The sequence below is a fragment of the Tachypleus tridentatus genome, chromosome 1 (assembly GCF_004210375.1).
Source record: "Tachypleus tridentatus isolate NWPU-2018 chromosome 1, ASM421037v1, whole genome shotgun sequence".
Classification (NCBI taxonomy): Eukaryota; Metazoa; Arthropoda; class Merostomata; order Xiphosura; family Limulidae; genus Tachypleus; species Tachypleus tridentatus.
The window spans coordinates 147172317-147316495 of NC_134825.1; the positions used below are offsets into that span (position 1 = coordinate 147172317).

Genomic DNA, 144179 nt, shown 5'->3' on the forward strand with positions numbered 1-144179 from the left:
TATTTAAATGCTAAAATTTGGGATTTGATTTCACGAGATAGACAAAATGCAGATAACTCCTTCTTTAGGTAAAACAATGTTTAATTAAAATAATCTTAAAACATAATTAATGACTTGATTAATTTGCCACTAGAAGATCCTTGTTAGAAATTCGTAATAAAAAGTTATTGTACTGCTAGCCCTGATGTAAACGCAGTAATACAGCTCTGACTGAACTAAAAATATTTATTATTATTATCGGGAGATTAAAGACCGTTTTTGTAACTTTAACATATTTTCATGTTCAACACAATGTCACATGTTTAATGTAGCTCATAATTTGAGGGATTAAAATTGTCTCATAACAAGATAAGAACTAGTCCAGTCAAAATTGAAATGCATCCACGCTACAGGTATGTAATAAATCACTTCTTGTTCCTAGTATTCAATTTATGTTATTTCGCTGTCTTTTGTAAAATTTGTCATGTAATAGCTTTACTCAACCGTAGCCTAGTCAGTGAGAACCAACGAATGCAGACGTTAAACACTCCACATACTAACGTATGCACTGCAGTATATGTGAACCTAACATATACATTGTAGTATATCTGAACCTAACGTATGCATTGTAATATATCTAAACCTAACGTATACATTGTAGTATATCTGAACCTAACATATACATTGTAGTATATCTGAACCTAACGTATGCATTGTAGTATATCTAAACCTATCGTATACATTGTAGTAGATCTGAACCTAACGTATACATTGTAGTATATCTGAACCTAACATATACATTGTAGTATATCTAAACCTAACGTATACATTGCAGTATATCTGAACCTAACGTATACATTGTAGTATATCTAAACCTAACTATGCATTGTAGTATATATGAACGTAGAGGTCAATCACATCTCACGTCTAGTTGGAGCAGGAAATAAATGTTCCAGAAAGTTCATCAAACAATAGTCAGTTATTTCTCTATTTATCTTAACGCCACTAAGTCATATGAAGATGTTCGTATCAATCAGTTTGATCAAGTCTTAGAAACTTTGTAACCATACATTTAATCGTCTGATGAGGCCACAGTAGCAACTAAGCTTATTTATGCTATCCAAGCAGTTTGTCACTACTTACCCTACTAAACTTATTTGTTTTATTATTATATCGAAGGATATTTATCTCGACTCTACAGAGGCGTATAATAATAAAACATTAACGTTATTAGACCACAAAACATGACATTAAATTCACACAGTCAGAATCTTTTCAAACAACCAAACTGTAGGTGACACATCTTTACAACATCATCACTAAGTACAACTATGGTTGTTTGAATTGGCTTCTTCATTTGTTTGAATATGTCCGTGCGATGTGACCACGTGAACAAGCAAGTAATTCGTAATGACTAATACTCGTACACACCAGTTATATTAATACTCTTCTAGTAGATTTTCGGTTATATTGAGGGCTGTTATCTTGAGAGCAGTGCATGCAACTTTCTCAAACAGAATAGTGCTGGGTGTGGCATCTCCATTCAATATTCCAACTCAAATACAACCAGAAACATCTATTTTACACATTGAGAAAACAAAACAAATATTATTCTGAAACACTGTTTTGAAAAATATAATACATTACAAAAATTCCTCTTTGCGTTCGACTTTCCATTTTATATTACTGATCGGAAAGTTTCATTTTATGTATCTGAGCAGTTTCATCTTCAACGGAATTCAAATGTATAAACATACATGAATATTTATATTTATTTACTATTTGAATCAATTGACTCCAATGCACAGTATTGGGAGAAATATATGATTTAGACAAATTTTGTGACGATTAACTTGTTTGTCTATTATTACCAATCAACACTGTCACAAAGACAATGGCAAAAGATATAACCATTTGAGAAAGTTAATGTGATTCCTGGACTGAAAACAGTGTATTTAATATGTCAATTCCATGGTAAAGTAGATAGCAGTAACGTATTAGACCGGCATTTTGCCATATCCTGGAGCATCACTTGTCCTAAGGATGTACTCAAGCATCCCCCGCTTATCTAGAATTTGCCTACTTGACATTGGTTGGTCTTACTGGAAAGGTGCACTTCATCTTTTCCTCACGCCTTGCTGGTTAATAAAAATTTCAGCAAATCAATTTCTAAGATATAACGGTCGATTCTAAATTAGAAACAATGACACTGATTATAGCAAATATATGCTTCTCCATGCGCCTCAATTCTATTCCTGTTAACCATGATGAAAACCATTTTAGTTGGCCAGAGTAGTGTTACCACTCAAAGTACCTCATAAATACCAATACCTAGGTAATTCTGGTCAATTCTATATCCTTTATCTCTGCATAGTTTTTTCAGTATTTAGTTCCGTCTGACCTGAGCTGACAACCATTCTATCTTGGACTTTCAGTTAATTGCTGGTGGTTACAATAGCCACCTATCTTCTTAGAGAACCTTTCAACTGTAATATTGGGTCATTGACTCCTTCTTCACGACGTTAAGATGGCTCTGGCTAGTATACCTGATCTCTTATTATCCTTCTGGCCATATGTGGTTATACCCTATTGAAAACGTCCTGGGAAACTCTAGAAACTCATGACCTCAAATTCATTATTTCAACTTTCAGTCATCTTTACGTTCTCTTTGTGGGAATCTATATTCATATGAATATCATTTTTAGGAGTTTGGAGTCTTCTTATTGAACCAATCTCCATACCGAGATTGTTAAATACCTCTCCACGTGAGTGGGAAAAAAAAACAACATTGTAGAGAAATGATTTCTTCTTTGCCATTTTACATTCTGAGACTGTTATCTCTCGGTGATGAAACATTTTTCTTCTTACTAACAAGTTCTTTACCTGGAAAATACCATCTTACATTTTCCCTAAATCCTGACTTAGATGCACTAAAAATTGATATAAGAAAAGGAAAACATGCATAACAAAATTCACTTACTGTAGAATAACAAATCCTAATCACAGTATCAAAACAGCTCTTTAAAATAACCTACTCTGTTGTGTTTGATACGAAACAAATGGACAATAGAGTATTACAAAATAATGCGCTTTAGTTATCTAGTCACAAGTCAAGTTATGTATGACAAATTTACTATTATATATATATATATATACATACTTATTTATTTAACATTAGACCAAGATTCAGGACCACTTATGGTTGGAGTAAGACCTACTCTGCCATTTAAAGGTGTATTGTTATTATTAGGAAACGATTTGGCTAAGGGAAAAGTTGTTGCTGAACCCAAATGGTTTGTGAACTGATCACTGTTTCATGTAAGGATGGTATTGTTGTTGAGGAGAACTACTTCCTTTGTTTGCTGTGACTCGAACTCAAATTAAGAAATTACACCAGAGAGAAATGATAGACATGTGTTCAGAGGACGAATTTATAAACTTGTCTCAAAAAATATTTCAGAATTTAACTTGAATCTTGTGGATAATTGTCACACTGACGATTCCTAGGTGAATAACAGTGATGGATGTGAGAAATCTGGTTCTCCTGGAGAAGTTCCGTTTGAAATAAGTAAATTGATCACTAAGCAAGAAACGGATCCACAGATCTATTCACTATTTAAATATGCGCTCTCAAGAAAAGACTGGAGAAAGTTCCAAATGGTTACATTATTTTCAAAAATGGTATGCTTATGAGGAAATGAAAACTACTAGATGTACCAGTTTCAGTGTATTATTTTGAAATATTGTGAGGTCTTGCAGGTGTCAACAAGGTAAGTGACAAAATTATGAAACATTTTATTGTGGCTAAGCATTAGACAAGATATTTCTCAGGTTTGTAAAACAAGTCTTACCGTTAATTGGTCAAAAAATTTAACCAGAAAATTCCAAATGGTCCTTTGAACGCTCTACCAGCCTTCGAAAAACCCTTCAGTTGTATGAAAGTTGATTGTATTGAATGGTTAATACTTAACCATTTTATAAACATGTATTTCTCAAACCTGAAGGTCCCATTTATACAACTATAACTTCCAAGGAAAGATTATATAGCTTTAAAAAAAGAACTGAAATCTAAAGTGTTTTTTTAATGTAGGAAAGAGAACCCCTTTTCCTCTTTGTTTGTAGCTAAATACAAATCTACAAAATAAGCTCTCTATGCTTTGCCCACTAGAGGTATCGAAAACCGAGTTCTTGCGTTATAATTTCGCAGACATACTACTGTGCTACTGGGGCCTTCTTAGTGGAATAATATTCTACATTCAAAAAGATAATAACCTATAATAATCTGATTTAAGACAGTTCCTATGTGGGTTACTACAGTTTTTGTTTCTTGGAAAGTGAGAATACACACACGTTATCTCACTTTCAGGAATTCAGTCACCACGGTCCTACTTAAAAGGGGCCCGGCATGGCCAAGCGTGTTAAGGCGAGCGACTCGTAACCTGAGGGTCGCGGGTTCGCATCCCTGTCGAGCCAAACATGCTCGCCCTTTCAGCCGTGGGGACGTTATAATGTGACGGTCAATCCCACTATTCGTTGGTAAAAAGAGTAGCCCAAGAGTTGGCGGTGGGTGGTGATGACTAGCTGCCTTCTCTCTAGTTTTACACTGGTAAATTAGGGACGGCTAGCACAGATAGCCCTCGAGTAGCTTTGTGCGAAATTCGAAAACAAACAAACCTACTTAAAAGGAAGCAAATAAATATAGAGTTAATTGCACGTTATAACAACGATTTGTATATTAATACAGCTTTGTGTCGTAACAGATAGGAGCCGGGACGAATTCACCATTATTCAACAAAACAACGCTGCCACAGATGGACTTATTGCTAGAAAATATAACAGATCCCTTTTAAAAGAAATGTGCCTATCATAGTAAGAATGTTAAATAACATACAGCCAAAACGTCGAAAAACAATTACAAAAATGGAGAAAGCAATTATCATTATTTGTGGAAACGTATAAGAGAATGTTTTGGACTACAGTAAGGTCCCGTATTACAACCCAAGGCTATCAGAAGGCTATATTTATAAAAGAGAATCTTCCGATCCAAAACGTTTTCTTATAAAGCTGGGCATATATCCTGGTATCATTAATAAAACAGTGATATTACTTAAAATAGAGTCGATCAAAATCACGTGATTTCTTCGTTAAAACTGCATTACAATAGGTCCTATCATATCAAGAGACATGTCTTCAAACGGTGTTTTGATTAAAGTTGTGATTTCAAGTACACACAACCTCCTCTACGTTCACATATAAAGATCAAACATACATACCAGTTAACCAGTATCATCTACTCTGAACGTAGACTATCAAATTATGCATTCAAGTTTTTCTTGTTTTCTCCAATGAATGATTTCTGTACTGTTGACTAAAAGATTTTGCATCTTTTTTGTGGTTTCGTTCCTACAAGGCAAGATAACAAACTAAACTCGGTTTATCGACTACGCTCGAAGTGTATATTCTGGAGTAATCATACTTCTTGTCAAGGTTTCTTTCGTTTGTAAGCTCGACGTTTGTACCCTATGTGTCACTCGGGTTACTATCATCTGAAACCTTTGGTGCCTTTTTATGCTATAATATGTCTGCATTAATTATTGCATAATTGTTAAGGAGGTAATAAAATACCTTCTTCTGCATAGTTCAACTCAGCTACTGATTTTTATTCTTAACTTATGATCCACCACGTGTTATATATGTAAGTTTCAGATGAAGATTTATTATCAGTAAACTAAGGGTTACATATTCACGTCCGCTTTTACTGAGATTTGTGTTATAGACTGTTATGTTACTGTCATTGTTCTTGATTTTGCTCATTTTATTTATGATTGAATAATCAATTAAACTTGTAATATACTGCCAAAAGTAATTAATTAAATAAGCTTCTTCGTAATAAGTCATTTTATAATATAATAGGAGCCGAAATAGAATAAGCCTGCCTTGAAATGAGTTCTTTACAAATTACTGAACTTTTTTTTCGTTCACTAACTGCTTTCATAATTAGTTTTATTTGAGCTGTCGAGATCTCAACTACATCCTCTAATGATAATCATGCGTTTATTTGCTAATGAGCAACTGTTTATGTGCTTACTACGTCACTAATATTCACGGGAAATGTGGATGTTTGTTTGAGAGAGAGAGATACCATGGGATATATTTCTGTTTTCTCTTAGCCCCAGAGTTATTTGTATATTTAAAATATTTTCATGCTCTCATTAAGACTTTCTTGTCTTTCATTTGTGTTCTATGCCATAAGGGTTTAGTTTTTGTATGTACTGTAATTTCAACAGCCATTTGTTTTATTTCCGCTATTCCTAACCCTCGATTTGGATATTACTTCCTCTTAATAGTTTCAGATCTTTTACTTTACTGTTGCACAAGTCTCTATATGTTTATTGTGTCATCGTTTGCTGCTTTTAAATCATAATTTTTCAAAACACTTTCTTCAACTTGATTATTTCTATCATTAAATATTTATCATTGTCAAAATTTGTCTTTCATAACTTTATTCTATCTTCATTGCTTATCTCAATCAGCTCTTCATTTGTGGTTTATCTCTACCAGGTGTTATATTTAACTTCCAGCATCCTGAAGATATATATACAATTTAGTCACGTTAGTTCCCTTATACATGATCTGGCTTAGCCAGGTGGTTAAGGCACTCGAAACGTAATCCAAGGGTCGCGTGTTCGAATCCCCGTCACACCAAACATGCTCGCCCTTTCAGCAGTGAGGGCGTTATAATTTGACAGTCAATCCCACTATTCGTTGGTAAAAGAGTAGCTCAAGAGTTGACAGTGGGTGGTGGTGACTAGCTTTCTTCCCTCTAGTCTTACACCTTTAAATTAGGGACGGCTAGCGCAGATAGCCCTAGAGTAGCTTTGTGCGACGTTCAAACCCTTACACATCCTTTCATTTTACGTATATATTCTTCCTTTAATAGACCTGAAACAGTCTAATGATTAACGTATCAGAGTTTGAACATGCGAGTTTATTCTCTGAGTCAAAGTGCCATGCAAGATTCGCGTTATTCACATAGTGGGATGTGACTTCATACTTATAACAGACTCTTGGCCCCAAAGTATTGAACGTAACGCAAACAATGCACCCTCGGATTCTAAGATTCACAGCCCAGCATACTAACTTGGCTACGCCCGTAACCCGATGGAACGAATGACGATGAAACATTCACACTCAACATATTTTCTGTACAAATTCGAGATACGTGACTCTTTGAGCTTACGTAAAATTTGAATAGGTAAAAAGGCGACTGACTAATCTACTTGACTGAATTATGGGTAGTAATATAACGCATTATGGACAACATTCTACAATCGTATATTGATAAATTGTATGATGCCATGAAGACAAGGTGTACAGCTCCGTGTAAACCAAGAAACTCAAATACAATATATTCGCTGTCCCTTTGTTTTATTTAGAATAAGGTTTCGCATCATTAATAAATTTTCATAATCTTCAATCAGTCCACTGCAGGAACACTTTCTGCGTATGTTTCCAAAATTATTTCCATTACTGTATGTCTTTCGCAGTTCCACAGAAACTCAAAGCATCTGTATCGCTCAACTTTTATTTCGTTTATTACCAACCATCTTTTCTCTTCTCCATTTCTCTGTGAGGTAGCCTTAGAGTAGGCGACCTATGCACCGACCCCCTCCAGCCTTGGGTATTTCCTCATAATTTACAAAGATTAGACTATGTTACCAGATAGCGGTTGTCGTGGGTTATCAGGGCTCACTGTTCATCACAGTACACATAAGGCTCTATTCTAAGCAAGGAAGCAAAATAATTAGTATGTTTTTAAAAAGAAACCTTACACTCTCCAATACATAAGAAACAAATATTCAAGGATTATAGTGGAAGTTAAAAATAAAATAGGCTCTCTCATCGTAAGTCAATGAGCTTGTTTACAAGCAAGGAAGAGAACATATTTACTTGTTGATCCAGAAACACTTTAGAAACGAATCTGAGAAAATACGTGACTCCCCTAGTAAAAACAACAAAAAAACCCAACTTCACCTGTACAGGTAAAAACACATGTTGTTTCTTCTATAGAGAAAATGTGTACGGTTTTAAATGTAGGCGGATAACGTATAAAAACGTACTTGAGAAAATATCAACATCACAACATTATACATACATAGAACGGACATATACAAGTTCTGCGTGCTGAACTCAATAAATAGAATTCCCAGAAGTAACATAAATATAATGTCGTTATGAGTAAATGTATCGTAGCAATAAAAACACTTTATCTTCAAGAGTTTGAAATCCAGCTAGAACATCGTAAATTACCGCACACTATTTTGTGTGGATCAGTTGTATATTTTATCTTCCGTTTGTAAATTCAACGTTTCTAACATTTGTGACAGACAGTTAAACTTAAGTAAAAATCATGTTGTCGTGTAAGTTAAGACCTTCAAGTTACATAGTAGTTTGATTTATTATTAATTTGATATTAAGTTATTAACCCAGTTCATTTAAGAACTGACCAATCGCTGCTTTAGTTAAAAGTCCACCATATATACTGCCTGCAAAAAAACACAACTGATACTAAATAGACATATTTCAGAAAGACTATTTTTAAAGAAATATACATTCTTAGATAAAATTATGTGAGTTTATCAAACAATTCACCTTCACTTGATCTTCTGAAATTGATATTCATGTGATTATTTTGTTTCGTCTAATAAAAGAAAGTTTTAAACGTCCATACCCTTAGCAATCAAGCCAGATTAGTTGTCTTACACTAGTGTTTAAAGTACATGCCTATAGAAATCAATGCCAGATTATCCATTTTTATTAATGTGTAAATACACTTAATTATTACAGTCAAAGCCAGATTATCTGTCCTACATTAATATCGAAATGCACGTGGTAGTCAAGGTTAAAGCCAACTACGAAAATTCTGTACAATGTTGACGCATTATTATACTGCATCTACACCTAATGGCAAAAATCAACGGCTTTGCCATATTAGTTAATTACATGCGCGTTGCAAAGATATTTTATACGGAGTTTTCCAATGTTAAGTAATTGAGTACTATAGTCTATATAAAAAAATGAAATCTTTAACATATTTACAGCTTTCTTTTAATCGTTTATAGCTTCACAATCCTATTTAAAACGTTAAGTACCACCTACTGCAAGTTCACATCATGTTAATAAATAACTACCAATTTACAGGTTTGTTTATACTGGAGCTCAAAGGATATTCCGCAATTTAGTACTTACACAAGGAAAGTCAAATTATGTTAATACAAGGCAAGCTATATGATGTATCGCATTTAGAAAACAAAAATGACAGAATTAATAAAGCCATATACATATCGATTGTTCATATTGTTTGTTTATTGTTTTTTAATTTCACGCAAAGCTACACGAGGGCTATCTGCGCTAGTCGTCCCTAATTTAGCAAAGATTAGAGGGAAGACACCTAGTCATCACCACCCACCGCCAACTCTCGCGTTGCTCTTTTACCAACAAATAGTGGGATTGACCATAACTTTATAACACCCCCACGGCTGAAAGGGTGAGTATGTTTTATGTAAGGGGGATTCGAGCCAGCGATCCTCGGTTTACAAGTCGAGTGCCTTAACCATCAGGCTGTGCTGGGCCTGTTCGTATTGGAAATGATGGTCTCGGTGTGAAAGTTTTCGAAATTTTCAACCTGAGTGGAAATTTATATAACAAATGAACAAAACAACTTGACCAGAGATCCTTTAGATACAGGTATAACCATTTTTATTTGAAATTAGTGATCAGAGAGAGGATAAACATTCAGTAGCACGCGGATATTTTTAATCATATTGTGCTTTTTGGTTGTCGTGAATAAAATGCACTAAGCATTGAAAGTGTGGCGTATATTTAGCGAAATATCACTGTTCGAGTCTTCGCTTCCTGATTTACCGATCACCAGTTAGATCATCAGGACATGCCAGCCATGACGTGAAAATAAAATGTAAATAGATGTTGACTATTTTAGTATTCGTTAACTCCAGAAGATTTTACTCAGACAACTGATGTATTTTTATTTTTATACAATTTGTTAAAAAAAATAGTCATTTATGCTCAGTATAACACGCCTTAAATGCAATAAAACATTTTACGATCTTCGTTTTATATATATATATATTTATATAAGCGTTTATTCTTATTACTGAACTTTACAAGGTTGAGAAGAGGCGGATAATATTCAGGATTTATCTTTCGTCAAAGTTGTCTTGTGGCTAGCTTGTCTATTATGAACTCCACCCCATTTACAAATTTGGATCCGCCCTTATTAATCACGTGCGCTGCACACGTGTTCCTTCGAAGCTCAAGAAAAAGTTGATATTTTCATGCAGGGATAAAAAAATCCCAAGTCTAATTCAGTTTCTAGAACACACGAAAAGAATAGCTTTAATTTTAAAATAATTCGTCAATAATTAAACCCATTTAGAAATAAATCTAACGGTTGAGTTATATATTCTAAATATTTTGCTTATTAAAACAAGTAAATAAATATCAAATATCGGTTAAACAACAATTCATCAAAGTTATGTTAAGTACGGCAGCTGTTCAGGTGGGCCCTGCATGGCCAAGTGGTTAAGGCACTCGACTCGTGATCTGAGGGTCGCGTGTTCGAATCCCCGTCACACCAAAAATGCTCGCCCTTTCAGCAGTGGGAAAGTTATAATGTGACGGTCAATTCCTCTATTCTTTGCTCAATTTGTAGCCCAAGAGTTGGCGGTGAGTGGTGATGACTAGCTGCATTCCCTCTAGTCTTACACAGCTAAAATAGGAAGGGCTATCGCAGATAACCCTCGTGTAGCTTTGCGCGAAATTCAAAACAAACCAAACTGTTCAGCTGCATTTTCAAAAACGATATATGGAGGCTTTAAGTCGTTAAATGTCACAGCTATTAAGGCAATCATTTTGTGTTCCTACTCTTTAAAAACTAAACACATGATGGAGCAAACTAAAAAACATGAGGCGCTGTGATAACTAAGACAATTATTTTGTTCGTTTTGAATTTCGCGCAAAGCTACATGAGGACTATTTGCACTGGTGATTTATCAGTTTGAAACGATAAACAAGAGAGAAGGCAATTAGTGAAACACCATCTACTGCCGTCTCTTTGCTCATACTTTCCCAACAAATATTGTAATTGGCCGTCACATCATAACGACTCCACAGCTGCTTGTTCGAGGACTGTATTTAATCCCGCTACACTAACATTGTAAACAGAGTGCCCTAACCACCAGATCAAGCTTGTACACTCACCAGAAACAATGACAACTCAATATTTGATCTAAAAATTAATGGCAACAATGTGAGGCAACTTTTTCAATCTAAAATTTAACGTTGTTCTAAATATTAATATTTCGTTTTTCAGTACAATTCTGCATAAAAAATAGCAATGATGTTTATGAGTCTTAAACAATGAAATAAAATAATCTAGTTTTGTTTTGAATTAACAAACAAATGAATGAACTCAGAAATATAACTAGTGTACGGCTGATTATTCATTATCAAATTAGGTATAATTAGTTCATCACAGTACACAGTAAACAATCGGGTTTGTCTAAGATGCTTCTATGATTTCCCCTCGGTAGAGTTGGTAATACATATTGTGATGTCTACTTATGCTCTATTTGAAGAATATGCAGCTTGCATGTATCACTACAGCGTAGTTTCGTATAGCTGTCATGTCAAAGGCACAACGGTAATTCTTGCATGCTTTCTATAATACATCTAGTATACTGGGACGATGGCTTTCTCCAGAGCTCATTTCAACAATGGGATCGTACTCCTGCCTACAGGAGATCAGGCCTGTATATTTTCATAGGGAATAATTAAGGTCTCCAGCTGTTTGCATTATGTGAAATTTGAACGTGGAAGCAGCCTATATGTACACACTTGAATCTTGTCACTTTTGCAGACAAGGTTCCTTTTTCGTTATGTCGGGTTCTGTTGCACGGAGCACGAGTGCGTATTTTGCTATTGTTTACTACGCTTCGAATGTGGCTTTTTCTGGATGGTCCTGTGACTTCAATCTGCTCCATGTTCATGTATTTCCTAATACATTAAGTATAAGCTGCATTTCTCTTTTGAAAATAATTTTTTTATCTCAACACATCTTTGTGTTCTGAGTGTATGAATATTTTGTATGGGAAAGAGTATTTACATAATATTCCCAAAAGTGACTAAATGTCTGTGGACACACACAACTCAATATCGAAAATCAGTTTTAATACACATTGTAACATCTGCTGTGGTCGTCATATAATTTTCTGAATTGCATATTTAGACTCGCTTTAATATAACGTACTCAACTGTCTCTACATATAAAAATCAAGACATATATTTGATAATGCCAGTTAATAAACAAATATTTTTACTTGTTAGCTTAATCACTGAATAACCTTTATTAACTATTGTTTTTACTTACTACGTTCATCTTGGTATCAAGATTGTTTGTTTGTTTTTGAATTTCGCGCAAAGCTACTCGAAGACTATTTGCGCTACTGTCCCTAATTTAGCAGTTTAAGACTAGAGGGAAGGCATCTAGTCATCACCACCCACCGCCAACTCTTGGGATACACTTTTACCAACGAATAGTGGGATTGACCGTCACATTATAACGCTTCCAGGGCAAGCATGTGTGGTGCTACGGAGATTCGAATCTGCGACCCTCAGATTACGAGTCGAACGCCGTAACCCACCTGGCCATGCCGGGCAAGTATCTAGACACAAGGTGATACGTCGTGCGGCCAAAACAACCTAATGCATGGTACACTGCGTGTTATTAAAATGAGTGATAAGTTAGCAATTTTTATTTCTTGTATCTCCGAGTATGATAATCCAAACAATTATCCATTTTAAAAGTATGTGTATTACTGGTCTCTTACTTTACACACGAAATTTAAAAGCAATCCATTAAGAAATATCTTAGACATTGTAATTTTGATTAAGCTTCTTCCTATTTTGTTTTCTACATACCAAAAGTACGGAAACTTTACTTGTTATAAAAACATATTTAACTTTTATGGATTTTAAACCTACATATTTAGTGTAAATATAAGCATATACACAAGGTTATTCAACAAACTGTGCTCAAATTTCAAGAAACTTTTTTTCCACACTTACACAAAAAGTCACGTGAGCTATCGATCTAATTTTTTCACTACAGCTTCACCTGAAAATAAAAGTGGAACGTTTTTATTTTTTGTTATTCAAATTAAAAACGAGTGATTTAGAGCACAAAATTATTAGAAGAAAGGATGTGCAGGTATACAAGTATTGGTTAGGTCAAGCAAATTATATTAGCAGTTTCTAGTTAAAATTTTTAAAATAATCAAACGAGTGGACAGTTAGTATTGGTTATTCATTGCCAACTATTTAGCACAAATATACTAAATTTTATGAAATTATTCTAATTAAAGAGCGTTTAACATCACATGTATTATCTGAGGTAATTAACATAAATAATAATGCTTGACTGCATGGGGAGTGATGACAAAAACCTGTTAGTATAAATTCCATGGCGTTACTATAAAGGAAGTTATTAACACTGTTTTAGAGAAGAGAAACTATCACAATATATTTTACATAATTTGATTGGTTTTGTAAAGTAAAGATACGTTTCGAATAATAGGGTTGCGATCCTAAAGCTAATGGGGTCTACTATCAAGTGACACTTTCTTACTTGCACAATATAGTGTGTTGGCCTATATTGACTAAAAGTCATGAAATTTAATCAACAACACCATTGGTGTGAATAATAAAAAAATACGCGGTAAAAAAAAGGATTGAAGAAATTAAATCAAAATTGCTGCTAAACTAGCAGTTACACTTATATCATTAATTATAATTTTACAAACAAACTATCCATCCATTAATAATTAGTGAGGCCACGTATTTTGTTTTACCCAAATCATGCTCTAACTTGAACAAGAAACGTATTTTGGCTAACTTATGAATGTTGTAACATTCTCATGAATTCCATTAGTGTAGCTATCAATCTGACTGCTAATTTTGGTTTCATTCTTTTAAGTCGCACACTTAATTATTTTTAAGCCGCACGTTTCTTTCACACCTAAAGTAGTTTTGATAAGATAGTGTATAATCTCTAGGGAAGATGATATAAAAATAAACATTTATCATTCCGTGAAAACCAATAGCTACATATGTTTTTTTACAAACATGTCTATGGCTTGTTGCTGTTTATATACAAATTTTTGTCTTTATTTCCCCATCATATTAATTTTGTCCCGTAATGATCATTCAAACGTTAGTTACTTTACGTTTATATATTTTTCTATTTCCTTCATTTGAGTTGGCTTGCTTCTTCATTTGTACACGTTTAAAATTTACTGAAACTTAGCATTTATTTAATGTTACTAAAAGTGGAAACATCAATGTAAAGGAACAAAACGATTCACTGTCTCAAACAAAGTGCTGTATTCTAATAAACCTAGACTCTAACATATCCAAGATGATGAGAATCAACAACAGACAACAGAATCCAGTGCAGCTGTCCAATACCAATGCGAAATCAGTACTTTTATGTGGCTCAAAAACATAGCGAGCTACCATCACAAACATGAATCAGACCTTCGTCAATAATTGTCTTCACAACCTTCTACACATTAGATAGCCCTGTGTGATATCTAATGATGAACTTTGAGATCAGACACATCAGCTGCATGCCCAGGCAGAAATTGCTGATAGAACCTACAAGGAAAGAGGAAAATTGGGAAACCAAACATAGCTGGGAATAAACACATCGATGACGGGATCAAGACCGTTGGACTCTCATAGACTCAGCTGAGAAGGACGGTCTAAAGTTGGACTCCATGGTGTGGAACAGTTATGGCATAATGTTCCAGCCGGAACTAAGAGAAAAAAGGCTATGACTAATATACATATAATTACTCCAATACTTATTTTCATTAAAGAATACGTTTGTTAAGGTGAAATGTTTATAATTCCTTATTAATCTGAGACCTATATGTCTGCATATGTTTTCCTTTAGTTGCTTAACATTAACGTCATAAACTTCCCTTCTTTTGGAAGACTATTCAAAAGAATAAAGCTAATCAGATAATAAAAATTTGAATATTGACCTAATAGCGTAAAATACTCAATTAGAAGCCATATTAAAAGTGATTATTTCGTTACGTATTACTTTCCTTATCATTAAAATAGTGTGTGGTATCTTAAACCAAAGCCACAATACCGCTTTTCAACTGAGGGGCCATATAAATCTATAAAAGATATATAGTTTAAAAAATAATGCCAATTAAAACTTGTTAATTAACAGTTGTCCCATGACAACTATTTTCTGTTTTATTTATTTTCTTGCGAAAGTTTCTCACGTCTTTCTCATTGAATTTAGTTGACAAGGGAACAAAATCACTAGTAGCTATAACTAATTGTTATTTCATAAAATGATCATAATTACAATTAAAGCCAACTAAGTACATTAGTGAAGTATTAGTAAGCAGTAAATATATAGTCATTTTCATTCAAGCACCTTTAGAAATAAAAAAATGAGTTATTTTAAAAATATAAATAAAAGGGAGTAACATGACCTGTTGATTGGAGCATTCATCTCGCAACATGCGATTTGCTGACTCAAATACCTTCACCTAACATACACCTTTAGGGCCTCCTATGCCACCTTCAGGAGTTTATATTTCTCTTCTTATGTATTCCATTAATCTGTACCAAAGTTCTGTGTCTACCATGACCTAGTAGTTAGGGCACTCAGCAATCTGAATGTCAAAGGATTAAATCTAATCATGAGATGTTTGCCCTTTCAGATATGCGAACGTTATAAAGTGAGGATTAATCCCTCTCTCCGTTAGTAAAAAAATAGCCCAAGAGTTGCCTTACAGTCTATCACTTCAAAATCATGGAAGGCTAATATAGATAAATCCTTAAGTAGCTTTGCACATAATTCAACAAATAATAAGTGAAACTATTAATATTTTGCAATATAACGTACGCGTATGTAACTTAGTTTCTGTGTAAATGAAATTCTGTTATTTGTGATTTGCATAATAATTTATGCCAATAATTTCTCTTCTTGGATATCAGATAAGGAATACAATATCTTCACTTTTACTAGTACACTGTTTAGCGTGAATCAAAATCATATATTATAAGGGTTACAAAATAAGATTTATGTGTTATTTCTCTTCAAAATCAGCCATAATTTGGACTAGGTACACGTGACTATGGGATAGGAGTACTTATACGTTAAAATTTGAAATCAGGCGGAAACTTGTACTAATTTATACTGATTTTTTCTTCTTAACTTCAAAACTTTAGTAGGCAATGACCTTATCGAAGTAACCTGTAATCTGTGTTACTGATAAGTTTCTTTCTCTGTTTCGATTTGATTTGAATTTCGCGCAAAGCTACACAAAAGCTGTCTTTGCTAGCCGTCCTTAATTTTGCAATGTGAAACTAGAGGGAAGGCAGCTAGTCATTACCACCCCCCACCAACTCTTGGGCTACTCTTTTACCAATGAATAGTGGGATTGACCGCGGCTTTATAACGCCCCCACGGCTGAAAGGGTGAGCACGTTTGGTATGACAGGGATTCGAGCCCACGACCCTCAAATTACGAGACGAGTGTCTTAACCACCTGGCCATGCCAGGCCTTTCTCTTTTTTTTATTTTCTTTTATCTTTATCTATAATCTATGTCACATACTAGCACAATTGTTATATCTTTTTTTAATTCTTTTCCACTTTGAACCTTGGTTGATCAGTTTCCATTATCTGATCTACCAGTTTAGTTATTTATCATTCTGTTTTAACTCTATAATTATGCTTGCTTATAAATAATTGCTCCTAATTTAAACTTTGTTACACGTGTGCACATTCACTTTTTAGTTGTTTATCATGATGCTAAGTTAATCGAAAGCTTAATTTAGGGTTCGTTTTTCTACACTTTATATTTTATATTGTTACCAAAAGCCTAGTATATTCAGTTGGCTCACCACGTTTATTTGTAAACTAACTCTACTTTCCCAGTTAGTGTTTTCCTTCCTTACCTCTTTCTTTTCCATTCTATAGGTTACAACATAATGTTTTTCATATTCTTATTTTTCAAAATCGCCCGTTATTCTGCTGAGTTTGGTGGCCTTGTTAACAATGAATGTCTCTAGCCTTTGGTCTCCCGCTAGTACAGCGGTAAGTCTACTGATTTACAAGGCTAAAATCAGGGATTCGATTTCCCTCGGTGGGCCTAGTAGATAGCCTGATGTGGTTTTGCTATGAGAAAAAACACACACCCTAGCCTTTGTTTTGCGAATCCTATACACAACATAAGTGTATTACTGCCTTACTCAATAATTTTAGGACACTCAGAGTGATTTGAATATATCTAAATAAATCCATCTTTGATCTGTGTTCAAACACCAGCTTTTGTATATTCGACATTTAGCTTCATAGCTACCTGATTCAACATGTTATAATTTACATTGCGAAATCAATGAGCTAATGAAAAAAATATGACGAAACCAAATATGCCTACTCATAGTTGATATGTAAACAGTATAAAGATATATATATTAAATCATGAAAATATGGAATAATACGTGTGGATGACGCTTGAAATATATTGTAAACTCAGACGTTAACCTGGTATTAGATTACACAATAAATAATTTTAGTGTTCCCGTTTCGAGAACACATAAACGTAAAAGCACTTAAAAGAGTTTGTGATTTTTCTTGTACACCTGTCTCTCGTCGCGTGTTCACTCAGTGAATGAGACAAGAGTGCGTGTAGACAACAGCCACGTGTTCCTCGTGGGTTCTGGAGGTCACTTGATTTACCCCGCCACGACCTTCGTGATGACAGTGTGCTATAAGCGTGTTTAACGCTTCCTTTCCGTTCAATTCTAGTGGATAAAAGAGGATCCTTAACTGCCATAATAAGTTAAAACGTTAAAGAGTCGATACAGAGTCAGTAGAGCTTCTTTGTGAAATTGACTCCTATCCGTTGAAACATAGTTTTAAATGTTTCTATTCAGTAAAATACTAATAATGAATTCATTTCAATAGTTAAGGAAGGAAAGGTAAGAACTTTCTTTTATATAGTTCAGTATGCTGATTAAAGTTTTTATTTTTCTACCTTGGTTTCTTTTGCCAAATAGCACCCATTTTTTTTCTCTCAATAACAGATTAAGTGTACAGATCAATTGCTTTGTATTACAGAGTGCAGTTTTTCCCTATATTACAATACGAGGTATATTAGCCAAAATATTCTAAAGAAACCTGAAAACGAAAAGTATCACACGTATACGAATGGTTTATCTTAATATGGAGTACAGAATTATTATGTATACTTTAGTTAAGCCTTCTTTACAGAAAAATAAACAAATATAACTGATATTTCAATGATATTATATTTTGTAGATGAATAAATTTAAAAACGTAGGTCAGTTTAGAAGAAAATAAAGACAGTAACTAGAAGTTTTAACGATTACAGATTCTAATTATTCTACTTATAATTTTAAACGTTACAGTGAATTATATTGTTAGGGTTTTAAAAGGCATTTCACTTGTCAGAATCAGTGATACTGTGTTGAATGCTCTTTATGATTCATTTCATGTTCCTGCAATATGCATTACTACCTCCACAGAACGCTTTAGAAACGAGTTATAAAAAATACTTCATCAAATTGGATTTTTTTGTTTTTCTAATTCAGACTTTCCACACATTATCCTATCAGTTAACTTACATGGTAGTTTCATAATAATTTCTTATAAGTTAAATGATCGACTTATCCGTGGTTTGAAAAAACGGAAAATGATATCAAATTCAGAGATATAACGAGAATGATGATACAAATTATTTCAGTATTATTAAACTTCACATAACTACTTTTATGGAAATGGAATACTTCATGATATAGTCATTATATATCCTAGGTATAAGTCATTGTATTTCAGTATTTTCTGTCACTTGATAATATCCATATGCAAAACAGATATTGCGAGAACTCGCAGATTTGATTTTCTTCTAAACATGTTATTCGTTAAATAAGTGTTACTAAAATCAGTAGTTATCATAAGTCCTTACGAATATTCAGGTTAAAATAAGTTAACACATTCTAAGAGGAAGAAATGAAACTGAGGGAAATGCTTTAGTCCAGTTGACTGTATTTTAGTTTACTGTAAATAATATTATACATAGGACTATCAGCTGATTATATTTAAGCTAGTCCTAATTGATTTAAGAAATAATTTTACAATCAAGAAGTTTGATCAGAACATAAATTTATTATGTTTAGACTTTAATGTCGTTGCTTTTCATAAACAGTATTTCAAGACTGTTTTGAGTGGTACATGAGCAGTTATACACTGTTAGTCCTAAATGCTCGCGCTCTGTTGCGGGGTTTAAAGGCCCCTTATGAATCACAGAAGTCCCAGTGTACCCTATTACTCCTCACTTATTCCTAATTACTTTTATAACTACTCCAAGGGAGACGGTTCGATATCCCAGAATTAACTCTGTTAGGATACCCAGTCGTGCTAATTGAGAGTATGTCTCAAGTTTAATTCCACTGGCTTAAAAGTGAAGTCGAACACAGTTTGAAACATGGTATCCCTGAGATTCCAAGAGAGTCCAGGGGAACAAAATCTTGTAAAGGATTCGGTTTAGTGGCTATGAATACTACCTGAGCTCCATCATGCCTGGATAACCTTGGTTGAAAGATACTCAATATAGATAAAAACACCCAAATTTGCACCATCTTGTCTCAAAGATGGACAAAACAAATAAATTCACCAACACACAACTTTGTTTAGTATAAAATATAGCAGCTCGTTGATAAGCAAATAATTCAGAAACATAAAGATGTAGAAACTGGAAAGTAAAATATTTTACATGTAAAAATTATTAAATACTCTACAATAACAAGAGACACAGACACAAATGTATATGACTTAATTTTAACATCATTATGAAATGACGTCACCTGATTGTTGGCTGGCCCGGCATGACCAGGTAGTTAAGGCACTCAACTCGTAATCTGAGGGACGCGGGATTGAATCCCCGTTACACCAAACATACTCACCCTTTCAGCCGTGGGAGCGTTATAAGTTTCGGTCAATCCCACTATTCGTTGGTAAAAGAGTAACCCCAAGAGTTGGTGGTAAGTGGTGATAACTAGCTGCCTTCCCTCTAGGTCTTGCACTGCTAAACTACGGAAGGCTAGCGTAGATAGCTGTCGTATAGCTTTGAGCGAAATTCAAAATAACCCAAACCAAAATTGATGAGCATGTTTGAAGCGCTACCCAAATATGACAAATGACGGCCTCGTTGTCAAAGTTTTTGATATTTCTTATCTGTTTATTAAATTCTTCGCAAGGCTACACTAGGGCTATTTGCACCAGCCCTCTCTAATTGAGCAGAAGAAAGGCACCTAGTCATCACCGCTCCCACCAACTCTTGGCTTTTACCAACGAATAGTGGGATTGACTCTCACTTTATAATGCCCCCACAGCTGGAAAGGCAAGCATGTTTGGGGGATGACGGGGATTCGAAGCTGCTACCCTCAGATTATGAGTCGAGCGCCTTAACCATCTGACCACGCCAGGCCTGTAAGTTAAGTACGCAGCAACAAATATTTCCTGTCAAAATCTGACCCTTGCTGGAAACTGATTGACATATAATTTAGTAACAGTCTGAGTATTCTGATAATAAACCGTACAAGAAAACCAAGTTTTTCAACTGAATATTGTGCCGTTATTTTGATGAATAGAGAAAGCTGCTGCACAACGTGTGTGCAATAACTATTGATTTTATTTTCAAACTTTTTAACCTTTTCAACACTGTAAATATGCTATAAAATACGTCTAATAGATTCTAATCTTGCACGTCAGAGCTAAGTTTGGGTAAAAATGTTTACTGTGGTTGGATTTCTTTCGTCTGTGATGATGCTTGATGATGAGAAACCTACAAAACGACTGACCTGGGTATTGACCATTTTATTGATAAGGAGAAAACGATGTTTTGACCATCTTAGGTAATTTTCAGCTTTCTTAACCTGACGATGACCTAGGAAGGTCGAAACGTTGTTCTCTCCTTATCAATAAAAATGTTGATACTCATGTCAGTCGTTCTTAGATACAAAGATTTATATGAATAAAACGAATACATATATTATTATGGCCGTAGATTTTGACGGGTGAATTTTGGTAAATTTTGAGATTGAAAGCTTATATTTTATTGTCTAAACCTTTGTGATTGACATTGTGGGTGTATGCTGTAAATTAATAAAATTTCCGAAGAACACCACCTTGAATTGTCTCACTGGTATTCTTATACAACAGATCCACAACATTTAATTTCACATCGTAAACAGTTGTTTTCTGATGGTTATGCATTTCTGAAATCTTATCTATGAATGGATACTAAACCATCTTTTATAGTATAATCGAGACATAAGGCAAAGGATAAATAATAAGTGATGGACGTTCTCAAAACGTTTTTCAGGGAGAAGCAAGGTTCTCCAGGGGGAAGGGCAAAGTAGTGTGATATAATGAATTGAATAACAATCTTCACATATATATATATATGCTGAATGAATAAATAATTATGTTTCTCATTTTTCATGGATCGTAAATAATAGCGAAACAGACAAACCTCTAGGGATGTTGTAATGTGGTTCAAATATCATTAGACTAACTCGTACCGAAAAGTTATAGTACAGGGTGTTCGGAAAGTCACTGTGCACTTATATATTTATTAACAGACATGTTTCAATATAGAACACAGGAAGTAACTATGAATGACAATGATAAACAATTTATCCACCACCTTCTCGAAATACGTGTTCGACGAGTCATACTCGTTCTTCAGTTGTTAAAACCATACTGGTATCAAAATCTGAAATATAATAAAATATGATTACAAAACTGCACAGTGACTTTCCGAACACCCTGTGTAACTTAACATTTGACGAACAATATGTTGCAGCAGAAATTCAGATCTAGTGACTATAATATGTCTCGTAGGTATGTAACATTGCTTGAATCCACTTAGCAATACAGTGATTCATGATGCTGTTGTATAAACCTGTTGTATATAACAATATGTATGTATATATATATATACGTAAATATATGCATCAGGCTATACAGTAAGAAACAATGGAAACTGAGGGGAGTGTAATAATATTTCACCGGTTTATAACATAAACTACATGGAAAACGTGTTTTTGTTTTACCTAAAGTATTGTGTAATATCAAAGCACAAAACTTATGCAGTGTTTGTTTTTTATGGAAAGAGTATTGTGAAACAAAATAATGATGTTCAGTTTTGCTCAGGTTATTTTTTAAATATTTACAAAATATACATTGCAAAAATTCTTGGATGAAATGTTCACCGAATTGTGCAAATCCAAGGTCTTACAAACATCACATTTTAACTAAATTAATCACTAGTCAGGATAATAAACTGTACTACTTCAGTCATAATTAACAATGCAACTATCTCCCTCTACTGTTTTTTTCTCAGAAGCGATTTCTGTTCGTTTATCCAGCTTTCTGGATTTTTGATAATAATAATAGTTCTTTTAGCACCTAAGATATTTGCACATATTTCAAACTGTTTTTTACACTATACCCTATTTAGTTTTTTTTTTAATATTTTGCTTCAATTGAATAAAAAGGTTAAACGTCTTTCTAAGAGCAAGCTGTCACCTCTACTTGCTAGTTTGTGTGGTGCTGGTTGTAAAAGACAGAAACTGTCACAATACAGTGAAAAGAAACAAAGAACGAAACAGATAGTTGAACAAAAAGAAGGACCACCAACTGCAGTCACTTAAACCAACTGCAGAAATGATGAATTAGTTCTCTAGGAGCTTGTTTACTTCTATAAACAAGCGAGTGATATCGGTATGTCTAAACACTAATTTTGAACTGTCATCAGTTTAGATGTGTTGTTGAGTGAAAAGCACATCTGTAAAAAATAGAAATTTGATCTGTTTATTCACCTGAAATTCTATCGATCATTTGATCTGTATATTTAGGTTGCAACAACAAATAATACATGTTTTTGTAATAAATCGAGCGCATGAACGTTTCATGAGTTAATTGAAGAGAAGCTTTAATCTATTTTGAATAACCATATAGCTGTGCGTTGTAACTTATAAATGCAATGTTTATAATGAGGGCCTTGGGAACACACATATACTGTGTTTCCTTTGTAAACACATTAGTCCCTAAACACATTTAAACTCCGATACAGAGTATAATTGTATTAATTCCTTCATGATAACTTCATTTTTATGCCATTACTGATAACTGGAGTCAGCTAATTGCATTTGAATCAAAGTGATCAAACAATTTTAAACAAAGACAGATATTATATTAAAAGAGGGGGATACAATTTGAATCAAAAATTGTCCTACGATCGAAATCTTTAAGAAAGTTCTTACGCTTAAACTGATCGCAGGTTAGTCCTAAGGTTAAGATTCTGGATTTCTGATCTAACAAATTAGGTTGAAATTCATGTAATATCAAAAAAGTATTCCCGCTCTAAAATGTTAGAGTGTTATAAAATGAGTTAACCCTTAGCGTGGTGTATGTTAGGGTGTCAATGATTGACTGACATTGATCAGCAATTAAAATTTAGAGACAGCGTTAGATAGTCAGAAATTCAAAAGTAAATCAGACAAAAGATAGTTTTTATTACAGCAAGAAATAATGAGAGTATTATAAAAATTTTGAGTTTCTTATATGTAAAAAACAAAAATGTACTTTAGTATTGAGCTTTGCAAGTCGAGACCTTTTTTTACGACGGTTTTTCTCTTAGTATGGGACCGGCATGACCAGGTGGGTTAAGGCGTTCGACTCGTAATCTGAGGGTCGCGGGTTCGAATCCCCGTCGCACCAAACATGCTCGCCCTTTCAGCCGTAGGGGCGTTATAATGTGACAGTCAATCCCACTATTCGTCGGTAAAAGAGTAGCCCAAGAGTTGGCAGTGGGTGGTGATGACTAGCTTCCTACCCTCTGGTCTTACATTGTTAAATTAAGGACGGCTAGAGCAGATAGCCCTCGAGTAGCTTTGTGCGAAATTCCAAAACAAACTCTTAGTATGCCTTCATTTCTAGTGTCTCAACGATAAGTGTACAGGATTACGGCTCTAAAATTCGGGTTTCGAATCTCGTGATCGGCTGAGAACAGTTGGTCCTTTGTAAAGTTTTGTGCTTAACAACAACCAAACAAATGTGGCATATTTCTCTAAACTTGGGAATTTACAATGTTAAAATTTGGAGTTCGATTCTACGCCATGAGCACAGCAGATAGCTCAATGACGGTTTACTCTAAAACAAACACAAGACAGCTCAGTTGAAGATGAAAAACATAGAATGACAAAATTATGTAAGCTTTATATAGTGTTATATAATCTTTTCTTAGTTAGTTTTTAGAGTACAGTTAGAGGTATTAATGATTAATGTCGCAAATACTCATTTTCTCATAACTAAAGGTTAGAACTAGACCTAGGATTAGGGTGCTCGAACTTTGGATCCGAAAGTTCATAGTATCCGTCTTTTTCCCCTAAAACCACTTTAAGGCCACGAGCGAGCTATAAAATGAGTATCAAACGCCACCTATCGGGCAAACAGGTGTAAATCAGGCGTTGTTTCTCGGTGCTGCTGACCAACTGCTCTCCGTCTAATCTACCAGTTCAAAATTAGGAACAGCCGTGAACAAAATTGATGAAACGAACAGAATACTGTAAGATGATAATTGTTGGCATAAAACTGAGAGAACAAAAAAAAAACAGATTTTTTTTCTCCTCAACATAAATATTTAGAAGTAAGGTTCTACTGTTTTACATTAAAAAAAACACTAAACTAGAGAAACACAATAAAAACTAGGTAAGGCAAAGTTATGAGAAAAGTTAAATGATTTCTTTCGACAGCTTTAGAAAGTTCAATGTATTGATATTTCTATAAATGGAATACAAGGTTGTTTTTTGATATTTACGTTTAGAAGGTTTGATTTTACTTCTTAATACATTCATACATAGCATTTTGATTCTTCAGTTAAGTTGATTTAGTTTAATGTCATTACTGTAGAATGTTGAAATGTGGTTATGAAATAAATCAATTACACTTAAAAACGAAACTGAGATACTTTTGTAGTTGGGTTTTTCTTCAGTCAAATGGAGAAACTGATAAAATAAGAATATATTTTACAGTTGCTGTCGCTGGCTAAAATCAATAAATCAGTTTATTTGATAAGTTTTCGTTTATTACAATCTGTGAAACAGAAGTACCCTGAAATGGAAAGTACGTAATTTTATGGGTCAGTTTATCTTGAAGAGTTACATTTGTGAAAAGGGTATAATTATTGATGACAATGTCCCTACCCTGATAGTACCATAATCCTTACATCTGATGTTTGTTTGTTTGTTTGTTTGTTTGTTTTCGAATTTTGTGCAAAGCTACACCAGGGCTATCTGCACTAGCCGTTCATAATTTAGCAGTGTAAGACTAGAGGGAAGACAGCTAGTCATCATCACCCACCGCCAATTCTTGGGCTACTCTTTTACTAACGACTAGTGAGATTGACCGTCACATTATAATGCTCCATGACTAAAAGGACGAGCATGTTTGGTATAACGGGGATTCAAACCTCGACCCTCATATTACGAGTCAAGTGTCTTAACCCACCTGGCCCTGCCGGACTTATATCTGATGTATCTCAGGACGAAGTTTTGCTGGATTCTGTCTTACTTCTCAATTCGTGAAATTTCAAGCTCTCTAATATCGTTTAATAGGTTAAGACGTTGACATACAAAGCTTCCATAGATATCCCCCCTTGGCGTTTAGCAGATTAAGATGTTGACGAACAAATCTTACATGGAGATCCCCACTGTCGTTTAATAGGTTAAGATGTTGATGTACAAAGCTTCCATGGAAATCCCCCTCAGCGTTTAGTAGGTTAAGATGCTGACTTTCAAAACTTTCATGGAGATCCTCCATAACGTTTAGTAGGTTAAGACGTTGACGCACAAAGCTTCCATGGACTCCCCATCGTTAATAGGTTCATACGAAAAAACCCGTTGTTGTGTTCAATATTTATCTGTGTAAATACTTGTTATAAATTTCTATGTTATTCCATTTTTCAGTTTCTGACCAACTCTGGCGGTTTGTACATCAATCAAATACTCGATCACTCACAACCAGCTAACAACGTCACACAAACATATGGAAATAACAACTAAACTTATAGCGACCGCCTAAACAAACCAGACGATAAAATCTAAAAACGAAATCGAATGTCAGTTTTTAAAAGATACCCAGCTAGTGCAAGATGTAACGAAACAACTATGCATTCTAACAACCATCTCTATTTGTTTGTTTGTTGTAAAACACCAAGCTACGCAATAGGCTTATTCGTATTATAAATAAGTCCTCTGTGGGTATTGAAACTCGACTTTTAGCGTTACATGTCCACTCAGATAACGGTGTATTCATGTATAATTTTTTCAACTCTTCCCAAAGATGTGTTTCCTTCATTTCGGTAGAACATAGCTATAACTAGCATATGTTGAATATCACCTAATCAAGTGTTGTAAGTTTAACAATCTTATAGCATGGTACGTATATTGTTGTTAGATAAGCAAAGCTATTATAAACATCATGAAAGAAATATACAGCATCCAGTGCTTAACAGTATTACATGTGACTACAGTACTTTATGTTTAGATATTTATATTTATGTTAACATACATTACAAGCAGGTGAAGTTCGGATGTTTGACTGCAGAAGCTTTCCATCTCTTACATTAAACCATATCGTGGCTTAGCTGTAAGCCAAAGGAGCTTTTAACGATAAAAATTGTGTTTGCATATTCGCAGTAGGCAGAACACAGACAGCCTATTGTGTTCCTTTGCTCTTAGCAACAAACAAACCTATTTTATTATCTTCAGTTTGAACGTATGAAGATGTAATTGGGAAAGTATTAATATTTTCTGAAATTCGAGATTTCGTAATTCGAAAAAATGTTTTTCTTTTAAAATACATAATTATTAAAACGTCTATAAGTGTAATTTCAAATCTTTACAAACAAAAAATACTTATAATTATAATGTTGATCTGATGAAAAAAGGATGTCAGTGAACGCTTACATTTTTTATTAGATTAAAAATATGAATAAGCCAGTTCAAATTTTTTTCTTTTCTAGACTATTTTTAGTCGCTTACAGTTCAGTCAGGCCCCCCAGTAGCACAGTAGACTCACACCACGAAAACTGGGTTTCGATAGCCGTGGTGGGCAGAGCACAGATAGCCCATTGTGTAACTTTGTGCTAAATTCTAAACGAACAAACAAAAATTTCAGTCAGCTTGAAATAAATTGAGCCTTGAAATAATAAAAATATCGTAATAATAACGAACTTCTTTCAACCATGCAAACCTTGAGATTCGAATTAATTCCGTATTTATTATTATTTGTTACAATATATTTCGATTAGTTATCTCGAAACAAAAAAAAATGATGTCATAGACACGTCAAATTTTGCCCAATCAAAGCCGTCAATTAAGTGACCTTAGAATGCGGAATTTTTCTCAATATTTATTATTTAATACAAACACAGAAACTGATTATATATACTAAACGAGCTTTGAAAACAATTTCTTTTTGTTAAAAATACATCGCTAAAAATGAAAATCAAGCTAAGTATCCGAATGTAAATGTAAAGTTCCCCGTGATACAGCGGTAAGTATACGGATTTATAATCCTAAAATCAGCGGTTCGAGTCCCCTCTATGAACTCAGCAGAGAGCCCGAGGTGGATGTAAGAACACACGCATGCCAATGTAAAAATCAAATTTAATTGCTTAACTTTAATTTCTTCTCTCTAAAAATCCTTTTTTTAAAGATAATGTGCTGAATTTTTACTAGTTGAAGACGTTCTGTCTGAGCTCACGAGTTTCCAAGCATTAGTAAGTTTTACGTAGTCAGACATGTTAATAAACTGTATGGAATAATTAGAGCATAATTGGAATTTATGATATTATATGTACGACAAACAAAACTACAGTCATAAGATCAATGCTATTCCCCTCAATTCGTGTTTATGCAAATGTGACCTGAAAAAAAATGATGACTAGTCACGCAAATAATTGAGTCGGACATAACTTAAACTACAGCACACGGGATGACGATCCAAGGATTCATGAGTCGTGTCCCATTGCCCCTCCATAAAAAAATCGCAATCTAAACCTTGGGGTCGTATATGTGTTATAAGATTAACACTATGTTTAATTAGTATGTTGCTGAGTGCCTTTGCTGGCTGCTTTCCCTCAAATATATCAGTTCAAAATTGCAGGTAATTAGTTTAGGGAGCCCTTCTTTAGCTCTGTACGAACATACAAAACAAACCAACTTACACGATCTTGTTTCAGCTTATGCTGGAAAATGTCAATTAGGTAATGTAAACTCTCTATCGTTTCAAAGTAATAACTAATATAAGATTGACCTTGACTTTAGTCTAATAGAGAACAATGCATGCCTCCACTGTGTTAAACTGGACAATATATAATTTGAAAAATAAAGTATTGGCCAATGGAATGTTCTTCAAGCTCACATATGTAGGATACTGTGTAAAGAATGGATCTAACTGGACATAATAATTACAAACTAATAGCATTTCAAAAACAGCTATATAAGAGGAGTCATGGTGTACTTCAGGCTATTTTCATTGCTCTGATATTTAGCATAGAACATTGTTGGTGCCAGGGTGTCTATGCTACTATATATGGTGACCATACTTCACATTGAGATGAAACGTTATAAGCTATGAAAATGTAAACTTACATGTATCAAATCTACATTTGCTCTTCATAAGAAATCATTTACATTATAGATCACACGTCCGATTACCAGATGCCTTATTTGTACAAACATCAACTGTACGTTTGTTGTTAGTTACAAAGCTGCATGATGGATTATGTGTGCTTTGCTCATAGCTGGTATTGAAAAGTTTTTGTGTTATAACTCATCATATTTATCACTGAGCCACAAATGGGGGGGAAGGTGACTGAAGGGTAATGTTCTTTTATATTTTATGTTTGAACTTTAATGTTGCTTTGATATACATAGCTACGATGTTACATTACTATTATCTCTTGGTTGTATTACGTAGTATGTACAACTGTTTTAGTCTCAGTATAGTAGTAGAAGACTATAGATCATTTTATATGTTTTAAAACAGCCTATCTTGCAATCAACAATTATAAAAATAACTTTCAGATAATGTTAAAAATAATTCTTCTTGGTTTAACTGAAACTTTACTATGCGACCTCATTACAAAAAACTTTCTCATAATATTAGATTACTGAAAATGTATACTGAACTATTCATAGGTATTTTCATAAGAGGCCTGGCATGGCCAAGCGTGTTAAGGCGTGCAACTCGTAATCCGAGGGTCGCGGGTTCGCATCCCGGTCGCGCCAAACATGCTCGCCCTTTCAGCCGTGGGGGCGTTATAATGTCCGGTCAATCCCACTATTCGTTGGTAAAAGAGTAGCCCAAGAGTTGGCGGTGGGTAGTGATGACTAGCTGTCTTCTCTCTAGTCTTACACCGCTAAATTAGGGACGGCTAGCACAGATAGCCCTCGAGTAGCTTTGTGCGAAATTCAAAAACAAACAAACAAAGAATTTTCATAAGATAACATTGTTGTGAATTCTTCAGGTCGAGCAACTCCCATTCGTTAGCGTGCATCTTTGATTCCGTGGTTGTGTCAAATTACTTCAAAAAAAAAAAAGGCTGCGTTTCGTACTTTGGGGCCGTTGGTACGTTAAAACAGTACTGAATATTTCTCGATAAATGTTCTGGCAAAAGTAACCAAAGAGTTGGCAGTAGGTAGTGATGTATGTCTGTCCTCTCCCTAGTCTATATCTTTGAAACTTACAGAAGGCTAACTTAAATAACCTTGGTGTGGTTTTGTGGGAAATCCAACAAAACTGGATTCACGTACTTTCCTAACCCTACAGAAAACAATTTTCATAAATTTACTTTTGTAAAAGATGTCACCTAGAAGGCGCTTTTACTTGCTAATATTCTATATTTAAATCAATTATTTTGTTACTTAAAAAAATCAAACTTTTTATTTAGATTTTAATTTTTAGTCACTGAACATTTCAAACTTCTAAAAATTTGACTGACGCTGACAGTTTTGTAAACAGATTGAAAATTTAGATTAAGTTGTTATAACATGGGATTACTCAAACAAAAAACAGGATCTATTCAGTTCTAAACTCACGCGAGCGATTATAAACTGCTCTTGACTGATAGATCACTGACACATTACGACTGCTCTTTCGTGTTTTTAAGTGCCAATGTAAATAGTCGAAACAGTTAAGTTACTGTACAGTCGTAGGATAATATATAGTCGCTCTCAACGTATGTTAAGTAGAGATATGTAGTGACTGTCTTCGTGCGTTAACTACAAATAAATATATAGTGGCTCTACTCGTGAATTACGTACAGATATATAATGGCTTTCATTGTACGTTAAGTACAGATATGTAGTGACTGTCCTCGTGTGTTAACTACAAATAGATATATAGTGGCTCTTCTCGTGAGCTACGTACAGATATGTATAATGGTTCTTATCATGCGTTAAATACAGACATTTATCAGGACGTGACCTCTAAATTATCATGTAATTTTCTTCCTGCAGATCGCCCTTAATGCCGTATGTGAGTAGGATGATATCAGATTAACCTGCGATCACAAAGACATCTTTACCATTTCTCTGCCATAGGACACGTAATTATAAAAGACATGGCGAAGTCAGAGAAATGGTGTATTAAAGGACTGTTGCTTTTCGCTGCATCGTTCATACTAATATCGGTGGTGCCTCTACAATCAAGTGCACGGACCAACTCGTTAGTATCTTACAGAGAGGCATTAGAAAAAACTCGTGAAGTTCATAAATCTCTTGCAGCCCGAAATTCACACACCAATTCAAGGTTCTTCGAACGCCATCGGCATCATGGGTAAGATATGTTTTCTTTTTTCTACGATCACGAGAAATAAGAATATCTTATATTTCCTCTATTTTTCATTATTGCACTGCCTTAGTAGGTTATTTACGATTTTGTTATTTTATTAAATAATCTATATCCCGTGATACAGGTAATAGTGTTTTCACATAGTTCCTCTCTCTTGTCGGCTTGTAACCAGTTTTTACGGTATTGTAATTTTTGTTCGTTGCCATGGCTAGTAACACATGCAATCACCTAATCATAAGTTCTAATTCTTTTCTTTATTATTGGCTCGGACTCTCAACCTAATGGTTCATTGTTTGCGACTTGTTCCAGTAAAACTCTCTCCGCCTCTTTGGGGTCACTGATACACTATAAGAGTGATGGTCAAGTTACACTACTTGGTAGACAAGAGTTGGCACAAAATGGTTTTGACTAACTGTCCTTCTTCTGCTCTACCAATTTAAAACCAGAATCAATATTTGCAGTCAGACTCTTGTATAGTTTTAAGCAAAAAAATTCGAACCTCTTGGAACTATCAGATATTTATTATCAATTAAATTATATCAATCTTTTGGGTGTCTACTCAATCTCTATAGGGGTTCTCAAATATCTGGTCTATTTTGAATTATCTTTCTAGAAAGGCAGAAGTATTATCCACTTCTTTGAAAACTCCTTTCATTTGGCTATTAATCAAAAATCTGGATAGTTTCAATATGAAATGAAACTACATTTTACTGATGTTTAAGCTAAGTTAGTTAAGCGCGTCATCAGTTAGTTGAATGTAGAAGACTTATTTTATACCATGTTTTCATTGGTATTGTTTATATCACAGTGCTATAGTGCTTTTCTCTCATAAGAGTTTTTCTCCTTCCTGATTCACTATCACAGAGAGATCGGTACTACATTGTCTTGGATATATGTTATGCTCTGGTTGTTTTATTTCTCCAATGTATTGGAGGGCACTGTGAGGCTTCAGTATTTTTTTGCAGACAAACAGCAATTACACAGCTTAGAGATTTATGGAGGATTTTCTAAGTAGATTTTATTTATATATTCTATGTACATTTTCAGGGAAACTTTCGAACAAGAGAATGCAATGTGTGTTTGTAGCGTTTTATTGCTTAAACTAAGTTTTCTTCTTAATAAAATGTTCAAGTACAACAAAACCAACAGAAATATGATATTGTACCGATCTATGTGCCCAGAGAAATGTGGAATATAAAAAGAGTCATCAATAAAAAGTCATACTGAGTTTAGCTCATTTCCTCAAGAAGAGACTTCGTGTAAATCCTTAACCCCGTATATGCTGATCCTTTCAGTAGTGGCTGCATTATAATGTAACAATCAATCCCACTATTCGTTGGCAGAGAATAGCCTAAGAATTGGTGGTTGGCGTTGTTATTTAGTTAACTTTCTTTCAGTATCCTTTTATTATATTACTCCAAAATTAGGGACGGATAGCGCAGCTAACCCTCAAGTAACTTTGTGCGAAATTCAAAGTAAAAACACAATGCATCTTTTTGAAATTGTCCATCAATGTGCACAAACAAATTCGAAATATCTTCATCTAATGAGTTCATTAAGTAACAGAAAAAGACATTTTAAAACATGCTCGTGTATATATGTATATAGATGTAAAAATATTTTCTTCTAGTGGTCTAATGGAAACAATCTCGTTTTTTTAGCCGAATGACATGAACCTAAGTGTGGTTTTCTTTTTAAGAACCTCAAAGAACACTATGCTGACTTGGCACCAATTTTTAGACGCTGTTTTATTAGTATAAATATAACAGAAGTAGGCCTCGAAAACGAATCTTGATCTAAAGACGACAGACAGCCGTTAACCTAACAGACAGACCACCAGTATTAACTACCTACATCTTTCATCAAGAGTATTAAACTAACTTCTTCATTTCCCTGACATTTGCCACTCGTGCAGTTGAAAGATCTTGGATTCTCTACAAAGGGTTTGCACTCAAGTTTGCCCACGTATGCCAAACAGTACCACAGAGTCATTAGACAGCATTAAACTGTCGTTAATACTTAGTTGGTTTTCATTAAGGTCAATATTCTTCAGTTATATAATGTGGAATAAAACTAAATACAGTGAACACTATTATGTAATATAAAATTACGGTATAAACGAAATGGGTATTGGTGGTACACTATATCCTTTTTATTATTCTTCCTTTATAACGAAAAATTATATATTTTTGCACATAAAAATATCTACGCCAAAAAAGCACTAAGAAAAATAATTGATAGAAACATGTAATGTGTATTTATTTTAATTAATGGGGCTCCATCATCATCTTCTCTTTAAAGAATAGATGAAGCCTTTTATTGTGTCCTTCATGCTCTCATTTTGTTACTTTCAATTTTTAACTTGAATTAACGGCTTTCAAATTTAAATTGTTCTTAACTTACTCTACTGCAAGCAAAAATATTTCACTGAAAACAGTTACTTTAACCTATATATTTTATGGAAACTTTAAGAAAATATTATTAAATACGAAAACCAATAACTAACTTTAATGCCAAAAAATATTGTCTCTATATTCACTGTTGCTACTCTCAAATAATTTGTAAAGCATTATTTATTCTTTTCATCTCTTTAGTTAATATTGCTATATTAACTCCTTGTTATAGAAACGATTTGCACACTCTTTGTGGTGACGTATTGCAAAAAACAAACAAGACTTATTGCCACGACCGACTCGTTTAACATAAAGTTGTGGGACAACATGGGATGTATTAGTTTGTTTCTGATGTTCTAAGTCACCCGTTGGAATAGCGGTAAGACTACGGATTTACAATGTTAAAATCAGAGGTTCGATTCCCTCGGTGGACACAGTAGATAACCCGATGTGGCGTTGCTACAGGAAACACACACATTCACACTCTAAATTAGATTAACTTTAAAACAATATTCAACGCCAGTTTTAAAACTCGTTTAAATTTACTGCTTCTTCAACACCTGAAGGTAACCCATTCGAAAGTTCAGCCACCCTCTTAAAATATTTAAACTCTCTTAGCTGAAGATGACTTTTACCAGTCAAAATTGTTACTTGTGTCCCATAGTCCTTCTATTCTCACTGTTAAATACGAAGAAGGTGATGAATCAACACTATAAACTCCCTTTACAAGCATAAACACCTCAGTGAGATTCTCCGTAATTTTCTTTTTTTTTGAAGAGAAAACAATTTCAGAAATTTCACCCTCTCCTCAAATGGCAATCTTTCATCCTAGACATCATTCAGGTAACCCTTACTCTTTTCTAAGCCCTTTTAAACAATTTGATGTATTTTCTAAAGTAAGGAACCAAAGACTGAACACAATATTCCCAATGTGGCCTAACCAGTGACCTCTACAATGTAGTTATATAAGTTTATTTTTAATATTTATGTTGATAAAACCTAAAATTCTAGTTGCTCTACCGGTAACAAAATGCACTGTTTGGTTGGCTTTAGAAGTTGAGAGACTGATCGACTATTACACCAAGATCCCTTTCTTTCATGACACTGTTAATGTTATTCCGATCTAAATTAGACATACAACTCGAATTATGATAATTCATATGCATTATCCTGCAGTTATTATAATTAAAATCCATCTGCCATTTATTTACCTAACTCACTACATGATCTAAATCATTTTGTAAATCAGAAGCATCTTCTTTACAGCCAGCAACATCTAAGACCTTAACATCATCAGCAAATATTTAAGTAATTTATTGACCATTCTTTCATCTATGTCATTAATGTAAATCGAGAAAGCAATGGTCCTAGGACTGAGCCCTGAGGTACCTCACTTGTGACATTAATCCAGTTTGACTGAATTTCGTTTGTAACAATCCTCTGTTTTCTTCCATCCATCTATTCTTCTACTCAACTTTCTAACTTATTCCTCACATCTAATGGACAATTTTGTCACAAGCTCTTTATGTGTCATTTTGTTCAGTATCTTTACGTCTGGTTCTCAACGAGTTCCAGGCCTTTCGACAATGTAATGCAGCTACATGTTGACTTCTGGAAGGATATCATAAACACGTATTTCTAAAGAAAAATATTCAAGTTTGACACAAGTAAATTAATAGACATGACATTTAAAAGAATTTAGACTTTAAATTTTTCAAGAGACAGAAAAGTTCCAACAGAAAGTTGAGGACGTCATAAGATCCCTAAACCACACTCCAAGTCAATTCTGAACTACAGTCGTCTGTAAAATGAAAGTTATGGTTATAAAAGAGAACTCTTTGACTTAAAAATGAGCACATCGCTTGCTATCGGTAACAAGAGTATAGACAAATATCTAAAGTAGAGGAAAGCTCGCAAGTCAAATATTCACAGGTTTTTAGTCGCACCGTTTCATGTGAAGAATGACTAAATATTGAATTCATGGTAATATCATGTGACCATATATTACAAACCTCCAGACACAGTTTCAATGGACTTCAATACGCTTTGTCATCTAAATACAATACAATTTGTCATCTAAAATTGACTTCGTCATTTTTCATAAAAATTGTTACAGATTAAGCATGATCAACATTGGAAGAAATTGTTCGAAGAGCAAAAGAGACAAGAATTATCATCCTTAATAAGTACCATGAACCCTCAATAAAATCTGAAACAGTTTATTTGTATTAAGATTTAAATCATCCTTAATAAGTACCATGAACCCTCAATAAAATCTGAAACAGTTTATTTGTATTAAGATTTAAATCATTCTTAATAGGTACCATGAACCCTCAATAAAATCTGAAACAGTTTATTTGTATTAAGATTTAAATCATCCTTAATAAGTACCATGAACCCTCAATAAAATCTGAAACAGTTTATTTATATTAAGATTTAAATCATCCTAGAAAATAACTTCTGATTTGAGATAGCTCGTTAGTCAAGACATGAAGAAATTGTTTATAATAACTTACCATTCCCTTGTTAATTTGAGTTTCTAAACAAACAAAAAACGTAATGTAACTTCACAAAATCTTTTCTGTGCAATAACCTCATACATAATGCAACCTATTTATTTGTTTTTAATCAATTTATATGAAATTTACCATTCAACGTGCTGGGCCAGATAGAGAGACTAACAATCAGAAACATTTTGTCGCTAAACATATCCCACACCTTCAAATATGGACGAATTATAACAATAACAACTACTTAATGAGTTTAATAACTTAATAACTATTGAATGAGATAGACACATCTTTGTGGCGGCAGGTGCATCTGGTTCTCTCCTTTAATTCAGGTTAGTAAGTTGAAATTAAGGATAGTTGTAGGTGAATTATATACGAGCTCTTTCTTATCTGGTCGTTTATCTCACGTGCATATAAAGTACTGTTTAGGTTTAAAATTATATATTTTTTAGTTTTAATATTGGCATCGTAACAAAAGTATTCGTTTATTAAAACATATTTTAAGAAATATCATTGAAAGACACTAAGACACTTTCCAACAGCATTACAGTCCACATATGACAGTTTGTAGTTGAAGATAAAGCCATACAACGGGTTATCTGTGCTGTGCCTATCACGGTATCGAAACCCATTTCCTAGCGTTATAAGTCCACAACCATATTGCCGTGCCTCTGGGGTACAGAATGAATTAAAATAATTTAACAGAACTGTCATTGTAACGGTATGTAAACAAAATTCCACTTGTAACACAACAATGTCGAAAAATAAACATTGGTCATTGTACCTTCAAATAGGTTAAAATAAATCAAATAGCTTGGCAATGAGCAAAGGGGAAACATTGCAAACAAATGTAAGGGAATTTTATACCACTATAATACATTGCATTACCTAAACATATTATACTAAAAACGATATTATAAAAGAGAATATGAATGTAATGAAGTTAATTATTGCTCCATATTCATCTTCATTATTCTATGTGACATTTTAGAATAGAAGTGTATAAAAGTAGCATTTCTGACCTACCTTTTTCTTGCCTGGACGTTCATTATCCAATCTAAGTAAATACAAGCAATTATTTTGAAATTATTTACTGAGCTATTATAGAGACAAGTATGTTATATTAAATACCATAGAAACTGAATTTCTTTTACAGTGCCAGGACAAAGCATCTGGTGCCTGACATTTGAATTTTTACGAAGTATAATTTAAAACTTTATCAGGCCCGGCATGGCCAGATGGGTTAAGACGTTCGACTCGTAAACTGGGGGTGGCGGGTTCGCATTCCCGTCGCACCAAACATGCTCGCCCTTTCAGCCATGGGGATGTTATAATGTGCGGTCAATCCCACTATTCATTGGTAAAAGAGTGGCCCAAGAGTTGGCGGTGGGTGGTGATGACTAGCTGCCTTCCCTCTACTCTTACACTTCTAAATTAGGGACGGCTAACGCGGATAGCTCTCGTGTAACTTTGTGCGTAATTCGAAAATAAACTTAAAATTTTATTCAGTTTTTAGGTTTAACGTTTGGTAGAATGAAAATGTTTTTATTTTCACATTGCTCTTAATTAATTCATTACGGTTTTGAATTTAGAGATATATAAAAATAATGCTCTATATTTTTTGTTAACCACAAGTTACTGACCTGAATACCTACTATCGCAATTAACACCCTGTCTCCCGATAGGACAACAGAATGTCTGTCGACCTATAACACTACACTCTGCAGGCACAGCAGGCAGACCGATAATTACGTATTTACTATTTTTACTTATTTTAATAGTAACTTCGGAAATTACTTAATAATTATTATGAATATTTTAGTGTGTTTAAGATAAGGTTGAGACAGAAGAAAAAAGTGAAAAATGTAAACAAAAGAAAAATCATAGACAGATGAATTGAACTTTATTAAATGACAAATAACTCCAAGAAAACACATTTAGTTCGCTGTATTACTGTCAGCCTATGAATTAAAACAAAATAAACACATTTCTCGAGACGTCGAGAAGACGAAACTATGTTTTATATAGTAATGTTTGTTTGTTTTTGGAATATCGCGCAGAGCTATCTACAACAATTCGTGATGACGAGAAACCTACTTGAAATAAAAATGTATTCTCAAGATGGCTGGTATGGGTATAAAAACTTTAGTTGAAATAAAGAACAGGACAACGTTTTGACCTTCTTAGGTCTTCTTCAGGTCTTAAAAATACATTTTTAATGTTTTCTATAGTTTGTGGTTGTCTGATCAAATGTATCCATAATATGTATCGTTCCGCAAAACCAAGTGAGAAAAGGATAAACAGTTTCGTTTTATTTTCACAAACGTTGATCTGTTTTCCCTCTAGTTGTATGTAGAACACGAATTATGCAACATGTATTTTCACAATATCGATGTACATAATAGCTCAAACATAAATTTAACACATGAGATAGTATGGAAAATAAACCGTTCAATGATATCATTTTCATGATATTAAATGCGTTTGAAGCAGATAACAGTGGAGAGAACTTTTAAAAAATAGTTCCCCCACATTAGTCATACGTAGCATTTGAAGTAGTTTTTCTTTTCAACTGATTCTTTTACTGTGTAATAATCTAAAAACAAGAGCTGCTTATGCGATTACCCTTTCTTGATTACTTGATCGATCTTTTGGTTGTTAAAGAACTGAAGGTGCCCTCTCAGTAAAATAACAAGTGTGAAATCAATACTTTCTTCACATTATTGTATCATATTTTCTTTTATTTGAGGAACTGAAAATACTACCATTCTAAGAAGACAAATGCAAAATTTAATATTTAGGGTTTGTTTTGATGTTGAATTTCGCACAAAGCTACTCGAGGGTTATCTGCACTAGCCGTCTCTAATTTAGGAGTGTAAGACTAGAGGAAAAGCAGCTAGTTATCACCACCCTCCGCCAACTCTTGGGCTACTCTTTTACCAACGAATAGTTGGATTGACCGTTACATAATAACGCCCCCACGGCTGAAATGGCGGGCATGTTTGGTGCAACGGGGATTCGAACCCGCGATCCTAAGACTACGAGTCGAACGCCTAAACCCACCTGGCCATGCCAGGCCTAATATTTAGGAAACTAAATATCTGACGAAAAAGATGCACTCACAATGTTCACCTTCACACCGATATTTTTACATATTATTTGTTCATTGACACCATTATGTTGTTATAAAGTTATGTGTAAGGAGTATCAGTTGGAGTTGAGGGTGGTAAAAAACTATCTGGATTTTAACCAGTCTCAAAGTGATTAGAATATTACAACACTGTAGGTTGTTAGAAAATGAGTGAGCAACCAGCTTTCATGTTACACACGTATGTAGATTACAAGACTCCTATAATTAGGAAACGTTATAATCCGATACAGAAAACAGGTGTGAAAAGTCAGAAAGAAAGGGATCTGTTAGGTGGTTTGAGAACGGAATATAAAAGATTGGAGTTTAGAGAAAAAGAAAAGAAGACCGAGAAATGTGAGAAAGAACGAATAACCGAATAGAGGCGAAAGAAGAAAATAATATTCTCCCTCCAGTGAGAAATAAACTAAGTTCTAAATCTTCGTGGTATTTAACATAATAATAATAAGTATATATTTGTTATGATTATAATGATATGAGTCAGTTCCTGATAGGAATAAGGTGAGGAACATAAATAAAGAAATCAAAGTGTATGACTATAACAAAATTATGTCTAATCGATCTATATATAAATACATATAAATCGTCTACTCCAACTATGAGCTACTCTTCTCTTTCTAACAGTGAGAGATAAGAGACTCAACGTCCTAGTAAAAACCAGCAATGAACTTTTTTGAAGATGGACATTCATGTATATTTTCCATATATATATTTATCGTTACAAATAGCTTATACTGTTACAATTTATTTATTTACTGTTATTTTATGTGATTAAGAAGATAACCAGCTGTCTTACTGAATACAGCTTTCAACAGGCTAGATGTGTTCTATATTTCTTACTGAATACAGCTTTCAACAGCCTAGGTGTGTTCTATATTCCTTACTGATTACAGTTTTCAACAGCCTAGGTGTGTTCTATATTTCTTACTGAATACAGCTTTCAACAGCCTAGGTGTGTTCTATATTTCTTACTCAATACAGCTTTCAACAGCCTAGATGTGTTCTATATTTTTTACTGAATACAGCTTTCAACAGCCTAGGTGTGTTCTATATTTCTTACTGAATACAGCTTTCAACAGACTAAATGTGTTCAATATTCACCAGTATCCTTCCCGAAATGGAATCTAGTGGGTTCATAGTCCTCGTGCAGATTTGAACGAAATTTAAAACATACAAACAAACAATTAAATCTAGTAAAGCAAGATTTAAAAACTTAACAAATTTATTTTTACCACGAATGAAAATTCTAGTGTTGAATCTAAAAGTGCCATTAATTTTTCTGAAAATGTAGCTGTACACTGACCAGATTAAACTATAAAAGATACACTTTGTTTTTATTACACACAAAGCTATAAAAGGGCTATCTGTGCCTGCCAACTACTGGTATCGAAACTCGTTTTTAAGAAGTATAAGTCCGCAGGCATGTCACTGTATCATTGGGGGGAGGCTTTTTTGTTTGTTTGTTTTTTTAATTTTGCGCAAACCTACACGATCTGCGCTAGTAGTCCCTAATTTACCAGTGTAAGATAGAGGGAAGGAAGCTAGTCATCACTATCTACCGCTAACTCTGAAGCTACTCTTTTACCAACCATATTTGGTGCGACGGGGATTCGAAGCTGCGACCCTCAGATTACGAGTCAAGCGCCCCAACCACCTGGTCATGCCGGGCCTTAGGACATTTTTACAAATTTCCCACTCAGATACTGAGTATCAATAGATTGCAGTATGGTGGCTGCTTCAGTAAGTACAACACCTCGAAAAGACAAAAATATTACATGCAAATTACAGGATTTTGTTCATTAGCCAGCAGTTTATTTCAATTAGAAAATTTAGCAATTTCTAAAACAACAGTAAATTGTGACTACCATTTAGCCTTTCGTTCCAATATAAAGGTTTTAGTAGTTCTATGGCAATCTCTTCAGTGGTGTTGAAATTTAACATAAAATAAAATACGAAACATAAATGATTTCCTGGATAAAAAAAAAACACTAAAATATTTTATACAAAAGTCTGTAGTTCTTTCCAGGTAAGGATAACCATCTTGACGTATTTGACAGATTACAGTGTGTCAAACTTAAGACATAATATTTACATAAATTTAAAAGAAAACCTAAAGATTCTTGTTGAAAAAGCAGCTGACCTTGAATATAAAATGAACACAAAAATTGCACTCAGTAATGCATTTATTCATTAAGGCCCAGCTGTTTTCTTGTCTGTCTGGTTTTTTTTTTTCTTTTATAATTCATGCTTATAAAAAGGAAATATCTCATCAACAGCTACAACTACAAGCCAGAACTAGAAAGCTGGAATTTTTCCTGTTTATTTTTTCATTAGTTACGTATTTACCACATATCTGTGTGAGTGGTGCTCTAATAAATCATGATCTCATGTCCTCGAACTTATCGTATTAAAATAAAACTAAAGCTATAAAACACTTTAAGATTAGTATATAAATTGTAAAGAGTACACTGTAGAAATAAAACACGTTTAAAAAAAACACTGTATATTCTGTGGAACACAAGAGTTATGTTTGAACACCTTCAATGCAAGTTTAAGTTAAAAGAAACACAATAACAGTAGATAAACAAAACACAAATCATAAAGTTTGCACTGAATTGTATACATTTTACATACGCAGTATAATATTAGTAAATTAAAGCATTTCTTGAGAAGAATCAAAATTCAAATAATATTTCCAAAGTTACCTCAGATAAAGATTGTTTTCTTCACCATGTGCTGCTATCAAACTATTGACACCAAAACTTGTCATAGAACCATTATTTCACCGGACAACGGTGTATCTAAATAAACACAATTTTCAAATGAAAATAGTGTGTGGTTTGTACTCTTAAAAATAAAATGTCTTCTGTGTTTTATCGTAACAACAATAAACTGTTTTATCGTTCACATAGTTCTGTATTTCGCGAGCTCAGTTTGAGTTGTTCTGAAATAGCATAATGTTTGTGTTATTTGTTGTAGCTGGTTGTATAGTTTCATTTCTTCCAAATTATTTGTTTATTGTGAAGGATAAAGGTTAAAAAAATGAACTTTCTGTATATTCAGCCCACCGTGTTTATCAAAAGCCCGTTTTTAGTTTTATTAGCTCTCGAAGATAGCTCCAAACAACAGTTAAACAGTTAAATCTCAAAAATTATAATTACTTTGTAATATTAAAAACAAAATAATAAATGTAAGCTAATGTGTTTTCAAAACATAAAACTTACACATATTTATAGAGTCAACGTAAAGGAACTGAGTTTTTGAAGGTATCATTATTCGAGTAAACTTTTAATATGTACCATTTTATGTGTGTATATGCATCATCGTGCAGTTGAAATTTAAGGCTTAAACATGTATTTTATAACCAACACGATATTTCTGATAAAATAAACGTTACATATAAATCAGTTCTTGAGAGATTACAAAATATTATGTATACATAGTTCTTGACTAAACTCTTATCCTAATATTGTTTTATGTGAGTTTTGTAATCGCCAGCTTACTGAAACTGATAACTAAAACCATAAAGATCCTCTGGGTTACAGTCTATATCATCAACGTAAATGTGGTGGCGACATCTCTCGTTTCTCGTTTAATTGTTATAAAAGTTTGGCATCTGATAAGCTATCATATTTACTGGAACAAAACTTGTTGGTCTTTTTGCCCCTACTCGTTAATGATAATTCACTTCTTTATGTAGTATGTCTGCGAAAAGCAGTATGGACTAATGTTATATGTCCAAAGTTGACTGTTGATGTGATTCCCTGGTATCCTTTACAACTCCATTCAAGAAGTCCTTCTACAGCATCTGTAAAGTCTAAAATCACAAGAACGAATGTGGCACACAGCTCAAGTTCATCCTGTACACATTTCATATATTAAAGTTTGAGAGGTGTGCTAAACCATTTTATCCTGTCAGTCCCTTCTTTTCCAGAAAATTAGTCGGCCAAATTACATAATAGAAACGGGTGTTACTATTTTCACCATCATATGACAGCACAAGTGGCTGTGGAATATGGTATCTGTACTGCATGACGTTTAGGTAACCATTTTATTATTATTTATATTTACCCACACCAAAATTCCACCACCATTAGAAATGCTGCAATTCTGAATTAAAGTATTGTTGTACTTGGTTTCAGATGCTTTCCAAATAAGTAAAATCATGTTATCTTACTGAATAATGAAACTCAACTCATCTTTAGAAACAATATTGTTCATATGTTGCTGGTCAATGGACAACATTTTGATACCGTTGCAAACAAACTCGTACCTCACTGAAAATATGACATTTAGGTCGATTTTCTGAAGCCTGTTTCTAATCATCTATACACGCAAAAGGAGTCCAGCTGTAAATTCAGTTTTGGAAAAAGTATCCCACGTTAATAATGAACCACAATTAACAGATGACAATCATATGGATGGTAGTTTGTTCTGACCAGTTAGTTCGTATGTGGTAAATTTTCCAATATCCAACAATGATTAGAAGATATTCAATCAAATGAGTAAAGCATTTGAATATTTTTTTTTGATATTTTGCCATCATTTTTGAATAAATTGAGTTAATTATAACTCTGTGATACATTCAAAAATAAGAAGTTGAGTATGTTTGTGGTTAATACCACATTGTATAACCTAAATTGAACAATCAGTTATTTTTAATCAGGCCACCTAACTGTGGGTTATTGACATTGTTTTATAACAGTGGTTTTGCTTTATCATAGTTGTCCTGTTACATATTCAGATTATATTTTAGTTACTTTATGCTGAATATCTGAAACACTGAGTAGTTTCATACTACTTTTTCACATGTGTATATCTAAAAGCAATATTAAAAGTTTAATTTTGTAACTATCAACCACTAATTAGGAATATGTCCCCCTAGTGGCATAGTGGTGTGTCTAGAGACTTATACTGCTAGACACGGATTTCGATACCCTTAATGAACAAAGCACGCATACCCCTTTGTTATCTTTGTTCTTGATACTGAACAACATCATGAATGAAAAAACAAAGAATGATTATCACAATTTTGATTTTTATACATTAATGCGTACATTTTACAGTATGCACCATTATCAAACGGACAAAGGATTGCAACCTTTGCTTTTCGACTGATAAATCTAAAAAATTTTATTATAATTACTAATTTATGATAAAGCGGGCTTTTTTCATACAATTTTTGGTGGATTTTGAATAGTTCAGTAACAGAACACCAAATGAAAAAAAAATCAAACTAAAACATACTTTTCACTAACTAAATGTTTAGCTGGTAGAATTCTTTATTAATCATTACGAAAAGATGAAAAAACAACAAGAGTTCTTTTTTCAGTCCCACTCTGGTACAGTGGTTATTGTTTGTTTGTTTGTTTTTGAAATTCGCACAAAGCTATTCGAGGGCTATCTGTGCTAGCCGTCCATAATTTAGCAGTGTAAAACTAGAGGGAAGGCAGCTAGTCATCACCACCCACCGCCAACTCTTGGGCCACTCTTTTACCAACGAATAGTGGGATTGACCGTCTCATTATAATGCCCCTACGGCTGAAAGAGTGAGCATGTTTGGCGCGACGGGGATGCGAAGCCGCGCCCCTCAGATTACGAGTCGCACGCCTCAACACGCTTGGCCATACCGGGCCAGGTGCAGTGGTAATTCTACGGAATTACAAGGCTAAAATCAGATAACCCGATGTGGCTTTTATATAATAAAACACATACACACCAGATTTCCACATCCTCTGCTATTCAAATAGAAATCATTTTACTTACAACTGTTTTTTTAACTTTTAATTTAAATCTTCATAATTCGTAAAAAAACATATTTATAATGTTCATAATACGTTTTAGTGTGATTGTCAATATAAATACACACATAGATATATAGACTTTGCTAGAGATTACTGTATTTTTGTTCGCCATGCTATAAAGGACATTGGAAGTAGCTTTCATCTCAACCAATGATCGTGTACTTTTCACTTTCCAATAATTCATTGGTTTTTGTAACTCAAGGGAATTACACATCCTTCAAGTAAAGGAGTTTTTATCAAAGAGGATGTTTTATGCCATATAGCTTATTTTAACTTTATTTTAGTTTGTGTTGCAGTACTTGCAATTTGTAATATTAATGACACAAGAGACCTCAAGATGCTATGAGCTACAACGTCCCAATACTATGTTTGTCTGCTCCATTAGATGTAAACCAAAACTTTGTTTCTCTTTCCTGGAAGCGACCAAAAATCGTTAGAAATCTGAAGAAATAGCACAAAGAAGGTGGAACAAAACCATAAACCTTGAAAAAGAATGTTTCATAGCCATGTACGCTTGCTCAGACCCTCTTAAGATCATATGAAATCTCTTTTGTGGGCTTCAAATACGGCTACAGTTTCTATATTAAGCCAGCCTTAGTAGATTCAAAGAAGTTATGGTTATGTAAAGTTTCTAATTATGGTTATGGAAAGCGTGCGAACCCGACGTCACAAAATCAACGAGTCCGACTGAAAATTACCTGATTTTTGTTAAACAACATTACAAATCAGTTCTTGATGACGAGAAACCCACTTGAAATAAAAATGTATCTCAAAACGGCTGGTATGGGTATTAACACTTTTATTGATAAGGAGAGAACAACGTTTTGTCCTTCCTCGATCATTTTCAGGTTAAGAAAGAGAGAGTTTGAATGTGACCGTTGACGGACACGTCTTAGGGACGAGAGTATAAACGGGTACGGGTACCCCTAAAACCCCTAAATTACAAGGCATGCACATATCAAACGTTGATTACTGATCCTTTCATTCCCATTCTGTGGTAGGAGATGGATCTTTATATGAATCTAGGTTGTATGTAATACCAAATCTTTAACAGCGACTCTTCAAAAATAACGTTTTGATTTAATTGTGGAGTGGTAATTTAAAGATTACCACTCCATCAGTTCCACTAAATTACTTTTAACATATTTTCAAATGTTTTGTCATTTAATCAGTTCCTGACATTTCACACAATAATCATTAAAAAAGGTGTAAAAACGCATAATAAACACAGACCTCATACATTAAAATTAACACTATCTACATAGTTCAATAACTCTTGAAAGATTACCAAGGATCCAACGAAGTTTTTTTAAATTACTGACAATGTATTTACAGTTTATAGAAGATACATGTACTTACCTGTGTACTTTTCAACCTAGATTCGTCCCCCGCTGTTAAAGCGGTAAGTCTACGGATTTACAACGCTAAAATCAGGGGTTCGATTCCCCTCGGTGGACTCAGCAGATATTGCGATGTGGCTTTGCTATAAGAAAACACATACACGCAACCAAGATTCACTATGCCAGTTTCCATTCATGAAACACAAGTTTCTAGTCTGATCAACAAAGTGAGTGTTCATTGTCAATGGTCACGATCTTTGCTGAACTGGTAGCAGGTGGTCTATCTATTTATCTATAAGATTTAATTGGCTTTGTAAACCATTTAGTAATAAATTGGGAAACATTTCGAGATGTTAAATCTACAAGTGTATGGATGGAGTCCCTTTAAGCTTCTTACCACAACAATCGCCTCCCGCTAGTACAGCGGTAAGTCTAAGGATTTACAAAGCTAAAATCAGGGGTTCGATTCCCCTCGGTGGGCTCAGTAGATAGCCCTATGTGACTTTGCTTTTAGAAAACACACACATACATGCAAATCGATTTCTCATCTAAAATTTCTTTTAATCATTTTGAACAACTTAAATGTCTGATATGATTGATCGAGGACGAATCAATTGAATTAAAGAGAAAAGTTCTAAATGTTCAATAAGACAGGTGGAGCTGTAATCACACGTGCAATAAAGAATAGATCAAGTATCGCCTTGTCCCTTCACTGTCAGTATAACTGATGTTTCACATATTAAATGTGTAAATATATCTGTAGAAACATCATTCACCTGGAGTTAGCTGTTACGGGGCTGTTAAAGGCCTAAGTGTAATTTGAAAAAGATATCTCACTATACTACTGAAGATGTGTTGTATAATAGTAAATTTATTTCATATAACCTTCTGAAACATAGAACAGTGCATTACTTTACAACATGATTAAGTAACTAACTGTAAGAAAAGCTTATTGGTCCTGTTCTTTCATTAACTACACATATTTGAAGTGTTAGAGTGAGTGATTCTTTGTCTTAGTTCTGCGGCTCAATAAGTGCAATGCCATTGGTTTACATAAAGTTGGCCTAAGGGTTATAACGCGGTGTTTGTAAAAAAAAAAATGTTATGTAAAATATGTAAAATTGTTTTGTGCCTGTGTTATTTGTAAATAGTTGAAAGCGAGATTTTGAAATTGTGTAAGTAAAGTTGTGACGGTTTTAGTTTGCTTGTAATTAAACGCCAATCTACACATTCTGCTATCTGTATTTTTTCCACCACGGGTATCGAAACCTGGTTTCTAGCGTTGTAAGTCAGCTGACATACCACGGTGCCACTGAAGGGGAAGGAGGCTTTAGTATGGATATGTGCCTTAAGAATATATATGTGTAAATTATGGTGAGATGAAGACTTTAGTCGTACCTGAGGGTGAGATGGGAAATTTCTTATTCTACAGTAATAGGTACTACTTAGGGTTTCTCAGCCATCACGACTGTTTTATATTGAAAGCAGTATATTATAATTATTTTTGTATTGGGCGGATCATTCATGATATAACACACCTGTGACCCTTGGGTTTAATTTAATTTTTTAGTCTGTGATTCTCAGACGTATGAATTTCAGCAGAAACATGGAACGTTGTTAAGTTTTTTCAGTTGGATTACGCTAAAAACCGGTTAGCATGATATGTCCTGGTGGTTAGAGTGGTCGATTCGCATTTTGCGGGTTCGAATCCTCTTTACCTGTGGGGGCGTTGATGTGAGAAGGTCAATCGTTGGTAAAGAGTGTCTCAAGAAGTGGCGCTGGATGATAACTAATTGCCTTCTCTTTAGTCATTCATTCCTAATTTAAGAAAGGTTAGCGCAGATAGCCCTCGAGTAGTTTTGCGCGAAATTCTACGGAACAAAGAAACCAAAAATGGTAAAATCTTTAATAACACAAAACACTGTCCTTTCTTTACTTTTCCTAATTTTTAGTGTAGTTATTGTAGTAGAGGATTCATAGTCACTTAGAATTATTCTAATTTAAATTTTAGATGAAAGAAACACTTACGAATGTACTATTAGACACGCCTAGAGAAAGGCATAAATAGACACCTTTATTCCTAGCATTAAGTGAGTTATTCATATAACAATTAGTATTGGTTTTTATGTTCGTTTTCCAGGTGTTATGTTTTATTAGTATAAAGTTACTGAAAAATAAATTCTAGGGCTAAGATTATCAGCAAACCAATGTGCTTGAAGAAATAAAGAATAGTTCAACTCAAAGACAAATATGTCAGCTTATACAGCAAAAAAAGTGCAATATGAGACAAATCCAATAAAATATATCAAAAAACTAACTGTATTGAAATTCCTTATTTGTTTATTATTAATGCAAAACAACATGAGTGTGTATGTGTTTCCTTATAACAAAGCCACTGCAGGTTACCTGCCGAGTCCACAAAGGGGAATCGAACGCCTGATTTTACAGTTCTAAATCCATAGACTTACCGCTGTACTAGAGGGTGGATATGGAAGTAGAAGGAATTAGAATATATAAAGAGAGTATAGGAATGAAGTATATTATTGTAATTAGCAACATCAATAAAAATAAAGCCAAAGAATAAGGTAAAACTGTGGGTAGAGATACTTTGACATACTTGACTCAGGTCAACTAAAGCCAAAAAATAAAGTAAAACTATGGGTAGAAATAGTTTGACGTACTTGACTCAGGTCAAAATGAATTAGAAACTTTACCGACTGGGTGTAACCTAGTGGTTAGCGTGCCCTGATCGCTGATACATCCTATTTATTATTCAGCTGAATAAGAAGAGCCCACGTATTAGCGATGGGCGCTATTGATTGACTTTTCTTTCGCCTGTCACTTCTCAAATAGACATTTGTGTGACTTTACTCGAAAATTCTAAAAATAAATTAAACTTTACAATCAACATGTAGTAGATAAAAGCACATGAAATTCAGCTGAATGAGCTTACCATACTAATTTTACAAAATTAGTTTGTTTGTTTCTTTGTTTAGAATTAAGCACAAAGCTACACAATAGACTATCTGTACTCTGCCCATCACGGGTATTCAGACCCGCTTTCTAGCGAGGTGAGTTCCAGAGCATACCGTTGAGCCAGTTGGGAGCACACTTCAAAGGGCTTCATAAATAAAATAAAAAACTTCAAATAAGCTAATAAATTGTAGATGGACAAGAAAGGCCTTTTTTTTTCGGAAAAGCTTATTTTCATTTTATTTCATTTCAGTTTTACACTTTCATCAAAAGACATATATATCTGTGATAGTTCTAGTACAGCTCTAGATCAGCCATTCAAAAATACATATTTTAACGTAAGCGTGAAAAATTCTATAACAACGTGGTTTATTGACATTGTTTGTTTGTTTTTGAATTTCTCGCAAAGCTACACGAAGGCTATCTGCGCTAGCCATCCCTAATTTAGCAGTGTAAGACTAGAAGGAAGGTAGCTAGTCATCACCAACGAATAGGGGGATTGGTCGTAACTTTATAACGCCCCCACGGCTGAAAGGGTGAGCATGTTTGGTTTGATTGGCATCTGCCAAGTATCTCTGTAAATTCTTAGTAATGGTGTGAGCAGATCAGTACACGGGTCTATGAAACGAACAGATATTTTAACCCACTGTATACTGTACTGTTTCCTGTATTTTGCAATGTTATGCACGCGCAACAGTAACATATCAATATTTTTTGCACTTATTTTTAGCATTCTGATGCTAGTCACACGAAGTGCTGTTACCTTGCACGGCTGAAAGGTTTGATTCACTTCTTCATTTCTTTCTTCATGCTCAGTGTTGTGTCTTCCTTCGGTGACTTATTTCTGTCAGAGTCCTTTAGTGTGAAAAACATGGCAATGCACCAGCTTTCAAGAAATAATGACTACTCTTCCATGAAGTTAGATGTAACGGATAAGACGAAATAATAAATACAAATAAATATAAATTTTTATTTGAATTAGTTAACTTCTTAGTAGATAGGATAGATATTATTGGGTTAGTGTTAATGATTTGTTTGTAAATCTTTAAAAGTAACTAAATTTACATATTTCAACAATAAATATAACAAAACAGTAGCAGTAAGTACATATATATATCTTCAGCGTTAAGAATATTTTCGTAAAGAATCCATTATAAATTCTAATCGTCGCATAAGGTCAGAGTGGATAATGCCTGTGGTATTAGCTCCCAAATGTGCTAGGAATGTCCTATCTACCAGACAAATCCAAACACTGATGTTAACCACCAAGCAACAAAAATTAATTAAGGGTATAGAGTTCACTGCCGGCTAACTGGCTAACTTAAGCTGATTACAATGACTCGTGTTTTTGTAATTACTCTAACTAACCATGTAACGTCTACATGGCATCGAGCATGCTTTGATGATGTAATATTAGACACGTGTAAGAGATGAGGAAGGGATAGTTTCTCAGTTCCCAGGATAAACAACACGATCTCGCATAATTTTGTTCCAGTAAAAAAGGAATATTACCGAGTGCAAGAAGTTTTTTTGTTTCTTTATTTCTTGGATTTCACACAAAGCTACGCAAGGACTGCGCAAACTGTCGCTAATTTTACACAGAAGGCAGTTAGTTAACCTCACCCTCTTGGCCTAATCTTATAAGAGAAAATAGTGAAATTTGACCGTAGCTCGAATAACCCATTCGTAGCCCGGAATGGCTAAGTGGTTAAGGCACTCGAATCGTAATCTGAGGGTCGCGGGTTCGAATACCCGTTACACCAAACATGCTCACTCTTTTAGCCGTGAGGGCATTATAAATAACGGTTAATCCCACTATTCGTTGGTAAAAGAGTAACCTAAGATTTGGCGATGGGTAGTGATAACTAGCAACGTTCCTTCTAGTCTTACACTGCTAAATTAGGGATGGCTAGCGCAGATAACCCTCGAGTAGCTTTGCGCGAAATTCAAAACAAACCAAACGAAACCCACTCGTAGATCCAAAGTGTGAAACGTTACTTTTACACCGTAACGCGACTCGAATTGGTGACCATCCTTTTCACAGTTTGGCATACTAACTATTGGACCGAGCTATGACCATTATAAGAAAAAAACGTCTGAATTTGTAATGTATCACACAATATAAATTAATCAATTCGTTGTATAAATTTATCATATAATATTTGTATACATACCTTCAAACGGGTTCGTTTATTTTAAGGTTGTTGAAAAACACTTACCGCAAAATACAATTAATATGCATTGACATATTTTAAAAATTGTGCAACAATAAAAGTTTATTGTATAAATTGTAAAGGTGCAATGTTTAATGGAAAACTGAAACCGTTTTCTATTTTAAATAGCTATTTTTCGCTGAAACTTAGATAATGTACAATGTTGTAACGTAGTTTCTTTATTCTATTTAAAAATAACATATGTGTATGTAGATAAAGTTTGCATGAATTGTTTTACACATTTCGTAAAATCTCTTCAGTTAGTTTCTTTATTTTTCTTTGGTTTTAAACGACCTCTCATCGAAAACTAGAGGGATATAATACAATACGTTTCATAAGCGTCAAAATATGTTTTACAAAATAACAGTGTAACTTAATCTAATCGGGAATGTGTAAACATGGAGAGTATATTTTTGTTTATTCTTTTAAGATAATATAGATTAAAGTAGTTCATCTATTTGCAGCTGTTGCCACTGAAAGTTATCTCTTCCTCATTCCAACACTAATTACTAGGACACATTTAGGTACCTCGTCAATCATCACGCTACATCTTCCTATTCATCTCTCTGGCTTTATGAATCGTTGCACTCCATATTTTTATGCTGAAAGGCAACTGTCTTATTGCTTTCATTTATATTATGTTGGTGTATTCGTTACGTATACCCATCTTTGGTTAACGAGTGATTTTAGACTCATGGCATCATACTGTGAACTTAGCTATTTAGATGCATACTTGAACATTAATATTAAAAATGAAAATGTAACCAGATAGGCTTTAAAGATCACAAAAAATACACAGAAAATTATACTAAAACATATGGTTAGATATACAGTTATACATATTTCTTTTAAATGTAAGTGTTGTGCCAAACTTATCCTTGTCATTTATAGACACTAAAGTATCTAATTAAGGATGTTAATTCATCACTCAAAAAAAGGCACTACTTTTCTTCAAAATAGTGGGAAATACGTATTTGAAAACTACTGAAACAACACGAAGAAAAATATGAAAGCAACAAAACTTAACTGCAAAATAAACAGACAGAGGGCAGGGAACTTTCACAATATTTCAAATAAGAGCTAATGTTGATTCCAGTAAAATAATTGACTGTTAATTCTATAAAAATGGTCTACAGCAGTTTAAAGTTCAGTGACCAATGAAAACATTCGAATCTTAAGTTAGTAGAACGTCTTATACATAAATGAATGTTTATATAATAATACGGATATATAAAAACAAAACGAAAGACGTTGCAATTTCACTATCAATTCGTTATTTTCATGGACAGTTCAGAAAGCCGTCGTTTAGTATAAAGTACTAAATCTCTCTTAGCCCCTCGTTATAACGTTTAGAGCTGTCATATGTCTTAATACAATGCACGTTCAGGCATTTAAACTAATTAAACTGACAGGAAGAAATAAAGCCTAATTTCGATCTTCAAGAAAAAAATTATTAGCATCAACATTATTGTTATCCACACAAACTTACAATGCGTGAAAAACTACGATTATAAGACAGAAAACTTTGGAACAATTGTTAAATATACCAAGGTAACTGAAATAGGATCAGTTCTAAACAAGCAGTTTCTTGTAGCAGATTGAAAACATTATTCGTTTGTAGTTTAAACACACTGAAACTAAATGTCTATCGTTCTTAGGGAAACATATCCACTTAGACATACGTAGAGAATGGTGCTGTAAAACAGTGAGGTAATATTCACTGGTTATTTTCTCATTACAGTTTCCCAGTGGCTGAGCAGTGAGCCTGAAGGAATATAACAATAAAAACCAGTACAGACAGCCAATTGGGTAGCTTTGTGCTTAAATACAAACAAGATAAATCCACAAGGTCGACGTAGAAATTGTGAAATGTTTTTTTTTTAATGTGAAACATCTTTTTAAACTATATTATTTTACTTCACAAACAACACGTTAGATAGAAGGAAAGAGGCTTTGAAATATTTTGAAAACCCCTATTTATTTGCTACAATCACGAAATATGAGCATATAACTGAAGCACTAAACAAATTTCCTGCTTTAATTTACTGACTACATAATCTATTTCTGTTCACTTATGTAAGAAGAAAACTATAAGAAAAGGAAGGAAATTTTTTTGCAAACATAGAAGGTACATCCAGCCTATCTGATGTTTTCATATTTTTACTTTATATTCAATTTAAAACAACTAATTTGTATGTGAATAATGTCTTAAGTTGGCCCAAAGTATCTTATCCGAAAATTAAGTTTTATGAACACTATTCGTGATTAATAAGCAGTTTAGCTTACAATCATTAGTTTTTGTTGTTTTTTTTCCTTTTGTACATACGGTTAATTATCTAGTTATCTTCTTAAGGCTTTCTAAAGCTTACCCAGCAAAGTATTTAGCTTATCTACTGAATAAAGAAATTATCTTTGCTTGATCTAATAAAAATTTATAAACATAACCGGTTTACGAACCTCAATAAGAACTTGTCGTCTGGATGTTTCTCAACACCGATTTTATCGCTAGTTTACTGCTTGTCGAACGCTTAAACTGGAGAGCAACTACATTATGTTTAATGATGAAAAATGTTCCCTGTTAAATGAATTATACATTGCTTGATTAACAAATGCATTTTAAAGAAGGATTAGTTACCCTCTTAAAAGCTGTTTACAACTTTAACTACACACACAAGTGCCAAATGCCAATATAGTTTTAGCCCATAAGCATAATAAATAGTAACTAATAATTTCACATATAAAATAACTGGACAGTTTTCAATCAGAGATTTATTTATTCATACCATATTACGAACGTCTAATTTAAGCAATGTTTTTCTTTGTTTCATTTAAAAATATATAATGTTTTCAATTTCTCAATTTTTTAAACACACCTTATACAATACAGTTCAAGGGGTTAGATGACATAAACTATATATAGTCGGTGTTAAGCTGAGCCATTATGTTTCAAAATACATTCACAAGAATCGAAGTGAAAATGGATGATTTTTGGAAATCTATCCATACGATTCTTTATTGGTTAGATTTTTTTTGTAACCGTCTCATCTTTGTAAGTCTCATGAATATAAATCTAAAGTGAAACTTTATTGAAATTAACGAAAAATTCTGTAAACATTTTAATATATCAAAATACTGAAGCCTAGCACGACATGAAAGCCCCACGCTAGTACAGCAGTAAGTTTACGGATTTACAACACTAAAATCAGGACCTCAAGTCCCCTTGGTGGGCTCAGCAGGTAGCCCGATGTGGCTGTGCTAAAAGAAAAACACAAACACACACATGACATGAAGAAAATGTAATTATTTCGTTGTGTTTTCTATGTGTGTTTGTAAGTAGAGATATTGACTTTACGACATATAAGCTTAACATTCGCTTTAATGTACAATCTTGCAACATACTCTAACGTTAAGGTCCACTTTAGTATCTTGATAACTAAACAGTCGTATTACCGAAAAAAACCAATGATGTACTTCAGTTTTAGCACAGAAATATTTTCTTTTGGATTTTAAAAGCTTAAATCTTTGTATATAATATATTTAACCCCTTGAGATAATGTTTTGTGAACTTTCCGTGTGGATTCTTTTAATTATCTTTTAATTAGCGGGAAAATTAAGCAATTTCACATTAAGTCGTTTTACTGAATCAAGTAAATATGAAACACACTTATTTCCAATTCATATACATGTAAAATATACTTGAATATTATACTTCTCATTAGTTAAAATCGATAACTAAATTGAAAGTAAGTAGAATATTTGTTTATCGTATAGTTGTATTCTCTTTTTTCTTTGTATTGCAGCTTCAACTAATGTCTCTGCACGTGCGATGCTATATGTTTTTGTCTGTTTGTTTATAATTATCTTGCCAGTATGTTATTTTTTCTTGTTGATTTTAGGCGCTTATGTTTTATTAAAGTCCTAAATGATAAGAACATTACCCATTGAAGTTTACGTGAAATATTTCTTTGTGTTTACTATCTGTATTTTAGTTATCGCTAATGGTATTTTCAAAATGAACGGTAACATATGCAATCCTTTGGCGTACGGGTTAATTATCTAAATTAAAGACCCGTATAATTCATTAATCTCCATTCCTGATTTAGATTTGAGGACACAAGAAGGATAACTAGTTAGTAGCATCTTCCACCTATACATTTGCATTTAGTTTATTCGGATACTCGCGTAAAACTATCAAGGAGCTAACTGCGCAAGCTCCCCTAGTTTTAACTAATACATTAGAAGAAAGTCAGCTAGTTAACATCACCCAGAACCAACTTTTGAGATAATTTTTCTAACCGAATAGTGAGATTTATCTGTCACCTTTATAATGCACTCAAGCACTAAAATACGGAGTGCAATGTTTAAATATATTTTTGTGGCAATGCAAACCGTACGCTCACAGATCCACAGTTATCTGACATGTCAACAACTGGTTCATAACCTACCCTGGTTAGTCAAAAGACTAACTGATTAACTCTTACGATTATAACGCTCCTCATTACTGAAATAGAGGATCGTGTTTGATGGCTTAAGTTGGACTTTACGATACGCAGCCAGGCACACCAACCACTAGGCTATTTCTGACCCTACCTGTTCTGGTTAAATTTAAACTGTCTTGAAAGATTAAGCGTTGTCACTAGAAGTCAAATTACGGAAATGAAAAAAGAGGTAAACTTAAATAAACAACTGATAACTCGACTGGGAGTTTATAGTAGCTTGTAATTAATTTTTTTTTCTCTTATTATTGACATGCGATCACAGCAATGGCCGAAATATCAGTTCAAATCAGTCACGTTTAATGATAAATACATTAAGTAGTTTGTGATTATAATATCAGTCCATGTGATATCCACGCATTTTAAATTGTTTATAGTAAACATATGAATAAATATTATAAGTATTATTCCATAATAGGTTGCTTTTCCACAAAAAAGTTTATAAAATATAAAAATATATATATATATATATGTATGTCAGCATTTTGTCGTTCATAAAATACACTTAATAAAACTTATTAATAACTGATTTAAAGAATAAATTATGAATACACAAAATTAGCTTCACAATAAAGCGTTTACTTTGATATAAAGTTTATAATTAACATGCATAGTATTATACATGAATACGTTAACCCTAAAATGTTACGATTTCATTTATTACCAGAATTATGAAAAAAAAAATAGTTTTAGTATTTGAAAAAAAAAATGTTTTTATAACATAACGCAAGTGGCATTGATTGAGAAGGTGCATAATGTAGCAATATATCTGAAACATTTTCTCTGCTATACATTTACATTAGTGTAATGGTAATGACTAGCACGCAGATAACCCTCGTGTGGGAAGACAACTCTGGGGACCCTTCAGCTGTTGATAAAACATATGTTACGATGTTAAATTTGTATTAGCGTGCTGTTTTTCATGAACAGTTTTCATTGATTTGGTGAGAAGTTCGACAGATCTAACAAACATTAGAGTGAATTAAATTAACTCAATACACGAAACAAGGAAACTTTATTTCAATCAATAATCAATATGTTTTATAATCACATTAAACCAAAATGAGGAATGACGTAATTCTCTCTATTAGCTTCTGTTCATACAGATAGTGATCGTATTATAGGTGTGTAAATATTACAGAAACCATTTACACAACAGCCAGAAGTAACGATACACCTGCTTTTTATCAAATCTTCCACTTACCGAGCAGCGATTAGTTTGCCTAGACTTCTGAGGACTAAGTGAGCCTTCTTAGCGATATAAGTTAGTTTTGAAGTCTCCTGTAAGTTTCGTTTATTATCCAATATAACTAAAACCTAGTGATATTAAAAATGTGAAACATATTTTGTTTTATTACTAATTTAAAACACCGCTACAAAAAACGGAAGTTGACTAATCACAACTACATACTGACATACAGTAACGTATTCGTTTAACATGAGACATTTGCGTCTTCTTCTTTAGCAAAGCCACATTGGGCTATCTGCTGAGTCCACCAAGGGGAATCAAACCCCTGATTTTAGTGTTGTAAATCCTTAGACTTATCGCTGTACCAGCAGGGGAGATGAGGTGTTTAGTATGTTAAATAATAAAGACCCTTCTTGAAATTTCTTACATTTCTTAAACTAATTTAAAGATATATAAATTACAATAGTATTAATAAAAAACGTACTAAACTAGCAGACCGAAGTTCTGCAATTATAAACATATACACGTTAATTTCAAATGTTAAAGCAAATGTTCTCATGTTCAACACATTTAATCGATCTACTAAGGGAGTCAAAACACTTGATTTTCCCTGTTTTTGTTTTGTGAAATTCATGTGGAATATCAAAAAGCTGAAGACGTATGGTGTTTAAGTACGTAGAGAGCCATTTATGCTATGGCATATTTTATAACTCTAATATATTTTTTACGCTTTGTAGTTTATTGGCTAGAGTAATGTTGAAACAATACATTTGAAATAAGTGATATTTGGCTGTCATATGATAATTTTTGTCGTATCCTTTGCCACTATTACAAAATCTGCCTAACTAGGGTACAGTTTGGTGAACAAGGGATAATAAAAATTGAAGGCCTAAATTGCCATAAAAAATTCTGTATTGTGTAAATGTAAAAGTTTGGAAGACGAAACAATATAATATGAAGAAATATAAAAATATAATTATGCTCGCAAATGCGAAATTAAATAAATAAATTTTCTTACTACTTAAATGATTCTGTGTCGTTTTTTTTATTATTTTCACAACATAAAACAAAATATTGTTTCCAGTTTTACAGATCAATAAAACACACCGCAAAGAGAAATAAATCATAATTTAACCACAGAAACACAAATTGACCTTTACAAGTCGAAAGAAAGGTTGTAGTGAGAAATAAAAGAAAACTTCTCAGTTCGAGTTACTTATATCACGTAGAAGATGAATGACGGGTCACTGATCACTCTGCTGCTCATCAAACTTCAAATATATATATATATATACGGAAACAAATTATAACCAAAACTGAAGATACCTGTAAGCTTGTGACATGTCTCAGGGTTACGTGGAATTTCAAATAGTACTACAACTCACCTCAGAACCACAGTAACATTTAAATAATTTAAAAATATATATATTATAAGTAAGTAAACTATTACATTACCAGACGATACACACTAACATGCTCCTTTGAGAGTTTCACAATTATAGGGCTCAATCATCCAACAAGAGGATTCCTGATAAACGATTAGTCTATTAAATGAAAGTGTGTAAATAAAAATTAAATTAAAAAAGCATAAAGTGGTTGAGAACCACAGTTTTGAAGCATGTCAGGCTAGCTAAACCGATAGTCGTGGTAATTAAATATTTTACTTAAATATGGGATTTGTTTGACCTTAGATTTTATCGTTCTATGTCTACAATGTCACTTTTAATACGACCACCTATTCAACCTGTTAATTATTCATTTTAGAGCAAAGTCATATTGAGCTGTCTGCTGTGTCCGCCATGGGGAATCGAATCCCTGAGTTCAGTGTTGTAAGTCTATAGACTTATTACTGTCCCATTGGAGAACCCATAATTGATGTTCTTTTTAAAAGACTCGACTGAATCTACGTTGAATGCTAGATACCAAATTTTCGAAATTTTATTTCAAATTATTTTATTTATGCATGTTTTATGTTCAAGACTAACAGAGAGTTAATAGAAACTCTAAGTAAACAGAAGTTACAGAAAATAAAAGAAAATATTTAAAAAAAACGTACAGTAGGGGAAATACATACATATACATTCTTTCAAAGTCTCTATAACAATTATAAACAGCAACAACATAACTTATTTTTCAAACATCCATGAAAACAACAATTTTTAAGCAACAAATCTGGAGTCTTGACACTTCCTTAGCTTCACTGAAGATTCTTGGTTTAAGAGAGACCCTATTGTTAACGTACACAGACTTTGAACCATAATACACGATCCGATGCCACAAAAATGCGCTCCGTACTTTTGATCTGCGGATACGCTGTAAGACTGAAAGTGAAGTAGGGTCATTTAATCAGACATTAACAGTCTGAGAACTGACGGGGAGTGTTGTTAACTATCTACCTTCTTTCTAGCTTATCAGTTTAAAAAATAGGGGGAATATGCGCAGATGACCTTCTGTATAGTTTAAGCAAAACAAGTCATTCAAGCTTGAGTTATTATCGTTCATATACTTGCATTCTTTACCTCTCTCCTCTAAGAAACAGCGGTAATTATATGGATTACAGCGTTAAAATTCTGGGTTTGATTCCTGCATTGGACACAGTAGATGTAGCTTTGCTCTAAATAAACAAACAAAAATTACTTTATGTTTTAATTTAAAATAAAAAAACTTTAGTATAAATGCAGAATTTATGATTTTTTTGTACTGATGGCAAAACTTTGTTTCAACTGTCTTAAAATTTATTTTACGTTATACATCAACCTGTTTCAAATGTCTGAAATATTATTTTGTTCAGATATTCAGAGTCGCAATCAGATATTCTCGCGTACGAAATTCATCACCAAACGTTCTCGCCCATTGAGCCCTAAGGGTGTTATTAGACGACGTTCAATGCCGCTATTCTTTAAGAGTATTTCAAGGGTTGACTATGGGTAATTTTGGCCAACTGCGTGTCACTTATAAATCAGAAACTGTTAGCGTAGTTAGCCCTCGAGTAAATAAGCGCAAAATTAAACAATAAAAAAACAACAAATTTTTTTACAAATGAAAACTTGTTTCTTTAATTTGAACAGCATCCGGTTTGTAGTCTCCTGCACACTTCTTTAAAGGGGACCGGCATGGCCAGGTGGTTAGGGCGCTCTACTCGTAATCTGAGGGTCGAGGCTTCGAATCCCCATCACATTAAACATGCTTACCTTTTCAGTCGTGGGGACGCTGTAATGTGATGGTCAATCCCACAATTTGTTAGTAAAAGAGTAGCCCAAGAGTTGGCGGTAGGTGGTGATGACTAACTGTCTTATACCGCTAAATTAGGGACAGCTAACACAGATAATCCTCGTGTAGCTTTAAGTGAAATTCAAAAAGAAACAAACAAACACTTCTTTTCACACAATTATTGTAATTTATGTAGTTTTGTATGTAAACATTTTTAAATATCACTTTTTTATAATATTTTATATGTTTTTGTACTGCTTCACGAGTTTACAATATTTTATATATTTTTAAAGTTAAATTAATAACTGGAAAGATTGGATAATTTTAGACCTACATTATACTAAAACGATTTTGGATCCTTACCACGTAGTTACAGTCCAAGCCGCCAGGTCCGAACACGCTGTGAGTTGAGTGTTTCTTTCGTTGGAAATAGGCGCAGATAGCCAACTTGCTTTGCGCCATAAAACCCCAAACCAACCCACCAATCGTTTGAAATACAAATAATGGTATTATTTCAGGAGAGTTTATTTATAAATTTGCTTTTGCGCTGCTCAAACTAATATTAAAATTCCATTTAAAATTAGAGCAAAATTTCTAAAAGAGAAGAACAAAATAAAGCTTTCAAGTTTTACTGTTATTATCGTTTGTTTATTTACTTTATTTAATAGTTCTTTAGTTTGAAATGAAAAACATGCTAGTATTATAAGAGGCTGTTGTTGTTGTTTTAAATTAAGCACAAAGCTACACAATAAGCTATCTCTACTCTGCCCACCACGGGTATCGAAACCCGGTTTTTAGCGTTGTAAGTCCACAGACATACCGCTGAGGTACTGGGGGGCAGTATTATAAGAAAAGTATACGTTTGTAAAGTTGTTTGTTTGTTTGTTTGTTGTTGTTTTTTACTGTTTGTACTGATAGCAAAATTTAATTATACTGTTTCACAAACATTTACTACGTAGAGTTGCTATGTCCAATTCCTACCAACATTCCCTGCCGGCTTTAGTAACCTACTTATGTTGGAATACGACGTTTCTTATTATTCGTTTTAACAACCCGATCGCGTAGAAACATACAAATGCTTCTTCCGGCAATTTTGTCCAAAATGCTTGTTATGAAACAGTACGAATGTCTTTTTAAAATACTTCCCTGTTTGCAATATGTGACAGTTGGATGCATATTGGTAATGAAAGCAGATTGTATACATGTAACTTGTGTTAATTTCCGAAAGGAGACGTTTGTTTCATGATATTGTGTATTGGGGACATTAACGGCTTTTACTTCTGCTCATGTTGGTGTTTGTGGATTTTTACCTGTTCCAAGACATCACACATTACATACCATGATTGGGGTACGACTTGTTGCAGGTCTCATTTTAGATAGTTCTGAAACCCTAAGTTTATCCATAATCCTTTGTTTTCCAATGCCAGTGGGTAAATTGATTGTCTCCGTCTTATGAATTCTAAATATCTGGTCCAAATACGTTTATACTATATGAACGTATGAATATTTTATTTTTGGAAAACATACTGTTCCTAAAAGCGATATGTTTTTGACAATAAGAAAAATATACAATATTACATTAGAATTTAATATTAGCTATAACAGTCTTGTGTATTTCTGATTTGCATATCCAAAATTATTTTAATATACGGCATCAGTCTTCTGTAGAATCTCGTTTCTTGGTGAGTTATTTTAACTTTTAATTACATTTGTAACTTACAATACGAAATTCTGATGTTATTCCTAGAAAGACATGCCTTCACTAAGATGTGTATAAGTCGTATTCCTCGTCATAAACCACATTCATGTGTAATCACATGGAAGGAAATATAAGAAGAGAATCGTCTACTTTAAGATATATCATCCTTTTCACGCTCTCATAAGTAATTGGGATTGTTAACCTTATTATTTAAATCTCCGTTTAGTTTTCGTTTTCAAAGGCGGATAAATGCAGTTGTTAATTGAGAAAACAAATGAAACTGGTATCGAATTATCATCAAACAGAAAACAACAACACATTTTGGTTTAGAGAGTTTCCTTGAAAATATTTAAACCGAGTAAAAATAAATCTTATCGCAACACTTGGAAAATCGTGACTATTCTTAAAAACAAAATACGTGATTAAGAACTAAATAGGGCCCGGCATGGCCAAGCGTGTTAATGCGTTCGACTCGTAATCCGCGGGTTCGAATCCCGGTAGCATCAAACATGCTCGCGTTTTTAGCCGTAGGGGCGTTATAATGTGACGGTTAATCCCACTATTTGTTGATAAAAGAGTAGCCCCAGAGTTGGCGGTGGGTAGTGATAACTAGCTGCTTTCCCTCTAGTCTTACACTGCTAAATTAGGGACGGCTAGCGGAGATAGTCCTTGTGTAGCTTTGTACGAAATTCAAAACAAACAAACAAGAACTAAAAGTTTTTACTTTGTTATAAAAATGTAAATACAGAACTTTCTTAATTAACCACGATAGTTTTTCTCTTGAATATAATAATTTTTGTTTCTAACATTTGGATTACTGTTAAATATACTAACCATTGGCCACTGATCATCTTAATATTTTTTTAATGTATTTTTCTTACATATTGTATTGAATAAATACAATAACAGTCATAGAAATAGCGAAGAGTCTTTATTAGTCTTACCAAATGCAATAATCAGCTACTCTCTTTTATTGTCTTCCAATCATTTTTGTCACCGTTTTAATTTTCTTTTTTAAGGAAGAGGGTGTAATTTTTATCAACACAATGAAAATGGTCATGTTAAAATTTGACATAACAACCACATTATGGCCTCGTAATTTATATAGACATGATATATCTGATCCACAAGGACAAGAAGGATACGTTTTATGTATCATCAGTGTCACCTTATCCTTCGTTTATCCGTGAAATGATATTTATCATTGTCAAAAAAAAACTCATTTCAGCCAACGCCTAATTACTGTGGTATACCTTAAAAGGCAACATCAATAAGCTAGTTGTGTTTACTAATGAAGAACTTTTAACTTTGAAATACCGCAGAATGCAAAAGTTGTATGATTTATTTCCCTGCACTTCAAACAAAAACTTGCGTACTTTATAATGTTGAAACCTCAAAATATATTACAACACCTAAAAAAATGTATTCATTCGATCTTCTTTATTTATTTATGTATTTTTCCTGTCTTTAATTTCTGAGAAGTCAGCTATTCGAGCCAAATGTAAGGACTGAAAACACTAAGTGTAGATCGAAATGAGCACATTTCAGTTTTGTCGTGTGAAAAGCTGGAATGAAATTAGGAATTTCAGCTTCCACGACACCTTAAGAACACGTTGGGTAAGGTCAGAGATATTTGAAATCCATAAAGCAAGTAATCAGCCGACAGAACCCGCCGCCACAAGAGTTTCGCCCAAAGCATTCAACCGAACAATTAGATTGACTATCATTTTTATATTCACTCGTAGATAAAAGTAATATCAAACCAAAAGTCATGGACCCAATTATTTACAGCGTGACATACAAACAATTAAATCGGCCCATTCCTAAAATGGTTTACTATTTTATTCGTTGTTTTTTTTTCTTTTGAACTTCGTGCACAGCTACTTGAGGGCTATCTGCGCTAGCGGTCCCTAACTTATCAGTGTAAGAATAGAGGGAATGCAGCTAGTCATCACCACCCACCACCAATTCTTGGGCTGTGGTTGGTGATGACTAGTTGCCTTTCCTCTAGTCTTACACTGCTAAATTATGGACATCTAGCTCAGACAGGCCTCGAGTAGCTTTTCGCGAAATTAAAAAAAAACATATGATAACACAATGTTATGTCGCTACAGATAGTAATGTGGTGCCATAGACAGTAGTTTTAGTACCTACATATTCAACAATTCCCAGAATGGCACAGCCGTATGTTTGCGGAAATATACTGCTAGAAACCGGGTTTCGGGTTTTGATATCCTTGGTAAGCAGAGCACAAATGGCCCTTTTTGTTGCTTTGTGCTTAATAACAAACAACAACATACTGGACTAGCACGAAATTTAAAGATATTAGACGTGCTTACAACTAGGGGGCATAGTGACAGCGATCTTTGAAGAAAGATATTCGAAGAGAAAAACCGCTGATCGATATATAGATACAATACTTTGATGAAACGAACCCTCGGTTTTCTCCATGCAAACCGAACTTGGACAATAAAGTGATTATCGCAACTAAGGACTTTGAAACCACAACCAAAGCTATCGTTACGGCGATCCCTCGAGTTCGAAGATGATGGTCCTCTCAGTTTATACATGGGTCAGGACATGCTAATGAAGCCAACCCTCGCTCTCATTTGCAACGCTAGCTACCACTACTGACCTACCCTTACTGCCAGAAGACCTGTGAGCGAGGGTTGGCTTCATTAGCATGTCCTGACCCATGTATAAACTGAGAGGACCATCATCTTCAAACTCGAGGGATCGCCGTAACGATAGCTTTGGTTGTGGTTTCAAAGTCCTTAGTTGCGATAAAAAATGATTGTAATTAAGAGGGGAGTTATGTTTAATAAAGAAGGATTTGTAATTACAAGAAACACATATCAACAGATCTCCAACTATACTTCAAAATCAACAGGTAGCTTAATAAAAATGTTCGTTAAAGAGACTGGTGTCAGAGCTATTCCATTAGAACACATATTTATCCAGCGTCCTCTTCACTCCTCTGTAAGTGGAGCCCTGGAACATTCTTCTCACAATGTAGATTAACTCTCACTACTCCTGTTTTGTAGTGGGATTTTCATGGGAGAGTTTAGTTCCAGCTATAGATATGTGCCAATGACGAAAGATTTTAAGTTAATTTTGTATTAACTGTTTGCTTATGTGAAGTAAAACACAAAGTTGCACAATGAGCTACCCATGTTCTGGCCACCACGGGTATCAAACCCAGTTTCTAACATTTTAATTTCGTATATATACCGCTGTGTCACGTGGGAGGAATATTAATTGAAATAATTTTAAAATAGCTACAGAGGTTCATCATTAATATATATCTCGGGCAGTTTTGAAACATAAAAAAAATAAAATAAATTTGGTCGGTTAAAATGGAGAACGATTAAATAAGGTTGTCAAAATTTGCTCTACCTTTCAGAAAACAACCTATTCTCATAAAATATGAAAAAGACTATTAATCACTCTAAACGTGTTCGGTATCAATAACGTCTAAAATGTATTTTATGATATTTAAGTTGGCATTTTAATGAAAGATAGGGAAACACAATAACTCAATTATGATGCCCCCCCTGTGGCTCAGCGGTATGTCTGCGGACCTACAACGCTAAAAAGCGGGTTTCGATAGCCGTGGTGGGCTGAGCACAAATTGCCCTTTGTGTAGCTTTGTGCTTAATTCAAAACAACAACAACACTTTTGAAATATATTTAGCAAATTTGTTTACAAACTTGCGGTTTCTGATGCAAGAGAGTTATGAGTTAATCAGGAAACTATATGTTTCTATTACCAAATCGGATAAAATGTAACAGCTCATATTGTCATATAATATCATGTTTCATTATCTCAACTCGTACGGCAGCTTTGTATATCTGGAAACCAGAGTTGCATCTAATTTTCCGAGTGATATTTAATCCACGATACAATGAATCGATCATCTGCATCATATTCACCTCTCTCATCAAATTAATCTCGATCCTGTCAAGGACACTCAGGACAAACTTCTGGTGGGGTGTTAAAAACGAGTATCAATGTATTCATGTGAAGGTGGAAGACTGATGGTTTCATCTGAGTATCCTATCCCTTACATGAAACTGGTAATATGAGCTAAGTAGTGGATGACTAAATGTTGATGTATTGTAGAAACTCTACAGAAAATAGACACTGAAGCGCCAGGAGACTGTGTCATCCGTCATTGATCCATTTAAACATTATGTTAATTGTTTTAAAATACATACTGAACTTGTAAGACAAGACTATTGTATTATAACCAAATACATCAATAAATGCTTTATAACGTTGTTTTCTAAAGGGTGTAACAATAAAACTGTCAATATTTACAAGAGATACAAGCTTCAAAGATGAGGTCAAATACATAAGTATATACAAAGGAATGTGCACGTGTACTTTTATTTGTTTGTTTCCATAAAATATTTTCGAGATGACATGATACTAAAAAACAAAGAGCCTAGGAGGGCCTCGAAACATTTTGTTTACTAATATTACTTTAACTGATAAAACCTGTAAAGTATTCGGCGAACGTTCACAGTAACGTACGAAAGAGAAGATTGCTGTCACTCTTTCTGTATAGATTACAAGTCGACAGTATATTGGTTTATCACTCATAAAACTTTTTGTTTGTTTGTTTGTTTTGGAATTTCGCACGAAGCTACTCGAGGGCTATTTGTGCTAGCCGTCCCTAATTTAGCAGCGTAAAACTAGAGGGAAGGCAGCTAGTCATCACCGCCAACTCTTGGGCTACTCTTTTACCAACGAATAGTGGGATCGATCGTAACATTATAACGCCCCCACGGCTAAAAGGGCGAGCATGTTTGGCGCGACCGGGATGCGAACTCGCGACCCTCAGATTACGAGTCGCACGCCTTAACACGCTTGGCCATGGCGGGCCCCCTCAGAAAACTGCACTGGAAAACAATGCACACTCTTTCTGGAAGTCTCTTCACAATTTGTTTGCCATCATAGTGCTTGTTTGATTGTGTTACTCATTTAAATTCAAGGCATTTAGAGATAAAGAAAACTATGAATTTTAAACAATGAAATAAGATAATAAAAGATACTTCATCTTATCTGGCGTACCTAAAATACAATTGTGACTGAGCTTTATTTAAAGAGTAAATTTGAGGTGCTCCAACCAGATACTTTTACTTGATTTTGCTAATTGGCCTTTCATGAAGTACCTGTCTTTGAATCGTAAGTTTCGAAAGTGAGGAAGATTGAAGCAAGTTACACGTTTAACAGTAATGCAACGTCTTATTCCAACATATTTTACAATTTGATCTGATTATTAAATCAAAGTAAAGTTGCATTAGATACTATAAAATTAATTTCAGGTCATTAAAAATGACTTACAGATTCATATTTTGTTAGATAATAAATGTGTATGCTAACTAGTCAGTTAATTAGAACTCCCCCTCGCGTGTGTAAAACACCTCATTTATTTGCTCGAGTACAAAACTCGAGTACAAAAATTGAAGTAGATTAAGTTACACCAGTCTACAATGTAATATAGAAAACAAGAATCTGACTATTCTATAATGACTGGGCAGGTTCGTTAACACTCCTACGAAAAGTGGGGCCTAATAGGCCCCAGAGCAACTTGAAAGGTTATTAATATTAGGCTAATAAATTTGTATTTAAATGAAATTGCCATTTCATTTGATTTCATTTCATTAAATTAGGCCCCACTTTTCGTAGGAGTGTTAAAGGCAATTATCGATTCCTTCAGCAAAGACAAATTGTTGCTTTAGTGCCCTCAGAGAACATTTGCCAATCGAGATAAAACTAAGAAACGCAGTGCAAATATCGACAATTTTCAAATTCTCTCTGGGTATCAGTTCTCTTCTAAATAAATTAAATAAGCCAACCGCTGCCAAAATAATCCATGTTCCCACATCACCTCCAATAATTTTAATGGCTTCACGTTTTTGCTTTTTCTGTCAGTATAGGGAATATTGAAACGCAATTATTCAGACGAAAACCACACTTCAGTTACTCCTTGTTCACAGTTTGTCCTCTAAGCATCATTGCAAAAGTGTTCTCCTCGTTACATTTTATATGTATGATTATCAGAATTGATATCCATTACTGTTTGAAAGTTCTTTTAATGTTTCTTTGTATGAAAGGTTGGAGGAATCAGTTAATTAAAACACATTCTGATGTCTGTTCTGTTTTAATGTCTTTTCTTCCAGTTTGTTCGTTTGTTTGTTTTTTTTAATTTCGCGCAAAGCTACTCAAGGGCTCGCTGCGCTAGCCGTCCTTAATTTAGCAGTGTAAGACTAGAGGGAAGGCAGCTAGTAACCACCACCCACCGCCAACTCTTGGGCTACTCTTTGACCAACGAATAGTGGGATTGACCGTCACATTATAACGCCCCCAAGGCTGAAAGGGCGAGCATATTTGGTGTGACCGGGATTCGATCCCGCGACCCTCGGATTACGACTCGAACACCTTAACCCACCTGGCCACGCCGGGCTTTTCTTCCAGCCTGGCATTCGTAATTTTATATGTATTCCAAATATTTTACCTTATCCTTCGTTTATCCGTGAAATGATATTTATCATTGTCAAAAAAAAACTCATTTCAGCCAACGCCTAATTACTGTGGTATACCTTAAAAGGCAACATCAATAAGTTAGCTGTGTTTACTAATGAAGAACTTTTAACTGAAATACCGCAGAATGCAAAAGTTGTATGATTTATTTCCCTTGATTTCAAACAAAAACGTACGTACTTTATAATGTTAAAATCTTAAACTATATTACAACACCTAAAAAAATGTATTCATTCGATCTCCTTTATTTATTTATGTATTTTTCCTGTCTTTAATTTCTGAGAAGTCAGCTATTCGAGCCAAATGTAACGACTGAAAACACTAAGTGTAGATCGAAATGAGCACATTTCAGTTTTGTTGTGTGGAAAGCTGGAATGAAATTAGGAATTTCAGTTTCCACGACACCTTAAGAACACGTTGGGTAAGGTAAGAGATATTTGAAATCCAGAAAACAAGTAATCAGCCGACAGAACCCGCCGCCACAAGAGTTTCGCCCAAAGCATTCAACCGAACAATTAGATTGACTATCATTTTTATATTCACTCGCAGATAAAAGTAATATCAAACCAAAAGTCATGGACCCAATTATTTACAGCGTGACATACAAACAATTAAATCGGCCCATTCCTAAAATGGTTTACTATTTTATTCGTACTTTTGAAAGTACGCAATGTTTTTACAAATTAACCAATGGTATGTTACAAAGTGTATTACTCTAATTTGTTAAGCATTTTTCACAAATTTAAGACACTGTATTATGAACATTTGCAAGATTTATAGAATAACAAACAATTTCTGTTGTTGTTGGGTTTTTTTTACAGACGCCACGTGTGTGCCCGCAGTCATGTTGTCAACACACCTGTAACTCACATGGAGTCTTACCGTAAACCTGTGTACAAACTGCACAGACATGTCTGTGATGTCAAACCAGATCAGACATGCACATCCTACAGGTGAATTTAAATTATAAACCTTTGTCCTTTAATTAGTAAACATATTACAGCTTAGTTCGACTATGTTTGTTTGTTTTTTTTAAACAGAAAACAGCTTTAGGTTTTGATTGTTATTGTAAATTAAATAAATAAATAGTCATTTGTTTTTCTGTAGCGTAATCAAATTTATAACATATACGCGAAAGGCTTAGAGTTTTATATAAACCTTTAGCTCAGAACAATATATTATTGTATACGTAACACCATACTCTCTTCCTTAGCCTGAATTTCAACACAGGTCTTATGATCGCTCACACACAAAAACACATTGTGAAACGAGGTTAATGGGAAAAAAAAATTCGTTGTGTAGATCACCATTATCCTGTTTAGATGACTCGTTCTTTATATCTTGATACAAGTAAAATAACCAGATAATGTACTCCAACACATTAATTGTTTGTTTTGTTGTTTTTTGAATTTCGCACAAAGCTACTTGAGGGCTATCTTTCATAACCGTCCGTAATTTAGAAGTGTAAGACTAGAGGGAAAGAAGCTAGTCATCACCACCCACCGCCAGCTCTTGGGCTACTCTTTTACCAACGAATAGAGGGATTGACCTTCACATTGTAACGCTCCCACGGCTGAAAGGGCAAGCATGTTTCGCGTGACGGGAAACCTAACTCGCGATCCTCAGATTACGAATCGAATACCTTAACCACCTGGCCATGCCGAGCGTAATAAAAATGTTTCCTAATCTTAATAGTTAAACATATTCATGTTATTATTGTGTCAAAAATGTTCTGCTGTCGATAAACGTACAATATTAATATTACCCTGAAGCTAGATGGGCTCAAGGAACATTTTTACCAATCCCATACACCTCCAAAAATTGTCTGACCTTGATATTTTGAATTTGGTGATCAGTTTTTAAATTATTCGAAAATGTGAAGAAAAATCGAATTTTGAAATTTTGTAATGTTTTACAACTTTAATACTTCACTGTCATGAATAATCCATGAAGAAAATAAGGGTTTGATATACCTGTATGTATTAGTTAGTTATCGCCATTAGATTCCATCTAGGAACATAGGGCCGCTTGCGGATTCTTCAACAAGTATTTAAGTGAGTAGGTTGTTAGCCCACTGCACGGAGCCGTCCCTAATTTAGCAGTGTAAGACCAGAGGGAAGACAGCTAGTCATCACCACCCACCGCCAACTCTGGGGCTACTCTTTTACCAACGAATAGTGGGATTGACCGTAGGATTATAACGCCCCCACGGCTGGGGGGCGAGCATGTTTGGCGCGACGCGGGCGCGAACCCGCGACCCTCGGATTACAAGTCACACGCCTTACGCGCTAGGCCATGCCAGGCCCCTGTATCTATTAAAAATCGCTTATCAATGCAAGCAAACAGATCAACTGCGAAACAAACATTAGACATCTTTTGTTAGAAAAACGGGTACCCATCCCTATCACACCAAACATGTTCGCCATTTCAACAGTAAGGGCGTTATAATGTGCGGTCAATCCAATTATTTGTTGGTAAAAGAGTAGCCTAAGAGTTGGCGGTGGGTGGTGATGAGTAGCTGCTTTCCCTCTAGTCTTACACTGCTAAATTAGGAGCGGCTAGCGCAGATAGCCCTCGGGTGGCTTTGCTCGAAATTTAAAAACTAACTAACTAATTGTTATAAAAAATATGAAACATGAAAGTGAAATGTCATATACTTTAATTATACTATACTTTAGAACTGAAACAGCAGTTTTTGCCAAATGGTTAAGGCATTTGACTCGTAATCCAAGGGTCGCGGTTTTGAATTCCCGTCGCACCAAACATGGTCGCTCTTTCAGCAGTGGGAGCGTTATAATGTGACGGTCAATCCCACTATTTGTTGGTAAAAGAGTAGTCCAAGAGTTGGAGATGGGTGGTGATGACTAGCTGCCTTCCTTCCAGTCTTACACTCCTAAATTAGGGATGGTTAGCGCAGATAGCCCTCGTATTGCTTTGCACGAAATTCAAAAACAAAACAAACAAAACCAGGTTTTTCTCTAAATTTATTGAATATCACTTATGAAAATACATTGAGCCAGGCTTTTTGTGATGTGAGAATGGACGAATAATTGAGCGAATTCTACACACCGAAAGCATTTTAGAAAATAAATGATTAATGTTCGTTAAAGCACACAAAAAGTCACCAGACAAGACATAACCTTAAGAAAGCAGTAATTAATTTGGCATTCACACATAAACCCTATTTTACAACAAACTAAAAATTATAAAAGTTTTAATCGAAATAACGTAAAAGTAGTAACATTTTACAGAAGATACGTTAATTTTTTATCAGTAAAATAAGTTATACTCTATTGGTTTGCAAGCCTCTCGGAGTAACATTTCGCTTTGTTCGATGAGATTTGATAAATAAACGCTAGATGGCGAAACAAACTTAGTTCACAGACCCAAAATAGCATGTGTGTTGAAAAACAAAAATCGTCCACTGTATATTATAAAGTAAGTCTACATGTTGACTTTATTCGCATTAAAGTAATCTTAACGCTTTTAAACAGTAAAAACAGAATTATAACAACATATATGTTTACCGCTGTATTTGTAGAAAAATAAAGAAATCCGTATCTGTTCTTGGATGTATAACACCACCTATTAATTCACTCGTATATGCAACATAAAGAGAAACGTATTACCCATGGATCAAGAAAACTTACGGCATTTCCACCCGATTCTTCATAAAAAATAATTAAATTCGAAATCGAGAAATACATTGCAAATAGAAAATTAAATATTAAAATAGAACTGAAAAGTTATTTAAAACTGTATTACAAAGTTGAATATAATTGTGTAATTTTAATATGAGAACTGCATGAGATATTTTTCTCCGAATGATAATGAAACAAAGGTTCATAATTTAACCGGAATGTTGCTAAAAATCACACTTTTAGAATTCGCCATGAAAGACACGGTCTTAAAATGTAAATAACTATCGCTTTGGATCAATACACGTGTTATGTAGTTGTAGATTGTTTCAGATATGTCTAATATTTGTAGTAACCGTTTAATGCATATTTCAGAGTAGCGTATGAAACTTCCTACCGTTCAGTTTACAAAACTACCTCTCACACAGAGACTGTGTATCAGTGTTGTCCAGGATGGACTCGCAGCTCTTCACATGCACGTGACTGTATGAAAGGTAAGCATATATCTATCTTCTTGTATGCTTTAGTATTTATATGTACAAGTATTTATCTGACTTTCCACAATTGTTTTCATTAGAGAAATGCCTTGCGAAACTGTAAACTGAATATTAATAATTTGTAAAGTTATTTTCGAACTTTTATAAGTTAGTTAGGTATAACAATAAATTACTTCAGTTTATGTTCTCATGCAACGGAATATTTGTACTTTAAAGCAATCTGTTCGCCCCAGTGTAAAAATGGAGGGATTTGTACGAAACCGAATTACTGTTATTGTAAACCCGGCTGGACCGGATACGCTTGTGAAACAGGTAAGACATTGCTCTGGAGTGATAAGTCATATATAAACGCAGCCCTAGAAATATATATATATATATATGTATAAGAGACAGAGAGAGAAAGATGTGCGTGCATACATAAATAAAGAAACGTTAAAAATATGAACAAAATATAAATAAATGTGAAACATTTTGGTTTGTACTAATTATATTGTTGTTTTATAGTGGTTATTTGATTGCCAGTTTAAATTAATGTCTCTGATAGTATTACAACTCTTCATATATATGTATATCTTTATTTCAATAATATAGAATAGAAATTTTGTCTTTAACTATTGTTTTTTTATAAACTCGATAAATTTTTTTACTTATATTGTCAAAAAATTATTGTGTTTTAACTATGTGAATTAGTTCAACAACAATTTTACGAATATATATATATATACCATGCATAAATATACTGCATACCAAAAATATCTACAAGTATCATTTACGGAAAAAAAAATATCTATATCAAAGCTTTATTTTACACTGTAGCTTTACTCAGAAAGTTTTAAGTCTCAAAAGTTAAGAATAACTCGAAGAAGTTAAGTACACAATTAAATAATGTGTTGTAGCTCTTCACACATAAGTTTGTTTTCGTATTTCTTGGTTAATTTAATAAAGGCAGTTTAGTCAATATTCTGAAACATTCTAAATTAAAAATAAAGACATATTTTCAAATGTTTACCTGATGCTAAAATAAACATAAACATACATAAAAAAATTATGATAAAATAATATAATTAAAACAAGAAAAGACTTGGTCTAGTGTAACTCCCAAATTAATACAAAACGCTAACTGTTGTTTTTTGAATTTCGCACAAAGCTACTTGAGGGCTATCTGTGCTAACCGTCCCTAATTTAGCAGTGTAAGACTACATGGAAGGCAGCTAGTCATCACCACCCACCGCCAACTCTTGGGCTACTCTTTTACCAACGAATAGTGGGATTGACCATCACATTATAACGCTCCCATGGCTGAAAGGGCGAGCATGTTCGAACCCGCGACTCTCAGATTACGAGACGCACGCCTTAACACGCTTGGCCATGTCGGGCCCAAACGCTAACTTAAATGGATGCTTAAATATTTTGAATGGCGATGAGTTACATTCAAATGTCGGTGGTAGATTTTAAAATGTTAGGGGCCCGGCATGGCCAAGCGTGTTAAGGCGTTTGACTAGTAATCCGACAGGCGCGGGTTCGAATCCCGATCACACCAAACATGCTCGCCCTTTCAGCCGTGGGAGCGTCATAATGTGACGGTCAGTCCCACTATTCGTTGGTAAAAGAGTAGCCCAAGAGTTGGCGGTGGGTGGTGATGACTAGCTGCCTTCCCTCTAGCCTTACACTGCTAAATTAGGGACGGCTAGCGCAGATAGCCCTCGAGTAGCTTTGCGCGAAATTCAAAACAAACAAAATGTTAGATTCTTCATTGAATTGGAAGTAAACTTTTTACATGTGAATGCAAAAAGCCAAATTTAATTAAATTCTTTATTTCACGGATATGTCACTGTTTTTTTATGTTTTTCTTTTCAAGACAAACTATCGAACTTGTACAATGACACTGAATTAATGTAAAGTGAACTCGTTTCTCGAAAGAATTCTGAAGCTAGCTAGTTGGTTTATTTGTTTATACTCAAATACAGACTAGAAAATAGACTATCTGCGCTTAGCACATCACGGATATTGTACCCCAGTTTTTAACGTATAAACCTTCAAATTTCCCTCTGAGTCACTGGATGGCTGCGTAAGTGAGACTCACCTTTATCCTCGAAGAAAGATAGCGTATCTTATTAAAGTTTTAGTGTTATCTTGTACTCGATTTATCTACAATTAGATCCAGATTGATTTCACAGTTGTATTAAATTTGAATATTTATATTAATGATATAAAGTGGACGCTTAAGTTTCTATAACTGATTTTGTTCGAACGAAAATAAAGAGCGAAAGTCTGTCGTAATTACACAGTAACTTTTCTAACAACATAAAAAATATCTGGTGTAGAAATGGGCATAAAAAGTAAAATTTAGAATTGTATCAACAGTATTAAGAATAATACTTTTTTAAATACACATATCTGTGGTTACTATTACGCGCAGTTTTACACAACGGATTCTTATGTCTTGAACCCACAACGGTATTGAGTCCCGAATTTTCATCTTATAAGTTTCTAAACATACCAGTGAACCATCGAGCTTCAGCCACGTAAAGTTATAGCTTATAAACTGTTATGGTAAACTAACTGTTTTGGGTTTTTTTACAATAACTTGTTTCTTGGACTCTTCTTTCCTGTTAACAATGACTATTTTCTCTATTTGAAGTCGTGGTATCTTGAATTTGACTCATACCTGTATATCCCAGTTCTATATATATTTTACTGCATGCTATACACCTCATTTAAATATCATTTTTTAATCTGAATTCATTTTGATAATGAACTGTATTTATTCAGATAAACCTTTAAAATAAAGCCTATGGGTTGTTGTTATTCGTTGTTTGCGTATTCCTTCTACGAAATGTTTAACTTTTAAGCAGGGTGGGTTATTTCTAGACGATTATTATTTTAGCATCACAAACCTATAATATATTTCCTTAAGGTGATCTTTCTGTGTTTGAACTAAGCAACCGTAGCTAAAACACTAATTCTATTAGTGTGTGTTATATTTAACCATATTATACAGGAAGAGTATGAACTAATGAGGTCTTAATATTCATAATGTTTAGTATTTTGTTTCTACTAGACATCGACGAGTGCCTGAAAAAGAATGAAATGTGTACACAGAGCTGTGTAAACACCCCAGGAAGCTACAGCTGCGGATGCCACAAAGGATTTACTTTACAGAACGACGGAAAGTCTTGTAAAAGTAAAGTATCCATTTGTATTTATCTGTACGAAACAAAATTAATTTCAGAGATACATCTCATTACACATACTGTCTATTTTTCGAAGGTATTCTAAGTCTGATTAATTCTTTTCATAAAATTTGAATTTAGAAACAATGCGAAAATCATAAAATCTGCTGACGTTATCAACTTTTTGTACAAACTGTATTTTGGCGACAAATAATTAATGTCTTTGGTAAGCACTTCCATTGTCAAATTCAGATTTTATATAAATATTCACAAAACATTTTAATTTAAGGGAACCTGGAGACTAGTTTGTTTTTATTTTTTGCTCTTTATATTTTTGCCTGTTCTAAATTATTAAAACAAATACGTCAAGCTATACATATGACCACATGCCGTTTTAAAATGAGAATACATTTGAAATTTTAACTGTGCAAATGGTTTTTAAAAAAGTTTAAATACGTTTTAGAGTTGCTCTCACATTCCACCATAATATTATCAATATTATTTATATATTTGTTATTTATTACATATGTCTATGTACAAGAATAACTCAACAATAACCTCTTCAAACAAGGTAATTCCCACCTAACTGGTATTCTGGGGTACCAAGGTGGGGTTAACTCTAATCAGAACTATACTGAATGTTGTTTGAATTATTTTTAAAAATATATTCTTGATTCCAAGAGTAATCAATAAGCTCATTAACATAATATTAATGATTATTTATTATGAAAACTTCAACATTATAACATTAACTTGGAGTATAAAGTGTTAGTATATTCTTCAGATTAACGAACGTTTTATCATCGAGTTACACGTTTCATAAAAAGGCAACAATACACCATAGTTACACAACAACCTAATAGATTAGATCTTTAATGAGTACATGAGCCTTTGACCATAAAACACTCAAATTTTCGATAACAAGACCGTAAGAAAGTTGGGTACACTAATATCTATAGTCTGAACCCGTGAGTGTCGAGTCCTCGGAAAGTTTTCGACTTTTATTAGAACCCATATTTTCTGTTCATTTTATCCTGATACATAGTTTTCAAACTGTCACTATACATTATAGAATCTTGCCAAAACTCTACTTCTTACTGGTTTTTCTATCTTCCCTAATTAAATTCCACGTCAAAGATGGCCGAGATACCTCTAAAATGTTGTCAAATCCTGAAAGAATATTTTGTTTTAAAGATTTTAACACATTATATACCACAGCGTTTTCTGTATTGTTATTATGTATTAACTGCTTGGGTTGTTTTTAATCTTTTAAAGGTACTTCAAACCCATTGTTCTGGCTGCTAAACTTTTGTGATACCGACAAATTCACCTTTTATTTACTTTTATAATATTGATATTCTTATTTGTCTTGAACATATTTATCGTTGCTATGTATACAGTTGACATTGGTGACCTTTCTTTTTCCCTGTATTATTGTAGTGTTACTGTCAGTCGACGAATGACTAGACTGGTTTCTTTGAAATTCCCGGCAAAAAAAAGTTTTTACATTATCCGCAAAACATCAAAAAAAAAACTGTGTGGTACAATGAGATTGGTTTATGTATGTGTGTGTGTTGTTTCTATATATTTGTATAGTAATATATAACATTGGAAATTTTACCCTATACACGCTTAAATGCATTATGTAATATCGAAACACAACAATTTCTTGTAACGACCCCTATCATTGCAGAGATTCTTTGAGATTTTTCAGTTAAAATAAAACACAATCCAGTCCAGTTAGTGAAAATGGAAGCGTTTTATTTATTATGTTTTTACTTTTTCAAGCGATCGGTCTAACCTTCCAGTAAAGATAGTTAGCCACTTCTTAATGCTTACCATATATCTAATACTTCATCGGAAAACAAAATAAAAACAACTACATTTGTTAACTCAAATCGAACTGAAAATTGCAATCGATAGCTCATTAATCAAACCAAACAATAATTCTACTCAAGATTAACTAGGGTTTTTGTGTAGTTCAGATAGTTTTCCAAACTTGAAAGGAAATTCACTTCGTCGCGAGTGTATCAACTCCTTAGAGTAAACAACACATACGAATAAATTAAAATATCGAAAACAGTGTACAAAAAACGTTTGGAATAGGTTACATGGAAACACTTGTAACAAAATATTTTTGGTAATAAAGGGTTAATAAGTTATTGAGAATCGATGAGTATCTACTTCTAAAGGTTTCACTAATTTATCTACGTTTGGAATTTTGAAACTTTCTGTGCCTTTAAGGACCTAAGTAAGAAAAATGCAGGGGTATACGATTTTAGAACAGATTCTAAAATATTTGTAAATGGGATATTTTTGTGTTTATATTTAATGATATGAAAAAGACATAACTTTAGTTTAAATTAATACATACGCATTTATGTCACTTGTATTTTTCGTTTGTTGGCATGTTACAATTTATATATATGTATTACGATTGCAGTAAGTCTTCACAACGACCCAGAATACCACAGATTTGTTCTAGGCTATGAGGAATTGAACCAGAGAGTAGTCGTGTTAGAAAAGGTAATACTTTAGGAAGTTTCCGGTACTTTTAAATGTTTCAGAACTAAAAGTACGGTTATCTAAGTATTACTTCAGTAGTGTGAGTTTGTTTTTTTCATACTGCTTATGTTAGTATTATTTAGGAGCGAGTCGTAATCTACCCATGATTTAAAGAATGGTTTGTATATAATAAATGGGAAAATAGTGATCAAATGGTTAGCATAAGCCTATGGGTCTGCAGGGTCATCTTTCGCATCCTGTTACCGAAAAACACAAACATAATCCGCATTTAGGGGCCCGAGGTGCATTAGAAGGATGATGGAAAAATCCAATTATTCAATACTACAAACGTATTCCAAGAGTTTGCGATGAGTTCTAGTAAGTTGTTTATTTTCCTTTATCTATCACATCAAAACTAAGAACACCTGGGGCGGATAGTCTTGAGTGGCTTTGTGTAACAAACGAGAAATCACAAACATGTATAGATTATACTTAAACTGATGTAGCCGAAGCACACTTTCCCGTTATTACTTCTTACTCTGGGCTTTGGACATTTTTATAGTGTTTCATTTCGCTTACCCTAACGGAAAAGTATGAGCGTTGAACTACTATAATTGAGCAAATACGCGCGTAAAATATTTGTCAATAAAAAGAAGACAAGAGGAATCACAATTACAACTTTACAAAAAATAAGAAGTCAACCTTAAAACACTTTAGCAATACAAAACAGAAGGTCCTTACAGAAACATAGATAAAGTAACCCTGATCAATGAGGGCTCAAAATCAAATAATCTTCTACTTGTTTCTTGTTATTCCAATAAAATATGAAAGTTGTTCAATAGTTGTATTGTTATTTTACCGCATATAGAACCAAATAGGCCAAGTTCGTGATCAAGCAATGTTACTTTTGATCCAGATTATAAAACATAGCCGTTAATATATCATTTAATGGTGCTCTCGCGCAGAGATCTTGTTACTATAATGTGCTGATGACCACAAGTCGGGAAATTTTCTCAAACAGTCGACGGATTAATTTAAATTTCTTAAGAAATGCAGTTAATAACATGTATTTGTAAACAAACTGGGCTGCTGATCGAAAAGTCCAACCTGTGAGCGCATTGTAAAAGTGATACTTACTGTTGTTATTTGGTTCAAAGAACTCAACAAAATTGTTGGTTTAGGTCTGCTTGTGATGGACATTCATGAACTCTACTGAACTAAACTGACTGTTTAGCCCACGCACATAATATGCTGTAAAATTTGAAAACTGTATTTCATTTAGAGAACGTGGAAATTATCTGATTCTATTATTACGTTTTCAAGAAACAAAGTACAACAATTGTTTATGACAGTTTATGTCCTGTGAATAGAATAATTAGAGCTAAAACGATATTTATATGGTACACAAATAATGTATCCTTTTTATCAAAGTTATCAACTGTCTGTTAAGTGTTTAATAATATTAAACAATAGTGACTGCTTTTATTAGTAACATCTTTAAATTTATAAATAGCATCTCAGACTCAGTATAAAAAACAAAATGAGTAATAATATATATCTTTATAAAAAATTCGTAATACATTAGTTTTATATGATCTTCAAATTACACTACTATATCAGTAAAATTACAAATGTACTCTACTAGATATCAATATTAAGATGTAACGTGTATATTTAAAAAATAGTCCTTAATAAGTAAGTGCCCACTCCTCAGTGGTTAATCTGAAAACTTCTAAACCACATACCTATTGTGTAGCTTTAGGCTTAGTAACAAAAAGCAATAACTGAGCTTCACTAAAAGTAATTATTTATGCTAATGTAATCAACTGATTGATCAATGATCAAACCAGTATTTTTAGCCATCTGTTTCATGACTACTTTCCTTTTTTTCTATTGAATCGCTAACATGAACTATCATAAGTAATGTTTTCACTCTCATGTAACACTTCTTAAACAATGCGTTCTTCCTACCAATCCTGTTTGTATAAATTTAAATAAAAAAAAGTACATGAATTTCTTTGTATTTCAATCAGTTGAATAATCAATGAGCTATTGGTGATATTATTGTATTCAAATAAGGTAGTTTTCAGAGTCATATTTATATAAGCCATTCCCTACTGTATTTGTTATATCTCAGCTGGTCTGAAGAGTTCTGGATTGAGCGAAACGCGTCAACAGCGGTGGGTATGGTAAATGTAGTGTGGTTGGAATACTGTTATACAATATTCTATTTATTGAAAATCACCAACCGACTATATTAAGAACAAAGTGTTTCATTAGTTGAAATACCTTAGAAGTAACTTTTTACTTCTGATTTATAGAATTACCTCAGGGTAATAATCAAAAGTATCTGATAGTTATGTTTCATTTTTTTATTTTTAGTTTAATTAACTGGAAAAGAGCGACTAGCAGCCTATGAAATGCTTTTCTAACTATCGTTTGTCTGGTTTCTAGATACAAGAAAAGCATAACCTGACGGATCTGGAACTCCGAGTCAAGACAATGGCAGAAGCAATGTCTTTAATGTCAGAGGAAATCGTTAGTACGACAAGATTTTCGTCTGGTGATGATAATAAGGGCATAAATTACCCACACTACGGTTCTCCGTGGGAGAGAGTTCACTCGCTGAGCCTACAGATTTCTATGCTTGAAGAACGGCTTGAGGACTGTAAGTGAATACAACAAGTGATATATATATATGTGTGTGTGTGTGTGTCTATCTTTTTAAGTTTATAATTTTCCATTTCCGTCTTTTCCATTTATTATTTTGAAGTACATCAAAATCAGCTTATCTGTGAGCTCAGCAACATTAAGAAAAATTCTTGTAAGCTTTTACGTTAATAGAATAAATTCGCTTATTAACCGTAAATTTCCACATAAAATATAATAATGATATAGGAGTTTTTCTTATATTGGTATTAGGAATAGCAGTGGTTCAGTTACAACCACAAGAAGTAAAGTGTACATTTTATAGACGATAGCTAATACGTAAAATATATGCGTGTGTGTGTAAGTATGCACGAATGACTGCTGGTATCTCCATATGTATGTTTTCGCTGTTATAACTGTAGTTCTTCGGTGTTGAACTAGTAAAAACTGCTTTGGTTATTTTCGATAAGAATTTTTTCTATCGATACATCTTTCCAGGTTTTTTCTGTTTTCCTGCCTGTTTAATATATATATGTATACAGCCGTGTGTCTGTCGATTTTATAAAAAATATATATTTTTACGTGAGTGAATTATTATCAGAAAAACTGCTTTAACACAAAGACTTTGGTCATATCTTTTATTCATAATTCTACGCTTACATAGCTTTAAACATATGATATTCAATTTTAAGTTATATATATAGCGTATTTATATATTACGTAGAACGTAATGGTCTTTCAATAGCGTATTATACTGTTTATATCTGAGGCTAACGACCTTCATCGAAAAAGGTAATATTAACGTTTCTGTAAAAATCAAATACACTCGTACAAAATGTTTTGTACGTTTTATTAAAACAATTAGCGTATAGCCTGTCATAAATGACAGAGCAAGTACTACCACCCCCACCCCATAGTATACCATAACCTAACATTTCATACCTAATTGAACAAAATAAATTTTACAAAATCAACCTTGACCAACAAAGAGGAAGAAAAGTGCAGTCAAAGCAATCAATAAATTCTTCTGTGTGCGTCAATCATAACAGATCAGTCATGGCGAATTCATAATTATTGATAAGTATCGGTTGCATTAACAACTTTTAATATATAGAAAAGCTGGTGCGATTTGATAACACTACTTTCCAACAATGGTTTTATCCCATGTCGCTTAGCAACAACAGTATAACCTAATATTATTGTTAGTCTATGTACTAAAAGTATAAAATGCACAGACAACAAAACCTGAAAAATAGTTGGTGATTTCTTAATTTAAGAGTCTATGTTGGTTTGGAAGGTTGTTGTTTTTTTGTTTTTTTTTAAAGAAGTCGTTGGTGATATAACAGAAATAATTTTCTATAATCACAATTGTAGCTTCCAAGACTTATAGCATACCGACTGTAGCTGGCTAATAATAATTTATTCTGTCGCAAACGAACTTGGCAGGGGTTTAGTTTAGAGAGAGAGAAATCTGAAGAATTCTTTCCTCAACAGGGGTGATCAGGAACGTTGTGGTTCCTCTTCGTCCCCTCACGTGAAAGATTATTGAAATTTTCATGGAAGTTTGCCTTTATTTTGTCTCAATTTCTTTAAGTTGAAGAAGTAAGGTGGGGGATATGAAATTGATGCTTGAGAAGGGAAATCTGGGCGAGGGCGGCATAAGGGAAGTGAGCCAGGCCTGAGCCCGTGGTCAGAATAACCTAACGGCTGGCGATTACTACTCACTGACTAGAGATTGACTTAAAATTGACTAAAATGGCTCTTTTCAGGACTGGGCAAGAATGTTGCCTTGGCTTGGATCTACAGATCCAAAGCCAGAGTTTTAGCTGTGGGGGGAAACGGAAGTACCCCGAGAAAACTCACTTTCACGGCCTGGGCGCCGAAAAATCTACCCAGACCGTGCCCGGAAGTAGCTGGAAAGAAAAACAGGAATAAAAAGAAAACTGATGGATTGTGGCAGTGGCATGCATGTGGCTGGTTGTCTGGTGATTAGGGAAACTGCTAGCTGCGGTCTTGTGGAACAGGTAGGAACTTAGGTTGAACTTGCGTTCACACCTGATGCCCAGTGGAAATAGAGAAAAACATGAGCTGGGTAGTGAATCAACTGGCTGTTCTTCTTCAGTGAATTGTTCTTCATTGGTCTGGGATGCTTTGTTTCTTCTTGTAATTTTCGTTTGTGTCTTCTGAATGATTGTAGTCTGTTTTTTTTCTGTTTGAACTGACGCGTCGATAGTTGTCTTGTAAATGATCTGAGTCTGGCTGGTGGTTGAATTCCGTGAAACTGAGGTCTGGCATGAACTATCACTTGTCTTCCTTGGCGTATTAATAACAGTGGGAGTTGTCGTCTTCAGGGTTGAGTTGCCTATATCTGTATTCGTGTTCTTTCTGGCTAGTTCTGGACTCAGCGGTATTTCTGTAGTTTTCCGTTGAAAGTTGTTTGTTGGTTGTCTATGTGTCTGGGCACTTTGTTTGACCGCAAGTTGAAGGGTCGGCGATGCGGGCGTTCTGTTCTAAAGTGAAATATGTTTTAGTAACATCCGTCACGTAAAATACAGTCAGCACTGTACTTTGACGTTGTCACTATCTTCATGAAGTACGTAATTAGGTAGATTGGTGTTTCTGGAGAAAATTCAATGTACAGCATGTAATTTGAATTTGAGATTCTATGGCTAGTTTGATTTCTTCTGGTTGTATGGTTGGGTCGACGCCCCTGAGGAATACTGAGAGAAGACTGACAGGACTTTTGTTTGGGAAACAACTTACTTTAATTTCAGTGTTCCATGGCTGGCATAGATAAGCTTGGTTTGCGGTAGTGGCGGGCTGGATGAGAATTCCGCCCCGGCGTAGGATTCGGGTCCTTGAAGGGTCGATGGTTGACCTTGGCTTGGCTTGGGCAATGAACGTGGCGACTTGTAGCGGCGTAAGATGCGACAGTAGACCGTCGACAATTACCGGTGATACTGACGGTATAACTGGCGTAGTCGATCCTTTCGTCTTGAAAAGCATAATGGCAGAAATATAAGCACGTCGTGCTTGCTCTGTGACTAGTGTGGAACTCATTTATTCTGTTTTTCGGTTAGCTGCTTTTATACGAACCACGCGAGATTCTAGAACGTTCAACAATGTTCGAACACGCTAGCATTTTCGTAACACAAATATTGTTGACTCTTACTCTCAAAAGCATTTTACAGATTTAGAGATCAGGCGGGACTTGAGCAGTACACATCGAACAATATAGGTCACATGCATAAAAAAAAACTATACTGGCACAAACGAAGGTATTAAAATAAACGTATAAACAGTAAATCCGTTACAATATAAATATATATATATACATATAAATAATTCTATTGTGTAAAATAAGTAATCTAGATATATAAATGTGCCATAAAAGTACGAAGTGGAAACAAATTACAATAAATACGACTATAGGTTTTTGCTATGAAATGATACAAGTGTACAAATTGGAATTACTTGTACTTCCGTAAGAGTTACTCAGCTTCACCTTAAGTTATCCTAGAAAGTATCAAGTCATGTATCATAACGTATAAAAAGAGGTTAATTCCTGTTATAATTTCTTGGATATTACAAACTCTTGTTATTTATATTATGCTCATTTTGGTTATTGTATTTTAGGTACATGCAATCAGCATCAACGAAGGGCGAGACAAAGACCAAGGTTATAAACTGACCAAGAAACACAAATCAAGCCCACCGGAATGAATAAGAATACTGAATGAAAATGGACTAGTTTACCTTACTAGATATGTTTGTATTTTTTCTTTTCTGCAGTTAAAACCTTTTTCAGGTGTTTCACTTCCAGTCTGTAGCAGCCATATTTCTGACGGTGCGTTATTCGATGTAACACGGTTGGTTAGGCATGCATTCAGTATAAATTATAAGGTTTATCGTTGTCAACTTTATTTTTTACGGCCTCTGCGATTATTCTTATATTCTCCGAGTCATCAGTGGAGATTTTAACGAGTTCTGAACTAACGAATCAAAAGAGAAGGATGTGCGTACGTTGGTTGTTAATAAACATTTACCTTCGTTTGTTGTCAACGAAATATAATTATGCCATTTGTATCGTGTTTAATATGAAGAAACCAGCAATTATAAATAATGCGAATAATAGAGAGAAAATAATATGTTTCTTTAGTATGCAGTTCTAACTAAACTACACTCTTATTTTTATTATTTTGATTCTCTTTACCAATTGTTTCCCTCACTACCTGCGTTAGTGTTTGTTAATCTAAGAAGAAAATAAACTTCAGTGTTCGTAATGTCATCTCAGAATCAAACCACTTCGATAACATCTTATATTCATTTTATGACGGCATTTTTAAAGCTGTTACCAAGAAACTACGTAAGACTAAAAAGAGTTTTATATCCACCTCACCTATCAGATCTCTATTCGACAAGATTACTAATATCTGTTATAGAAAACCTTTCAAATATCGTTTTAACCCTCACAGTCAGCCATCAGTTTCGTCAGCTACACACAAAATCAGTGTTTGTTTATTTTCACTCGTTTTTATCAAAACACCACTAGTGTATTCTGATTTTTAAATATAACAATTTTTGTTTTGTTTTTTCTACAAATACTCTTACGATAATGCTAAATTGTTATGTAATTCTGAATTGCCTTGAGTGACGTATGAAACTTTCTATAAGTGTCATGTGCTTCAGTGGATAATTCTAAGCAGATGGTCATCTGAATTAGAACTATGTAATCAATGATATATTTGCAAAGAAATAATAATTTTCCTTATCATAAGATGTATTAACAATAACAATTCAATATGGTGAAAAATCAAATGTAGGCTTATTTTGTTATCATATAATAACATAACCCTTTGTTTTCTTTCGTTCCACTTCGATATTTGGGAAGTACAATTTTCTTAAGATGTACTCTTAAAATAAGAAAATTATTCATTCTGATCGTCCCAGATAATGACGTAACTACAGTGATTTTTAATAATTTTAAATAAATTTTGTTTTTGCATTTAATTTATAGCTATTCAGTAGGGAAAAGTATAGAAATGTGTGCATAAAGAAAAATCTCCAAAAACTAATCACTCAAAAATTTGCTTTGGACAATGTTCTCTGACGTGTGCCCAAAAAAAGATCACCATAAATTGTTCCTAACGCCTAAACACTTAAAAATCTACTTTGTATAATATTGTCTAAATTGCGTGCACAGATCAAAATCGCCGGGAGCTGTCTTCAAAACGTAAATACATGAAAATCTACTGTGGCTAATATTTTTTTTTTTTGTATTATAATTAGCTAAACTGCTGAGAGCTGGCTGAGCGTGAAACTGCAGATCATAGCCTGTTACGGTATTGACTTTGTTTTCTGACATGAGTAAGTATGTTTCACGCTACAGCCTCTGCTAAGCGTGACTCGTAAGTTATATTCTGAATCTGGGAGTTTATAGTTCGCTATCACTTGCCTCAAAAATATGCTCCATACTTTGGAACTTTTGGTGCACTATAAGAGTGACAGTCATATCCCACTATTCGATCATTACTTAAATATTTAGATATAATTGCTAAATTTAGATAGTACCTGCAAATTGTAAATATGCTAGTGTTTCAGTTACAATATTAATCTGGGCGCCCCGTTTGTAACCATGATGTTTCAAGTTTCGTTCTACTCTAGGAACTAATTTTCCCTGCGTTTATTGTGATAACGTTGTTATGTACTATTTCCGAACACTGTAGGCCTGGTGGTTAAGGCACTCGACTCGTAATCTGAAGATTGCAGGTTCGAATCCCCGTCACACCAAACATACTCGCCATTTTAGCCGTGGGGACGTTATAAATGTGACATTCAATCCCACTGTTCGTTGGTAAAAAGTAGCTCAAGCGTTGGCGGTGGGTGGTGATGACTATGTTCCTTTCCTCTAGTCTTACACAACTAAATTAGGGACGGCTAGCGCAGATAGCCCTCGTGTAGCTTTGCGCGAAATTTAAAAAACAAACAATCCTAACACCATAATTTACTTTTGAACAAAAGTTTACGCTTCTCATACACCAAACTTCCTGACAAAGTACTCACAAGTCCTCAAATGTCATGTGTGCGTCTGGTTCACGTTCTGTATTTAAGCACAACAGTTGTACTGAAGACAATGGCCAACCAATTAGTGAAAGTATATTTATTTGGGATCCTCCCGTTCTCCCCACATCCAATTCTCGGCATAGGATCGATAGATTCTTCGCCGCATTGAAGGACCCTAAGTCCCATATTGGCTGTTTATTTTCTGTTACCTATCATTGGCTTTTCCGTCTCTGCTTGCTTTTTTCAAGGGAATTTTAATTTCTTTGTCAACTTTATTTATTTTTATCTTTCTTTTCTAATGTTTAAGGTTTTTCATGCTATTTCTTAACATTAAGAACACCAGGACATTCAAGTCGCGAGAGAGGCCAAGATAAAGAAAATTTCTGACTGTCCACGGTTATATTTGCCTCTGAGCTTCGGCTGAGGGTCAAAAGTACTTAAACCGAAATCCCTGTCATAATTTTGTTTTGCTGTTCTTTTGAAGACAATTGATGTGTAGTGGTGTGACTTTATAGGTTCGTCGGATAAAACGATAGCATGGTTTTCTTTTTTATCTTGTCCAGGGTTACTGGTCAGGAATGAAATTCTTCAATGTGGTTTTACCTCAGTGACAATTCAAGAATTTTGCCAACATTCACAATTTGAATGGAAATACAAAAATATATCTTAGTTTTCACACAATGTTTTCCCCATTTTGTCTTTCTCACGCCACTGCCTTTAAAGAGTAACCTATCTACTTCTAGTTTGTAGTTCTTTACGAGCTTTGTAGGTTATCTCGTACACAGTTGATTGGGATATGTGCACCTTCTTAGTATTCACTTAGCAAACTAATGTAAAGGTTATAGACATGTCGACCACGACACCTAGGATCACAATTTTGGCAATATCCTACAACAAAAGTATGTGTAACTTGTTTTTTCAAAGTATAACTAATCTTTTGTAATAAGTTGAGCCATATTAAACAAAATATGTTTAGTGTCAATTATACTAAATAGTCGAATTTTATATCTCAGTTTTGTTCGTTAAAAAGTGTTTCAGTTTCGTGAGCTCTGAAAAAGTTCGTTTATGGTTTGTTTTTTACTTTATATCTTTGTTAAATAACCTTCTACACGCAGATAATCAAAACATTTATTTAAATTTTAACTTACACCTCACTGATGAAATATAAAAACTTTCTTAGCTAATAATAAAGCCCTACAGTGGTACAGTGTTATGTGTATAGACTTATAACGCTAAAAACGAGGTTTCAATGCCCGTGGTGAGCAGAGCACAGATAACTCATCGTGTAGCTTGGTGGTTAACTTTCAACAAGTAAACAAAAACGATGATAAAATAGCTTTGTACTTGCCTATTAATGATTAATCGCGTAAAGGACTGTTTTAAAAACAAGAAATTTACCCTACTGTTTCTGCAGTTAATGTACGGAATTAGAGTGCTGAAATTTGGGTTCGATTTCCGCCGGTTGAGAGATAAGCCATTATGTAGCTTAGCACTATAGTTATTTATTTTTTGTCATCAGAACTATTTAATATGACATACTCTCTCATCGTCTATTTTAAATTGATTGACAGAATTTTGCCATGAGTCAGACCTCCAAAATTGGACCCCTCTATACCGCTAAAAGAGGTAAATTATTCAATGCATTTTTATTGGTCACATGGCTCTAGTGTTCAACTTTGTATGATTGTCAATTTGTTGCAGCTGCTTTATCCAAAAATCTGCATTTAAACTGAGGTAGTGCCTGACAAAACTGTACGACCCAATCCTTACAAATTCAATATCTAACAATCTAAAAGAACAGGTCGCATTGAAGGTACTTGTATGTCTTAATTTTGACCTATGTTTCAGGTATTTATCCTCTCCATAACAGCAAAAAAAATTAACATATATTCATTTATGTAGCTACAGTGGAGTTTGGAACAAGGTACCTCTTGGCAATAAAATACCAAACAGATGTTTTTGCCATATTTTTGTGTTTTTGCTTCTTAATAGAAACCACCGAAAGTTTTTACAAAGCTATTTTTGGCAAGTTTGCTTTGTTTAAGATTTTTATATGTATATATATTGAAGTAACTTACAATACCCTTAGATATGAATTTTAAGGTTTATAGCAAAAAAGTAGCAATTTAACTTCGTTTGGTTATACATATACAACCACAAACAAACACTATATCAGTATGTCTTTTATTTGTATCTAAAATACAAGTCAAAAATTTTCTAGAACATTTTTAGTATAGAAACATCTAATGGAACATTTTTAGATCATTAAGTTAAAATGTTGATGACCTTTTCATCCTTGTCCTAGAATACACTAAATCGAAACGTCTTGGTCTTACTAGGTCTAGTGTAGCATTAAGCATTATTTCCATCCATTTAATGAGAAAAAATAAGTTCCTTTCTCAACCAGAGAGAAACAAATATTGCAGTGACATTGAAATATCAATACTATTTATTATACGTATGTTCATTCATATATAAACCTTTTATAATTACTCTACATAAAGTCTTACGGCTATTACAAACAGTTGTTATATGGTAGTATGGATATTGGATATATGCATACTATAGGATTTTCAGGAACACAATCAAAGTATTATAGACATTATTGTGGTGTATGTTGGACTTCACCTTCATGTATGTCATTCTTACTCCAATATGTTAAAAATTAAAAAAACACATCGTATATAAAATTGTCACAATATTTCTAAGTGGTATACAATTAAAAGCATTACACATCAGGAGTCACATACCACATTGAACAAAGATTGTATCATCTGGTATGACAGCTAATTCTAATCGTCATCTGTTTCATCACTTCCCTCGAGGCAGTCATCGTCATCAAATTTAGCATTTCTGACTTGATTGATACATGATCTCATTTTGCAAAACTGTTTACATTTCAGCCCATTAGCAAGAGGACATCTAAGCATTTTACATGTTCTGGAGCATGTGTATGACAAAAGTCGTAAGGCCATCTCTGGTGCAGCTAGTGCTTCAAGTCAGTCAATCATAACCTGTTCCTGTACATCCACTTACATTGATGTTTTCTTTCACCAAATCACTTAATGGCAAGTTGTCTGGGAGCGCAAGTATCTTCTCTTTATCGTTGGTAAGAACTTCATACTTTCTCTATACTCTATTGGCAGTGTTATTCTAATATGCTTCTTTGTTGATGCACTGACTTGTTGAAAACGAGCATCTTCCATCCAGAAGATGCTTATTGGTTCTGTTGATTTCAGGACTTGAAGTTGCTCAAACACAACCTTTCTTGTGTAGGTGAATAATTTCTCGTAATCCTTTAAGTACTTATCATGACATGTTATCTGTTGAACAAAATTCTCTGATGGCAGATGAGTTTGTTACTTTCTAGTATTTTCACGACAACAGGATTTACAACACTGACCTTCTGCTGCAATTGAATCTCCAGAAACAATTGTTAACATTCTTATGTCTTGCATTTCTGTTGCAGGATTTCTGACCTCTTCAGACCACAAGTCAATGTGCTGAATCAATATATCTCTGCTGTTGCTGTTTTTCAAGTATTTGATCTTTTTGTTTGACAAGATATGTACATTGGATCGCACACTTCTAATAAAGCGCAGACATTTAAGAGGTTCTCAGACGAAATATTTTTGGATACTTTGACAACTTTTTTTTTTGCTGTAAGTTTTTATTTTCTAAGGCGCAAAGTTTCCCCAAATCTTTTTCAAAGTGATCAAACTACGATACTTTCTATCGTATAAAATGTTTGGTACAGTAACTTCTGTTGTCTTTGCAATAAAAAGAACCAGTGACTCTGATACTTTGATTAATTTTCTTCAAGGTTCAATGTCTTCTGGAATGGTCAGACTATAGCTGTGTCTTTTATCGTAAAAGTGAATAATACAAACTCGAAATGTCCTGGTTCACTTTGAAGGACCTGGCCCATCACCACCACTGTTAGCACTGATATGCACCTTCATCAAGTCCATTACGAGCACCCTTTTCCCATCACCATGCATTTCTACAGCTAAACTATGTAACCTCTACACATCTAATCTACTTGAAATGAGACATAAAAAGGAAGATCAGGTTTAGTGCCAAGTACTAAAATAAGCAAAAATCTCTAAAATTCAAATACTATTTTATATTCAACTATGTTTGTTGTTAAATACTCACGTCTTTTAGATTTTGCACATACCTATGTAAACATGTTAAAACCTATTGTGACAACTACATTTTTCATTATAAGTAGGCCTGTTTATGTGAACAATATGTATTACAACAATATCACACAAAGGATACTTGTTTCCACACATACGTTTTAACGTTAAATGTCTTATTACCTTATGCTTATTTTAAAATTATGATGCAAATAGAGAAATATAATATTTGTCACCTCTTTTCTTATTGCAATTTGTTGATTTGATTCAAATTTTATGAAAAATAACAGCTCTATATTAGATACATCTATAATTCATATATACGAACATTTATTATTTCAATAATGTTTTCTCATGAACAGCCTTCAGTTCACACAAGCTTAAAGCTGTCATGTTGGCAAGGTGATCATGATTTTTTTTGGCATAGGGAACAAAACTGCATGAGTGGAATAACTCTCTCTATTCGTTGTTACTAACATTAACGACAAATTCTAAACTCGATATTTACCTTGTAATAAACTAAGAGTAGTAATATAGTTACGTTGCTAGCAAGTAATAATTATACGATAAGTTGTCACAAAACTATAACGTTGAACTCTTTTTTTAATACTATAAAGTTTGTAAGGTTTCTAGTTAGCCCAGATAACTCTTTCCGTTTTTGAGCACATTGAAGGATATATTAAGCGTAACTCTATAGTGAGTCTATAAAGTAACTAGAGAGATATGTGTACCGAAGTTTTCATTTCGTAGAACCAAGTTGAGAAAACAAAACGTGATATCGATCTAAAACTGAAGATTTCAGCTTTATATGGACGTCATAACGTGCATGATTTTCCAGTTTGAATCCTGTATCCCTGTCCCGTTTTTATTTTAAATATCGAAACCTTATAATGTATGAAATATAACCAAATTGCATGTAAGTAGGAGATAATTCATTTCAGCAATAGTGTTGTTCTATATAGGTATCGTTATTTAAAACCATAATGTTTGTATTTGAGCAATGTTGTGAGGCTTATGTACGAGTTTAAATTGCTTTTCAGGTAATCTGAGCATGACAGTATAGCTTAATCTACACATGGAATTGTATTATTTTATTTTTTTTACTGTCCACTTTTATTTGAAAAATGTGAAGCATTTATTACATTTGAGACACATTTTGTTATATTCACAAAATACTACCGCATTTTGTACAGTTTTGTTGTTCTTTTTAATGGTTTTTTATGCTTTTAAAGTAAAAAAAGAAAATATTCACTTGAATTTCTTATTTATCATATTTTTTAGAACATCGTATGTAGCATAAGTTAAGGTTTTGGAAAATTTTAAAAGCTAGAAAATTTTATCTTTGATTGGAAAGTCGCGAACTTTCTTCTAGTGAATATCTTCGCCTCTTTTTGCATTAGTTTTAAATTGCAAAACTTTCGAAGTGTTTTGTTGAAAAGAAGAAATATTTACAACTTATCTAGCAGTTTCTTTTTTATCAATTTTCTGAAATCAATTGCTTTAATAAAAATAAATATACATTGTTAGTTTTGTCTTTGTATTCAACTGATTATTCTATCTTTGGATATATCAAGTATACTTTGGATTTCCTTGGAATTTAACTGTTAACAGTTTGTGAGGAAATATTTCAATAATTAACGACTTATGTCCTGTTGTTGTAAATTAAAGTAAGTGTGTAACCATTAATATTGAGCCATGAACAGATAAATAAAATTACCGTTTGTATATTTTCTGTGAAGAAATTTTCAAGTAATTTCACGTTTTATATTTGCTGGAAAACAATTTAATTATGAAACTTTTTCTCAACTCTTTTAATGAAAAAGTTGAACATATCTTGTGAATTTCATCCCTTCATCTTTTATCCCTCCAACTGCAGTTGGTATCATATAATGCATTTTTGTGCATGTGGTGATAAGGAGATTTATACAAGTCGCAAACAAAGGTTAAACTTTTTCGCAAGCACTTATAAACACCTGTTGTGAAAGTCACTACGGATACTACTTTTGGGCATGTTTATATCACTCTCCAATACGATGGCTAATGACTTATGGTAATTTAAATAGCACAAATACTTGTTGAAATAATTGTTGGATGAATTAAATTTTGTTATCAATCATATAGGTTTGTTTGTTTGTTTGTTTTATAATTTCGCACAAAGCTACTAGAGGGCTATCTGTGCTAGCCGTCCCTAATTTAGCAGTGTAAGACTAGAGGGAAGGCAACTAGTCATCACCACCCACCGCCAACTCTTGGGCTACTCTTTTACCAACGAATAGTGGGATTGAACGTAACATTATAACGCCCCCACGGCTGAGAGGACGAGCATGTTTGGCGCGACGGGAATGCGAACCCGCGTCCCTCAGATTACGAGTCGCTCGTCTTAACACGCTTGGCCATGCCGGGCCATCAATCATATAGGAACACCAACATTGGAATATGTATGGTGTATGCAATAAAATAATAAACCTTTTAGCAAAAATGTTGACCACGCACATCAGAATCGGAAATTTCTACTTACCCGATTATTCAACCAATGGTAATTTGCTTATATGTAATTCTACAGAAACCATAATAATGGCATAACAGTAACACCATGCTGATACAAATATTGTATCGACGATTGTACAATAACATCCTGGAGAAACATTACCCCATATTCCAAAATAGAAGCAGAAATCTTTACTGAATTTGCTGGAACCAAGTAACATGATGGTTTAGTAAAGGGAAGACAATTCATTCCACCCAAAATGATTAACTCTACATCTTTATCTTCACATGGTAAAGCATAAATCTATGAGCGCAAGTGGTAGTCTTTAGCTTAATGATTTTATTTGATACTGATAAACGTTACGAACTAAAAAGAAAAGCTTTAAATCAGTTGCTTTTAAATTATTAGAATTTTAACCTTGTCGAAAAGCTAGAACTTTCTAGAACAAATTAAATAATTATTTCATTTAGCTCATGTTACTTCATTGATTACAGCAGCTAGTGGAATAAAACTGACAAACTAATGGTTTCGTATTTCTCAATCATTAATCTTATTGGTACATATAACATTTGAATTCCAAAACCCAACTTTGATTACACGAGTAACATGAAATACAAGATAAGCTAGAAGAAAAAGTTTCAAATTTCACAATTGCTGAAAATAAAAAAATCCTCTAAATTTAACTTGTAGCTTGTAATTATACTAGCAGTAACGATAACACCAAAATAGTTATAAAAATTAAAATGGCGCAAAAAATTGCATGTCAATAGGATCCAATTCTATAAATTTCCTTTAGATTAAAATTCCTTCTTGATAGTTTTAAATAATATACAAACTCTGGGATTTTGAAAACAATATAGAATATCACACTCTCTCTCTCGATGTTTTGGTAAGAAAAGTTCATACCCTGGAGTGTCAGGTTCAGAAATATCACTGATATAATTGTTTGTTTGTTTTAAATTTCGCGCGAAGCTACAAGAGGGCTATCTGCGCTAGCCGTCCCTAATTTAAAAGTATAAGACTAGAAGGAATGCAATTAAGGCATTACCACCCACCGCCAACTCTTGAGTTACTCTTTTACCAACGAATAGTAGGATTGACCGTCATATTATAACTTCCCCACGGCTAGAAGGGTAAGCATGTTTGGTGGGATGGGAATTCGAACCCGCGACCGTCGGATTACGAATTTAGTGCCTTAACCACCTAGCCATCCCAGGCTGCAGTGACATTAATCAAAACATGTGAAACATATCAGAAATTGTCAACAACTAACTGTAACAAATTAAATAATTACTTATGATTATGTTGCTTTACCTGTATATGTTAACTAAATTTTAAAATAATAGTACTTAAACAACTGAACTAAGAAAACAACAGTATCATAACATACACACTGAAGTTTGGTCTCGCATCCAATCTTGTTCCTTAAATTCACTTCGTCTGACGAAGATAGTCTGGTTTCACACTTCAGTTTTAATGTTATTATGTTTCATAAGTATATCTTTTTATAGAAGATTATTAGCTATGCTAATGTGTGTATTATTCGTCTAATTATCAGTATTTCTACTTAAGCCAGCATAAATAACATGCGCGACTGACTGAATTATTTATAGTCGAGTAAGTTTCTAAAAGCATCAAGCTCGTGCTAGTAAAATGTGTTTACGTATGAATTTACGGCCCGGCAAAGCCAGGTGGTTATGTGTACTTGACTAGTAATTCGCGGGTTCGAATCCCCGTTGTATCAAACATGCTCGCTCTTTCAGATATGGGGGTATTATAATGTGATAGTCAATCCCCCTGTTCTTTGGTAAAATAGTACCCAAAGAGTTGGCTAATGATGACTAACTGCTTTACGCTGCTAAATTAGAGACGGTTAGCGCAGATAACCCTCGTGTAGCTTTGCGCGAACTTCAAAAACAAGCACTGTATTTACAAATCCCTTGGTCCCTGTGACTTGTTGAACGCTAATCTTCCGTTTATGTAATTTTCTACAATTTATTACATTAAAATGGAAACTATGCTATTAAACTTTAAGCTTAAAATTGCAAGTAACAGACGCTACTGTCTTGACAAGCATGACATTTTTGTTTAAAATCTAGATTGTATTTTTTCTTAAGAATAAAACGATTTAATTACACACAATCATAACATGTATATTTATTTTACACTGCTTTTATTCAACATCTTTGTAACTTATTCAGAGAAAAGTGTCATAATTTTTTGTTGGTTATGATATGAGATATCAACTATTATTTTAAAAATTACCCAATTTCAGCTCTTTTAGTACAGTAAGTACAACTAGATGGATTAATTCGTTTGATTGTTGTTAGGCGCAAAACTACATAATGGGTTATCTGTGTGCCACAACGCTTATCAAACCCCGAAATTTAGACTCACAGTCCTGCAGAGTAATTGCTGAACAACTTGTGGGCGGGTTGATTAAATCTGAATCTTAATATATTATAAGAACCGAACTGATGAGCTTTGTTAAGTTGTACATTTTGGACGTCTATAACCGATGCGGCCCCCCGCTAGTACAGCGGTAAGTCTCCGGATTTACAACGCTAAAATCAGGGGTTCGATTCCCCTCGGTGGGCTGAGCAGATAGCCTTTGTGGCTTTGCTAAAAGAAAAACACAAACACAATAACCGATGCAATTAAGGTGCTAAGTAAAGTACTGAAGTCAAAATGATTGATTTTATCGTAATCAAGTAATATGAATTCCATAATTAACATAACCTCGTGTTTATCAAAAACAGGAGAAGACTACTTAAGAACATTTACGTGATAGTATTTACATTACAAACTTCTTTTAAAATACCTCAATAAGCAGCTAATAATAATGTAAGCTTGGAAGTAAAATAAAGTAAAGCTTTTTGTTAACGCTCGGATTATTTCACCAATTATTGCAGAAATTTAAAGGGGCAGTGATATTCCATTCTGCGGCCCTGACTAAATTAGGGACGGCTAGCGTAGTTAGCCCTTGAGTAACTTTGGGCCCGGCATGGTCAAGCGTGTTAAAGCGTGCGACTCGTAATCTGAGGGTCGCGAGTTTGCATCCCCGTCGCGCCAAACATGCTCGCCCTTTCAGTCGTGAGGCGTTATAATGTGACAGTCAGTCCCACTATTCGGTGGTAAAAGAGTAACCCATGAGTTAGCGTTGGGTAGTGATGACTAGCTGCCTTCCCTCTAGTCTTACACTGCTAAATTAGGGACGGCTAGCGCAGATAACCACCGTGTGGCTTTGCGCGAAATTCAAAAACAAAACTATCTTCTATCAGAACAAATAGTAGCTCACGAGATAGCAGTGTGTGCTATTGACAAGATATTTCCCCTTAGGCTCCAAATATAGCCCTTTTGTACCTTTGAGAGAAATTTCTAAATACTTGTCGTTTAAAGTGAGGAAAAGTTTAGCTAAAAACTATCACGTTGGTTGTTTTCGAAGCCATCATTACAAAATGGATTACAAAGACGTGTTTGGATTGATATTACTTTGTATTACTAGACGAAAAAGAACGGCACATGAACATCATCTCTGTTATATAGAAACTGTTTGAAATGTGTATAGTGATGAGTACTGAAAGCAAGAAAAAAAATTAAGAATACATCAATTCCAGAATATAAGTAAAATCTCAGACGTTCCAGGTAAATGATAATTATTTTAAACATTAAGGACCTTGCAGTGTTCGTTTGACGTCCAGCCTAGATTAGGGCTCATTACAGTTTATAATTCATGTATCTTTACTATGCAAAAGAGTTATACATATTAATCAGGAAATGTATAAATAATTTAACCAAAGTAATTAAATGTCAGCATGTTCAATTCCTGAAATGTATAGATGTCTTAGATCCAGTTGTGCAATTCAAGTAATTTTCTATGAGACACGTGCACTTGATTTCTTGATTTAACAAGCACTTTGTCCTACTCTTTGCCAGGCCCAGCATGACCAGGTGAATAGAATGATATGTTCGTACTCTGGAAAACATAAACATTTCCGACCTTTCAACCGTGGGGGCGTTATATAATGACGGTAAATCCCATTATTTGTTGATAAAAGAATAGCTCACGAGCAGCAGTGGCTAGTGATGACTTGCTGTCTCCCCTGTAGTCTTACGCTGTCAAAATAGTGCAAGTAGCCCTCGTGTTGTTTTGCGCAAAATTAGAAAAACAAATTACTCTTTGCAAGTGTTTTTTTATTTAAATATAAACTTTATTTCGCACTAAGCAACAACATCTTAAACTTTAAATGTTTTTGGAAACGTAATTTTCAAACACATCACTTTTGTAAATAAACAACTTTACTTGTGTATGTATACGCATATGTATATATATATACAAACGGGAGATGATCGTTATTATACTTTAATCAAACGTGGGCTCTAAGAAGTATCATAAAGGTTTGGTTTTTGGAATTTCGCACAAAGCTACTCGAGGGCTATCTGTGCTAGCCGTCCCTAATTTAGCAGTGTAAGACTAGAGGGAAGGCAGCTAGTCATCACCACCCACCCCCAACTCTTGGGCTACTCTTTTACCAAAGAATAGTGGGATTGACCGTCACATTATAACGCTCCTACGGCTGGGAGGGCGAGCATGTTTGGCGCGACGCGGGCGCAAACCCGTGACCCTCGGATTACGAGTCGCACGCCTTACGCGCTTGGCCATGCCAGGCCGAAGTATGATAAAGCATGTAACGACAATAATCTACTGTATACTTTTTTTCATGCGTCATTATTTACGTAATTATTCTTAACGCAGTATCGCACCTCACGAGTGTAATAATTAAATAACTTACCTTTCTTACACACAAAATAGCTATGTATTGCAAATGAAATTATATGAAAAGCTTTATTACTCATTATATGTTACATCTTTCATACATCGAATATAACCTCAAAATGAGTATAAATAATGCTGTTCTTCTTCTGTGTCAATAAATATTCGATAGTTGTCGTTCGTGATATTTTGGCGTAATGTTACACAACTAGTTATCTACATTCTGGCGTAATGTTACACAACTAGTTATTTACATTCTGGCGTAATGTTACACAACTAGTTATCTACATTCTGCCTACCACGAATAATCTATTTCCGGATTTGCCATTGTTAATCTGTAAATTGACTGCTGACTCACAAGAGAACTGCAATAACCTATTCGTTCCATTCGTTTCTTACTGTTTTTAATGTTTTTATTTTGGTCAAGAACAACATAAAAACATTAATAAATGCATTTTGAAATTATGAATCATGTTTTGTGTTAAATTCGTTGATCAAAATTTGGTCTGCATAGTTTCATATATAAAATAAATATATATAATAATGAAGAAAGTTCTACATTAGGAATAGCTTAGCGTTAAAATACCAGTTGCAAAAGATTCTTGAATATATTCATGAATCCTATACTTACAGTTCAGCCTAGTAGAAAATAAATTAATCCTCAAACTAACACTCATTAACCATGGTAACCACACATTGCATCATATTAAGTAATTTAATGTTGTTTCTTTCCCGTTACCACAATTAACGTTAAAAAAAACTAACCAAAAACAATTTGGTAAATTCGTTCGTTTTTCTAGGTAAAAATATAGTTAGTAGAATTCATTATAATATTGACTGTATTTTCTGTTCGTGTTTATTGTTTAACTCTTATGTAATTAGAAGGCATGTAACCATAAGCCTACAAGCACTTTGGTGCATAAATAGTTCAGAAAAATTTGTTTGGTAAACCAATGTGGTCATGTGCATTATACAGTTAAAATTTGTTTGGTAAACCAATGTGGTCATGTGCATTATACAGTTAAAATTTGTTTGGTAAACCAATGTGGTCATGTGCATTATACAGATAATTCTAGATCTAAAACATTTACCAGTAATTTGATTAAGTTTTGATTTCGTTAGCAATTTCTTTTGTTACAATCACGATATAATATATTATGCCCTGAACTTAAAATACCTATTCATAACTCACAACGCGATGTAGAATACCGTTTCTTTAGGGTTGTTTTTCTATTTGTGGTGTAGTTTCAAGACTCTGCATATAATTAACGGACATATTGTTTAAGAATGAAATATCTAACATGTGCAAGCTAAAACAAATAGTGATGTAATTTGCATTATCTACTGCTTTAGGTGGATAGACTGCAAGCTTAATATTTACAGAATATTAACCATAATTAGGGAGGATTATTGCTGTTGTCGGACTAAAAAGAATACTTTGTACACTTTTGTTATACAAATTGAATATGGTATGTTTTGAGCGTTTCACATTCGGGAAGTAACTACTATTACAGTTTGTTTTCCTCAATATTTTCTCGTGTGCTTACATAAAATATCCTAGCTAAGTAAGGAAGTTTGTTACATTTACGAAACAAATTATCATATTTTATACGTATGCCTCAGAAGGCGAAAATGTCTTAGTTGTGATTCGTTTTCAATGACGTCGAAGAGTCATAATTAATTGACACTGAACGAGTGAGTGTCCCCAGTGGTACAGCAGTATGTATGTCTGCGGACTCATACCGGTTAGAAACTAGGTTTCAATATCTATGGTGGACATAGCATAGATAGCTTTTTGTGTAACTTTGTGCTTAGTGACAAACAACAAGATAAAAGGTGGATTGCAAGACTCATTCCCTATAAACACAACATTTAATAATAACAAGAGGCCTGTTTGTCCACCAAATGTCTCATGTACTAATCTATATTATGGAAAGAAGAGCAAAAAAATTCATTCGAATCTTTGTGAAGTCTTAAAGTACTTTACATTTAACAGTTTCATCTCATCTTGTTCACTGGCCAACCACTACGTTAGAAAAAATAAAACTGTTTTAGCCAAAAAAATTGGACCCTAGTGACACAGCGGTATGTCTGCAGACTCACACTGTAAGAAAACCGGGTTTCGATACTCGTGGTGGGCAGAGCACAGATATCCCATTGTGTAGCTTTTTGCTTAACTACAAACAGCTAAAATTCGTTCCTTGACTACCAGAATTTATATTTGTGTCTGGTAGTCTTCCCTTTTTCACTGACGTGTTTATCTCTGATATTATGGAGCTATGAACCTCAAACTTGAAATCTATTATAACAGAATAACTGTACTATGAGATCACTCCATGACTAATGTGGACTAAATAAGAAAAGTGATAACACTTATTTTCCCTTTGCATGTTGAATAGGTCGTCTTTGAGAAACAAAAAAAAAAAAATATATATATATATATATAATAAAACATTTTTGTAAACATAATATTTGTGAAGTAAGAACATTCTTGAACAAATCCATAATTAAATACAAAACAATTCCAACATATTTGCAACAAATAACAAACATGTTTTGCAGTTGTGAAATGTTATTTCATCGCTAGTGAGGATTGTTATTTCATTGTAGTGATAAACAGTTGATACCAAGATCAAAAGACTCACGCGTCTCTTGTCTATTTGTTTTTTTCTACCAAAACGTTACTCAATGAGCTATCTACGCTTTGTTTGCAGAGACCATCAAACCCTGAATTGTAGAGTTATATGACATACGTTTGCCGCAGAATCGCGGATGGACAACTTTAGAGTCATTTTATTGTAGAGAATTGACTAAAGTGCAGAATTCTCATCTTATACTGATATTAGCATCACATAGGGTCGTACACAAAAGGTACATTGAAAATATCACGCATGATTCACCATGAAAATTGATTATATTTTCATTATTTCTGATTTACACACCGGCTCTCTTTCTTTATACTTTCTATTTAATGAACGTGCTTGGCATGGCCTGGTAATCAGAGCACTTAACTCTCAATATGTGAATTGCAGGTTTCAATTCCCGTCACCCCACATGCTCGTCTTTTTAGCAGTGGGGGCGTTTAAAAAAATCTTTTTATTCGTTGGTAGAAAGTGTATCCCAAAAGTTGGCGGTGGGTACTTTGACTACCTGCCTTCTCCCTAATCTATTAAAATCTAATCTCTTAAATTAGAGACAAATATAGCAGGAAGTTCTCATGTAGAATTGGGAAATTTGAAGTAAACAGCCATGTAATTAAACTTCTCAGGGATGTACATCAGAGGAATCCTGCGTTTCTTTTCTGTTTTCTCGACAGTTTGTTTTTTTCAAGCTGTTAAAAAAAACAACACGTGGAGATGTATCATGTTTGTAGAAACATGTCGAAAGCTAGAACGGTATGTAATCAGAAATGTTTTTCACACACGTGAATACGCAAGCACACCCAATTTCCTACGAGAAAGCAATGCTGTTTGATTTCAGTAAACATGTTCTAACTGAAAATGTATTCGCTTTGGTTTTTCCTCATCGGATAATATTTCAAGCTAGAGATCGTAGCTTTTAGTAGTGTCAGCTTTCCAATAATATTTATCTGATTGGGAATAGAGACAAAGCTATAAGATGAATCCATAAACGACTTTGTGCATAATTGAAAAACTAAAAAATATAAATCAAAGCTTGTTTGTTTTATGTTTTGAATTTCGCGCAAAGCTACACGAGAGCTATCGCGCTAGCCGTCCCTAATTTTGCAGTGTAAGACTACAGGGAAAGCAGCTAGTCATCACCACCCACCAATTCTTGGACTACTCTTTTACCAATGAATAGTGGAATTGACCATAACATTATAACACCTCCATGGCTGAAAGGGCGAGCGTGTTTGGAGATTCGAACGCGCGACCCTCAGATTACGAATCGAACGCCTTAATCCACCTGACCATGCCGGGCCTATAAGTCACAGAATTTTCATTATTTGGTGTAGTTTTTTTTTTTTCAAATATTAATTAATTCATTAAAATATTTTATAAGCATTTAAACTCATTAACTAATCAGTCACGTAATTTTCTTTTTCTGGATAAGGCTATCCAATTTTCACCTTTTAATGTATTGTGCTAAAATATTGCAAGGTTAGTAACGTTATTTGTAATTGTACTAAATGTGTAAAATAATTTATCTTAATATTTGTTCTGAGCTATTTGCACTGACTTTGAATTGTGCTCTGCTTGAACATGTAAAGAACCAAGAACCATGCTGGGCTGTTTGTGTCAACTGTGTAAGCAAAATGGCTGTATTCCTGAACATCATAAAATTTTGAATTGAATTTAACAATACAACAGCTATTTTAAATGAGTATGTGTTGTATAGAACTAATGTTCATTACTTGTTTCCAGCCTGTGTGATAATAAAAATAAAAGGAATTTCTTATCACTGAAGTTCTCTCAAACTTGGATGTTATCAGGTGTAGGTGATCTACTGATAAGCTATCTCGTTGTTAATTTTGACAACAGATGCGTTATTTTACTATATGCATATAAAATAATTGGCAAAAGTAGAGGAACTATCTTACCTTTTACACTTTTATTTATTTGTTGTTGTTGTTGTTTTTTTTGTGCTTCGTTCTCCATGACTATTGAAACGTGTTTTTTAGCACTATAAGTTTGCAGCCTTACCACTGGACCAATGATGAGCACCCTTTTCTCTCTTTAATTTTAAGTTTCAACGTCTATAAAAGGGGAAAGTGTAGTCATATAATAACTCACTTGTACACTTAATTAATTGCATATCACGAAATTTGTTTCGGTACAAATAGGTGTCGAGCATGACCAGGCTAGTTAAGGAGTTCGAGTCGTAATCTGAAGGTTGCGGGTTTAAATCCCTGTCACACCAAACATGCTCACCCTTTCAGACACGGGGGCGTTATAATGTGACGGTCAATCCCACTATTCGTTGGTAAAAGAGTAGCCCAAGAGTTGGCGGTGGGTGGTGATGACTAGCTGCCTTCAGTCTATTCTTAAACAGCAAAATTAGTGACGGCTAGCGCAGATAGCTCTCGAGTAGCTTTTCGCGCAATTTAAAAAAACAAAACAAACAAACGGTACAAACAGTATATCAATGCTATTTTTTTTCAGAGAAAGGCTTTATAAATCTCATCCTAGAAAGTTCTACCAGAGTTTTTTTCCAAAAGGTAGGATTATATCTGAGACCTTAGTGACAATAATACCAAAAACAATAATTGTTTCCCAGGAAATAATGGAAAAAAGATATGTCAGGATGATTATAGAAGAATAACAATGCATCATATAAATAAAGTAATAGTCACAAAACTAAGTTCACTGATCGTGGCATAAACTTATTAACATGAGTAATGGGGCGAAAACAAAAGATAGTAGCGTCGAACATATTTACAGGAACTGTCTCATTCTATAGTGCGAATGATGACGTTGCTAAAGGGTGACCTTCAACAATATTTTATTAATTCTACAACACACTGCCACTAGGTTAAGGGTATTTTAAATCAATACTGCTTATTTGTTTTAACAGTACATATGAATTCTTTAGTCTTATCGATTTTGAAACGCCATTGCGTAAACAACAGAAAAATGCATTACTTATTCTGACTAAGAACATTTGTTCAGCTACTACTAGTTGAAGTTTCAACAAACACTAGTAGTTAATTCAAGGTTATTGAATCAAGCAAAGTGCAAATGTATTTTCTACCTGGAATCATTCAATTATCTTTACCAAGAAAGTATGAAATTTTTGTTCTGCAAATATTAAAAGAACAATAAATCTTATTTGTGAAACGGCACATCAATTCACGAAAACAACAGGAGGTACAGATCGGTAAAGAAAACTGATAAAATAGTGCTTTCCTAAAGTTAATATTTATTTCAAAAATGAGATGATAAATGGAATATAGAAAATAATAATAATTAACTTTGATTTGCACTGATGATAGAGTTCTGCTACGTTAGGTAGCATTTAATAACGTGAATTCTAAACAACTAAGTTTTGATCTTCAACGGTAGTTATGAAGTGCTTTTTTTGTTTGCCATAATTTCACAGGTCACCGCAAGTCTAATACGTTGTTTAATAATGTCTATAAATCCTCATATTTTCCATTAATGTATAGAATCTCTAGGGATGGCGTTTGCTGTGAAACATAGCCTTGTTTCAATGGTAGAGAGTGTCGCGTGACATTAGAAAGCGAGTAGAACATTATAGAGTTTGCTTCATAACACTGAAGCACTTAATAGACTTGGATAGATAGATAACAGCCGTTTCGTACAATGCGTTTCCTAAAAGTTCTTCCAAAGTTCTGATAAGAATAAAAACTGCGATAAATACAATAAAAGTGAAGGATGTGCAAAGGCAAAGAAAAGGGTGACAAATAATGTTTTGTTTGTTTTTGAATTTCGCGCAAAGCTACTCGAGGGCTATTTGCTCTACCTGCCCGTAATTTAACAGTGTAAGACTAGAGGGAAGGCAGCTAGTCATCACCACCCACAGCCAACTCTTGAGCTACTCTTTAACCAACAAATAGTGGGATTGACCGTAACTTTATAACACGCCCCCACGGCTGAAAAGGCGAGCATGTTTGGTGTAACGGTTATGTGAACTCGCGACTCTCAGATTACCAGTCGTACGCCTTACCCCACCTGGCCATGCCGGGCCGACAAATAATGGTAGACGTAACGAACAAAATAAAATTAACTGTATAATTAATACTGTATGTGTTCAAAATACAATAAACATGTTACAAACACGTGATTACAGTTGAAAAGAAAGATAAAATGGAAATTTAGTGTTAAAGTATCAAGGAAAAACACAACAAACTGGATGTAAGAAACATAGAAAAGAACGACAAGTAAGCCGTGTTAAGCCCCAGGGAACAAGCAAAAGTGATTGTTGTTGAGAAATACGTGGAATTTCAAGAAAAAGGGAAAAACAAACAGTTACTTAGTTAAAATAAAAGGTCAAAAGCTTATATATTGTAAGCCTTCAGTGCAGGAAGAAGGTATGAAAAATAAAACCCAGAAAACATGGCTGGCACTTCTTTACCGTACTCAACTCCCCACGGGTTTGATTTCTATTTGACATCGGAAGTAATTTTGGTCTTTAATTTCAAACCCGAAAACGTTTGGTATTTCGCTGAAGGACTAAAGTTCATAATTAATAGAATTAGAATATAGATTACACTTACAAGCTTTGTTTGCTTTCAAATAAACAAGTTACTTTTCCTTGAATAGATAATTAAGAAATTAAAAACTTAAAACTCAATGTTAATTTTAACACCAAGACGAAATTAATATTATACTCTGGATGAAACTAGTACCTGTAAATCATATGTTCATATTTCTTAATAATGCTCAAGGAATCTGATTCTATAGAACCTTCAACATGTATTCATAATATTCTCATTTTCTCTGCGTTGTTTGTACATCATAACAATAAACAGACACAAACAAATTTCTGTGTATACCTGCAACTATAGTAGAAACACATACCTACAGTGCAATATACAAGTTAAGGAAAGTTGATTTTATTCTGTTAATTTAAAATTTACCTCGAATAACAATTTGTTTTCCCTCATCAAACATGCTTGATTAATTAACATATTTAAAACTGATTGAAAATGAATTTCGAAAATTCTATTAGAAATAAAGGCATTAACTGCGTTAAAGAAATCGTAAAACGAAAAAAAGGTTTTTTAAAAAGCTAAAGTTAGAACATTCACAATAAAAACATAAATGGTAGAAGATAAGATTAAACCGTCCTCGGACAGTTAATATAGAAAACTAACTGAATATATTATATAATACATAAATATCAGAGCAGTATTGAAAACATTAGTAAGTCGCTTAAATAATGTGTAGCTGTAAATATCTTACACTAATAGTAAGTCATACATTTAATAATTTTACTTTCAATGAATAATTAAAGTTCATATAATGTTCAGAGAATCATACAAAACTTTAATCTTTGTAGAATTTATAGCCTATTTGTTACCTTACTATTTTCCTGTAAGCTACTAAGCTTTTACATATCAAACTATCGAATTTAATCAGCTCTTGAAGTTGAACAATTAGGTACAGCGAGAAAAAAATATCTGAAAACTTTCTCAACGAAGAACACCTTCCAGTTATGATAAACGTGAAAATTTGTGTATTACTTGTCTGACTGCAAATATTTGTTTAAAAACGTTTACAGTAGTTGATTGAATGTATTTCTTTTCAAAAAGTGGTAAACTGTTAAAGATACTTTCGGGTAGACTATTTACAAGTTAAGATGTAAAAGTTATTTTCAGTTACTTAGGAAGCTTTAAACCAGTTTACCAATGGCTTTCAAAGGTTTACCTAAAATCCATATAGATCATCAGTATTAATTTTAAAACGAAAATGAAACGGATATTGATGACATACATGTATAATACAAGACAAAATATTTTTAGAACCGGTGTGTATCGTTAAATGTTTTTTTCATATGCTCTAAAATATATTTATTTAATGCTTCCAGTGGCGCAACGGTAAGTCTTTATGGTTTTAACGCTAAAAACTGGGTTTCGATGTCAGTGGTGATCACAACACAGATAGCCTTTTGTCCAGCTTTGATATTAACTACAAACAAACAAATAACGTTAACAACTTAGAATTAGTTCATTTGCAACATAAATGTTCAGACACGTGCCCATACTTAATACAAGAAACCACATTCTTAACTTACCTCTAACTTTATGTAGATCCAATAACCTGAACCATAAAAGCTTTTTACTTTATCACTTTAATATTAAATAATTATTTTATACTGACAACTACAAATCATTATAAACTATTAAAATATTTATCGTTCGTTTCGCAATAGTAACTACAACTTAATTTTTTTTTTCAAAACGTCAATTCTAAATGTGTATCACCCTAACATAGAATAATATTCATTTTATTGAAATTGAACAGAAATGTGTAATTCCTAAATGAAGAAACTTTAAATCATTTTTTTCTAAAACGATTAAAGCAGCACTTTGAGGTGGAAGCTGAGAAAAAAAAAAAGGACTTCGCATTGCATTCCTACAAGACATAAATTAAAAGTTCCCTTTACATGTAATTTTCGGTTGAAGATAGTACATTCCAAGCATGAATATTCCCAATTTAAATAACTAGAATCTTCTCAAAGGCCACTATATTCTCCTTATCACAACGTATTTGTATAATACTAGCTTTCAACAATTCAGAGAATTACAGGCCAAATATAGTTTTCCTCCAAACGCTTTCCTAGTACATCTAAACTATACAGGTTTGTTAAATATCATTCACCAAGTCGAAATTCTTGTAGCTTCCTATGTCCACGTGAGAAACTTTGAATTCCCGGGTGGTTCACAAATATCTGGATATTGTATAATTTGCAGATTCAACGTGACACACCTTTTGATTGGAATTATGCTAAAATTTTGTTTGTAAGCGGAGAAATACTGCTTTCATATAATGAAGAACAACAGTACAACAAAGTTAAGGAATCCGGTTATGTCCAAAATATGTTAAATTGAAATATAATTCAGAGAAGAGAAGTTTATAACAGTGTTAAAATATCTTTAAGAACTGTAAAAACTGACTTAAGAATGGCTCTGACTATTTTTTACTTTCAAGTACAAACTCTTACGTTATAGCTTCACCATTGACCGATTTGAAATCTAAATTCAGTTTTGGACTTAAGAGTTCAAACCCTCTCGATTGATGCACTTGACCACACTCGAAGTCTAATGGATCAATTTACTCTAATTACGTCTAAAACATTTTCAGTTTGAGGGAAGGCTAGTAAATGTCCTGATTAGTAATAAAATCGAATCAGATATATGCGCGTCCACAGGCTTAGTATTGCTGGCGCACAAAAATATAGTTAATTAAAAAGGGTAAAAAAGTCACATAGAGTAATTTATTCTAATCTTGCCCAGAATAATTTTAAGTGCCGTAGCTATTGAGAATACCTACTTGTTTTAGAAAGATATCCAATATTTGCAAAGGATCGAGTTGCACCAAAACATGCCCGCCCTTTCAGCCGTGGGGGCGTTATAATGTGACGGTCAATCCCACTATTCGTTGGTAAAAGAATAGCCTAAAAGTTGGCGGTGGGTGATGATGACTAGCTGCCTTCCCTCTAGTCTTACACTGCTAAATTAGGGACGGCTAGCACAGATAGCCCTCGAGTAGCTTTGTGTGAAATTCAAAACAAACAAACTACTTATTCACAAGTAAAAATATTATTGAAAATTTTAAATCTATATTACATTTAGTCCTGATTTTATAACCAACGTAAAAATGAATGGCAATTCTGAATTCGTGTCAATACATCTTGTCCAAAAATATAAAGTATTTTAATAAGATTTTATAACCAACGTAAAAATGAATGGCAATTCTAAATTCGTGACAATACATCTTGTCCAAAAATATAAAGTATTCTGAAATAACGCGCACAAAAAAAAAAAAACTGATACCAAATTTTGACTTTACAACATGCGTGGAAATACTTAGGAATATTTTCTGTTTTTTATTTATTTTTTGAATTTCACGTAAAACCTACACGAGGGCTATCTACGCTAGCCGTCCCTAATTTAGCAGTGTAAGACTAGAGGGAAGGCAGCTAGCCATCACCACCCACCGCTAACTCTTGAGCTACTCTTTTACCTACGAATAGTGGGATTGACCGTCTCATTATAATGCCCTCACGGCCGAAAGAATGAGCATGTTTGGTTGAATGGGATGCTAACTCACGACCCTCAGATTACGAGTCGAACGCCTTAACACACCTGGCCATGCCGGGCCAATTTCGTCTGATAGAAATTCAAGTGAAATACATGGGTTAAGTGACAAGGTCAGAATTAATCATAACTGGTCACTGTTAACCAGAAGTATAGCAAATAGTCTGTTCCCTTATATTCATGAGTGTATGTAAAATACTCTCGGTTTACTTATCACAACAATTTCTGATTATTTTCCGGAGAATATAAAAAAATTATTTATTTACATCTAATTTTAAAAGTCGTGTCAATATGTAGCTATTTAAAAACCTAAACGAATAATAAATTATGAAATAAACTAAACAGAAAAAAATGATCTATTATAGTTTTTCTCACAGCTTTTTATTATTCATGCATTTGGTCGAATACTTTGATACACTTGAGTTAGAATTATATATTAGAAAAAGAAGATTTCTTATGTGTTAATACACCGTATGGTTGAATACATATTTGAGTTTCCATGGAACCGTTTAAAGCAAAAGAATATTCTGATGTTAGAAGCCATATAAATGTCGATATTTTAATTTATATCTAAAATTAAAGAATTAAACATTTTATGTTTAAAGTGTTATAATCATTGTTTAACTTCTGTGTTAGTTGTAGATTTTATGTATCTATTATAATATGTTTGCTTGTTGTTGTTTTTTATTTTGCGTAAAGCTACACGGGAAATATTTGCGCTTGTTGCCCATATTTAACACTGTAAGACTATAGAGGAAATACATCTAGCTTTTTCCGCCCGTGGAACGTTATTTACTCGTGGTAAGAGAGTAGCCCAAGAGCTGGCAGTGGAATTCGAACCTGCGACCCTCGGACTAAAAGTCGAGTACCTTAACAACCGGGCTATGTCGGGCCTATTACAATATAACACTAACTACAATCGTTACATAAAGAATAGCGTATAAATATATACTGCAAACGGCTATTATTTATAAGGGGTCATTAAAAAATGAGAAACAAGAAGATAGTTTAACTTTGAACTCTGCAGTCTTTCACAAAGACCAGTATGACCAATTTAACTTGGCCCAGTTTTTGAGTTTTTGATACGTTTGATGAATTTTGCACCAATAGTTGTCTGTGCAAGCCATCCCTTATTTTGAGTGACAAACTAGAGGGAAGTTAGCTAACCAATATAACCCATTGCTAACACTTGAGCCACTCTAATGGAATAATAGGATCTGACTGTCACTCTTGTAATGCATCAATGACCACAAATTGTACAGTGCTGATTTATTTTTGGTGTCACGAAACGCCAACCACACATCTTCCCATTCAATCAGACACGTTGACCACTCAGTCATGTTCGGTCTGACTCAGTGTTAAGTCCAGTATCCTTTGTTATATTTATCTTGGTTTTCTGTAATTTTCTTATTAATTTTCTGGCCTAATATATAAAAGTGGCATATACAGTTTATACTAACAAGTCAGTAAGTCAAAACAGAAGAAGCATAAGGTTTCTGAGTGGTAACACAGAAAACGGTTAAAGGTCAAGGTTTAATAAGTCATCAGTTAACTAGAAGTAATGTTAAGTTTGCGCCGTTATATTTCGTATATCGACTAAGGCCTGTTTAGAAACCAAATTCGCATGAATATAGATGTGGAAATAAGAATCATACTTAACTTCTCAGATAGAGAAAAGGAATTTATGTATTTATGTTACGTTCAAGCAAAAAATCAAGTTTTAGAGCAAAACAATAGCAATTTGTTCTTTGCTTTTCTCCAGGAAACGAAAAAGTTTAACAAAGTAATTTGGGTGCACCAACCTTAGTGAATAAATTTTCTGTATAAAACTCACAAAATAAATCGATAACACGCTCTAGAAACAGTTATTACGCTTGGCTTACATATTGTTTCTTTGTTTGTTTTTGAATTTTGCTCAAAGCTATCTGCGCTAGCCGTACCTAATTTAGAGCGTAAGACTAGGGGAAAGGCAGCTAGTCATCATCACCCACCACCAACAGTTGGGCTACTCTTTTACCAACGAATAATGGGATTAACCGAACATTATAATGTCCCCATGAAAGAGCGAACATGTTTGGTGTGACTGTGGGCTTCAATATTCCGATATATTAAACCTTCGTCGTTTTTTTATATAATAGCTAGACATTCTTGTCTGAGCAACAAATAACGAGTTTTAATAATTAAACTCATGAAAGTGAACTGTGTTAAAAAAATTTAACGTCACAGCCTATTTGCTTATACAACGTAAGTTAATTTTAACTGGTTATTCAATAATATTGTTTGAAAAAAAAGCTAAATTTTAGCTGTTGTTTATCTTATCCACTTGCTTCCCGATTAAATATATTTTAAAAATCAAGTAATTTTCGTGTTTGTAGAAAATTATTAATGCACTAATATTATTAAAAAAAAGATGAAATTATTGGCTATGTATAGAGTTTTATTAACTGTGGAAAGAACTACCCATGGATTTATATTGCAAAAAGTTTAGTTTCGATTATCTGCTGGCCGGCATGGGTAGTTGGATAAGGCACTTGACTCGTAATTTGAGGGTTGTAAGTTCGAATTCCTGTCATACCAAACATGCACGCCCTTTCAGCTAGGGGGCATTATAATGTGACAGTCAATCCCACTATTCGTTGGTAAAAGAGTAGCCCAACAGTTGGTGGTGGATGATGATGACTAGCTACCTTCCCTTTAGTCTTACACTGCAAAATTATGGACGGCTAGCGCAGATAGCTCTCGTGTAGCTTTGCGCGAAATTCGAAACAAACCAAACCGATTCTCCGCAGTGAACATAGCGCAAATATCTTATTATGTAGTTTTATGCTAAAACAACAACATCAATTTTACAAACATGTTATAATTTTATTTACGCAGTCTATTAGATAGGAAAGATTTGAATTTGTTGGTAAACTCATTAACATGTCAAAACAAGTGTTTTATTAATGCTAAAGTTTCGGTCACCAGAGGTGTATTTTCACTATCAAATATTGTAGTTTAAAAGTAACATGTTTCTAATTTTTATGGTATTTATTAATCAGCCCAGCTACTAGGAACTAGAGAAATTGGGAAAGGTGACAAAATATTAAATTTTTGTACACTATTTATTTATTGTATATGTTATTTGAGAAAAGTCACACTAACCACATATTGTTGGATTCTATTTAAAATTCCTTATCAAAGCACGCCCGTATGTTCTCTGAGGAAAGAAACAGCTGTTGTCCCGAAGTACAATTCTAAAATGAGCAAAGTGTTAAACCTGAATCTCTAGTAAATGAGAGGAAAAATTATTATATTTAACTCAAACTATAAGATGTCCAACACTTATCGTTCTGCTTTCTATAATATATACGCAAATATTATCATTATCATATGACTTAGTGAAGGTAAGAAAGTGTTTCATACAATCAGTTAATTAACGAACCTATTTCTTTGTAAAGAAATCAATCATGAAATAATTACATATTCTTCTATTAAATCCAGTTCTCTTTTCCTATATATTGTTAAGATAATACGTTTTCATTTATAACTTATTTTCACTCGTAATTTTGCGCTAAAACATACATTTTTTTCTCCAAATATTCAACGAAGAAAAAAATGTTTTCCTGAAACTTGTTTTGCAAATCAAAATGAAACAGATCAGTGTGAGCTCTATGAAGGTAATACATATTAATGTTATTTTATCTGTACTATTTTAACTTATCTGTATCTTCGATTAACGAAGCAAAATCAGTAACTTGTTACACTATACAGTATTACGTGTGTTGTAGAAAAAGAGGTGTTTTTTTTCATATGCTACGTATACTCTATTATTATGTCTGGGAAGGTAAGAATCGTCCATATTCTGACAAAGTGAAGGAAATAAACATATATGGACCTATTCTGATCTACCTTTGTTATTTTATTTCGTGTGGTTTTCATTGCGTATTAACCTGCTTCAGTCATAAATATAGTTGTGAATGATTCTTTGAATTTAATGATATAATACTCATGTATTTTTCAAGAGGAAAATAGACTACATTGATGTTCAAAAACTATGGAACACATCGTCAGCAGTCACCAAACCTTTTGTTTCTTAACTTTTGTATACTAGTATATTTTACCAAACGTACTGGGATACCACACTCCCAGACGTTAGTGTACCGGTCCTATTCAGCTTAAACTTGAATGAAATGATGCGATGTCATATATGTTTATAATGAGTCAAAGATACGATAGATAACAAACGATACCAGTGATAAGCAAAGCAGAGCCCATTGTATAGTATTGTGTTTAAACTCCAAACGAATATTCAAAATACTTTAACACAAATTGTGTTCTAATCTACGTTTTGACCCCCGCTAGTACAGCGGTAAGTCTACGGATTTACAACGCCAAAATCAGGGGCTCAATTACCTCGGTAGGCTCAGCAGAGAGCCCGATGTGGCTTTGCTATAAAAAAACACACACAAACACTAAGCTATGTTTTAAAATAAAATTTAATTAACTTTGTTTGTTTGTTCACAGTACGATTTTTCAATATTTAGGAGTAATGTTAGTAAGGCAATCGAACCACAACACAAATCCCATTAAATGTTCTAAGTCAGGGTTTTCGTGTCCTTTTAGAATCCTATGAAACTTGTCTAAATTCTGAAGAGGCAGTGAATATTTTTTTTTCTAATTTCTCGATCCTCTGACTGTTGCTGATTTATGTGCATTACTTACAGACAACTTTCCTTTGTATGACTGCTACTGAAAATATTAAAGTTAGTGTGTATTTTTTATATCAAAGCTACTTTTATCATTACATATTGAATAAATTTTATACTAAGGAAAGAAAAATAAATATATATTTAGCTCAGTAAAAAAGTAATTTTCTATATATTTTGTATGTTTTTAGGTACAATTCTATACAACTGGAAGTCCCTCGCTGGCACAGTGGTATATCTACGGATTTAGAACGCTGAAAGCAGGATTTCCGTAGACTCAGCAAATAGCCCGATGTGGCTTTGCTGTAACGAAACACACACATACACAACTGGGTATTAAAACTGGGTATTTTAGTGTTAGATGCTCTATATTTTCCCCTGAGTCATCGGGTTGGACTCCCTATATATATATATAAACAAAATGATGAGTAGTTATGTTAAAACGATTTTGAGCGTGCAAAGGAACAACTCGTGTAATAATCACGGCCAATGTACATATAAATATTTACTTATCATAAGTGTCCGTCACACCAAACATGCTCACTCTTTCAGCCGCAGGGCGTTATAATGTGACAGTCAATCCCATTATTTATTGGTAAAATAGTAGTCTAACAGTTAGCGGTTGGCAGTGATGACAAGCTGCCTTCCCTCTAGACTCACAGTGCTAAATTAGGGACGGCTAGCGTAGATAGCCCTTATTTAGCTTCGCGCCAAATTCAACACAAACAATAAACTCTTGATGACGAGAAACCCACTTGAAATAAAAATGTATCTCAGAACGGCTGGTATGGGTATTAACACTTTTATTGATAAGCAGTACTGAGATACATTTTTAAACAAACACACTTTACCAGATATTAAACATTTTTGTGTTTTGTATATAACTACCTTCCAGAACACTCAGTTTGTAAGAATTTGTGTTCACATTGAGGGTTTACAATTTCTAAAATGGAAATATCCTCTGAGCTTAATGACATTGAAAGACATAGAAATGTGATTTATCTTGAAAAACCAGAACCATCTAGAAAGTGCAACAAGTCTGGTATCCAAGGCGTCGTTTATCAAATGTGGTATTTTATAGCACTTGAAAGTCAACGAATACAAAACTTGGTGGCGAAAACCGTTAATATCTCCCAAACAGAAGAATGCAACATAATGAAGAGGAGTTTGAACGTAGAATAGTGACATAAGTTACACTTACAGGCACTGCTGTTACGTTACACGACATATCTGTTCAATCATCACTTAGGCTGCTACAAAAGTGAACAGATATTCTTGATATTTCATATCAAGGTATATCGAGCAAGTCACGTGATGCAGTATCCATAGTGTCCAGGAACGAGCGCTGGTAGTACATTATTCTCGTACACTAAATGGCCAAAGGAAAACAGTAGAGATGAAGACCATGCTTTTGGCATGACAGCCTTACGACGGAGTGAGAAATCTATACTGCAGGACCTTTGTAAAGATGCACGGCCGAAGAGAGAGCAGGACCGGACCTGGCTACAGAATGTGCAACATTGTATTGGGCAGCAAAAACCGTTTCAGTATAGCATACTCAATCTATGTTTTCAGGATCTATTTGTATAAGTGTTGAAGAAACTTAATTTGTTTACCGTTAAACATAACATCGTTTTAACAACCAATAAGAGCATGTTAACAATTCTGAAAAAAAAAATTATACCAACAGATTTTCTTTGTTTTAACAATAAATTTGGCAGAATGTGTTGAAAATGATCGTTAAGTTGTTTTTAACTGTTTTGAAAACCCATCAACATACCTAATCAAAGTGAGTAAATCGCCATGCACAATGAGGAAAATAATTATCTAATAATATTTTCTAAGCACCAGGCTGAATTAGTGATGCGCATATAATAACAGAACTTCATTTTTAATAATTTGCTTGCTGTTAAAGACGCTGTTGAAATTACAATGGAGATGTTAGAGATTTACGTTGACAAATTAATCAAATACTTTATGTTTGCTAAAACTTCCATCTTCGAAGTAATACTTCTTAAATACGTTTGTACGTGCTCTTACTTTGCTAAATTACTTTGCGAAAAGTTTTTTTTTAATACTGTGTTTTCGTATAACAACTTACTTTAGGTTGCTTTTCTATTTGTTCAAATGATAAACTCTTTGTACCTGATTTAAATTTGACTGATTTCTTGGATAATTGTTGATTTGTCAAAGTATTATATTGTATTATATTGAGTAAATTGTCTGTCGGCTCTTGAGATTTGTTTTGTAACTTTTAGATCTTCTACTCAAATATTTATTTTTTTCTAAGATTCATTTCAGTTCATTAATTTTGTTTTGAAAGCAGCATCTTACTTTATTTTCTGTTTTTTTTTTCATCTCTCTAATCTCCCAGGAAGATTTTTCTTCCCTTTTACAGCAGATAAGATCTTTCTTGTAACATAATATCATTTTGATGTTCAAATTTGCTCTTTGCTTTCTTAATGTTTTGTTTGCTCTTTGCTTCCTTAATGTTTTGTTTGCTCTGAATTTCAACTACTTCAAGAAACAAAGAATTGTTTTTAGCTATGTCGACAACGTTTATGTATCTCATTACACAGCGTAATCTATTGTAATGTGCCGCTCACTTTGACGTAACGAAGTATAGGCTGTCTGTACGAGTTCAGTTTTTCAAACGCATACAATTAATGCATATCACAACTTCTCATATCCATTCCTGTTAATTTTAGTTATTAGGATGCAAAAATAAAATTACTCTATTTCACACCAGAGTGAGACGACATGCTTGGTTGTAACTTAATCTTTTCATACAATTACATAATCAAATTACTATAAAAATATTCTTGTAAATTATGGTTTTATATAAATAGACTGTGTATGTTTTTTCATAGCAAAGCCACATCGCGTTACCTGCTGAGCCTACGGATGAGAATCGAACAGCTGATTTTAGGGTTGTAAATCTAGACTTACCGCTGTACCATCGGCGAAGTACAGAGATGGAACTCTTCACTTTGTTATCGATTTCAAAGCTTATTTACTATGAGTTAAAGTGAGTTGTACTTAAGTAATCTAACGTTCTTTTGGTACTTTAACGCAAAAAAATCCTTATTTTACGTCGTCACATTATCTTATACACCAAATTCTTATTTTTACAATACATTGTTTATTACGCTAAATCCTAAATTTTATGATACGTCATAAAATCTTGATTTCGAAAGATAATATTTATTCTTTGGTTTTACAGTAATCTCCTGAAAACGAACCATTTTGTATGTGTTTGTGTGTCTCAGCCAGCCGAGTTATCTATGTATTGTACGAAAAACGTCGTTGGCAAACAATATGATAAACATAGTATTGTTAAAAACTACGATACATTCGTTTATTAAAAACTCTAAGGACTGAATAAACATTAAAGCAGTGGTTCCCATACTTTTTCAGCTTGTTACCCAATTTAACATGCCACATTAAGCATGTTACCCCTTTCACAAAATGTTTTCAACATGGATATATATGGCTAAATTAAACTAGAGATATATTGCACTTTATTTATTACACTTTATTTATTTACAATTTATTTATATAATTTATTTACACTGAATTACACTTTTAATTATTGTATTTGATCATTGTGCATTTCTAATGAATATTGCCAAAGATGTCAAGAACATCAGTGGGATGGATGGAGTTGCATACTTGAAGCTAGTTTAGGAATTCTTGGCTTTGTGGCATCGTTTGCAACATTCAAGCGAGTCCTCTTTCTTGTTTTCATCCCCAGCACGGTTGAGAACCCCTTCTCGCACAGATACGTTGTTGAGAATGATACCAACAACTTCAAGGCTCTCTTGGACAGAGTTGGCGAGTCAGCTAGTTGTGAAATCCAAAAGGAATCTGCATTTTGGTTTTGGAATTTGACTTTCAAGGCTTCATTTGCTCGCATTGTGATCCACTCCTCCTTTGCAGGAAAATCATCATCATGAATGGCCTCATCAGGTACAGAAAAGGGATGAATGATCCACTGAAGACTGGCTGTTTTTTAGGTCACCCTCTGGAAAGTAGTGCTGCATGCTTGTTTCAAGCCCCTTCAAATGGTCGCTCATTTCTTTGTTGATGGTCTGTAAAAGTGATCCAGTATCATAACTATTCTCCTCAACAAACTGGTCTAGGGTGGGAAACTGAGCGATCACTCCTTTCTCCAAGCGTCGAATCCAGAGTCTCAGTTTTCTCAGAAATGCAGTCACAGTGTGATGGGCATCAATGACAGTCGTGTTTTGGCCCTGGAGTTGCAGATTATCCCTGTTCAGCTCCGCAAATATGTCAGCCAAGTAACAAAGTCGAGCAAGTCACTCCTTATCAGTGAACTTGATAGCAAAAGGAGATTCTTCTTGTTTCAGAAATTCCTGAAGAGCCGTTCGGAGCTCAATGACTCGACGTACAACCTTGCCTCGTGACAACCAGCGAACATCGGTGTGGTAGAGCAGAACTTGATACTGCTCTCCCATTTCCTTGCACAGCTCCCTGAATATGCGCGAATTCACATCTCTGGACTTGATGAAATTGACGATTTTCAACATATCTTCAAACACTAATTTCAGATTACCAGGCAGGCTTTTTGATCCAAGAGAGTACCGATGAATGATGCAATGATCTACAGAAATTTCTGGATTCACAGCTTGTATGACGCCCCGTAATCCACGTTTACGACCCATCATCGACGGTGCTCCATCGACGGAGACCTAGATTAAAAAAGAAAAACTATTATAGATTGCGTCAGTTAGTCATTCTTACTTATCTTTTGCGTTATAATTATATGGTTTTAATTTAATTTAATTTATTTTGGTACTTTAGTATTTCAGTACGACAGGCACGATACTTTTTTGTGAATTATGTATAATATATTAGCTACACTACAGCTACTTGTACAATAAATAAAACTATATGACTATATGCCATGTAATTCATTGTATTTATGCTAATCTAGACTTTATATAAACATCTCTCCCTACCTGTTGAACGCTGTTCCAATCCAATCCATTCGTGGTAAAGAAACTGTTGATGATATTAAAGATATCTTCTCCCTTCGTGGTTGTCAGCAGATCTTCGCATAATAGGAACTCTTCTTTGATCTTGTCCTGGTGGGCGTAACGAACGAACCCAAGGAGAACAGCACAACTGGCTACGTCACACGATTCATCAAATTGCAAGGAGAATTTGCTACATGAGCTTTCCTTGATCTCTGTTGTAACTTGGGACAGAATATCTGATGCCATGTCATCGACTCGTCGGCGGATTGTGTTGTTTGATAGAGATATGACACTCAGTTTCTTCGCTTGATCCTCCCCACATACCTTGCTTACCATCTCGTATGCACAAGGCATAATCAGATTCTCTGCAATGGTGTGGCATTTTTGTTGTTCGGCAACTTTATATGCAACAAAGTAAGATGCTTCGACCGCAGCTTGAATCTTTTGGGCTTGAATTCCAGATGAACCGAACTGGATATTCTTCAGTGCTACAGCCCGGCGCTGAAAATAAGCCTGATTCTCATTTTGAAGATTTGGATGGCACTTCTGGAGGTGAGCTGAGAGTTTTAATGGCTTGAGGCTTTCATTTGTTAACACTTTGTGACATACTACACATTGTGGCCGATCCTCTCCACCAGAAGGTAAATTCACAAAGCCATAGCGAAGAAAGGCGTCAGAGTAGGTGCGCTTTTTAGACATCTTATTGTTTAATCTGCGGAAAAAGAAAAACTGCATAAAAAAGTGTGAACAATGTGAAATTATTATTTATTTTTTCATGGCATTCTAGATAGCATTAAAAGAGCTTATTCAGCATAGGAATGATGTAATAGCAGGTAAATACTAACTATACTGCACAGGGAAGTACACATACATACCAGGTTTTGTCTACCTCGGCTGATGCTCACATAGAAACTGACAGTGTGAAATAGAGGCAACCTCGGGCAGTGGGTGACGCGTACTGGACACGTCGATGAGTCATCAGGGTTACTGAGTGACTTGTGTTCTGAAGCATACTTGTCAAAATACTTTTAGGTTACCACACACTTAGATACATATTTTTTCTTTTCTACTACTGTATATTAGTTTTTGATGTTTATTGTTATTTGGTTTAACTTTATTACATACTTAAAATAGGTTTAATTTACAACTTTACATACTAAGACTAAGTTAACATTAATCCTAATACCAGCTACCTTAATGTTTTCTTGATTTTCAGAATTTTAACTTTTTTTCTGTCACCCCTCCATTACCCCCGATAAATTGTTAATTTACCCCCAGATTGAGAACCACTGCATTACAGTGTTGAAAAATATATTAGGCCTAATGTCGGATGACAAGTGTAACTGATTAAACTCAACAATGTAGATATCAAAAAAGCAATGTATTTATTGAAAAGAATCTTCCCAAAATTGCCTATTTTCTTCACTTAAGTGTTCACGTAAGTTACCTAGGTAATAAAAATTTGGTAATAAACTGGTACACATGATTTTTAATGTGCACATTTAGTTATAATTTTCTGAAACGTAGCCATTAAGAATTGTCTCTTAAAAATAACATTGGTTTAGCATTATTTGAAGTAACACGTGTACAGCAGAAGTTTATCATATACATCATTCAGGACACTTCATTGAATAAAAAGAATTTTTAAAAAGTGCTTAAAAATTACGTGGTTATCTTAAGTTATAATGAATTTCTGCAAAAGTTTTTATCAAAACGTTTGTTCTAAAGTATTTAATAGAAAATACGATAAATGTTCCAAAACATTAATTTTATTAAACTTTACAGAAAATTGTCGGAATGTGATTCTTCAATTATACATGCCTACCTTACGATTTTTACCGCGTGTCAAAGAAATTCTGGGTGAATAGTACATTCGTGTTAAGAACAATTAGTGTGTTTACTTATGATAATTTATACGACTAAGCGCCTATTTACCAGCAATATTAGTCTGAGAAGCGTTTGGGGGATTACAATATGATTGAAATGTGAAGGGTAGAAATAATATACCCTACATTCAATAGCATTATTTATTCACCTATACATCTCAGGTTACATCCTGTTGCTGATACAGGAGTGTGATAACACTGCACAACAAAGTTTTTGCTTCTTGAACACTTTTGGGTGTTTCTTATAGATTTTTGGCTGCTGATCAAAAAAATCACATCGAAATTTGCCCATCACGTACCGTTTCATCGAAATCTTCAGTTTTACCAGGACATTGCTACAATGGAAAAACGATATCAGGGCTTGTTGACTACTGTTGGACACTGCAACGTGATGCATCGGACATTGAATACAAACGAAAATCAGGAGCAAAACACTTTTAATTATGTTGAACTTAATAGCGTATTAGAAACATAAACGCAATTAAATACGTTATTGCCGGTAAACGTTTAACTGTTTATTTCTCAGAGTTCCTACGTGATGAAGCAAAACCAAAACTATATTTGTGCATAACCACCAGATACCTATCATAATCTGCAAAAACTTTTCAGGAAGCAATACTTTTCAAAAAAATTGTTGTGCAGTGTTATCAAAGAACCAGAATGTCAGTTGTACAGTTTTTAACTATCACTCCTGTAGGTCTGTGTCTAGTAAGTTTTGTTTGTTCTCATCTTTTTTCTTATGCGTGATTACAAGCACCTGCCTGCTTACAACTGGTTACAGATGGTGAATTATAGTTTTAGACGTCGGGTAACAGGTTCTTCAGTATCCATAATCACATTTATAACTTTTATGATATATTTCTAGATTTAACTTTATTTCAGAAAGTAAGCCTGTGAATAATGACAGTGTTTTTTACTTAAATAAAAACCTCGTCCACTTTACCACGTGTTGGTATATCTACAGAGTAGTTTGTACTATATTTATTGTCTTAACTGTGCAAGGACGTTTTGGTCTCGGCCTACCTGCTTGTAGTTTTAAACTATCACCCAAGATATTAAGATGTTGATGTTTTATACTGTCTCTGTTTCCTACTTATCCAAGTATGAAATGCTATGACAGTGCTAAATAGAATGATTTCGTGTTTTATTAACATTCAGTTAACACGCATTGCAAATATTTCAGCAAAATAAACATTCTAATAATTAGTAGAAAATAAATTGAAAGTCACTCTCCGACGTTGAGAATTATTGATAAGATTCATTTATTATTCGGATAAATGACTCAAAATTTAAAGTTTTTCTCAATTATTTATAAGTAAAATTCATACATACATTTACATATTTTCGTACCACAGATTAACTGATAAAATATATCTGATACAAAATTAATTGCATCGTAATGGATAATTCGATTAAAGAAATAAAGAATTAATGTTACTTTTAATCTAACTTTTCATATATTTCTGAATATATAGACATTCTGTATGTACTGTGTCCCCAGATAGGTCAGTAATAAGTTTATGCAATTACACACTAAAATTTAGTGTTCGATTCCCCACAAACAGTGTATATATAGCTCACTGAGTAGTTTTTAGAATAAAACAAATGCACTGTCTTAAAAGAGATACGTCAAATACAATGACGTATCTGACGAAAAAGAAACAAGCTGTAGTCGATATTAAGGACTGAATTAGGTTTTTTATTACAGCAGAAAGGAATTCAGACAGGAGCGTAATAAATTTCATAAACCGTATCGTAATCAAACATATTTTTTGCCTTTCCTTTATACATACAGTGTATCGGTTTTATTTTACTGATATCTTACAAGCATTTACATGAGTATTCTGTTTAAAAGGTGTTTAACGCACTTTAAACTTGTATTTCCTCGATTACATCAACCTACTTGTTACAAAAACATTAAAATAAATGTTACTAAAATTGAAGAAAAATATGGCTGAAATTTTAATTAAAATCTATTCTACAGTAAAGGAAATTTTATGTCAAGAAATGAAAATATTCCTGTTTCTAATTTAAATCAATTTTACAGCAAGCAGAATGTTGTGTCGAAACATAAAAATATTTCTATTTTCAACTTAAATCCGTTTCACAAGAGACAGAATTCTATGTCAAGAAATGCAAATATTCCTGTTTTCAATTTAAATCCATTTTGATACTGATACTGTGTTTGTTATATGAAACTTATAGAACATATTTACGTTAATTAGTTGAGATTGCTTCTGTTCCTACATTTTCTATAATTTTAGAAGACATCAAAATTCGTGTTGGATGTCAGTTTAAAAATATTACTAACCAGATCATATCGGACATATTAATAAAGTGAAATATTACTAGCTTATATCTGGATGTTTTATCGGTTACAAGATGTTAATTAAACCTTAGTAAACGTTACAAATGTGCTGTGGTCTCAATATCCGCAGTGAGTACAGCACAGATAGCCCATCTTTCAGCTTTGTTCTTAACAATAAACAAGAAAACGCTACGATTCTACGAAATTCTATCAATCTGTACATTCAATCTAATATATTGTTTAAATAAACTATTGTAATTCTGTTAATATTGTTGTGTTTAGTAAATTAGATAATTAATAAATAATGTATAAAATATGCTGATTTAATTTATTTAATCTTACTGCATACATGATGTATAACGTCTCAATAGATTAAATATTTTACTTTGTCGTTAGGGGAAAAAATTTAATTAATTATAATGCTACAAGTTTTTTTTTCACTTAGATGTTTTGTTATGCACAATACGACTATATTTATTGTAAAGAAAAATTACTATAATTGCACGTTTTCTATAGTTCTGATATGGCTACTCAATTTTCAGTGGATACTGAGTTAATTAATTAAAACTAATGAGTTTGTGATATACTTTCTGTTAATTATCAGAAATACTAGTAGAGTGTTCGTTGTTGGTATATGCTGTTGAATTCAGTTATTATCTTATTGTTTTAATGAATGTCAATCGTTTTAGTTGAAGTTCTGTCAATATCGAATCTTAGATAACTTTGAGCAATGTAACTTACTTATTCAATCTAAGGTATTTAACATTTCTTGAGAAATACTACTAGTTTATCCGCAGTCAATGCCATGACAATGAAGTGAAACCTTATTCGTTATTACACAGGTTTTTTTGTGTGTAAATTATTTGAATTTTATTTGTAAAATTTGTTGTTTTACTTGTTACAAGTAGTTTACGGTCGATTTTTATAATTAATAAAGAATTTATGCTTTTCGTATTTACAGCAAACATTACTTCGATTTATCTACTAAGGCCCGGCATGGCCAGGTGGTTAAGGCACTCGAGTAGTAATTAGAGGGTCGCGGTTTCGAATCCCCCGTCACACAAAAGATGCTCGCCCTTTCAGCCGTTGGAGCGTTATTATGTTATGGTTAATTCCATTATTCGTTGGTAAAAAAGTAGTCCAACAGTTGGACGTGGGTGGTGATGACTAGCTGTCTTCTCTCTACTCTTACACTGCTAAATTATGGACAGCTAGAGCAGATAGCCCTCGTGTAGCTTTGGGAGAAATTCCAAAACAAAACAAACTAACGTTTCCAGTTTGGATCATTTGTTAATTAAGGATAGGAAATGTCTCGTTGATTAATTGAAAAATTATATCTCTCATTATTGGTAATACTGTGTTAACAGAATGCAGTTACTATTCTGTTATTGGCTTATCCTGTGCTAAAGATGGAAGATTATTTATTTAATTAAAATTTTTCTTACAAAATTAATAAAGTGTTAACTGAAATCTTAGGAAACGCTGCTAGATGCTTAAACAGTTCCTATCTGTCTAAAGATAATTAATTGAAACATTAATTTCCGTTTACCTTGAAACTGTGTTATTTGAAATATTGTTATTGTACAGACAGTTTTTCAAGCAAATACTGAAATATTAATTAAATATAAGTACACGCCATTTTTTTAAATATTAGCACATTACCCCTCCCCCAAATAAAATAGATCAATCCCCAAGTCTACAAAATAACAACAACGATAACAAGAAAATAAGTTTCCTTTCGTCATGTCTATCTCATCAAGTGTGTGGGTTGGTGTTTTTTGTTATAGCAAAGCCACATCGGGCTATCTGCTGAGTCCACTGAGGGGACATCGAATCCCTGATTTTAGCTTTCTAAATCCGTAGACTTACCGCTGTACCAGGGGGGGGGACATCTCAAAAGGATTATATTCAGTGCTTGAAGTTGAAGTGGGGCGAAACGCTATACTATTTTGCAGGAGAGCCTGAAATCATCTCGTTGCTTTTCAGGAAACTTGAAACCGCTCCAGTACTTTTATAGTTGCCAAAAATCTTATCCTCTCTTTCTTCTCCAATACTCACCCGTATGATTGGCAAGATAAGAGACAAAGCGACAAATGAAGTAACTTTAGCTAATAATCTATAAAAACTCAAATTGGTTATTTGAGTCTGATACAGTTAGGCCTAATCTAAACTTATGTACAAATTAATTAGTCTCTTTTCTCTAAGTTTTCAAATTCAAGTATTTCACGACTCATTCCACCACGTACATTAAGTCGGAAACAAGCAAAAATAAATACGGTTTTAATGACTGAAATCAGAATAATGGAACTAAAACAAAGTAATCGCTTTTTAAAATAACCTATTTCTAAGGATTGAAACTAAAAACAAAGATTTCACTGATACATCAGGGATAAATTAAATTGGTCACATGAGGTCTGTCAAGATTCTAATGCTCTCTTTAAATTAGATAATGTAATCCACGTCTAGATCTATTCCTCAACTACTTACTCCTTTACTAATGCATTGTTTGTTTGTTTAGAATAAAGTACAAAGCTACACAATAAACTATTTGTGTTCTGCCCACCACGGGTATCGAAACACGATTTGTAGCGGTGTGAGTCCGCAGACATGCAATTGTGCCACTAGGAGGGCTGCTAATGCATTGTCTTAACTGAAATCTTGTGTTTTGAAATAATTTTATAATTTCTAAAATACTTGTATTTTGTAATAATGGCAAAGCTACAAATGCTACCGCAAGAGAGAAGGAAAGTCAGTCAGCAGCACCCTACCACTTATCGCTAATATATTAACTGTCACTCTTATAACGCACCTGTGGCATCACTCGGATCTGAAACATTAATCTACGTATTGTGTATAAAGTAGAATGCAACTATTTAATATCTTCTATAAATTTGTTTATTTGCTTATCAATTAATTTTTTAAAGCTATTCACGCTATCCATTCTACATTTAGAGGTAATGATCTAGAAGGAGCACAGCTACCCAAAACCACTCTCCACCAACTCTTGGGCTACTCTTTTATCAAATCATAGTGTGATTGTAATTTATAACGCTCCTGCGGTTGAAAAAGATGACGACATGTTCGGTTATTGGATTCAAGCCCGCGACCTGTAGATTACGAATTGAGCGCCCTAACCACCAGCTTACTTACGTAAATATAATTTATAAACTACTCTACTGGAAGACACAAGCAAACTAAAGACATATTTACAGCGATTTAACAAGTTTACTTGTTAACATTAAGTATAACGTATATGTGAAGTTTGAAAACACCATGCAATATCCTAATCAACCAGTCAAGATGCAGAGGTAATAATAGTTTTTACGTATTTATTCTTCTATTGTAAATTTTATGCTTGTTTCTTAAATGCTTATAGAAACAGCTGTGCTTGTTTAGCTTGTTGTACATCGTTTCAAAACCTTTAATTTTTGTTATTCACCTGTTTATGGTATTACTCGTTTTTATACATTATTCAACGAAGCTCGAATAATTTTGAAGCTGTTAAAATCTATTTTTTTTTCTCCACTGAATGCCATCATACTTTAACTTTAGGTCTAACACAAACACAATTCTTTTCCTATTACTTTGGTATGCTTTCTCTCTGTCTACGAGTATTATTTTCGTCACCAGTTGTACGATCTTCCTAAAATACACAAAGAAAACTGTCATCTGGATCATATTGACTCAGCTTATTGGGTTACAATTACATCCTAGAGAAGTATTAGCTCTGGAATTTTCACCATGTACAACTTCTGCTTCACTATGTATATAAAACAACCAACATATTTGGTTAATACACTTCAATGTTTTGATTCAGACGTTACTATGTTACTTATAACGTTATTTTATATCTTCATGCAAGTTTCTGTCTAAGAAATATTTCATATCATATTTGTTATTTCCTTTGAGAAACATCGCATTATTTTCTCTTCTATATTGCTTACGATAGATAAAATGATGACGTATGTACGCCCCTAGTGGCATATCGGGATATTTGCCGACTTGCAACGCTATAAGCTTTGTTTCACTATCCATGATGGGTAGAGTATAGATGTGGCACTGCAATATGTCTGACGACTTACAATTTTAGAAACCGAGTTTCAATACCCGTGATGGGCAGAACCCAGATTGCCCATTACGTAGCTTTGCGCTTAACTACAAATAAATAGACGTATTTACTGGTTTTACGATGCACAATAGGTCTGTATTTTCAGAAATATTTCACTGAAAACGTACTTTTATAAATGTCAGCATATACCAAGAAACAAAAAAAAATATTATTTCACAGTGTTTTAATACATAAACGAGTGTTAATTGCAAGGCAAACCATATTGAAGTTTCCATACCTTGGAATTTAGATCACCCCATTTATAAAAGGAAAGAAAATAGGCATTTTAATAACCTCAGCTTCTAACAATACATCATCCACTTCCAATTTTGAAGGCATTCTGAATCTAGAAATTCATTAAAAGTGCTGTTTTCATTCAGACAACAAACTTTCTAAAATTACAGCCCCCTCCCCTAGTGGCTCAGCGGTATGTCTGCGGACTTACAACGCTAACATCCGGGTTTCGAAACCCGTGGTGGGCAGAGCACAGATAGCCCCTTGTGGAACTTTGTGCTTAATTCCAAAATCAAACAAACTAAAACTATAATTGAAAATACAATTCCTGGCTCTAATAAATGTGATGTTCCAGATAGTTTCAACTTAAGTAAAGACTCCAGTTTCCCTCATTTGAGATATTATCAGTCTTTATCATGCTTTAAAAAAGATTATTGTTTCGCCCATGTAAAACACACACCATTATTGTAATAGTTCAATTTAGTTTTATTTCTGGGACCAAACTAGATAGTTCTCTGTAAATTAAATAAATCCAAAGACAATCGTATTAGTAATGGTATTTATACATACAAATGCCAGAGCTGTACAGTAATATGCATCAGTGAAATAGGAAGAAGAACTAAATAATCACAATCATGCAACTCCACACATCTTTCAAAGTATTCAAGATGTATTCCACTCATGCAATTCTTCACATATTTTAACGTAAACAAAAATCTGATCCCAATCATGCATCTCTTCACATCTTTCAATGTAAAAACGATTCTGATTACAACATTTACGTCATTTCAGATAATACTAAATAAAAATAACAGCTGCAAAATGATAACAAAGAGATCCTAGTAATAAGAAATAAAAGGTTCCTTGAAAACATAATTAAAGTCTCCCAGAATATCTATCCACTAATGATACTACAGCTCCCTTCCAATTAGTTTACTTCTTTTTTTAACGTAAACTTTTCAAAAGACTGCAATTCGTCTTTCTCTTGTTTTTCATTTTGTCAAATAGCTTTCTCAAAAGTGTATTCAATCAACCCATGGGATTCCTCACTTCTATGTATAGTATCTTGCATAACTGCTGCAATTTATGGGTTAGCTACATTAATTTGCCAATTTAAATATCGAACCTTGAATATAGCAATAAAAGAAGAAAAGGAAATACATTTTCTTTATGATTTGTACATCTCGGTAGTTGAATGTTTGTATTTTGTAATTTTTTTTTCTGAAAAATGTGTACTCAGTATATAAAGAGTAAATTGACCAAGAAGTTCTGGAACTCAAATGTTTAATTTAATTACCTCGCAACACATTACCTTCAGCATTTATTATTATTTGACTAGAGTTAATTCGGTATTTGGGAAGGACCAAACAAATGAATATTCGAAAGAACATCCAAGTAATTGGCTTTTCTGGCTGGAAAGATTGGTTTTCTAGTGTCTTTGTCATGTTAGTATTTAGCCTGGGTTCTTCTGTACTTGTTTTTCATTGTTGTTGTTTTTTTTTTCTGATTAGACGACTGAAACCTATTTGTGGATATTGAGCATCAAGTTTGTTAGTCTGAAAGGTCTGAGTTGATTGAGTGTTCTTATTGGTAGATATGGGTTATGTGGGCTCGACTACCAGATCTGTTGATCCTTTGACAGTAAATAATGATTCGTTACTGGTCGCCCAAGTCGGACGTTTGGGATGGTTTTGTATAATGACTGCACATCGGTGTAATCGTTGTGATCTAAAATGAAAGAAATTGAAGAACCCACTAGTAACTATGTTATCAGCAGTAGACGTGGACGGCATTACTATCTTTACGAAATGAGTGAGATTTCCGGTAGTTCTGGAACAAATTCGGTGGAATGTATGATTGGTGTACTTGATGGTTGATTCTAAAGTTAACATTATTTATTCTGTAGGCCCGGCATGGTCAAGTGGGTTAAGGCATTTGACTCGTAATCTGAGATTCGCGGGTTCGAATCCCCGTCGCACCAAATATGCTTGCCCTTCCAGCCGTAGGGCATTGTAATGTAACGGTCAATCCCATTATTCGTTGGTAAAAGAGTAGCACAAGAGTTGGCGGTGGATGGTGATGACTAGCTGCCTTCCTTCTAGTCTTTCATTGTTAAATTAGGGACGGCTAGCGCAGATAGCCCTCGTGTAGCTTTGCGCGAAATTCTAAAAGCAAACAAACATTTTATTCTGTAGTGGTGGAAAGTTCGACGTCCCTGAGGAAGACAGAAAATGGGTGTGTATTAAATCGGGTAACAGGTGGACTAGAATTCCGTGGTGAACAAAGGTAATCAAGGTCTGCAGGAGTTAGGTGTTGTATTAGGATTCCACTCCTGCGTGTAGGATCTATGAAGGAATTGCGCTTTTTCTCAATTATGAATTGTTAGTTTTGTGTAGGAATAAATCTTTCGGAAAACTGTCTATAATGATCGGGGAGACGGAAGCATAGGACGGCGATGGTTGTCCTCCCGCGGGAGGACAACCTGCGTGGTCGTAGAACGATATGTGTTCATGTCTTGATGGGGATGGATGACGAGTCTATATTAGTTCACACTGTGTGTTTGTGAATTTCCTTGTCTGCAAATTTCTCCCACGATCTTAGAAGTAGCAGGAATAAATTGGACAGTATCTATAGGGTGTAACCAAAGGGGACCGTAATGTGCTCATTGAATCTTCTAGGCAATCTTGTTTTCTTTGGCCAAAGAGTAATATGTTTAAAAATATTTTCAAACTCCTAATAAGGAGATAACCTGATCAAACATGTCCCACTGGCATGTTTTCTGAATAAGTTGTTTTTAGTGTGGATGTCTTGGCTACAAAAGTAAACTGAGGATAATTAAGAAATTTGATAAGCACACTCGGATGTCTATGATTCACGATATGAAGTCTACAGCGAATTCAAAATAATTTATATCTGTAAATATAAATAATAGTTTTTTTCAAGTTTAAAACCGTACGTTTACATTACTTTCGCTTTGAACATTAATCTCTATATTAATAATTAACAAATGAAACAAACATTTAACTTAAGAGGACGTACAAACGTTTATAAATTTGTATCCATATAAACTTGTTTTACCTTACTAGTGGATCTAAAGATTATTTTAGGTTAATTTATAACATATTGTATCCACCTACTACTTACCATTAGTGTTTGAGATGCATAATAAGTAACGTTTCTTGCATTGAAGTTCCTACCATTAAATACACAGGAGTTATATTAATCAGATCGGACAAAAACCTCCATTCTTCATCATAATGTGCTTAATTACCTTTGTTGTACACATTGGTGATTTTAATTTGTCTGAATAGTATTAGGTGAGCTATATGAAAGCGAAGTTGTAATATTTCCATTTGAAGCTCCAATCCAATGATGATTTGGAATTGTGTGAGTATCTTTCAGCAGTGAAGTAGTGGTGTGGGAACAGCGTTTCTTACCTTCTTTTTAGCCGGAACACCGTTCCCTCACTACTTTAAACTTCACAAAGTTTTACTCACCCCCTCAAGAAGGAATTATTATCCCTTTCACTGAGTTATCAAAGTATAATAAAAAATATTGCAAAATTAGTATTCATTGCAAAGTTACAAACAGTTTGTAGTCAGAGTTTATATTCCTCTCCTTTTACACCTATTTTCTGTGGTTATTATATTGTTAACAACTAGCTTAGAAACTCGACGAAACAAAATGAATAATACTGTTCAGAGTTTTCAGTATAAACCACGAAATTTCAAAATAAATTTTTCCTGAGGTTTTCTACTTCCAATCTTTTCACACGTATTTCCAAAATTAATTTTACTTTCAGCAGCTGAAGTAGAAATTTTTAGAAATTAAAGATATAAATTGCCACTCTTGGTATTAGATTTTCCTAGATTTGAAAACACGGTTGGGTATGGTTTATCTACTTGTTTGTAGTACAGTATTTTCAGTAAGCATTGTCTAAAGTATTGTATAAAAGTGAGAGAATATATTTCTGATATGGCTGTATACAAAATATAATGCAACAATCTTGTTAAGTATTTAAATGTTAGTTACCTCCCTATATTTAACGGTAAAAAAGTACAAGAACTTATGATTGCTTTATTTTTTAATTTCGCGCAAAGCTACACGAGGACTATTTGCGCTAGCCGTCCCTAATTTAACAGTGTAAGACTAGAGGGAAGGCAGCTAGTCATCATCACCCACCGCCAACTCTTGGGCTACTCTTTTACCAACGAATAGTGGGATTGACCGCACATTATAACTCCCCCACGGCTGAAAGGGCGAGCATGTTTGGTGCGACGGGGATGCGAACCTGCGACCCTTAGATTACGAGTCGCACGCCTTAACCCACCTGGCCATGCCGCGTCTGAACTTATGATTATCTTTTTTAACAGTGTTTACTAATAAATACCTAGTTTCTAGTTATATAAATACGGTCCTTTTAGCTAAAATTTGTAACTTAGCCTCTTTTTTTAATCATATTAGAAGCCTTACATAAAAGTGATATTAATATATTTTATGCTGACAAGGTAATTTGTCATACCATATGGTTTTTCAAAGTAATGAAGAAACATAAAAATCAAAGGACCTTAGAAGCAGAGAATTATATGAAGCAAGTAAAGTTTCATTAATAACACTGACAGATAACAAGATTGTGTCAATCAGTCATGGTCAATTTTTAACCAGTATCATAAACAATATGAAACAATTGTTATTCACACCAATTTCTTCTCATGAACCGAATGGGTTATGGCCAGACACTTCTACTTCCATTTCAAACACAATTTCTGAATTCCGTACCTTAAACGTCAATGAGTGGCCAGCGGAGATAAATCCAGGCTTTGGAGAAAAGGACATAAGAGTCCCCTTGTAAACGTTTCAGGTTAGCATTTTCAAAAACAATTAGAGCATACAGATACTTTCTACATAACCATTTGAAGCCACATTCTATCAGATCTGAATCTTTTAACTCGGTGCTCAAAAGTCATTTTATGCAGTTCTTCCGAATGCGGGCGAGGCCTTAGAAGCATGAACTTTATCATTACAGAAACAGAGTCTAGGCTGTTAATTAACTATGTGACAAATCTTATGTTCATCAGCTTCATGGCCCTCTGATTACAAACTGGAAGCCAGACGACTGTGTATAAAAATAGCTTAGGTGTCATTGTTTAGCATCTGATACACGAGCAAGGCTGGCCAAATGTCTCCAACGAACTCATTATGGACCAAGCTTGGTTCGTAAACAATATGATCAACGTCATAAGATCTATTAAAAGAAACTAATAAATTCAGAAAACTTCTTGTGGCAATATTTGATTTTCTCTTCCACCTGACAAAGAAAGCGCTTTTTAAAAAAAAAAAAAAAAAAAAAAAGGGGTCACTAAATAATGCTCGATGTTTAGGCCTAGGATAACTTATTGTTCTCCTCTTGCTGAACAGTTGAGGCCATTCGCTAAGTGCGCCATCCCTGCTGTTTCTGCAGATACCTACTTGAGTGCTATTTTTAATGTATCATTGTTTATAGGCAACATATTAACCACTTGCTGTTCAGAACACCTGCCTTCCCCAGTTAGGTGTCACGTATTATAATTTTATTTCGGATGAGTTTTTAATTTATTATGTTATGTGCGTTACGTATTACTATTTCAAATAATTGGAATTTTAATTGAAACTAATTGATCAATTGTTAACATGAATCAAGTTTATGTTACTTGCCAACAGGATTGATACACCACACAATTTCATTTTTAGCACAAATATATTTTAATGTACAAACATAAAAATTAATACAGTTTACAATAACTGTTATTGCTAATGGTTATTACAAATAATAGTTTATATACAAGAATTTTATAAACTTACAGACCACACTGCGTCTTACATCTGGTCTAGAACTGAATATTTTATCAACGGTCCATGTCACCGACGAGCAAAGTAATTACGAGTTAATAATATTGCATCTCATTTGAACTAACGATGTCTTTTTTTATCAGTCTCCCACTGGTTAGAAGTTCACTTCTTATCGGAGGAGATACTTAATGTCCTCGTAGAAATAATAACGTCCAAAGTAATTCACTGAAGTTGAACAGTTTGTAATGTTCGAAATCTACAACGTTCCTGCTGAAATACTGTTGTTTTATCGAATCATAGACGTTGATCACAATTATAGCTTCCTAGGCCTATAGCACACTGACTGTAGCTGACCAATAATATTCTCTTCTTCATTCATCTAGCCGCCTTTTTTATAGGAATCACGTGAGTTTGTAGAACTCTCGATAACATTTTTTGTGCGCTTTCGTCAAACAAGTATTGTTCGCTTTTACATTTTCAAGAATTCTCCACAAATTTGGAGAACAGGCGAGACTTGCGCAAACACAGTTAATAATATACGTCACAGGCAAAAATGAAAACTTTTTGCAACAACCAACCTTTAGTTAAATAAAATACTGTTAAAATTATAGCTTAGTGATGTAACCTGTATTATAACGTTAGATTAGGCTTGGGACATGTAACAGTACTTCAGACTTATCTATAATTAAACTTATTACTAAAGCACAAAACAGGATAAGTACATTTTTATTGAGTAAATACAACTTAAAGACTAGGCGATTGTCTTTACGTATTTTAAAGAAAACTTGGTTATTTAACTTTATATCCATTAGATTAAATTCGGTTTATAGAATGTTATAAAGCAAGCTTATTACGTTATATTATTACATAAATATCAATTAAAGTAGAGATTTATTATTTGTCATTTCTATTTTTAAAGCTAAATTAGTTACTTTGGTGTGAAAATAATGCATGTATGTTATGATAATGTGATTTATAATTTGGATGGGAATATCCTAACAGTGTTATGAAAGAAATGAATCTTAGTGTAATAGTTGATCAGCCTCTAAACACATCCAAGTGGTGTTGATGTTGACAATGGTAGGGCAACAGGATTTATGCTGTATATATAAAGAAATATTGAATACAAATCTAAAGAGGTTATAATTTCATTATATAAGTCAGTGGTTAGGCAAACTTTAGAAGGTTGTATTAAGTCTTGGGCTTCTTACCTAAGGAAGGACAATGAATTATTTAAAAAATCCAGAAAATACTTACTAGAATGTTATCTAGGATGGAGGGTTTGTCATACGTGGAGAGGTTGAAATCTTTCAAACTGTTTTCTCTTAATAAAAGTAGAATTAGAGGGAGATCTGACTGAAGTGTTTATGGTGTAAAGGGAATTGATAGTACTGATGCACCATTTTCTCACACTTAATTGTGAGTATATTGAGACTAGGGGCATAAATATAAATCTTTCTGACAGTGTAGTTTGCCTTAAATGTACTGGAGGCAATACATTTACCTGATTTTAAAAGAAAACTAGATAATACATGAATGATAAATTTTGGCTTTGATATTGATTTTTGATCGTTTTAGTTTACCTTAGAGACAGCCTAGATGGACCACTAAGTTCCTTGGTGTCTTTAAATATCATGCTAAGTGAAGTAGTTATTTCATCCACAGTCGTTATAGCCTTTAATCATTTTGAATTTAACAATGAACACTGCATTTAAGTTAATGCTACTGCTATAGGCTCTAAAATGGCCCCAAACTTCTCAAAAAAAAAGTTTTATGTGTAGAATTAGAAATTAAATCCAAATGTAAAGTTTCTTCAAACCACACTCGTGGTAACAATACATTAAAGATCCATTATTCAGTTGTACTATCAACACCTCATCCCTCAAACACTTTATTATGCAAACTGTTTCCATGAATCAACAAAATTTACATATGAACATGTTTCTACAAATATATGCTTATTCATATCACTCTGTCCTTACAAAATGATTTTATACAAACAAAAACTTAGACAATTCACAATACATTCACTAAAAAAATATCCTCTGGTCCACGTCAAATAAAACATTACTCACAATCAAACCTTTGGTGTGTAAAAAAATCAGTACGAACACTAATTTTTACAAACAACACAACAATTGAGTTGCTTCAATTATCGATAAAATAGGTTATAAATTTTCTGAAATAGGAAAAGCAAATTTATTAAAAATGGTAAAAACGTGTTATTGTTCTTAATAAGTCTGACTGGGTCAAAGAAATCTAAAAGTTCCTTTGATTATGAGATACAACCCAAGACTTCAAAATTTTCACGAATCCTTGAAAACTAAATTGAAAATAATTTTCTATAATCCTGTGAACGTCTAAAGCAAACCTTATCTGAAATTCATGCTGTTTCATTTAAATAGAAACAAAAATACAAAAGGTTTAAAGATACCCTTTTTCCTGAAAAATGTCATTTATTTCACACCACAGAATGTCTGTTCCACTTGTGATAAAATTCAATTTCAGACTTGTAAGTTAATAAAAAACGTCAATACTTTCTTTAATTAACATCAAAAATCAACTATAGCAAAAATTAGTCCGTTTTCAATCTCAAAACACGACGTGTCTAATATTGTGCAAAACAGCGAGAAATATATTGTATAAACTTGGACTATCCTAAGGAAACAGTTGAAAAATCAGTTTTTCTGTCAAGACTAAAGACTAGTCCGCCTGGTGCCCAACACTTTATTTGATACTTTATGGCTTTTTAACATTTCTGTACATGGCCTGTAACTTACACTTTACATGCTTAGTTGTAATTGCATATCTTATTTAGTTTATATCAATACTATATTTCATTACCTTTTCAAATTATTTTAACATTACTGTTTTAAGATTTGTATACAACACTCCTTTCCTCCTGACACCCTACACTTTATCCACACTAGTCACTCCATTAAAGACATGTTTCTCATTGGTATATAAGCAAGATTTAAATCGGAAGCTAAAAAACATATAAAACTGGATCACTATTTTATACAATGGTATCCCATTTGGTATGGACCTTGAACTTACTATCAATAGTCTTCAAACAATTGCATCTCATTTGGTATGAACCTTGACCCTAGTATCAATAGTCTTCAAACAATGGCATCTCGTTTGGTATGAACCTTGACCCTAGTATCAATAGTCTTCAAACAATGGCATCTCGTTTGGTATGAACCTTGACCCTGGTATCAATAGTTTTCAAACAATGGCATCTCGTTTGGTATGAACCTTGACCCTGGTATCAATAGTTTTCAAACAATGGCATCTCGTTTGGTATGAACCTTGACCCTGGTATAAAATCTCAGACAATTCATTTTTTTAAGTGAATGTTTCAATTAATAATGTTTTAATTCCTATTTCCTCATTATAATTATTTTTATATCTATATTATACGTTTTATTTTGTCTCTAATATTTATGTTATTATCGGATTTCATTTCCTGATTTTTTTATTAATATTTCATTCTCATAGTTCTTTTACCCTTAAGTACTTTTCTCAATAAATCTTACATTCCTGTGAGCCATTCTTATTTTAAAACAACTTTTCTTTGTTTCAAATTATTTGCACATTACATATACACACGTAATACTCTTTCATACTATTAGATATTATTCTTAGAAACACATGACGTATCACTTCCAATAAAAATCTCAATAAAACTGATCGACAAGCTTTCACTGGTCATTTACTATATACTCTCGTTGAAGAATAACACACTTTTTACTTGCCCTAGGGAACTGGTTTTCTTTTTCTGCATTTGAGCTTAGAGTAACTCCGTAAGTAGACAAACAAAATACAGAACAACTCTGTACTTGCAATAAAACTTACTTGTACTAAACCTACATATTTGATAATCCTGCAGTGCACTTGAAGTAAACACTGTATTCGTTACAGTTTATAGCTGTCTAGTTAAATATATATTTCATCATGTGGTGAATTAGTAATTATTAATAGAGTGAAGAAAATAAAAGACGATAACTTACAGATTACTGTAAAAATGTGTTTAACATCAGGTACAGCACTAGCTCTCGAATAATGGAGATTCTTCGAAGTATGCTTGACAGTCTTACTCCAGTCAGCGTTACGCCATCCCCAATTTCAAACCAGAGGACGGCAACAAACACTTTACTTGCTTGATTATTATTGTGTATCTTATTTATTTCATTTAGTAATTATATTTTATTAATTTTTAAATTTTTATGGTGATTGTTTTAAGATATGTATACATTTCTTTGTTTGTTTTGAATTTCGTGCAAAGCTACACGAGGACTATCTGCGCTAGCCGTCCGTAATTTAGAAGTGAAAGACCAGCGGGAAGGCAGCTAATCGTCACCACCCATCGCCAGCCCTTGGGCTACTCTTATACTAAGGAATAGTGGGATTATTCGTCACTTTATAATGCCTCCATGACTGAAAGAGCGACCCTGAGATAACGAGTCAAGCGCTTTAACCACCTGGCCATGTCGGGCCTAGATATGTATATATACGACACTGTTTTATTACCAGTTATAAATCTGACTTAACAACACAGCATAAACGTATAAAACTTCTCTATAGCTTCAGCGTTTATAAGATATTTTATGTAACAATCGTTTAATATCTTTAATAAGACAACTACTTGCAGGGTTTAGTTTGTACTTATATACATATACGTTTGACAAGTGTGCAATATTCAAACATGTCTGTTTTTCTTTAATTTACAGGCCAAACAAACTTATTTTTAGAAGGTTTACTTCAAATGTAATAAAGTGTTTAGCTAAATATTGTTCAATGGAACAGGGACAGAAATAACTCTTATTTTAACCCTTTTATTGACCACCACATCAGGTAATAAAAGAACCCACTAAAATCGTAAGTTATTACTATTATTCTTTTTAATGTTAATTATTCAAAAAGTATGAATAGTCAATATAATATTCTGCTATCTAAATAAAACAGAATTACGAAAAAAGTGGTAAACATTTCTACACGTCAGAATGGATTAGTCCCTCGTTGGTGCAGCAGTAAGTCTATGGATTTAAAACACTAAAATCAGGGCTTTGATTCCCCTCGGTGGATCAACAGGTGGTTCGATATGGCTATGCTATAAGAAAACACACACACACAAACAGACAGAATGAATTAATCTCAGGTATAATCTAATAACAGAGGGAAACATGTACAAAAAGTGAATAAGTGTTTTTATTAAAAGTGTACTTCATATTACATATTCTTGGTTTTCTTCAGTATATTTTGAGAGTTATGTATCAATACATTGCACATATTTATATATACTCAGCAATTCGAAAGAATGCGCTTCTTCAAACTGTTTTACGAATAGCTGCAGACGTGGTTTAAGTGTAGCTCGAACATTTACATATCTGATTCCACCAGATGAAACTAAAGTGTTGCATATATCTTAAGCTTTACTACGTACAAGAAATATTAAAATATAAACCATCTTAAGAATGGTTACTTAAAACATCAATTTTACACATAACTGAAACTTTTTTCCCTACTAGCCACCAGATGTCAGCTGTTCCAGAACATTACTGTTATACCACCACGACTACTAACAAATACAATCAGCACGTTTTCTGACGTGATTCGCTTTCCCAAGTTGCGATTAGTATTCTTAACAAGTACCATTTTTCTGGTTTTTTTATCTTTGGCACTTCTTCAGTGATATAGTATTTCCTCTGTTTTTGTTTTTTTAATTTCATAAGATGTTTTTTATCACTAATAGAAATCATCACCGTTTTGGCTTACATTTAGAATTTTTCTCTTTCACTTTTGTCTTTCTTACGTCGAAACAAACCTCGTTTGTGCTATGTGTACAGGGTGGCCCGTAAGTCCCTACCCATCCATATATCTTATGTATCCAGTGTATCTGTGTCCTGTCCCTCATTCTCCCTGCATAATATTATGCGACGCCATGTTCTGTGAGACATTTTCCTCAATATAGCAGCGGTTATTGTTCCAAATGCCGCGGTAACAGCTAGGCAGCTCAACTCATCATTGGTATTATAATGTTGATTATTATAACATATGGATGGGTAGGGACTTACGGGCCACCCTGTATATGTATGTATGTATGGGGTCAAGAAAAGCACTACACTTCCCTTCTGTGGACTAATGAACAATCTTTGTCATTCATTAATACGAGGTTGTTTAAAAAAGGAAGTCTCATATTTGAAATAATCGTATCAGAAACACTACTTGTTCAAGGGAAACTAAACATCATCAGAAACACAATAAGAGTAATGAGTTTTGATCGGGAAAGTCTGGGCTTGGTACAAGGTGTCTGCAAAACTGTTATAGGCGTTCAATATGTTTCTTATTGCTCTGAAACAGCACCTCAAACTTCAAATAAAGTGTACCTTGTCCTTAACAGTGCTCATCTAACCTCTCATTAACAAGTACACGCTGCCTCGCATATTATTCAAGTTACTCATTCCATATTGTTGAGAGAGAGAGAAAGAATAGAAGAAAAAGCATTGTTAACGTGAGAGAAAAACGATGCACGTATGTGGTCTATGAAAACTGAAACACCATACGCCGTTTCTAAACTTTTTTCCGAATACAGCTAGGAGGAGAAGTTTTAAAGATGTAATAGTGTTTAATATAGGGTTTTCATTAAAATCATTCTGTATTTATTATCGAACTGTATTCTCTAAGATATTTTACATTCGATAGTATAGATTATCGTGTGAAAACCAACTTAAACTCCCTTCGTAAAACGCCCCTCGCTACTACACCGGTAAGTCTACGGATTTACGATGCTAAAATTAGCGGTTTGATTCTTCTGGGTGGGCTTAGCAGATAGTGAGATGTGGCTTTGCTACAACAACAAAAAACACACATCCTTTGTAAAAACAACAACAATATTTCTCTTTTGGATTTTAAATAAAAAAAAGGTTTTGTCAATTTAATATTTAGCAATTTCTAGTTCCGAATATCAAACGTTATTTGGCTTAGTATTAAAACTAGTCTGCTAGATCTGATAAAAAAAATGCTGATTTTCGTTTTCGCTCTTCAGACTGACAAGATGAATAAATGTTTCACAGTGTTGCGTTGTTTAACTAGCAAAGACTATGTTTCTTATTACTGTTGACCCTAAATTCATTATTACGATTCCTCACTATAACATATTTCAATCTCTTCAACATGTGACGCTTCATTTTATTGTAATGTTCATGACAATATTTATTGTGCTATACGATAGATAACTACTTCCTTTTTTGTGTTATACGATAAATAACTACTTCAATCAGGTTTGAAACCCATTCTTTTTAAACAGTTCCTTAAAGACGTCTATGTTCTATTAAACATGTGTCAACATTTGCATCCCTGTAAAAATGTCTCTAAATACAAAGATAAATAACTGATCACAACTGCACTGCTGACATACAAACGTAGTTGATCACAACAATCTCACCTGCAATACTGTGGTTTACGACAGTGTTAAACGACAGTATGTATAGTTGTCTCTTTGTACAACTGTCTTTGTGTCTAGCATTGTTGTTGAACTCCGAACGATTTGAAACTTTCACGTAAATAAAGCTTGTTAATTATTACTTTTTTTTTATTATTTTTCTATTTGTAAACGCGTTGTCAGCATACGTGGAACTCCATTACTACAAAATTTTGTAGTTATCAAGATAGATATCATAGCGGCGTTGACATATTGTCTTATATTATCCTATAGTTTCACTCAAGTTCTTAGAATGAAGAAAACGAAACTTTCTAATGCAAAACACACAAGGCCTGGCATGGCCAAGCGCGTAAGGCGCGCGACTCGAAATCCAAGGGTCGCGGGTTCGCGCCTGCGTCGCGCTAAACATGCTCGCCCTCCCAGCCGTGGGGACGTTATAATGTGACGGTCAATCCCACTTTTCGTTGGTAAAAGAGTAGCCCAAGAGTTTGTGGTGGGTGGTGACGACGAGCTGCCTTCCCTCTAGTCTTACCCGCCCCTAATTTAGCAGTGTAAGACTAGAGGGAAAGTAGCTGGTCATCACCACCAACTCTTGAGCTTCTTTTTTCACTAACGAATACTAGGATTGACCGTCATATTAAAATGCCCCCACGTCTAAAACGTGAGCATGCTTGGTGAGATGGAGACTTGAACCTACGACCTTCAGATCACGAGTCAATCGCCCTTATCACCTGGCCGAGGCATTGTTAATAATCATAATACGTAGCATTCGTTACTGACTATATCGGTTTCGTATTCACTAGAAAATACAGATACCATCTTTCTCTATCAGTTCGGAATAAATGCCAAATTTTATATTGGTGGATAACCTACATGCTGTTCTACTGGTATTATTTCATTTCTGCAAGTTATTCCTATTTATATGTTTAGATATATATATAAATTTATTTGCTATAGAAGTTACTGTAAAGTTATTACAGTAGCGTTTAGTTCAAAGAAATATTTCACATTTTCAACTAAACCATTATTTTCTTACTTTTTAAATCGAACTTTTCTTGAGTAATGCAAATATAGCTCCATCAAACAGGTTTCTCAATAAAAAAAAACAATGGAGAACCGAGCAGGCGCTCTTGACTGCTAAACGGAGCCAATGGGAACATGGGATACAAGAAGAAACGAAACTACATAACATTGTAAAAAAAAGCACTTATGAAAAATATTGATTCGTTTTCTTGTAAATAAAAACAAAAGAAAAAACAATGTCATGCAGCAATTATTGCGTTCCAAAATGTTCAAAACGTGAGAGAAATCATATCTAAGAGAAAAACAATAAAAAGCCAGCAAAAGTGGGTCATAGTGATCAAAAGATCGATTGGCGGAAAATCGGGTTGGTTAAACCCAATTTTCAATTTCTGTATTTTTCGCACTTTAAAGAAGATTGTTAAAAAACAACGTACACTGCCCTTGGTAAAAAATTAATGTGCTATGTCACTAAAAATTCATCAAAATTCAATTTGTCATTATATCACTTTAATAATGAGCAAGTCCAACAGATCATTTATAATTTAACTTAAAATATTAATATTGTTGGGAATCTTAAGTCCTAAGCCTAGTTATAACTAATTTTGGCAGTTTTATATTGACAGTGTTTAATGATGAAGTGAATTATTTCCAGAATGTGAAATTATCTGAGCAATGAATCAGTGATATCGTTTTACCCTCGGATATTCTCCCTTGAAAAGAAAGAATAAAGTCATAGTATATAATATAGCAAGGTGGAATGATATAAACTTACCCATACAAGTTACTCATTTTTATAACTTAGAATAAGATGTCAAATTTAGTTTAAATAGAAGTCGTATGTGCAAAGTTATTTAACAAAAACAGCTCAATTTTAACCGATGTTTAGACCAGACCCACGCAAAATCTTACGGCTTTTATCGCAGTTTCATCTAAGGTTAAAAGTGCACCGTTTTTAAAAAATTCAAAATTATCCTCAGTTTAAAAATATGTAACACCCATTTTAAACTGAGGATAATTTCGAATTTTTTTAGAAACCTGATTTGCTAACAAATTTTCCGAATTATGAAAAACAAATTTTTTTAAAAACCTGATTTCCTAAAAAATATTTTCGAATTATGAAAAACAAATTGAGATCAATTATTTAACACAATAATAGACTTTACTGCTATAAATTTTACCCGCGACCCTCAGATTATGAGTCACACGCCTTAACCCACCTGGCCATGCCGGGCCGTTATTCAGAACAGATTTTATTTTACAGAACCAACCAGATTCATTAAAATATATTATGGTAGTTTCCCTCTCTGAAACGCTGTTTTTAAATCGTAGGATTAAAAACGGTGCACTTTTAACCTTAGATGAAACTGCGATAAAAGCCGTAAGTTTTTGCGTGGGTCTGGTCTAAACATGGGTCAAAATTGAGCTGTTTTTGTTAAATAACTTTGCACACACGACTTCTATTCAAACTAAATTTGACATCTTGTTGTAAGTTATAAACATATATCAATGATCTAGGTTTGAAAATAATATATTAAGGGTAAGTGTGTATTTTGTCAAATAACCTTTCGGTGTGATAGCTGAGAATAAAAAATGTGCAGAAATTGAATTAAAGTGTAGATTTTATATCTCGTGTGATTCTGAATGTATTGCCTAAAAATATGGTAGGTGAAGTGAAGGACTACTAGAGGACATCCACTTAAAATATGCGATAAATTGAATTTGCACAGTTTGAGCTAAAGAAACTGAAATATTGCCGAACTGTCACTCCTGTTAATAGCACATAATTTGGCCGCACGAAATATCTGTGTATTGATGTATCTTTAGAATGTTTACGGTTAAATTTAAATATAATTCAATCTAGCTCTAGCGCATCTAAACACTTTGCTGTCCACACTTATTCTATTTTAAGTTAAAATACTCATTTTTACGAGTATCGAAATCATCTTAATTAAAATGTGAACTGGCTCAATTATCCTTGCAGAACATGGTTCATGTTTCCTTCTGTTTACAAATGTTTGTGTTTCGAAACGACTAATGCAAGCAGCTCAAATTGTGTTCTCTAGAGAAACGAATTTGGCTTTCTCTGTTTACCTTATGACAGCGGTCTGTTGATGAGACTTTATGATAACAAAAATTCTTCAAATTTGGTTTGAACTTCAATTATCTTACACGCTTCTCCTTTGATTAAATAACATTTCATAAGTCATAAAATTATTCTGTTACTTCTCATATAAAAAAGAGTAAAAATATTGGACACAGCAATTATCAAACCAAGAAGAGGATCTATTTTTTCTCTTGTTTCCTACGTATAAAAAATTCTAGTATTTATGTTATATTTTAACTGTTATTTTATAGAAAATAACTAATAAAACGTACCCTATATTAAGTCCTAACGTTAATATAAGATTCACTGATGGATTCTAG

The 144179-nt window shown here is 33.7% G+C and overlaps 1 protein-coding gene across 2 annotated transcripts; it reads left to right on the forward strand.

Annotated features, from left to right (window-relative positions):
- The first annotated feature begins 17931 nt into the window (after positions 1-17931).
- Positions 17932-85167, forward strand: LOC143226362 (epidermal growth factor-like protein 7). Of its 2 annotated transcripts, XM_076457242.1 has the most exons (9): positions 17932-18070; positions 30704-31022; positions 69384-69515; positions 72576-72694; positions 72914-73009; positions 75759-75881; positions 78314-78396; positions 80830-81043; positions 84661-85167. In XM_076457242.1, exons 2-9 carry the CDS (start codon positions 30808-30810, stop codon positions 84708-84710), a joined length of 1032 nt encoding a protein of 343 aa, XP_076313357.1. In that variant the 5' UTR covers positions 17932-18070; positions 30704-30807; the 3' UTR covers positions 84711-85167. The 2 variants fall into 2 exon arrangements, with proteins under 2 accessions (XP_076313357.1, XP_076313366.1); XM_076457251.1 differs by lacking the exon at positions 69384-69515.
- Positions 85168-144179: the final 59012 nt, after the last annotated feature.

What these genes read in the sequence shown, in the direction of transcription:
- LOC143226362 (XM_076457242.1), top strand. Translation starts at nt 30,808, where the DNA reads ATGGCGAAGTCAGAGAAATGGTGTATTAAAGGACTGTTGCTTTTCGCT. An exon ending in CGGATACGCTTGTGAAACAG is followed by an intron (nt 73,010 to 75,758) that starts GTAAGACATTGC and finishes TGTTTCTACTAG; the next exon opens with ACATCGACGAGTGCCTGAAA. An exon ending in GAGTAGTCGTGTTAGAAAAG is followed by an intron (nt 78,397 to 80,829) that starts GTAATACTTTAG and finishes TCTGGTTTCTAG; the next exon opens with ATACAAGAAAAGCATAACCT.